The 144179-nt window shown below is 47.1% G+C and overlaps 1 protein-coding gene across 6 annotated transcripts; it reads left to right on the forward strand.

Moving 5' to 3' along the window:
- The first annotated feature begins 10456 nt into the window (after positions 1-10456).
- On the forward strand, positions 10457-96653 carry LBHD2 (LBH domain containing 2). Of its 6 annotated transcripts, none has more exons than XM_063948489.1 (4): positions 10457-10763; positions 61289-61376; positions 64195-64369; positions 95219-96653. In XM_063948489.1, exons 2-4 carry the CDS (start codon positions 61290-61292, stop codon positions 95287-95289), a joined length of 333 nt encoding a protein of 110 aa, XP_063804559.1. In that variant the 5' UTR covers positions 10457-10763; position 61289; the 3' UTR covers positions 95290-96653. The 6 variants fall into 6 exon arrangements, with proteins under 6 accessions (XP_063804559.1, XP_063804558.1, XP_063804562.1 ...); XM_063948488.1 differs by lacking the exon at positions 10457-10763 and adding an exon at positions 10825-11400; XM_063948492.1 differs by lacking the exon at positions 10457-10763 and adding an exon at positions 11450-11515.
- The last annotated feature ends 47526 nt before the right edge of the window (positions 96654-144179 follow it).

The following is a 144179-nucleotide window of genomic DNA, read 5'->3' on the forward strand; positions in this document are numbered from 1 at the left end:
ATAGATAGTGCCTATGATTGTGTAGCCTTCCTAATTCCCTATAGATTGTAAGCTTGCGAGCAGGGCCCTCCAACCTCTATGTCTGTCTGTTATGAACCAGTTTGTCTTATCACTGTTGTTTCCGATTGTAGAGCGCAACAGAATATGCTGCGCTATATAAGAAACTGTAAATAAATAATAAATAATTTTATAATCACATATGTGCAGATGTACATCATCATCATCATCATCATCATCATCATCATCATCATCATCATCATTTCTTCTGAGTAATTTACTTTCACTTATGGGGGAAGGGAAGGGGGGTATATAACTTAGGCAAAGTTTGCATTCTGACTATCTGCTTCCAAAAAACAGTAGCCAGAACTAAACAGCCTCTGCATTAGCTGAAACCATACCGCCATATTGGAAGTGTTCAGACTTGCTCATCTCTATCAATAAACAATTAAATAACTGTGAAAAAAAAACCACACGTCTGGCTGCGGCTGGATTAAAATGATGTCATAATTGCACCGTATTTACTGGATGACATAGAAATAAATATCTATGGGGGAGTTTTATTCTCAGCCTCCCGGCTAATACTCGAATACTTGCTAACTGCTCCGTATTCATTAGTAGGTGTTGAAATAGAAAACTACAGTAAAGAATGGATCATTTCAGGAGGACGGTCCAGGCATGCCTCTTGTGTAATTACACAGACAATACCTGCCAATTTGACGTTATGGAATGGAAAAGAAGGATTGCTTTTTTGTTTTTGTTGCTCAGAGACGACGAATTCAGTGTTAAAATGGTAAAAATGGTTTATTCTATCATTTATTCTTTATTCAGTTTCTTGCTTGGCTAATATTCTGTTGCACTCCAGAATAAGGCCCCGGCCACCTTCGCCATATGACTCCTTGGGGGGAATTCAGTTTATGCTGGGAAGGGGGATGGGAGAGTTGGGTCGACGACATATATTTCAGTTTGCAGCCTCATGAGGTGCCATCTGAAACGTGTGAAGGTTCTGGCGCTGACCAGGACTTTAGACGGGTTTAGCCACACAGACGGGTTTAGCCACTCTCACCAGGACTTTAGACGGGTTTAGCCACTCTCACCAGGACTTTAGATGGGTTTAGCCACACTTTAGACAGGTTTAGCCACTCTCACCAGGACTTTAGACGGGTTTAGCCACTCTCACCAGGACTTTAGACGGTTTAGCCACTCTCACCAGGACTTTAGACGGGTAAAGCCACTCTCACCAGGACTTTAGACGGGTAAAGCCACTCTCACCAGGACTTTAGACGGGTTTAGCCTCTCTCACCAGGATTTTAGACAGGTTTAGCCACTCTTACCAGGACTTTAGATGGGTTTAGCCACACTCACCAGGACTTTAGACAGGTTTAGTCACTCTCACCGGGACTTTTGACGGGTTTAGCCTCTCTCACCCGGACTTTAGACGGGTTTAGCCTCTCTCACCCGGACTTTAGACGGGTTTAGCCACTCTTACCAGGACTTTAGACGGGTTTAGCCACTCTCACCAGGACTTTAGACGGGTTTAGCCACTCTCACCAGGACTTTAGACGGGTTTAGCCTCTCTCACCAGGACTTGACGGGTTTAGCCACTCTTACTAGGACTTTAGACGGGTTTAGCCACTCTCACCAGGACTTTAGACAGGTTTAGCCACTCTTACCAGGACTTTAGATGGGTTTAGCCACACTCACCAGGACTTTAGACAGGTTTAGTCACTCTCACCGGGACTTTTGACGGGTTTAGCCTCTCTCACCCGGACTTTAGACGGGTTTAGCCTCTCTCACCCGGACTTTAGACGGGTTTAGCCACTCTTACCAGGACTTTAGACGGGTTTAGCCACTCTCACCAGGACTTTAGACGGGTTTAGCCACTCTCACCAGGACTTTAGACGGGTTTAGCCTCTCTCACCAGGACTTGACGGGTTTAGCCACTCTTACTAGGACTTTAGACGGGTTTAGCCACTCTCACCAGGACTTTAGACAGGTTTAGCCACTCTTACCAGGACTTTAGACGGGTTTAGCCACACTCACCAGGACTTTAGACAGGTTTAGTCACTCTCACCGGGACTTTTGACGGGTTTAGCCTCTCTCACCCGGACTTTAGACGGGTTTAGCCACTCTCACCCGGACTTTAGACGGGTTTAGCCACTCTTACCAGGACTTTAGACGGGTTTAGCCACACTCACCAGGACTTTAGACAGGTTTAGTCACTCTCACCGGGACTTTTGACGGGTTTAGCCTCTCTCACCCGGACTTTAGACGGGTTTAGCCTCTCTCACCCGGACTTTAGACGGGTTTAGCCACTCTTACCAGGACTTTAGACGGGTTTAGCCACTCTCACCAGGACTTTAGACGGGTTTAGCCACTCTCACCAGGACTTTAGACGGGTTTAGCCACTCTCACCAGGACTTTAGACGGGTTTAGCCTCTCTCACCAGGACTTTAGACGGGTTTAGCCACTCTTACTAGGACTTTAGACGGGTTTAGCCACTCTCACCAGGACTTTAGACAGGTTTAGCCACTCTTACCAGGACTTTAGACGGGTTTAGCCACACTCACCAGGACTTTAGACAGGTTTAGTCACTCTCACCGGGACTTTTGACGGGTTTAGCCTCTCTCACCCGGACTTTAGACGGGTTTAGCCTCTCTCACCCGGACTTTAGACGGGTTTAGCCACTCTTACCAGGACTTTAAACGGGTTTAGCCTCTCTCACCAGGACTTTAGACGGGTTTAGCCACTCTCACCAGGACTTTAGACGGGTTGAGCCTCTCTCACCAGGACTTTAGATGGGTTTAGCCACTCTCACAAGGACTTTAGATGGGTTAAGCCGCTTTGCGCGCCTAATCCCGGTACTACTGGGTGCATGGCATGCTTGCCCATGGGGGGGAACAATGGAATAGCTCCGGTGGGTGCCCACAAAACAATTGAATTCCCCCATTGTGTTCTATAATGTATCGCGTAACAGACTGAGAGCATAACACACAGACAGCACTCACAATACTAAGATACCCTGAGAAGATAGTACTTGTTATCCCAAACAGACTTCTACCCTGGATAGGGTATGCGGTTAACAGACCGCCCGTTGGGATTCCGGCTGTCTCAATACCGGCGCCGGGATCTCGACGAGTGTACTATACCGCCGCCAGAATACCGGTGAGGTAGGTGATTCCCACTGTATGGGTGTCCACAACACCCACAGAGGGAGAATACAACCTGTGGCGAGCTAAGCTAATCTTGCCACCGAGCCTCCAGCATGGCGAGCGCAGCGAGACTGCAAGGGGCTTTGTTATGCGCGCTCCCCCCTGCCGGCATTCTAGTCCCTGGGATGCCGATGTCGGTATACAGACATTCGGCACCCCGTGCGGCGGATCACATACCGATACTCTGGACATATTTGCAGGTGTTGCTCATATTAAGGTGGCTGAGGATTAGATGACATCTTCTGGGATAGTTGGGGATAATTGATGCTTTCTCTATAGACACAGTATGCGGGTTACATCATACAAGCAACCTGGCAACAGAACAATTCTCCTGGAGCTGGAACAGTTTATACACCTAGTGCATTCATTATACAGTACATGCGTGACATCTAATTCCGGGATCACACCCGACTTTGTTTTTCCCAATAACCATCATGCCTAAAATATACTAAATTATATTTATTAGATTTAAAAATGACCTTCCATCAGACCGGTCCTGTCAACCCCTTTACTCAGGGGGATATGTACTAAGCAGTGATAAAAGTGGAGAAGTGAGCCAGTGGAGAAGTTGCCCATGGCAACCAATCAGCTGCTCTGTATACATTTATAGTAGGCAAATTATAAATGTTACGACAATGCTGATTGGTCACCATGGCAACTGCTCCACTGGTTCCCTTCTCCACTTTTATCACTGCTTAGTACATGTCCCTCTCAGTCTGTGAAAGATGTTCTGAATCTTGTATCAACCCACTCTTGCAAAATGTTGGGGGGTTAATGACCATGTGGGCGACACAGGGAACATGATAGTGCATTTGTGCATTCATAGCCCTACCCCCGCTATACAATGTCGCGATTACAGGCACTGTGTAGTGTGTGTGTGTGTGTGTGTGTGTGTGTGTGTGTGTGGGGGGGGGTCTACACTGATGCAATCCCGTTTCATTTGCACCATCAGACGGCCATGGGAGGCTGGCCAGTGGCTTCTGGGAGAATCGGCCACTCTTCGGGTACCCAAGATTCAGGAGCCTCTGAACATTCCTGGAGAGTAAGTATCAACATGAAACTTTAGATGAGTGCAGGTACTCCATGCTTCCCACAATTAGCCCCCCCCCCTTCCCCCGAAAAGTACTGGGGCCTAGTCCAGGTCTGTACGGCCCCGGGTGCAAATACATTTATTATGTTTGCATGCAGGGTGAATACTAGATGCTTTTGCGTGTAGCCTGTCAATCAGGCAGAGGCTGAAGGAGTACTGCAAGTGGTCACTCAGGATCCGTTCTGCACATGCGCAGAATGTGGCCTGCGCGATAATCGGGAATCTACGTAGGCAAATTTAATAGCATGCTGTGCCGAATCAAGCCCTAAGATAGCAAATCTACCTCTACCATATCTACCTACCATATGTACCTGTAGGTGCCCCTTCAGGGCTTGGAGCCCGGAGGCAGGTGTTTCCACTGCCTCCGGGAGTTACACCCCTGTACAGCGCTATTAAAGGTAAACGGTTAATACAAATATGATGGAAATATTACCAATGAAAATGTAACTATTCAAGAAATATAACGGTGCAGCTGATAAAAGTAATAATTCAATATTTATTAAATAAAAAAATAAAAAAACAGTGAAATTTCCCACTTAAAAGGTCAATGTTAAAAAAGCAAATTTGCACACATTCCAATATGCACAACAATATTCTAGTGCAAAACAGTGAGCTCAGGCTGGTTTGTACCCACATAATGAACTGCTAAAGTCCCAGCAATATAGGGGGTCATTCCGACCCGTTCGTACGCTGCGGTTCTTCGCTGCCGTGCGAACGGGTTGGAACTGCGCATGCACGTTGTGCGCATTGCGCACGCGCGTCGTTGCCCGGCGACGGATGTCGCTGGGCAACGGAGCGCCCAGCGAAAAAAAAGACGCAGCGCTGGACAGAAGAAGATTGACAGCGGAGAGGCTTTCCGGGGTGGATACTCACCGTTGGAGGCCGTTTTCGAGAAGTGGTTGTCCCAACGCAGGAGTGTCCAGGTAAACGGAGGGTGGATGTCTGACGTCAAAGCCGGGTGGAACGTCGCTGGATCCGTCGCACAGGGTAAGTAGATCCAGGCTTACTTTTCAGCTGCACAAAACTTTTTAAGCAAAGCAGGGCTGCACAAGCGTTCGCAGCCCTGCTAAGCTAAAATACAGTCCCCCATAGGCGGGGATTAGTTGATCGCACCAGCAGCAAAAAGTTGCTGGCTGCGATCAACTCGGAATGACCCCCCATAATGTGTCAGTCCAGGCTGTTTCCTGTTAGGGATATTTACCAGTCCTTGAATTTTGAGGTCCGAACAATCCTTAAGTATGGTGACTTGCAGATGTTCTGGCTGTGGATCCGTGGCTGGAGAGATGGAAGGTAGTGGATGCAGGACTCTGGAGAGGTGAGTATAATGGCATGTAGTTATGTGACTAATGGATAGGAGACCGACGGTCACATTAACTCCCCCTGCATTTCAAAGCCTCAAAATACAGACTAGAAGGGACAGCGTCCGGGACCCCGGCGTCAGGATTCTGGACTCCAGGGACCCCGGCCACCAGTAATGCAGCCCGGACCCAGTATAATATACAGGTGCAGGGTATGCAGTGCTGGCCTACGTGCACTGCATACCCTGCACCCGTTATATATACGTCTGAGGATGGAGTCCCTATTCATATGTCTCTTTTAGTAAGTCGTCCTCTTCATGTTCTTCTCTTTACTACACAAACAATGTAGTATATGTATCTGGATAAAAGCCAGTTCCTTGCAGCAACCTGGAGACTTATCACCTTATATTGCACAGAAATCTCATTTTCTAATAATAATAGGAATCAGAATTATATGCCGCATGATGGGATCCGGTCTGAAGATCGACACTGTCTAGATCGACAATGTTTAGGTCGACCACTATAGGTCGACAGGGTTTCTAGGTCGACATGTGCTAGGTCGACAGGTCAAAAGGTCGACATGAGTTTTTCAAAAATTTTTCTTTTTTTGAACTTTTTCATACTTAACGATCCACGTGGACTACGCATGGAATGGTAACCTGTGCCCATGCGAGGGGACACGGCGCACTAATTGGGGTTCCCGGTCACTTTACGAAGAAAACGACACCAAAAAAATACAAATAAAATTCATGTCGACCTTTTCACCTGTCGACCTAGCACATGTCGACCTAGAAACCCTGTCGACCTTCCAACCCTGTTGACCTAGTGACTGTCGACCTAAACACTGTCGACCTAGACACTGTCGATCTAATGATCCACCCCCCCGCATGATATAGGAACGGTTAGACAGCAAACACTTTATAGTAATTAACAAATAATTAACTACATACAGAAGCAGCTCTGTTATGGCAAAAAAGAGCTGTACTAATTAAAATAAGATTATTAATGGGTCATTTCGCTAGTAATTATACAGTACGAAAGATTAGCAGAACTGCTACTAAATAATTCCCTGCAGTTTCTGAGTAGCTCCAGACCTACTCCTAGATATCGATCAGCTCAGTCCGTTTAGTTCCTGGTTTGACGTCACAAACACGCCCTGCGTTTGGCCAGCCACTCCCCCGTTTCTCCAGACACTCCTGCGTTTTTCCCTGACACGCCTGCGTTTTTTAGCACACTCCCGGAAAACGCTCAGTTACCACCCAGAAACGCCCCTTTCCTGTCAATCATTCACCGATCAGCAGAGCGACTGAAAAGCGTAGCTCGAACACCAGCAAATCTACTAAGTTTTGTGTTAAATAACTTAGCGCGTGCGCTTTGCGTACCATGCGTATGCGCAGTTAGCAACAAATCGCAGCATAGCGAAAATCGGCAATGAGCGAACGACTCAGAATGACCCCCATGGTTTTGCCCATTAGCTAGCAAATTTGCTAATGGGCAAAGGTCGACAGAGTTACTTAATATTAATACTTAATATTAGCCTAAAATACATACAAATGGTGACAGAATATCTGATGTAAATGTGGGTGAGAACCTGGGATCCAGTGATCATCAAGCAGTATGGTTCAGAATAAAGACCGACTCATCCCATACAAAACATAGGTGTTAGATTTTAGGAATCTGATTTTGTAGGGATGGTAAAACGTGTAAGCGATTCTTTGGCAGAGCGGAGGAACTTGAAAGCAGCGCAGGAGAGGTGGGAATAATTACAAAAAGTGCAATCGTAAAAGCAACAAACCTCTGCATCAAAATGCTTAGGAAAACCACAAGGAAAAGGAAGCCAGCGTGGTTTGTGAAAGAAGTAGAAACTAGTGTGGCCCTCACTACTGGGGGGGGGGGGGGGGGGGAGAGGGGGACCATGACCCGGGAGCCGAATGTAAGGGGGCACTCAGACAGTCCAGCATCCTCCCACGATTGTTCTTTGTCCTAAGTGTGCAGAGCTGGATGCAGACTACAACTCCCAGTAAGCCCTGGGCCAGACGCGCACTGATGCTATCTGTCATTGGCCGATGCCGGCTCCTGCTGGAGGGATCAGTGTGTGGTGGTGTCTGGCTTCTCGTACATGGTCCATGATGAGGTGCAAACAAGTGAGCCCCCAGCACCTGGACTTGGTGGGGCAACAGCTGCAGCCCTCACATGCATGCGGTGAGTACATCTTCTACGTGGCCAGCTAGTCATCATCGGGCTTCCATGTTATTAGGCCTATTTTTATGTGGAGGCCTGGAGCTGTAGCTTCATCCGCCCCATTCTGAATCTGCCCCTGTCCTCTGGCATGTATGCAATGATCAGCTGCTTTAAGAAGATTTCAACGTCCTATGTTTAGATGGAATGCTGTCATGTGATCGATAGTTAGGAGACCGATGGTGACATAACCTCCCCCTGCATCCTGAACACTGACAATACAGACGGTCGGCATGCCGACTGAAGGGGGCTATTCCCACTCGTGGGTGTCCGCTACACCCATAGAGTGGGAATAGAACCTGTGGCAAGCCCCGCGCTCCCCCCCCCCCCCCCCCGCCCGTCGGGATGCCGACTGCCGCCGGTAACACAGCCCCGACCCGTTTAGATAATCTCCTCCAACACAGATTGTAAAATTCACCGGGGCAGGGACTGATGTGAGTGGCCAAATATTCTCTGCGGAATATGTCTGCGCTATATGAATAACCGGTAGTAAATTATAAATTGTCACACCTCAAGACTTTCAACGTGTGACCAGTTGGAGCTTTTACTAATCTCTTGTAGCATGCGCTCTTATTCCTCATGTCACTCTTTTCTGTGATGAAGTAAACGTGTCTCATTCTAGTGAAGCCATCGATGAATGTTATGAAGTATCTGCATCCTCTGACTAATTCTGCTACCATCGTACCACAGCCACCGGTATGCACCAATTCCAGGGGTGCATCTGCAGTAATTGCTGGTTTTGGGAAGGGACTAGGGCTTTGCTTGTCTGCTGTGCATACAGCTCTTGCACACTGGCCTTTCAGTGTTGTTCACGGATATACCTGTCACCAGGCTTGGACTGGCCCACAGGGGTACAGGGAAAACCACCGGTAGGCCCCACTGCCTCAGTGCCCACTCCTTCCTCTAGGGATCAGGCTCCAGACTGTACACTTGTATTATACATGGTAGATATGTTGCATTACACTGCACTAGACTATTGTGTATTTCAAGCCTCTGTGGGGGTTGGCCACACCCCCTTTGTAGGCTGACCACACCCCTACGTATGGACCCCTATCACTGCATCCCCCCGGCGGGCCATTCATGCCCCAGGGGCAGATGTATTAACCTGGAGAAGGCATAAGGAAGTGATAAACCAGTGATATGTGCAAGGTGATAAAGGCACCAGCCAATCAGATCCTAACTGTTAATTTACATATTGGAGCTGATTGGCTGGTGCCTTTATCACCTTGCAATTATCACTGGTTTATCACTTCCTTATGCTTTCTCCAGGTTAATACATCTGCCCCCACGTCCGACACTGCCTGTCGCTGTTCTGTCAAGACGTTTCTGGACATTGTCATACCCAAGATGACCTAGCCAGAGTTCCACAGTCTGTGAGTCAGAAGTCATCACCACACAACACTCCTCTGTGTCAAGGAGATACTGTATAGTCATCGGCACTGGGCACCTGTCGCTATTACTGTCCCTCTTTCGTTGCGCACGACACATTTTCTTTTTCTGAACTGGAAATCCTTTCTGTTCAATGACACTTATGACTACGAGGATTGTCCTCATGTCTGGTACATTTAATACATCTTGAATTTCTGTGACTTTGCGTTCACCTCCTAGTCTCATGTGGACCATGAGTGTCCCAACTTTTATATATGTAAGTACAGTGCTATGGGGTTGAAGAATCAAGCAGTGGAGAAGTTGCCCATAGCATACTGGGACTTTTAGGGGAACATTTACTAAGCAGTGATAAGAGTGGAGAAGTGAACCAGTGGAGAAGTTGCCCATGGCAACCAATCAGCACTGAAGTAACATCTATAATTTGCATACTATAAAATGATACAGAGCTGCTGATTGGTTGATGGAGCAACTTCTCCACTGGCTCACTTCTCCGCTCTTATCACTGCTTAGTAAATGTCACCCTTAGCTCCACAACAGGAGTTATCTAACTATGCATTCTGCTTTCAATTTGCGTTCAATTTTTGACACCATCAATGCTTTTTTTGCGACGTTAGTGTTTTCATCATCCGATGGTAGCTTGATGATGACAGCAGCCATTGAGTGGCGTGAAAGCGATGGCCATTCGATGTTAATGTATAGCCAAAATCAGCTGTTTAACATGCAGAAAGTCTGTGGGTTGTTATTGTACATGTGCACTGTTTTTTCTCGTGCATACGTGAACTAACGTGAACTAAGGCATCCAAAGTTTTGATGGCGGGAGCCCAGCTGCCGTTCCATGTTACTCCTTAACACAATGACAGTGTGATCGGGAGAGAGTTTAGCATCCATAGCGTAATGCTTCTCAAGAGGTTCTGCAGCAACCTCAAATTTAGAATATTATTATTAAAATGATTATCATTATTTTTATTATTATTACAGCACAAGCATAACACACAGGGATATACAAGGTAGAGAAAATAGATGCAAAACCAAAACAAAATGGATTACATTGTAATAGTAACAACAATCTATAAATAAATAAATAAATAAATACATAAAACAAACAAAACACACAAGATTTCTGTTTCTTTCAACATGACCTGTAGTAGTGATGTCCCACTGCAGGCAGCCCCCCTCCTGTGCACCAGGATGAGCCCCCAGTGCTGCAGCACCTCCTCTGCTGGGGGCAAGTCGTGTGCATGCATCGGAATGAGAGAGTGCACACACCGGCTCCCTCTGCCTGTGCTGCACCGTGCACTCACTCCACACTCTGTCTCTCTCTCTCTCTCTCTCTCTCTCTCTCTCCCTCTCTCTCTCTCTGTCACTCTCCATCCTCGCACACAGTCGTGTTTGTTCTCCCACTCCTGACCCAGCAGAGCAGCATTACAAGCTCTGGAACCACAGTGCCCGCAGGAGAAGAGGACAGAGACCGGCTCCTGACACACTGACCCAGAGAGAGGAAGCAGCAGCAATTCCAGGATCTCCCCCTCCCCACTCCAGGTGAGCACAGGGGCTGCCCCCCCCCCCTCCCAGCTCTGTGCATGCAGTGGGACCAGCTTAGGACCAGCTTTGTGCCTGCAGTGAGATAAGCTCTGTGCATGCAGTGAGATAAGCTCTGTGCATGCAGTGAGACCAGCTTTGTGCCTGCAGTGGGACCAGCTCTGTGCATTCAGCTCTGTGCCTGCAGTGAGACCAGCTCTGTGCATGCAGTGAGACCAGCTTTGTGCCTGCAGTGGGACCAGCTCTGTGCATTCAGCTCTGTGCCTGCAGTGAGACCAGCTCTGTGCATGCAGTGGGACCAGCTCTGTGCCTGCAGTGAGTCCAGCTCTGTGCCTGCAGTGAGACCAGCTCTGTGCCTGCAGTGAGACCAGCTCTGTGCATGCAGTGGGACCAGCTCTGTGCCTGCAGTGAGTCCAGCTCTGTGCCTGCAGTGAGACCAGCTCTGTGCCTGCAGTGAGACCAGCTCTGTGCCTGCAGTGAGACCAGCTCTGTGCCTGCAGTGAGACCAGCTCTGTGCCTGCAGTGAGACCAGCTTTGTGCCTGCAGTGAGTCCAGCTCTGTGCCTGCAGTGGGACCAGCTTTGTGCCTGCAGTGAGACCAGCTTTGTGCCTGCAGTGAGTCCAGCTCTGTGCATGCAGTGAGTCCAGCTCTGTGCCTGCAGTGAGACCAGCTTTGTGCCTGCAGTGAGTCCAGCTCTGTGCCTGCAGTGAGACCAGCTTTGTGCCTGCAGTGAGTCCAGCTCTGTGCCTGCAGTGAGTCCAGCTCTGTGCCTGCCTGCATGAGCCCCAGTTCTCAGCTAACCTCTCTGAGCTTTTTATCTTGCACGAATTGAGTTTCAAGAGGAAGGAAGGAAATGGGAGTTAAAAATACAAATTAAAAAAAAAAAAACTTTGCAGTTTTCTGTAGGCAACTTGCAGGCTTGTTCATTAGTGGATTTTACCCTCTCAGTCTGCCTGGTGCTGTGTATGAGCCCCTGAGCCCATCGGCTGCATTGGGGTTTCAAAGTGCATCAGTGGCTGAGTAAATTGCGCACAGGAGGTCCGTACTTGCGCCAGAGTAGCACTCTGTCTCTGCACACTGCCTGTAGTTCTCCTTGCCCTGGGAGTGAAAGGGTTACCTGACAGCAAACTGTATGTAAGTACTAAGTGTATGTAGCATGACCCAGAAGGGAATATCTTGTTGGTGTTACTTATGTGTGTTATTGAGTTGTTACATTTTGCTGCGGGAGAGTTATTCTAGGTATGTGCTGTGCATTTCATGTCACTTGGGTTAATGGGTTAATGACAATTGGAGCTGAGTTGCTGTACCCAGTGATGCCCCTAGAGGGCGATCTGCTGTCAGCTGTTGCTTGCCTGATGTGGGTAACTGTAGAGCAGTGGAAGGGTGTATTTAGGGGCTGACAGCAGAAGAGGCGCTGCATCTTGGATGAATGGTAAGGGGGCACGCTTACTGCAAAAATATTTCATTTCTAAAATATATATTTTTTTTGAAAGATATCAGGCAAAGAACTGACTCATTGATTCACATGTCCTGGATGTTCTTATATAGTCCTTGTAATCCAGGATTTCCTTCACTTTTCTATCCAGCCAGTGTCAGTGGACACATGCATCTGTCTACTAATTAGTACAGAGACTGGCAACATGTGGCTGTGCAGCAGATATAGAACTACAAATCCCAGCATGCCTCCACAGCAGCTGCCTCTCTGTAGTAGAGGCTTCCACACTTTTCTTCTTGGGGAACTTAAAACGATCCGGTGTTCTGTTGCATTTCATGCTTTTAATATCACTGATGGACGCAATTGCAACTGCAGCTGTGATCCAATACACAGCGGATGTGCGCAAATATACAAATGTCGCAAGTTGCCGGGATTTGTACAGAAGTGCCCACTGGGAGCGTTTGAGATTTGCTTATGTACAAAGACGCAACCATCAGACGCACATCGGTTGATAACCGACCTTCTTAGTTGCTGTAAGGTCGCGCAGCTTGTCCGTCGTATGTAAGGCGACAGTTCTATTTTAACTGCATAGGGTATTGCAGTTGCATACTGTAACATGCCCCCGGAATGGTCGCGACGTGCCGGCTTTTGATTGGCCACCCTCTGTTACCTAACACAGATGCTCCCTGCCTGTTACTCACTTTGCAAATAAATCCTCACTGCGTCCAAAGCCGTAAGGCCTTCGCGGGTCCTGCGCGGTGACGCAAGCCCAGTAACATTGCGTCCCTCTCTAAATCAAGGCCACAGATAGGTCAATGCAAGCACAGTGACGCTCTTTACAAATTAAGCTTGCCATAAATGCTTGATTGACAGTATCCTGACACTAAACTGCTAGTTTAGTGTCTTGTTCCTTTTCCTGCTCAGCTCTGGCTGCAGATGGATATTACACTGACAGCTCAGATGAGTTTGCTACTGTATGTGTCAGAGAAGGTTGTACGCACAAGTGTGTCTTCAGGGGAACGCGGTGTTCTGTGCAATTTCTGTAGAAATTCTGTAGAAATGATCAAATATTTGCTGCCTCATTCTTGTACTGATAAAAACTGCCATATTGTAACGTTTATCCCAGCGATGTCCTCCTACTCAATCTGTGCAGGGTTCTAGATCACACTCCTCTCTTTATTAAACTGTTTAGCAGTGCTCCTTAGAGTGAAGAAGGGACTTGGGGGGGTCATTGCAACCTGATTGAACGCTAGCTATTTTTTGCAGCACTGCGATCAGGTCAAAACTTGGCAAAACTGTGCGTCGTACGGGTACAAAGCGGATCGGTTCTGGGTGATGGATTTAACGAAGAATCCATTCGCACAGCCGATCGCAAGGATATTGACAGGAAGAAGGCGTTTGTGGGTGTCAACTATCCGTTTTCAGGGAGTGGTTGGAAAAATGCAGGCGTGTCCAAGCGTTTGCAGAGCGGGTGTCTGACGTAATTTCTGGGACCGGACAGGCTGAAGTGATCGCAGCAGCTGAGTAAATTCTGCGCTACTCTGAAACTGCACAAACTGTTTGTGTACCGCTCGGCTGCACATGCGTTCGCACACTTGCAAAGCTAAAATACACTCCCCTATAGGCGGCGACTATCTGATCGCAGCGCTGCAGAAAATAGCTAGCGAGCGATCAATTCGGAATGACCCCCTTGGTGATGATGGGGATTATTCAGAGTTGTTAGCAAACCAAAAAAGTTAGCAAGTGGGCAAAACCTTGGGGGCAATTCAGATCTGATTGCTAGGCAGCGATTTTTGCACTGTTGCGATCAGATAGTCGCCGCCCAGGGGAGTGTATTTTCGCTGTGCAAGTGTGCGAACGCATGTGTAGCAGAGCTGTACACACTGATTGTGTGCAATCGCTGCGCAGCCCAGGACTTACTCAGCCGTTGCGATCACATCAGCCTGTCCGGGACCAGAATTGAAGTCAGGAACCCTTCCTGCAAACGCATGGACACGCCTGCGTTTTTCCAACCACTCCCTGAAAACGATCAGTTGACACCCGCAAACGCCTTCCTCCTGTCAATCTCCTTGCGAATGCCTGTGCGAATGGACCCTTCACACAAACCCATCGTTGACCGGCGAACCCCTTTGCCGTCCGTCGCGCCTGCACATTGCGGTGCATACGCATGCGCAGTTCGGATCTGATCACCCGCTGTGTGAAAAAGCACAGCAGCGATGAGATCTGAATTACCCCCTATGTGCACTGCAAGTGGGGCAGATGTAACATGTGCAGAGAGAGTTAGATTTGGGTGGGTTATTTTGTTTCTGTGCAGGGTAAATACTGGCTGCTTTATTTTTACACTGCAATTTAGATTTCAGTTTGAACACACCCCACCCAAATCTAACTCTCCCTGCACATGTTATATCTGTCCCACCTGCAGTGCAGCATGATTTTGCCCAATCGCTAACAACTCTGAATAACCCCCAATATCTTTATGGTGTGTGAGGTTATCAGCAGACAGCAATACTGTTTTCTTCTGGTTCCATAAGTTTCTTGATAATAGGATTTCAGAAAAATAAATTCCAGTTACTGCATACAGTAAACGCGGCTCCTGGCTTGAGGGATGCCACGTCTGATTGAGTAAGGATACAGTTTGTATAGCGACAATCCTTCATAAATGCTGGGACAGATAAAGCTTGCTCACACTTGCTGGCCTTGAAGTGAGTGGGTCCAGGTGGGAACTTTGGGGATGCATGGTGGGATTGGTGTCATCAAGCTCCGGACCACCCGGCTCACTGGGCAAGTGACCAAGATTCAGGAGGCTGGTCTACCCTCGGAATTTGATGAACTCCCCAAATGAAATGAGTTGGGTAAGTGGGGTTGTGTCACCGTTGCTGGTGGCAATCCATCCGTCCTGAGGGCAGTTCTGGCGGTGGTAATGTTCAGGGTCTGGAGATACAACATTGGGTTGTCCCTAATTGGCAGGATGAGGATAATAGTAGCGATGTAAGAAAAGATTCAGGTTTGGGGAATCCTTGGCAGTTTTCCAAGCACATGGGCAGCCAGGATGACTGTTCAAGAGGGGTTCCAAGTCTCTTGCTAACAGAATATTCATATTCTATTTATAAGCATGACTGTAGAAATAATGCACTCAGTGTATATATCACGGGAGGCATCAACGCTGTATAGAAGTCTTATATTTCTCCAGCCGGCTGGACTTGCGCCCGCTTTGTAAGAGATTTTACTCCTGTGCCATTAAATGGGAAGTGATAGAAGCAGCCAAGAAAAGGGTCTGTCCTCACAAGTGCCCAACAGTTAGTGGGATATTAGAATTAAATGGATAATGTGTTTACTATAATTGCTGTAAGTATAATGCAAATGGAATATCTCCTTACGGCATACTGTACCTCATCTACCAGGGAAGGACCTTCCACATTCATGGACCCAAAGAGATGTATGGCCGTGTGATAACGTAGTCCGACCTGAATGATGTTTGGTTGAATTGGGACATGGTTTAGGCTGAGCTTGGTGGTGTTTGGCCAGATCATGGAATATCAGGATTTGTCTGCTTTTTGTAACGTAGGTAGGTCTGACCGGTATCCGTTCACATGGTCGACCATGTTATGGTCGACAGTCATTAGGTCGACCACTGTTGGTCAACATTGACAATGTCGACATGGACACATGGTCGACACCTGGAAATGGTCGACACATGCAAGGTCGACACATGAAAAGGTCGACATGAGTTTTTTCTTTTTCTTTTGGGGAACGTTTCCATACTTTACGATCCACGTGGACTACGATTTGAACGGTAATCTGTACCAAGCGAAGCGGTAGCGTAGCGAAGGCACCATGCCCGAAGCATGGCGAGCAAAGCGAGCCATGCGAGGGGACGCGGTGCACTAATTGGGGTTCCCAGTCACTTTACGCAAAAAACAACACCAAAAAAAGTAAAAAAACTCATGTCGACCTTTTCATGTGTCGACCTTTCATGTGTCGACCATTTTCATGCGTCGACCATGTGTCCATGTCGACCATGTCAATGTCGACCAATAGTGGTCGACCTAATGACTGTCGACCATAACATGGTCGACCATTCATACCGGAACCGGTCTGACCTAGCGACATCCACTGAACAGTAAATACATGCGATGTGGGTATGCTAACCCTCAGACACCATCAGGTTATCTTCTATACATCTTATACTGTAAATGAAAGTCTGTCTGTTTGTTTGTTTGTATGTATATTTGTTAGTTTGAAGGAGATAAACTTTGAAACCACTGAACCGATTGCACAGCCGTTCTCACCATTGTGTGTAGGTCATGTTCCCAGGCAGGTTTATGTATTAATTATCATCATGATCGGTTGTCAGGGGCAGTCAGTGCAGCGTTCTCTAGCTTCCCTGAGATATGGCACCAGAAGACCCACAAGAGTTTCCCTATGACACTATGACACCGGACACAGTGCCTCACCTGGATTCGTGATGTTGTTAATTGGAGGACTGATGGTAGGGTTTGGGTGTGGCGCAGACCCCATGAGGCCATGAACCCCAGTTGTCAACAAGGCACTTTGCAGACTGGTGGTGGTTCCATAATAGTGTGGTGTGTGTTAAAGAGGCATGGGTTGGGTCCACTGGTCTACTTGAATACATCATTGACTGGTAGCCACTATGTTTCATCACTTGATGGACATTTGCAGCCCTTCATGGAGTTCATCTATACCTACAATAATGGACTATTCCAGCAGGATAATGCACTCTGTTATCAATTCCTAGTTTTCCAGAATTTGTTAGAGGACCATTCTGGATAGTTCCAAGGAATGGCGTGGCCACCACATTTGCACAACATGAATCCAAATGAGCCTTTATGGGACGTGGTGTGAAGGCCCATTTGCACCGAAGATCCCGTAGCTATAAACATCAGGGAGCTGTGGGAAGCTATCCAGATGGTATGGGTCAACATCTCTCCAGAGGTCTTCAATCCAACTGTGAAATCGATGCCATCTCTATCTATTTATCTATACAGTACTGTGCAAAAGTTTTAGGCAGGTATGGAAAAAATGCACAGTAAGAATACTTTCAAAAATATAAGTGTTAATAGTTTATTTTTAGCAATTAACAAAGTGCAAAGTGAATGAACCTCCACCATGCTTCACTGTGGCCTGCAGACACTCATTATTGTACCGCTCTCCAGGCCTTCAGCAAACAAACTGCCTCCTGTTACAGCCAAATATAAAAAAATTTGACTCATCAGTCCAGAACACCTGCTGCCACGTTTTCTGCACCCCAGTTCCTGTGTTTTCGTGCATAGTTGAGTTGCTTGGCCTTATTTCGACGTCGAAGGTATGGCTTTGTTGGCTCAACTTCATCTCAACATATATATGTGTGTGTGTGTGTGTGTGTGTGTGTGTGTGTGTGTGTGTGTGTGTGTGTACATACATACATAGTGTTCACTCTAGAATCCGGGCAGGGCGCCGGACCTAGAGGGGCATGCGGCGAAAAGGGGGCGCGGCCATGCAAGATAGGGGGCGGGGTCATTGCGTTAATAAAAGTGGGCGGTTCAGCCCGCTGACGTAAAAAAAAGGGCATGGGCGGCCGGCGGCGTCACTGTTGGGGGCGTGCCCAGCACCTACGGAGGTGCTGGGCTTCCCCCAAGCGCTCTCTCAGCGTGAATGGATGCCGTGCGCATGCGCGCGGCATCTTTACACGCTGTGAGGGCAGGAAACGGGCGGCAGTTTTAGCAGGGCGCCGCAGAAAGGGCAGGGTGGGTTTTGCCCTTAAAAAATCGGGCAGGGCGCGGCGCCCTGCTAAAACTGCCTAGCGTGAACACTAACTAACATACATACATACAACGTCTTATATTTAGAAGCTTCTTGAGACCCTCTGGTTTGAGAGTTTGCAAACAGAAAAAATCTAGAAGCTTATATTTGGCATGTTATTCCTATGTGTGAGTGGTAATGCAGACATTTATGATTACCAGTGCACAAGAAACAGCTGCATAACGGGGTGCTGTAACCATAAGCAACCACTGTGTTATTTTCTTTCATTGTTTATACTGTGCTACAATATTGGTAACTTGCTTGATATGGGTTCCAGAACTTTTTCCGGTTACCTGTACACCAGGTTTCTGAAATGTCCTGTATTATGTTCCTAATGGTGAAGCCACCTGGCATTCAGTTATATCCACTAATTACAGGTGCCTCGTTCCATTTATTGTATATGACTGCCTGGTATCTGGTTTTATCTTTGTTGAGAAAGAAGCTTCTACTCATTAGTAAGATTATTTAAACTTGCACATATAAGGTTTGTTCTGCAGGAAGTGAGGTTTGCTGTGTATGTATTGTAATACACAAGTTGAATCTATATAATATGTGTTGTTTCACACATATCAGTTGCTGCTTCTTATTGTATAGTTTGTTCTATTGACATTTGTCACATGAATACTCAGACTGGCTAAAGTTTGGTTGAGATCCCTGACTGTTCTTATGTTCATTATTGCTTAAAGCTTGGATGAGACCCATGGGTGTCCTAATGCTCTGATTGGCTTGTGTGGCCAGTCCCTTGGCTATTCTAATGTTCTGATTGGCTACACGTTGGTTGAGAGCTGTGGTTCTAATTACATGATAACAGAATGATCTAGCTCTGTGATTGTTCTTTGAGTAAATAAGTTGGTTTAAAGCTGGTTACACGTGGCCTAGCTTGTATTTAAAAAACAACAACAATATTCTAATTTAAGCCTGACCCTGTGAATCTGCTAAAGCTCTAACTAGCAACTGGTTACATCCCTTGTGGAGGGACAATCCCAGTTTGTGGACCTCAAAAGAGGGGGATTGTAGCATTGTTTCTGTAAGTTCTCTATTTTAAAACGGGATAAGTTGGGTTTTTGAACATTGAGATGCCGCTGTTGTCATCCTGACCGTCAGGATTTGAACTGCTGGGATATATTACCCAACCGCTGGTCAAGGTAGGGAGCATAAAGCAGTATGTATGTCTGGTTAAGTAGAAAGAGGCTGAGAACGAATTTAGTTGTACAATGGCTCAGGCTGAGGAGAAAATTGCAATTAGTAAGTAGAGGGAATGTAACCTTTTTAACTTAAACCATATTAAAGAAACGCTTACATAGTGAAACGTACGTCAGCGGTCACTGTGTGTCCCTGAGACTGTGACCACATGGGATGCCACAAAACTACTAACGGGAACAGATCAGCAACAGCAAGGCAGCACAACGCATGGAGATATCAGCTGCAAGTGTTTACAGTTGCCACGGCAATGGCTGTGCGGTGTAGACTCCTACATTTTCTTAACGGTACATTGGGGTTCAAACTCACGTTCTTTCCAATGAATAGTGTTTAGTACGTTATTGAAACTGAGATGACTGCAGTACGATTTAACAACATCTGATGTCCTACTTAAAGTCTTACAGATAAGCACATTATTTCACATAGCTCTGGTACATGTGACAGATACTAAATCTAACTTCAAATCGCCTTTCAGATAAAATCAGCTATTAGTATATTTTCTCTGGATTGTAGTACTTAGAACTTTTCTGTAGTTGATTGGTAATTCTGTGTTCGCTTTAAATGATAGCTAACAAAGTAGTTGTAATTGTAAAAAAAATGCTCACAGATATAAGTATAAAATCCATAGTTAGTTGGTTATAGCTATGTTTGTATTGTAAACATTAATCTGTTTTTGGTACAATATTGAGAGAATATGAATAGTAACTTACATCTTTTCCAAATTTCAACTTTATCACAATACTTTTTCTTTTAATTTTAGAGCGAATTATTGTCACGATGTGTTATTGTTGTTTCACTTTTGATGAAATGAAAATATGTTTGTTTTTATCTTGTTATATTATGTCATCTTCAACAAACATCAGATTAATTTCAAAGGGTGTAGTATGATATCCTGGCTTGCAGGATGCCTTTGATCACATGACCGACCCTGGCATCCTGAAACCAACATGTTTAGGGGGTAAGTGCGTAAACCCTCTCCCACCCCCCACCTTAACCCTCTGGTGGCGGCAAGGGCTAAATCTAAGGAGGTGGCGGCTAGTGCTTAATTTCAGAGGGTGGGGGTTACGGCCCCGATACCTAACCCTAACACCCCAATACATAACCCAAACCCAAACACCCCTTCCTCTTGGGCCCTAACTCTTAATACCCACACCGTTACTTACGCTTGGGCTGTGGTGTCCCGGTGCTGGTCTCCTGAGCAGTGTCGGGATTCCGGTGTCGGTTACATGACCGACAGCATCCCGATCGCTGGGATGGCAAATGCATCCCATTTCATAGTGTAGAGCTTGTGAGTGCTGAATTGAGAGCTCTTGATCTTGTTACTTTATCAACTTCTCTTCTCTCAGTGGTAACCTTACCTACTGTATAATGGGTGTTTGTTCCTAAAATCTTATACAATAACATTTCATGCTTAAATACAGTAGCTAAACAAAAATGCAGAGAATTTGTTTTATTCTATCATATCTAATTATTCCTGTACAGACCACATTTTTTGGCTTACGGTGATATTAATTTGTCTCCAAGCCTTAAGTATGAGTCAGAGGTGTTACAGGTACCAAACCCAAGTAAAGAAAAGGATAAACAAGATTTACATTCAGTCACGGAAAGGAGAGGCCAGTGTGAGGCAAGACTGTGTTATTGTCCCCTAGACTCAAAGCTGTCACAGGCAGGGCCCTCCACCCTCATTGTTCACATCCTGCAATAGGCATGTCACCACTATGTACCTACTGACTCAGCTGCTCTGATATTTTCTGTTTGCCGCCCCAGGGCACTGGGTTATTGAAGGGACGGGGCTTCACTATGAGGGGATCCAGCAGCTCACAAGCACCATTTTCCCTACTGCAGCTGACACAGACGCTGACTGACAGAGACGCGCAGCTCCTCCGGGGAGACTCCAGTTTACCTCAGCGGTACCAGAGGGTCATGGCAGGGGGTAGGAGGGGAGCGATTATTAGTGTACTAAGTCCCTAATCTTGGTACTTAGTCTGCGACCCGGCTAAGCTTTGCATTAGCGATAAGGGCGCCGTGTGCTGGTTCCATACTCTCTCTGTGTCTCCCTGGAAGGGCTCTTTGTGAGTTAATTGTGCATTTAACCTTTTCCTGTGTGTGTGTGTGTGTGTGTGTGTGTGTGTGCGCTGTCACTGTTACAGTATGTCAGACAAAGAGTGTGTTTCATGTAAGGCACAGTGTTCCTCTTCTCCAGGGGGTTCACTAGTGTGTACTCAGTGTAGTATCCCTTCCCAAGCTAGTGGGGTAGAACCAGCATGGCTGGACTCCATTAGGGGAATGATTTCCACAATTTCTACTAAATTATCTCGGAATAAGAATGAGACGCAATACTTAAGACAGTCTATGACTGAGGTTATGAGCAGAGACTCAGTAACCAAACCAGCGTCTCAGTCACCTGCCATTTGTCCGCAAAAACTTACTTTGGCCCATATCCTGCAGTCCGACTCTGATGAAGAGGGGTCAGAAATGGAGGAGGGTGAGGTGGACTCAGAGACGGAGTAGGGTACTCTGTCGCAGGAAATAGAGGCTCTCATAGAAGCTATCAGAAAAGTTCTGAATATCCTTGATAAGATGACAGAGGAGAGTGAGGAATCTTATTTTAATATAAAGAAGAAATCCTCAGCCACTTTTCCTGTGTCAAAGGAACTAAATACCCTGTTTGAAGAACCGTGGGTTAATCCAGATAAGAAATTTCAAATCCCTAAACGGTTGTTATCATCTTTTCCTTTTCCTCCTGAGGATAGGAAAAAATGGGAGAACACTTTTCATGGAATAGTATAATATCAATCACAGTGCTGGTGAGTGAGGTGCGAACGGATTTGCAGCTGTCCACTGACTGAGGAATTTTTTGCAGCACGTAGTACACATGCGATCGCAAACTTGCGCGGCGAATACACACTCCCCTTGGGCGGCGACTATCTGATTGCAGGAGAACAATTTTAGCAGCCCAGCGATCGGGTCTGAATCATCCCCACGGTCACAGATTCGGAAATAATAGACGTGTGAGCAGATGTCTTTGTTCTGATAATAATTGCTAGAATCGTCTTGAATAAGGAGTGAGCTCCAAGTAGATGTTACTCAGTTATAAAGTCTTGATAGAGCAGGGAGCAAGTATCCACAAGCTGTAAATACACGCTCCCTCACTGCAGGCAGAAATAATCAGCCGTAGGCCCGAGTACTCCTTACAGGAGATGACCCATGAAGGGTGACGGTGACATAAATAAACAGCCGGGGAATGAATGTAAACAGAATGGGATCCGGTCTGAAGATCGACAGTATCTAGGTCGACAATGTTTAGGTCGACCACTATAGGTCGACAGTCACTAGGTCGACATGGATGGAAGGTCGACAGGGTTTCTAGGTCGACATGTGCTAGGTCGACAGGTCTAAAGGTCGATGTGACAGGACGGTACCGTACGAAAGCACTTGCCGCTTTCGCGTCCCGTTGACTGCGCACAGATTGGAAGGTCAAGCCGCACGAGGCCTGACCACATAGGGGATTCCCGCTTACCGTCAGTAACCGCCTGTTACTGACTCCACCCACTGCGTTGTGGGCGGGTTTTTGCTGCCACCACCAAACTCCTAACCTGCCGTGGCGTTTGGAACCACGGTTCTGCTCTGTATGTGCCGATGCACTGCCTTACCACACCTGTGTGGTGTTGACGAATCCCCACTAGCCACTTGCTAGGCCTCTACCGGTAGCTGGCGGAGGGCGGAACTTGGAGACGTTAGGTGCTTCCCTGGACAGCCGGAGAACGGAGCTAGGTTTGGCCTAACCCTGTTGGTCACAAGATGAAGCAGTCTTCTTGAGGCAATGATGTTTATTGCTCAATAACCTTTAAAAAGGCTCCTCCCTATTGCTAGGGGCAACAGCATACAATCAGATGTTTTCAGGAGAATAAGATGGTATAATAACTACAACTCTGGAGGCACGCAGGTCTCCTTTTTATGTCAGTTTTCCACACAGTACCACAGGGGGGTAAGCCCTCCCTGTCTTCTCCAACCAATCAGGTTATTTTACAAAATACCAATAAATTACATTTTACAAGGATATAAGTGCAATAAAACAATATCCTCCTTCCTGTGACACAGACAACGTTTGGTATCAGATTAGCATTCACTATTGATAAATTTATCACATAGCTTCAAAATACAAATGTGTCTTGTCATTCACATCTCCAGGCAATCCCAGTGTTTGGGGTTACAACAGGAATGGCTACAATACAAACAAATAGTCTTCCTTCCTGTATCTGCCATTCAGGGATCGTATATCAATTACATCCCCTACATAAAACAGATTCCAAGCCCATAGACCCAGTGATTAGCATCTCTCTCTAAGGAACTTACACATCAAAAGGTATTGTCCTTCACACCTCGCTGCTAGGACAGGACCATTAGCATGCCACTTCCTATTTCCAGAGGATAAGAGATGCTTATTCAGACATCTATAGTAACTGCATTTTTCCTTTAAATACATTTCATTTAAACACGTGTTTCCCTTTAAATATACACAGAGCCTGTCTTGAATATAAAATAGATACAGTTAAACATGCATTCCTGCAATGGTGCACAGAGCACTACATATGACATGTTAAAAGTAAAACACATCATTAAACAAACTTTTAAACAGTCCGTAACATGGCGCCGGGCACGAGGGTTAACCCCTTCAGTGCCGCAGACGCCATTACACGTGTGGCTGGCTAGTCTCTCCGGCCACAGTCGACATGAGTTTTTCAATTTTTTTTTTCTTTTTTTGAATTTTTTCATACTTAGCGATCCACGTGGACTACGATTGGAACGGTAATCTGTGCCGAGCGAAGCATGGCGAGCGAAGCGAGCCATGCGAGGGGACGCGGTGCACTAATTTGGGATCCCGGTCACTCTACGAAGAAAACGACACCCAAAAAAATAAAAATCCTCATGTCGACCTTTAGACCTGTCGACCTTTAGACCTGTCGACCTGGAAACCCTGTCGACCTTCCATCCATGTCGACCTAGTGACTGTCGACCTATAGTGGTCGACCTAAACATTGTCGACCTAGATACTGTCGATTTGATGAACCACACCCAAACAGAATGGGCAGTGTCCTCACCTCACTCTGTGGTTAGGAACATGGCCGTCTGTAGTCTGTCTCAGGAGACCGCACGTGTGAGTGATGCTGTTGTGTCCGTGGCTGGCTGTGTGTTGGCGGCTTGTCCAAAATAGCAATGTAACACCGGCGGACAAGATAGTACAGCACTTGTCCAAATACCGGTATTAGTTCATTAGGCGCAACACATAGCAGGGCGAGAAGCGCAGTGCCCTTAATGCATTTCTCTGCATGCGGCACTTTCTACTTCAGAAAAAGAGCAGATTACAGTAGTTGTCTATGTTCAGTCAGAGGCTTCTCAGGATGGGCCGGTTTAAGGGCTGCGCGTAGTGCCGATATTCACGTAGCTGAGGAATTGTATTACTGCTGCGCTTGCAGAAAAATGCCTTATAAGTCTTACGGCGCAGGCGTTACGCAGGCGGGGGAGGCGCTGCTGCTGTCAGGACGCGCGGCTACTACACTTGCGTTGCACCGCATCGGATTCAGGCCCCATCAGCGCCTTCCTGTTTTGTTGTTTTCTATGTACAGTAGATCCATTTCTGGCCGGGATCCTACAGGAGGAGCTGCTCTATATCCTATAGAGTATGACATTATGGGGGTCATTCCGAGTTGATCGCTCGCTAGCAGTTTTTAGCAGCCGTGCAAACGCATTGTCGCCGCCCACCGGGGAGTGTATTTTCGCTCTGCAGAAGTGCGAACGCCTGTGCAGCAGAGCGCCTGCAAAAACATTTTGTGCAAAACAAGACCAGCCCTGTAGTTACTCTTCGTGTGCGTTGAATCTAACGACACCCGCCAAGCGAACGCCCAGCCATGCCTGCGTTTCTCCCGACAGGCCTGCGTTTTTCTACGCACTCCCTGAAAACGGTCAGTTGACACCCAGAAATGCCCTCTTTTTGTCAATCACCTTGCGGCCGTCTGTGCGATTGGAATTGTCGCTAAAACCAGTGCAAAACCACAATGGACTTCGTTCCCGTACGACGCGCGTGCGCATTGCGGACCATACGCATGCGCAGATTAGCCGTTTTTTTCCACTGATCGCTACGCAGCGAACAACAGCAGCTAGCGATCAACTCGGAATGACCTCCTATGTATTGTTAATAGCACATTGAGGGGTTGTTATCTATATAGGTAGCGTGTCATTGCTACATCGGTCATTTCATAGCTCACTACGGACTAGTAACGTGATTTTCTAGCAGATATCATATATTGTACTCCCGCCCCCACCCTCGCCCGTATTGTCCCTTGCACTGTGATACAAGCCGCAGGAGTGCAGTTGGGAACGGCTGTAAGTTCTGTCCCTGAGCTCTATTCTCCAACACTCAGAGATCTTTTCATTCCGATCGCTGGACAGTTCTTTATTGTGAACGAGGGGGCAGAGAAGTTTATTGTAAGCGTCATTCCGTCACTCTCCCATTACAACAACCTCACCCAAAATGTACAGCTGCACAACGGAACAGATTGCAGGAGTCATTTCAACACTATGACGTAAATTTACTAAGGTGGGAGTCTTTTCTAGAACTGGTGATAGCAACCAATCAGATTCTATCTATTCTCTTCTAGAAGCAGCTGGATAAATGTTAAATAGAATATGATTGGCTGCTATGAGCAACATCACCAGTTCTAAAAAACTCCCATCTTAGTAAATTCACCCCTGAGGGCGGGATGCTTCAACCCTGAAAATGAGGCCAAACCTCAGAAAATGCTGTTTTCTGCTTCCCACATATACACCAAGCTCCGGAATTCAATACATTCCGGATCTTGGATGCGGTGGAAGATGGCGTTACCCTATAGAAGTGTATGGGTTTCTGACGCATTGCCTCCGGAGAGGGATTCAATCGAGTTCCTCCCAACACCCCCCTGCAGAGTGTGCGTCGCTCAACGCATGCGCAGACAAAGTCTCGGGTCCTGAACCCACGCTAATATGCATGAGATGAGTGAGGGGAAGCATCACATTCCCAATGCCATGACTCATGCACCCCGCCCCGGCCTGAATCTCCATTTTATTCCGCAGCATTTAAAGCACGGCAGAGAAGGACAGAAGGATAACCCTTACAAGGCACGAGATACATGACAGTATATAGAGGTAAATCACACCCAGTGGCACATGCAGGGCTGGTTTCTGAGTACCTAGAAGCCCCCCTTCCCCCGCCCCAGACCGAACCATCTCCATGGACAAACTTTTATTTGTGTGTGATATAGAGCTTTGTCTCCGCCTACACACCAGGCTGCCCTCGGAGCTACGAATGGGATGAAATGGAGCTGCCGCTCATGTGTGGCAGCTCCTCGTACCATAGACGTGATTCAGAGCTGGACGAAAGTTCAAAGCAGCATTGAATTTCCATCCGAACTCTAGGAGGGGCATGCAAGAGACGTCTCAGTAGAAGAGACCCTCCTGCATGTAGCTGCCATCCCAGCGCTGCCACCAACGTCACAAGCTGGAATCCAACGTCACGACCATCCAATTACACCTCCCAGAAAGCGGGGGTGATGCCCCCATTTTCAGGAACGCAACCCATTCTCCACCCCCTCAACACCAACTGCTTTTCAATCAGGCAGCGGCAGAGGGAAACTACGGGCGTCATCGCAAGAACCGTTCTGCACGTCCGTAGAAGGGGCCTTTGAGTAGCTGCAGATTCCCGATATTTGGGAATCTGCGTGCAGCCTCACTCCTGTGAGAGAGACCCGGAATCAGGCCCTTTGTACACTGCAGAGAAATGGCTGAGGCTCCCGTGGGGCTGGTATCGGAGATATATATATATATATATATATATATATATATATATATATATATATATATATATATACGTGCATGCATGTGTGCTAATTAACCCTTTTATATGTATATTGTACTTTCAGAAAAGGGTATGCATTGTCCACCACTATATAGAAAAGTATGGAGCTATCTGCTGCTCCTGCACACTGAAGAGCTGACGCAGAGTGAGTGCTACACAGTGCTTCCTAGCGGTGCTTACACCGTTTCTCACTAAGGGGTACATTTACTAAGCAGTGATAAAAGTGGAGAAGTGAGCCAGTGGTGAAGTTGCCCATGGCAACCAATCAACATTAACGTAACATTTATAATTTGCATACTATAAAACTATACAAAGCAGCTGATTGGTTGCCATGGGCAACTTCTCCACTGGTTCCCCTCTCCACTTTTATCACTGCTTAGTACATGTCCCCCTAATCTCACTATGCCCCATTGCAGTACCACAGTATCAGACCGTACGACAGGGGGAACAGAACAGGGACGGGGTGGAGCGTTCTCTCATAGGCAGAGTTCAGTCAGGGCGGCTCATGACCAAACACCTTGAGTCTCAGCAAAGGGATCCCGGGGCACTCTGGGAGGACAGGGTGGGAGAGTGGCATTTGGCTGTGCCATCATATACAAGCACCAGCTTCCAGCCCATGACAGATACGGAGGAGCATCTGCCACCTTCAGGGTTTAGAAGCTTATTGATGTCAGCAGATGAGGCTCCAGAACATTTATACCACTGGCTTTTATGTCTTCCACTGTTATAGCCCCTGAACGTAGCCTAAAAAGTACCAACCCGCTCCTGTCATTTCTTAAACACAGCCTATAACACAGCTGATTGGCTGGTACTCTATCTCCGCCCACTTTATCTCTCTCCAAGGCATAGTACATAGAACCCTAAGGGTGGGATGTACTGTTAGGGACCGCGGGCCATCGCAACGATGCTAATCGCAAATGTACTAACATATGCGATTAGTAGCGCAATGCGATGTCAGGGGTGCCCTGCGATCCCTGATGGTTCCGAGGAGAGGGTTTGCGGGAGGTGACGTGTGCTGGGGGTTTCTGGGCTCCTCCTCCCTGCGGCCGGAAGGAGACAAGGCTGTGATGTGGGGGAGGAGGAGGCGGGGGATCCTGGAGCCGAAGAAGCGGGCTGCCAGGAACCAGGTGCGGGGGGGATGGGGGGTTGGCTTCTATAGGGTAAAAAGATGGCGATACCCTCTGCGGCGATATGTGGGGGTTTTACTGCATTTTTTCCTTAGTACATACAGCCCTAAGTACGCTAATTATAGCATCGGCATTGCAGGGTTGCGTGGCGTAGGGGTTCCACCGTTACAACCTTGAACATGAATATGGGTATTCACGGAGAGCAGCGGGTTGGTTTTGTGTCCCTGCTCTCTGTCAGACACATTGTAGGCTTAGGCCTGCATGTAGCAAGCTCCTCATTAATATACACATCAGATAACTGGAGCCCATTGTGCGTCTAATTACACTGAATGTGACATATTGTTCTGTCAGAACCGGAAGGCAGGGAGTGCGATGTCTTTGATGTGCTTTGCCTGATAATAAGTACATTGCAGATACAAATAATGATATGGATGTACAGAGGCATGACTGACGGATGCAGGAGTTTATGGCGCGGCTTACAATATATGTTTATCCTGGCTCCGCATCTGTCTCACTTTCACAAGCTGGGTTTTTATATAGCAATTTTGTGCTATGTATACATTCATACAAAGAGTGTGATATTCCACAGCTTATTGTGTTCTGTACCTCACATGCCGTATATTGTAAATAATATGGCCGCCGTGCTTGTAGCGCCATCACCGTCATTGGAATATTTTAACCAGGTTAGCAGGGAGATTACAGTTTCTTGTACAGAAGGGGAACGCTTGCCACATCCTGTAAATACGATGATGTTTGTTCTATGGGTGTGAGAGTGTTTTTCACCAGTCTGCACTTTGCCAAAATTAAATCCCACAAAAATTCAGATTTCATCGGCTACAGAAGAGTCTTGTACACTATTTCCCTCAGCGTTGCAGCTAGCTGTAGGGGGGAGGGGTGGTGCTGTTAGGGTTTATTTTTTCGCGAGCTTTAAGCAAAGAAGCCGTCACCTCAGCTCAGGAACAGAACCGAATTCAGCAAATATATCTACAGCTGGTCGTAGACACTTCGTCTGTTCACGTCTGCTGCGGAACCTCAGTTCATGAGAACGATCATCCTTGTAGTAGTACAGTATGTCTGATGAATATGAGTATAACACAGGCATGTCTTGGAATTACAAAAGCTATAGAAAAGTCTACAGTGATTTCCTTTACACTGGGCCTTATTACTCAGCTTCTGAAATGTGCTCCTGCAGAGTATTTCATTTTACACAATGCAAGGCCTATTCTCTGGTTGTAGAAACACTTTTGAGAGTTGGCTTTTTGGAAGCTGACGGTTTTATGTGGCTTTCACCTGTAAATTTAAAATGAAATAATACTAAATGCAAAACCAGTCGTGTATTATTGTTATTCTTAAATGCAACTAAATGTCTTGTTTTGTAAAACCGTATCTGGGTTTAAAACCAAACCCGGTACGTAGCCCCAATCCCGGTACATAGCCCCAAACCTGGTACATAGCCCCAAACCTGGCACATAGCCCCAATCCCGGTACAAAGCCTCAAACCCGGTACATAGCCCCAAACCTGGTACATAGCCCCAATCCCGGTACATAGCCCCAATCCCGGTACATAGCCCCAAACCTGGTACAAAGCTTTAAACCCGGTACATAGCCCCAAACCCAGCACATAGCCCCGGGTACAAAGCCCCAAACCCGGTACATAGCCCCAATCCCGGTACATAGCCCCAAACCCGGTACATAGCCCCAAACCCGGTACATAGCCCCAATCCCGGTACAAAGCCCCAAACCCGGTACATAGCCCCAAACCCGGTACATAGCCCCAATCCCGGTACAAAGCCCCAAACCCGGTACATAGCCCCAATCCCGGTACATAGCCCCAAACCCGGTACATAGCCCCAAACCCGGTACATAGTCCCAAACCCTGTACTAAGCCTCAAACCCGGTACAGAGCCTCAAACCCGGTAGAAAGCCCCAAACCTGAGACATAGCCCCAATCCTGGTACATAGCCCCAAACCCGGTACATAGCCCCAAACCCGGTACATAGCCCCAATCCCGGTACATAGCCCCAATCCCGGTACATAGCCCCAAACCCGGTACATAGCCCCAAACCCGGTACATAGCCCCAAACCCGGCACATAGCCCCAAACCCTGTACAAAGCCTCAAACCCGGTACAAAGCCCCAAACCTGGTACAAAGCCTCAAACCCGGTACATAGCCCCAAACCTGGTACATAGCCCCAATCCCGGTACATAGCCCCAAACCCGGTACATAGCCGCAAACCCTGTACAAAGCCCCAAACCCGGTACAAAGCCCCAAACCCTGTACAAAGCCCCAAACCCGGTACAAAGCCCCAAACCCGGTACATAGCCCCAATCCCGGTACATAGCCCCAAACCCGGTACATAGCCCCAAACCTGGTACATAACCCCAAACCCGGTACATAGCCCCAAACCTGGTACAAAGCCTCAAACCCGGTACATAGCCCCAAACCCGGTACAAAGCCCCAAACCCGGTTCATAACCCCAAACCCGGTACATAGCCCCAAACCTGGTACAAAGCCTCAAACTCGGTACAAAGCCCCAAACCCGGTACAAAGCCCCAAACCCGGTACATAGCCCCAATCCCGGTACATAGCCCCAAACCCGGTACATAGCCCCAAACCTGGTACATAACCCCAAACCCGGTACATAGCCCCAAACCCGGTACATAGCCCCAAACCCGGTACAAAGCCCCAAACCCGGTACAAAGCCCCAAACCCGGTACATAGCCCCAATCCCGGTACATAGCCCCAAACCCGGTACATAGCCCCAAACCTGGTACATAACCCCAAACCCGGTACAAAGCCCCAAACCCGGTACAAAGCCCCAAACCTGGTACAAAGCCTCAAACCCGGTACATAGCCCCAAACCCGGTACAAAGCCCCAAACCCGGTACATAACCCCAAACCCGGTACATAGCCCCAAACCTGGTACAAAGCCTCAAACTCGGTACAAAGCCCCAAACCCGGTACAAAGCCCCAAACCCGGTACATAGCCCCAAACCCGGTACATAGCCCCAAACCCGGTACATAGCCCCAAACCTGGTACATAACCCCAAACCCGGTACATAGCCCCAAACCCGGTACATAGCCCCAAACCCGGTACAAAGCCTCAAACCCGGTACAAAGCCCCAAACCCGGTACATAACCCCAAACCCGGTACATAGCCCCAAACCCGGTACAAAGCCACAAACCCGGTACATAGCCCACCACATTCAGCTTGGAATGCGGCAGTCTACCTAGTGCCCCCCCATTAAAAGATGTAAAATGTTGCACTATTTTCCCGGATTCGCTACATTCCCAATCGATGCACTGTATTCCCGATCGACGCACTGCATATCCAAATTATGCACTTATGCACTGCAATCCTGATTTATAGGCTAACTTCCCAATCTGCGCACTACATTCCCGATCTTTGCACTGCATTCCTGATCTACGCACTGCATTCCTAATCTATGCACTGTATTCCCGATGTACACACTGCATTCCCGTGTTACGCTCTGCATTCCTGTTCTAATCTCAGCATTCCCATTATAGGGGGTCATTCCGAGTTCATCGCACGCTGCAACTTTTTGCTGCCCGTGCGATCAGCTAGACGCCGCCTGTGGGGGAGTGTATATCTGCATAGCAGGCTGCGATCGCTTGTGCAGCCCTGCTATGCAAAAAATGTTTTGTGTAGAACAAGACCAGGGTAAGAGTTACTTATCCTGTGCGATCAATACAGCGTTGCAGGTCCCGGAACTGACGTCAGACATCCGCCCTCCAAACGCCTGGACACGCCTGCGTTCGCCGCACCACTCCCAGAAAACGGTCAGTTGACACCCACAAACGCCTTCTTCCTGTCAATCTCCTTGCGATCGGCTGTGCGAATGGATTCTTCGTTAAATCCATCACTCAGCAACGATCCGCTTTGTAGCCGTACGATGCGCCTGTGCATTGCGGTGCATACGTATGCGCAGTAGTAACCTGTTCGCTGCGCTGTGAAAAACGTCAGCGAGCGATCAACTCGGAATGACCCCCATAGCCACAGCATTCCTGATCTATATATTTATTTTCTTTAGTTTTCATTTGTTTGCATTGGGCATACTGCGTGACTGACTCCTTTGGTCATTTTGCAGGGCTCAGTTGATTTTTCTCTACATTTTCTAATTCTTACATTTCGCCAATTTCCAGGATCTGAGCAATGAATAATTCAATCTGTTCTGACTTCCTCTTCCTCTGCTCTTTGCAATTAACAACAGTTTTGCCCAGAATAACTATCATCTGTTTGGATGTGAGCACAAGAAGACTATTGGTTTTATTCCTGAGCCCAGACACCCACATGTGTTCCTCCATTAGATCGGCTCTACAATCTTGAGTTCATTAATTTCCTGCAATACACAAGTGATTTTAAAATATGTATAATGCAAATATGTAATATAACTCACATTATAGACGTGCATAAATTGTCAGATCATATGTCATTGCCTGTAATGGGGAGGCCATAGCGAATTAAGCCATTCTGGTAACTGACTGAATTACCATTAAAATGTACCCAGTTGGTTCCCCTAAACCTTGAGCCATCACTTTGTGCCTTATCCCTCAGTGATAATACTATGGCCCAGTGAACTGATAAGTGAAATAAAAGTTAAGTCCACAAAATGGCCGCTACCAATGCATGTAAATAATGACAACATTTTCTCTTTTCCTTGTAGTGATACAGGAGTCTATTCATGAAGTAGTGAAAAGTGTGGAGAAGTGAGCCTGTGGAGAAGTTGCCCATGGCGACCAATCAGCTGCTCCGTACAATTGTATATTATGCATATTATAAATGTTACTTCAATGCTGATTGGTTGCCATGTTTTACTTCTCCACTGGCTCACTTTTCCACATTTTTCACTGCTTCATGAATAGACCCCACAAATCTCAGGGACATGGACATTTTAGGTGGTGTAACACTTTTCTCACAAAGGGGTTTATTTACTAAGACTTAGGGCGGGATGTACTAGCCTGTTGTGGTACATCCCCCTCACACATCGCGCCGACACATCGCATATGTTACAAAAGCTGGCATTACCCTGCGTGGTGGAGACCCGGCGGATGGAGGTAAGTACATACGAAACTGTAGTAAAGTAAAAATGCTGTTAAAACCCTGTTTTCTGTGTTTTTACCGCATTTTCACTTTAGTACATCCCACCCATAAGATCAAAGTCCTGGGTCACACCGCACCTGGGTCTTCCATGATCCGGGTCTGTTCGTTTTTACAGTGGACGCTTGGAAATGTTGCCATCTCCAAGCGTTACTGCAGGCAGCCAATCCGGTGGTATGCAACACTGCACTGTGACCCAGGCCGGTCCCGTGCCTAACCCTGGTCGCTAGCTGGCTGGGGGTGCTGGATCACTGAACCCGGGTTATTTTTCCTGGCCCCTTTCAGACTAAGTCGCAACCTGGTAATAACCTGGGTTATTGAGGCAGTCTGAGAGGAGTATTCTATAATTGCTGTATTAAACTGGAAAAATTGTATTCGACCCAGGTTATTAAATTTGGAAAGTCAGGTACATTCATGGCCGGATTAAGGGAGGGGCAGCAGGGGCAGCCGTCTCGGGGCCCCCACAGATAAGGGGCCCCCACACACTGCGTTGTCAATCAGAGGCAGGGCAGACTGGACAGTTAGGCAATGTATGCAGGTGCACGCCGCTGAGCCCGACAACCGCTCGCCACGGACTTATGCGTGAAAGGCAGCAGAGGCGAGTGCCGGCTGGGTCTGTGTTAACCAGACCTTGCAGCGGAGCAGCACAGCCCGGCCCCTTTCCTTTCCCAGTGACAGCTCCGTTGGCCGAGCAATAGCTGCTCCTCCCTCCCAGCTGGCCTGAATGACGGCAGCGACGGCCAATCAGCCACCACCAAGTCTAGCGGCCCCAACAATTCGGTGACTGATGGCGACGCCAATCAGCAGCTGGCACCGCTGAGCCAAAAGATGGAAGAGGTCCATCCTCCCTGAATAAACATCCAGTGCTCTTCCATCTCATCATCTTGCTGGAAGCCTTACGCTGTGCTTCAGGTACAGTAGCTATATGCAGTGTACTATGTTTAATGGTTAATGTGCAAATAAACAGTGTGCCCCGGCATGTGGAACCCTTCCCTGCCTGGTGTACAGCGGGCGGCTAGTTACACCCCTTGGACACAGCTGCATGTTGCAGAATATACAGTAGTGTACTGTACATGAACTACATATATATATATATATATATATATATAGTAGTGGGGGCCCCCACACCTTGGTTGCCCTGGGCCCCCACCAGCCCGGGGTACATTCCATGCATTACAAACTTGCCTACTCTCCCAATACGTCTTCTCCTTTGCTTACTGGTTTTTCTAGTGCTGCACCCATTTCAGGGAATTCATTGACTTGAAAAACATTGTTTTTCACTTCTCCAAAACGTAAATCAGGGACAGAGAAGGTTGCGTGAGTTCTGCACATTAGCACGTGATTAAACTAATGCCAGATTTTCCGCAGAGGGTGAAAAGCCCTATTTTTTTTTTTATTATAACCAGTTATATTTAAGCATTCTCACTTACTGCTCCAGTGCAGTAACCATGGGCTGTATTTATCATCAGTGGATCAGTAAGCTGCATTCTGTATCACCATGTCTGTAGCCAGCGGCGGATTTCCCACTAGGCCCAGGAGGCACGTGCCTAGGGGTGGCACTTGCTGGGGGATCGGCACAGCAGGCTGATAAGGCCAGGTGATTCTTTATATATATATATATATATATATATATGCAAGTTGTAACACTGTAGGGGTGCAAGGTGCCTTTTCCTGGGGAATATGGCAGCCCGCAGCAGCTGAGGAACAACACAAGTCCAGTTTCTGGTACAACTGACCCCGGCCAGTTTTATTGAAACAGAAAATAAAACAAACCCCAAAATAAAAATACCTTGCCTGTCCGGCACTAACTAAACATAAGATGTTCCTAACTGTCACTAAACAAAACACAGAGTTCTTCAGTACATACTGTATAGCTTACTTGCATCAGAAAGCGTGTCTCTCACACACAGATCCTGCAGCCTTCCCAGGCAGTCTGCCCATACTAATCAGGTTAGAAGCACTATATCACTCTTACACAGCTGAAACACTGATTAGCCCTCTGTGAGGCCAAAGACCCGAACTGGGCCCAATGTCTAGAACTCGCCTTATCTCTCTCTCAGAGCCTTTACCCAGCTTTTACAGCAAACTGAAAAGGTTCAGACAAAACAAAAAGCATTTTTCCTAGAAGTTAACATTTTCTAAAACATGTAAGACAAGAACCTGGGACAAATATACCTGCCCTCAAACACTATCCCAGTGTTCTTGTCACATATCCCCCTCCCCTGTTTCGACCTAGGGGCCGGAACACTTGTAGCCCCCAAACAGAAGATGCGAGACAATGCATCTGCGTTGGCCAATTGTGTTCCCGGTCTATGTTCGACAGTAAACTTAAAGTCCTGCAACGCTAGAAACCATCTAGTTACACGAGCATTCTTGCCTCTATTTACATACATCCATTTTAAAGGGGCATGGTCTGTCACTAGTCTGAATTGTCTACCCAAGAGGTAATATCTCAAGGTATCTAGTGCCCACTTAATGGCCAAAGCCTCCTTTTCCACAATGGCATACCTTTTTTCATGCTCATTGAGTTTCCTACTCAAATAAATGATAGGGTGTTCGTCCCCATCTCTGGTTTGGGACAGCACAGCACCTATCCCTACCTCTGAGGCATCTGTCTGTACCACAAATTCTTTTGAAAAATCTGGTGTTATCAACACCGGTTGTGAACACAAAGCCACTTTTAACGCTTGGAACGCCTTTTCTGCATCAGGGTTCCATTTCACCACATTTGACTGCTTCCCTTTGGTAAGGTCTGACAACGGCACCGCTGTGGTCGCAAAATTAGGAATAAACCGTCTATAGTACCCAGTAATTCCCAAAAAAGCCCTTACCTGTTTTTTATTCACTGGACGAGGCCAGTTTTGAATAGCATCAACTTTATTCAATTGGGGCCTAATCAGACCTCTGCCTATGGTGAAGCCCAAGTATTTGACCTCCTCCATTGCGAGGCAGCACTTCTTTGGGTTAGCAGTTAACCCTGCCTCTCTGATTGAGTCCAGTACTGCTTGTACTTTAACCAAATGTGACCCCCAGTCTGTACTGTGAATTACCACATCATCCAAATAGGCAGCTGCATATTTTCTATGGGGCCTCAAAATTTTATCCATCGCCCGTTGAAAAGTTGCTGGAGCCCCATGCAACCCAAAGGGTAACATCTTATACTGGTACAGCCCCTCCGGAACCGAAAAGGCTGTTTTTTCTTTGGCGCTATCAGATAAAGGTATTTGCCAGTAACCTTTGGTCAGGTCCAATGTGGTGAGAAACCTGGCTGTTCCCAGCCTTTCTACAAGCTCATCCACACGGGGCATGGGGTATGCGTCAAACTTGGACACCTCATTTAACTTACGAAAGTCATTACAGAAGCGTATGCTACCGTCGGGCTTCGGGATGAGCACTATGGGACTGGACCACTCACTGTTAGACTCCTCTATGACTCCAAGTTCTAACATGGTTTTAACTTCCTTAGAAATAGCTTCTCGCTGAGCTTCAGGAATCCTATATGGCTTTAAATGAACCCTGACCCCTGGTTCTGTGACAATGTCATGTTTTATTATGGTCGTTCGGCCAGGCAGCTCTGAAAATACCTCCCTATTTTGGATGAGAAATTCTTTAACCTGATTGTTCTGATCAGCTGATAATGTCTCTGACACCTTCACTGCGGGAAGCAACCGGGGTGAAGACACCGAAGGGCAAGGCTCCGCTGACAGAGACAACCTATCTTTCCAGGGTTTGATTAAGTTAACATGGTAGATCTGTTCGGGTTTTCTCTTTCCCGGCTGGTATACTTTGTAATTAACCTCATTCACTTTTTCCCTAATCTCAAATGGACCCTGCCATTTAGCTAGGAATTTGCTTTCCACAGTGGGTACCAAAACAAGAACTCTATCTCCAGGAGCAAATTCCCGTATCTTGGCACTCCGGTTATAGACCCTCTGTTGAGCACTTTGGGCCTGTTCCATGTGCTCTCTGACAACAGGTACCACGGCTGCAATCCTATCCTGCATTTGTGTTACATGCTCAATAACGCTTCTATAAGGAGTGGGCTGTCCTTCCCACGTCTCTTTGGCAACATCCAACAGCCCTCTGGGGTGTCTACCATACAACAAATCAAATGGAGAAAACCCCGTAGAGGACTGAGGAACTTCTCTGATGGCCATTAACAAGTAGGGCAACAAACAATCCCAGTTTTTCCCATCTCTCTCAACAACCTTTTTTAACATACTTTTTAATGTTTTATTAAACCTTTCCACCAACCCGTCAGTTTGGGGATGGTAGATGGACGTCCTGAGGTGAGTGACCTTAAATAACTTGCACAATTCTTTCATGATCCTTGACATAAATGGAGTACCTTGGTCAGTCAAAATTTCTTTTGGTATTCCCACTCTACTAAATACCTGCACCAGCTCCCTAGCTATCGCCTTGGTTGTGATAGTGCGTAAAGGGACAGCCTCAGGATATCGAGTGGCATAGTCCATAATTACCAGGATATACTGATGGCCCCGAGCAGACTTTAACAAGGGCCCCACGAGATCCATAGCTATTCTGTCAAACGGGACCTCTATAATAGGCATGGGAACTAGTGGGCTCCTGAAATGGGGTCTAGGGGCATGATACTGGCATTCAGGACAGGAAGAACAATATTCAGACACTTCTTTATAAACCCCTGGCCAAAAGAACCTTTGTAAAACTCTTTCAGTGGTTTTTTCTGCCCCTAAATGTCCTGCGGTAACGTGACTATGAGCTAAATCTAGTACCGTTCTCCGATAAGGCTGGGGAACTACCAGCTGTTCCACCACATCCTCACCCCTTTTGACAATGTGGTACAAGAGCTCATTACAGATGGCCATGTGGGGATACGTAACCCTGTCACCTGGTACCACAGGTTCCCCATTAACAATCTTAACATTCTCTCTAGCCTTTATTAAGGTAGGATCCTTTAACTGTTCAGACGCAAACAGATCCTTCTTTACCTCCAGGTCAGGCACGCTTTCAGTTCTAACTACTATGTCTCTGTTCCCGGCAAGAGGGTCCTCACTGGACTCCCCATCTGTCACTTCCCTAGCCAAACTAGCAAAAGGCAAAGGGCCAGAAAGTTCCGAAGACCCACGTACATCCATAAAATCACCGGTATTATCAACTGGCTTTTTACTTCTCACATCTGTTGATAACCGTGATTCCCACAGTTTCCAAAAATGAGGAAAATCCCTCCCTATTATGGCCTCATGCACCAAGGTAGGGACCAGTCCCACTTTAACCATTGCTGACCCACAACAAGTTTCTATATTCACCTCAGCAGTGGCATAATATTGGGTATCCCCATGTATGCAAGTTACCCCAATAGGTATTTGCTGGACCTTTAAGGGGTTCACTAACCCAGCTTTCACGAGGGTAACTAAACTTCCTGAATCTAGCAAGGCCTCTACCCGGTTACCTTCTAAGAACACATCACACATTTGTTTTTCCAGCTCAGGTGAAGGTACCACAGTACAGGCTAACCTAGCAAAGAAAGACATTCTGCGACATTCAAAGGCAGCATCACATTGCATGGGTTCTTGCGTGACTGGGCAATTGGCAATAACATGACCTGGCATACCACACCCAAAACATTTAACCACACGATTATCAACCCATTTGGGCAGCATAGACCGTTCTAGCCCCATTGGCCTGTTTCCAGGGCCAGTGTTTACAGTCTCTCCAGCCTTGCGTTCTCTTAACCGCCCAGCAACGTTTTCCCACGGAACAGTCTTACCAGTCTTTACTGAAGGGCGCTGTCGAGGATCTATGGGTTGCTGGGTGGTCATCAGTAGTTCCTCTGCTGCCAAATACCTCTCTACCATGTCCACTAATTGGTCAGCAGTACCCGGGTTTCCATGGCTCACCCACTTGCGCAGGACCATGGGCAAAGATCTCAAGTAGCGGTCCATGACGACTCTTTCCACCATCTGGGGACCAGTTAATGTCTCTGGCTGCAGCCATTTTTTTGTTAGCTGAATAAGGTCGTGCATCTGGGAGCGCGGAGGCTTCTCCATGGCGTACAGCCAACGGTGCACCCGTTGTGCTCGTACTGACAGCGTGACTCCCAGGCGGGTCAGGATCTCAGTCTTTAGTTTATCATAGTCCCGAGCCTCAGCAGGGCTTAAATCAAAGTAAGCTTTTTGGGGCTCACCTGACAGGAAAGGTGCCAGCAGACTGGCCCACTGTGCTTTCGGCCAGTTCTCACGCTCGGCAGTCCTTTCAAACGTGGTCAGATAGGCCTCCACATCATCAGCCTCTGTCATTTTCTGCAGGAAGTGACTGGCTCGTATAGAACTAGAGCTGGTTGGAGCACTGACGGCCACATCTCCAACCCGAGCTGCAAGTCTCTGCACCACTTCTGCTAAGGCCTCTCTATCCTGACGCTGTTGCCTGTAAAGTTCATCAACAACTGCCTGCTGTTGTCTCTTATTTTCCTCCATTGCCACCTGCTGCTGTCTGTTGGCCTCCTGCTGTAGTCTCCAATTTTCCTCCATTGCCACCTGCTGTTGTCTCCTATTTTCTTCCATTGCCACCTGCTGCTGTCGGTTGGCCTCCTGCTGAGCCGCTGTAGCTTGCAGCAAGGCTTTAAGCAGATCCTCCATGTCAACAGATTTTTCAGGCGGCTTTGCAGCTGCTTTCACCCAGGACATATATCAAACCCTCAGGGGTGAGTCTCAGTAACTTCACACTGGGCTGTATCTGCATAAACCACCGTTTTCTGCAGGCCTCACAAAGCTGCTGCTTTCACTTATGCGCAGAACGGCCTGCTCGCATTCTCCACCAAGTTGTAACACTGTAGGGGTGCAAGGTGCCTTTTCCTGGGGAATATGGCAGCACGCAGCAGCTGAGGAACAACACAAGTCCAGTTTCTGGTACAACTGACCCCGGCCAGTTTTATTGAAACAGAAAATAAAACAAACCCCAAAATAAAAATACCTTGCCTGTCCGGCACTAACTAAACATAAGATGTTCCTAACTGTCACTAAACAAAACACAGAGTTCTTCAGTACATACTGTATAGCTTACTTTGATCAGAAAGCGTGTCTCTCACACACAGATCCTGCAGCCTTCCCAGGCAGTCTGCCCATACTAATCAGGTTAGAAGCACTATATCACTCTTACACAGCTGAAACCCTGATTAGCCCTCTGTGAGGCCAAAGACCCGAACTGGGCCCAATGTCTAGAACTCGCCTTATCTCTCTCTCAGAGCCTTTACCCAGCTTTTACAGCAAACTGAAAAGGTTCAGACAAAACAAAAAGCATTTTTCCTAGAAGTTAACATTTTCTAAAACATGTAAGACAAGAACCTGGGACAAATATACCTGCCCTCAAACACTATCCCAGTGTTCTTGTCACAATATATATATATATATATATATATATATATATATACATACATATATATATATATCTATATATCTATATATAAACAACTTATTTTTTTAATTTTATTTTGCAACTGATGGGGGTGAGACAATGGGCTGCAAATCGTGTTGGTGGGGTGAAGTTGGGGCTGTTTGGTGGCCTGCAGGCATTGGGACTGGCCTTGACATGAAGAGGGCAGTGATATGATGGAGGGGACCAATATTGGGGGTAATTCACTGATCACTAGGCTGCGTTTTCATACAGTGGGCAATCAGACACAAACTGTGCGTGCGTATACACTGCAATGCGCAGGCGCGTCACACGGGTATAAAGCGGATCGCCAGTCAGCGATGGGTTTGTGCGAAAGATCCATTCGCACGGGCGATTGCAAGGAGATTGACAGGAAGAGGGCGTTTGTGGGTGGCAACTGACCGTTTTCTGGGAGTGGTTGGAAAAACGCAGGCGTGTCCAAGCATTTGCAAGGTGGGTGTCTGACGTCAATTCTGGCCCCGGACCGGCTGAAGCGTTCGCAGCGGCTGAGTAAGTCCTGGGCTGCGCAGAGACTGCACAAAATCTCTTTGTACAGCTCTGCTACACATGCGATCGCACACTTGCACAGCGAAAATAACCTCCCCCTGTATGAATTAGACCCATTGTGCCTAAGGGCCGCCTAACCTCTAAATCCACCCCTAACTGTAGCAGGGCAATAAAGTGCCCTGCACCAGGGACCAGACAAGAGCGGGGTCGGCTCAGCAGTGGCTCTCCAATCCGCAGCGTTCGTTCCCGCCACTGTGCAAGCCCAATGCAGATGCTACAGGGTAGCTACAGCGCCGTCTCGTGGGCTTTGCGCCTGGGGTGACGCGCGTCTCACCCACCCCTGGTTAGGGCAGTCTGTATCACTGTATCACAGCGATACAGAACACAGTTTATTTGGTATTTATCAACCTGGGGTATAGGTTTTCTCAGTCTCACAATAATATGCACATGTGCGCCCAGTGGCTACGCATGCACATAGATATTTGACCCAGAGGCGATCCAGCAGCCTTTCTGACTTTGCTGGTCCCCTATTGCTGGGTATGGCTAATGCAATGGGGATGACAGTCAGCAGCGCAAAACAGGTGATCCCTGGAGAAATAGCCAATTTCCTGCATTATCCCCAGAGAAAGGGATTAGCTTCATAAACAGGCTAATGACTAAATGACTAGCAATCTGGCGCCAAACTATTTATATTGTAAATACGCCCTAAAAGGAAAACACTTTTTATTCTACTCTATAGAAGAAGAATGTGGAAATGATAAATAAAACTCTTTGGACTGACCCCTCAATTTCTTTCCCTTTTTTCTTTTTCCCCCTCCTGATATTCTGCTTGTCGGAAGCTCACGTATAAGTCATGACATCGGTTCTGTCGTTATTTCGTGTGCCGTGGTTGTATAGTTTAATATTTGAGAACATTGGAATTTATGCATTTAAAAATGTTCTTTCCAGTGGGTGGCATGTGGCACAGTGGCTAGCGCAGCTGCTTCACAACATTGGTCCACTGTATGGAGTTTGTTTCCTCTCAGTGCTTTCGTTTCTTCCCACAGGATGGGCGGGATGTACTAATGTACATCGCCGCCCATCGCCACGATGCTGATCGCATATGTACTAACATATGCGATCAGCATTGCGGAGGACAGCTCTTCCGATAAGAGCTGTCCTCCGCGATGCACAGCGGCAGCCTGACTTCTGGGATTCGGCCCCAGAAGTCAGTCTGCGCATGCGCGGGGTGACGGGGGCGGCCGCAGGGCATGCTGGGAGGGATCCGATCGGATCCCTCACACAGCGCCGGGGAGAGAAGCCCATAGGCTTCTATGGACTATCGCCAGCTAAAGCTGGCGAACCCCGCCGCGGCGCTGACCTGGCGGCCGGGGGATAGTACATCAGGAAAATGCGGTAAACGGGGTGTACCGCATTTTCCGCTTAGTACATCCCGCTCGATGAATGAATATACTTGCACATCAGTTGTATCTGGATGAACTTGACCTGTGTGTCTTGTGTGGTAGGGAACGTGGACTGCAAGCTGTACCGGAACGGAGACATTCTCTGTATGATACTGCACAATAAGTTGGCTCTATATAAATGCAGGTTAATAGTAGGCATCCATTGAGGTCACCTCCAAGAACATATATAAACTAGGGATAAAGGGTTCTATTTACTAAGCCTTGGTTGGAGAAAAAGTGGACAGAGATAAAGTCCCAGCCAATAACCTCCTAACTGTCATGTCACAGGCTTAGTTTGAAAAATGACAATTGGGAGCTGATTGGTTAGCACTTTATCTCGGTCCACTTTATTTCCATCCAAGGCTTAGTAAATAGACCCTAAAATGACTTGCCTCTCGGGAATTGCTGTAATGCGGTGATTCGTAGCATCAAATTGCAGGAGGTCGTGACACTATGATGCGAATTGCCATGAATTGCGTCATCAAGTCGGCGGACTGCCCACTGAGGAAGTGGGATGGATCCAGGAGGATAATCCGCAACTCCCTGGAATTTAAGATGTTTCTATTTGGCTTGAGAGTTGGATGACCGGATATGTTTCAGATTTCACCACGAATGTTGGTGACCGATATCATACAGATCCCATTGGGGTCTATAGATGTACACGCAGCGCTTATATTGCAGTTGGGTATATACAGTAAGCGTGCACAAACGTTTTATTAACAGACATGCTGATCATTTTGGACTTGTACATACTGTAGCTTTAGCTCGGTTTTGCAAAATGTATAGAGTGCGGCATCACAACAGTACAGAGTGGCACGTGGCATCTGGCTGGTACTCAGTAGGCAGAGCAGGGCGGCAGTGCTGTGTGGAATACATATAAACGGAGTGTGGCATGGGGCAACACAAAGTAGCATTACCAGGGCCGTCTTAACAGCAGTGTAGGCCCCTGGACAAAGCAATGCACTGGGGCCCCTACCCATCCTCCAGCGGTAAGAGTGGGAGGTTCTGGGGACACCTGTCAGGAGGTACTGGGGACACCTTTCAGGAGGTGCTGGGGACACCTGTCAGGAGGTGCTGGGGACACCTGTCAGGAGGTGCTGGGGACACCTGTCAGGCGGTGCTGGGTACACCTATCAGGAGGTTCTGGGGACACCTGTCCTGCGGTGCTGGGGACACCTGTCAGGAGGTGCTGGGGACACCTGTCAGGCGGTGCTGGGGACACCTATCAGGAGGTTCTGGGGACACCTGTCAGGCGGGGCTGGGGACACCTGTCAGGAGGTTCTGGGGACCCCTGTCAGGAGGTTCTGGGGACACCTGTCAGAAGGTGCTGGGGACACCTGTCAGGAGGTTCTGGGGACACCTGTCAGGAGGTTCTGGGGACACCTGTCAGGAAGTGCTGGGGACACAATTTCAGGAGGTACTGGGGACCTGGGGATCAGAGTTCAGGAGCCAGAGCAATTCACCAACAATATAACGATATAACTGCATACCAGGCGTGTGGAGCTGGAGCAGGGACCGGCTGCTGGGAGGCTGATATCTCTGGTTCTGGGCATATTAGAGACAAGCTGCCAGTGTCCACCAAAAGGGGAGAGTCCCAGATTTTGGAGTGTACCCTCAGAAAAACTCTTATGGGCCCTACACACATACCAAACCGCCGCCGAGCTGCCTGACGGCGGATATGGCCAACGGGCGACCCGGCGGCAGGGGGGGAGGTGACGGGGGGACCCGTCACCTGGCTCCAAAGCAGTGCAGGCAAATATGGACGAGATCATCCATATTGGTCTGCATGCACAAGCGACAGGGCACCAGCGATGAACGAGCGCGGGGCCGCGCATCGTTCATTGCTGGTGCCTCCACACGGGGTCATTCCGAGTTGTTCGCTTGCTAGCAGATTTTAGCAGCATTGCATACGCTAGGCCGCCGCCCTCTGGGAGTGTATCTTAGCTTAGCAGAATTGCGAACGAAAGATTAGCAGAATTGCGAATAGATAATTCTTAGCAGTTTCTGTCGAGACTTACTCCTACACTGCGATCAGCTCAACCCGTTTCGTTCCTGGTTTGACGTCACAAACACGCCCTGCGTTCGGCCAGCCACTCCCCCGTTTCTCCAGACACTTTTGCGTTTTATCCTGGCACGCCTGCGTTTTTCCGCACACTCCCAGAAAACGGTCAGTTTCCGCCCAGAAACACCCACATCCTGTCAATCACACTCCGATCACTTCAACGATGGAAATTCTTAGTTCGGACGTGAGTAAATCTACTAAGTTTTGTGCTAAAATACTTAGCGCATGCGCACTGCGTACCATGCGCATGCGTATTTTCGCCTTAATCGCTCCGTTGCGAAAATCGGCAACGCGCGAACAACTCGGAATGACCCCCACAGAACGATATGAACGGTATCTCGTTCATTAATGAACAAGATCATCCATATCTTTCAGTATTATCGCCCAGTGTGTAGGGCCCTTTAGTCAGACAGAACCCGAGATATCTGGCTGGGAAGAGCAATTAACAGGCTGGGATGGGGACCACTGCTTTGAAGTCGGATAACTCCGGTTCCCCAGGGACGATTTTCAAAAATCTGATACCCCTGCAAAAAGGGGACCCTCAGCTATAAGCCTAGGACCCTTACACTCCTGGGGTCCTTTGAGCCCATACGAAAAGACGTCCCCTAGCATTGCTTGGCACGAGGCAGGATATTTTGGCGAAAGCAGCATCAAGGGACATACAGGTCAGCAGCAAGTGGCACAAGTCAGCAAATGATGTAACAGGGCACTTCACAGTGGCGCAAGGGCACTTAATCTGAGTCGCCCGCATGCAACTTTATATTAATGTGGGCAGTTGTGCTAGGACTGAGATGCCCATGCACGCTAAAATAATGATTGGTGCTTCCTTATACGTCATCATTGGCGCACCATCAAAACTTCACCAGCCTTATGGCAGGGACATTTTCTCCGTCTGACCATGGCCAACGTGAGCGCAGTTACTACATGGACATTGACATTGCGTGCCGATTGCGTGCTGCTCTGAATCACGCCCAAGGGGTGGATGAAGCTCATGATTTATCTATAGAGAAAGCAGCCCCACTTATATAATTACGGGGGACGCCCAGCACAGGGCTGATCCGCCCCACATGTCAGGCCCGACCCCGTCGCACGAGTACAAAAGTATTGCACAGCGGTGATGCTTTTGTACCTGAGGAGTAGCTCCCAGCCTGCGCAGCTCCCACGCGCTAGCAGGAGCTACCCGTCGCTGTGAGGATCGCAGCGGCTGTGTGTGACGTCACGCGTGTGACGCCGGACCGCCCCCTCCCGCCAAGCGACTGCCTCTGCCTGACAATCAGGCAGAGGCGATCACAGAGTTGAGACAGCTGTCGGCTGTCTAGCATGCGTCGGCGCACTGCGGCGCATGCGCAGTTCAGGCCTGATCGGCTGCTGTGCGAAAACGCACAGCACCAATCAGGTCTGAATTAGGCCCCATGAATAATGCTAAATGCACACTTGGTTCTTCAATAAAGGATTAGGATTAAAAACCCCACCTGACCCCTGCGCTGCTAGTCTGTGAGTACGCCGGATAACACCGGGCTTGGCGGTACTTCCAGCAGCAGAGACTCGCCATCACTCTGCTGCAGAATCTCAGTTTGACTGATGGAACCATCTGATATGAGACCATAATTATTGTGACAAAGAATCAGAATGCACAGCCCACACTATTCACAGGATAAAGGAAGCTCTGCGTGATAGTGGAAACACTGCATTGTATTGTAGAGATGTCTGAGGAGCTTCTCTCCCATCTGATGCCGCACACAACTCTAATCATATATTCACACACGCCAGACAACTTGGCTCCCATATATCTATACGCATCTGTATTTAGACTGTTCTTTACGCATTTGCATTCGGATTGCTTTACACGTGAGACCCTACTCTGTTTTACCTTCATTTTATGCTTTATTTGTTTTTTTCTATATGTAAGTTTCAGTCTTTTTTTAATATGTTTTAAACGCCTATATTGTTTGGGAAATGGCGTTTGGGATGCCGTCGCTTATAAGACGGACACTGGCATCCCAACAGGGGTCTGACAAGTATGCTTATCTCCCTACCCCCTTAACCCTAACCCTCCCTTCATGCAGCCTAACACTCCCCCCCCCCCCCAGCCTAAACCTCCTCGATATTCCCTAAACCTAATCCCCCCCTCCCTGCAGACTAACCTTAACCCTTCCTTCCCCACAGCCTAACCGTAACCCTCCCTCCCAACCTGAACCTACACCTAGGAGACCCCAGCAAAATTACGTTTGAGATGTCAGCTGTCGGGATTCCGTCATCGGCATTTCAAGTAATGTCGGCGTCTAGCGTCTGCATTTTGGCAGCGTGTCGAGATTGCAGCGCTGGGATTTCGAGCTCCTCACTACCAGCAGATATGCTCTGAACGCTATGTCTATCAAATAGGAGTCTTTACTCCAGGGCATAGGACTGTGCCCTTATTTTCTTATTTTATATTGTGAAAAAAAAATCTTTCTAGAACTGATTAAAGACCAGTCACTAGTGAATATATTTTTTACTTGCGATCAGCTCACTTTATATGAGTAACGAGAATGTTTCATATTTTGCTTGGATTTATTACCCCCGATATACTGATTGTGTCAGAGACAACGCCAGGGTTTGTCTGTGTTACATACCTGTACCTCTCTGAATCACTCTGGAAAGCTCCTATATTTCCCCAAGGCTTTAATCTAAGACCAACCTATATCCTCCAGGAGGCATCAGCCAGAAACTTTTTTCTGTTACACATGATGTTGTTAGCAGAGAGGCTTTGGATTGCCCCTCTGAGCTCTGTCTGAGATGCGTACTGTAAGTCTTCCCCCTGCTTTTCTCCCCTCCGCCGTCACATGGCATGTTGAGAGCTTTGAGTCTATGGGGTAAATTTACTAAAATGGGAGTTCTATTTAAGATGGGATGTTGTCCATAGCAACCAATCAGATTACAGGTATTATGTTCTAGAAGGTGCTAGATAAATGAGAACTAGAATCTGATTGGTTGCTATGGGTAACATCCCATCTTAAATAGAACTCCCATCTTAGTAAAGTTACCCCTATGTGTTTGTGGCAGTGGCAGCCATACTTGCCTGAACTCCAGAAAGCTTTTGAACAGGAGATAACGATTTAAACACAGCTTAAAAGAATAAGAATAATGACAGAACTGCAGCCTGAGGTACATGCAGGGGAGGATCATGGGTAATCTTGCCGCTGTGTACTGGGGAGGCAGCTGCCACCGTGTAGCGCCAGCAGTGGCCTCTGCTCTCTCCCGCTGTGCTGCTATATAGTGGGCAGGGGGGGATCCAACAGGGCTGTCTGGCATGCAGAGAGGTGGGGTCGTGCTGCAAGTCCTGGCCCACCTGGCACATGGCACGCCCTATGAGACATAATTACGTGCCCTGTCACACCTGTGGCACACACGCATAGTACAGTCCAAGAGCCCCAGTCCGTCCCTATGAGCTTCCGAGAACACCTGTATGCTGTGTATTCCCAACACTTTCAATTAAAAATACTGTCATTTTTAGGAAATTGGATTGGCGTTAATAAACGACTGCTTACTTCCTAGACATCTTCATCTTCTTTGTATCCTGCGACCGTAAGCGCAAGTGCTTGTCTGTTCTCAGGCCGCCCTGAGTTAGACCCATTGTCCTCGCCATCTGTTTGCTACCAGAGTAGAACGATCCATAGTAATAGCTCAGTGGTAAATTAGCCGTCACAGGGGGTCATTCCGAGTTGTTTGCACGTTATTTTTTTTTTTCGCAACGGAGCGATTTTCCGCTAATTGCGCATGCGCAATGTTCGCAGTGCGGCTGCGTCAAGTAAATTTGCTAAGAAGTTTGGTATTTTACTCACGGCATTACGAGGTTTTTTCTTCGTTCTGGTGATCGGAGTGTGATTGACAGGAAGTGGGTGTTTCTGGGCGGAAACTGACCGTTTTATGGGAGTGTTTGAAAAAACGCTACCGTTTCTGGGAAAAACGCGGGAGTGGCTGAAGAAACGGAGGAGTGTCTGGGCGAACGCTGGGTGTGTTTGTGACGTCAAACCAGGAACGACAAGCACTGAACTGATCGCACTGGCAGAGTAAGTCTCGAGCTACTCAGAAACTTCACAGAGAAGTCTTTTCGCAATTTTGAGAATCTTTCGTTCGCAATTTTGATAAGCTAAGATTCACTCCCAGTAGGCGGCGGCTTAGCGTGTGCAAAGCTGCTAAAAGCAGCTTGCGAGCGAACAACTCGGAATGAGGGCCACTACTGTCCAGGAGGTTCTGCAACACAATGGAATATCTGTAATGGGTGTTGCACCAATACTTTATACACCTCTATCCAGAGTCTGGTGTCGAAGCTACAGAATTCACCGGAAAATGGCGCAGCCGTCATTGTTGGGAAGATTTGTGCGTGCGCAGTAGAGAAATCACCATGGATGCCATAGTGTCCGGCATAGTGCCTGCAAGAGAGGTCCACAGAGAGATTGCACACGGGCCCCCATGTCTCTATGGGCCTAATTCAGACCTGAACGCTGCGGTGCGTTTTCACACAGCGGGCGATTACCGAACTTCTGCGCATGCGTACGCACTGCAATGCGGAGGCGTGTCGCCAAACAGCGTCAGGACGGTGCGAAAATTTCGATCGCACGGCCGTTCGGAAGGTGATCGACAGGAAGAGGACGTTTGTGGGTGGTAACAGGCCGTTTTCTGGGAGTGTTAGGAAAAATGCAGGCGTGTCCAAGCGTTTTCAGGGTGGGTGTGTGACGTCAGCTCCGGCCCCAATCAGCCTGATTCCTCCGCACTGGAGGAGTAAGTATTGAGCTACGCACACACTGCACGCACTGCACAGAATGGTAAAAATATTAGATGGTGAGAGTGATGGGAACGGTTTTGCAGCTGTCCGCTGACTGAGGGCAATTTTCGCACAGCGCACACATGCAATCGCACACTTGCACAGGGAGAATTTTCACTCCCCTTGGTGGGCGACTATCTGACCACAGGACAGTGTAATTTGCAGCACAGCGATCAGCTCTGAATTAGGCACTATGGGGGTCATTCTGACCGGTTCGCACGGAGCGGTTCTTCGCTGCGGTGCGAACGGGTCGGAACTGCGGCTGCGCGGTGCCCGCATTGGGCATGCACATCGTTGCCCAGCGACGGCAGTCGCCGGGCAACGACGCCGGGACCGAAGGAAGCGACCGCAAGAAGATTGACAGCGGGAAGGAGGATCGGGGCATCTACTCACCGTTTCCCAAGGCGAATGCAGGCGTGTCCAGGCGTTTGGAGGGTGGATGTCTGACGTCACAGCCGGGACCTTCATCGCTGGATCCGTCGCACCAGGTAAGTATGTCCAGGGCTGGTCTTGTTTTACACAAAACTTTTTTAGCATAGCAGGGCTGCACAAGCGATCGCAGCCTTGCTATGCAGAAATACACTCCCCCATAGGTGGCGTCTAGTTGATCGCACGGGCAGCAAAAAGTTGCAGCGTGCGATCAACTCAGAATGACCCCCTATATCCACTCCTGTTTTAGCAGTGCGGCCCCAGAAAGAAATGCTTGCAAGTACCAGTGAAGAAAGCTGGGGTATATGAGGGTATATGAGGGTAGGTTCCAATTTCCTGACACCGCCATCATTTCGGCGATAGAGCCACTTAAATTTAAAGTTCTAATTTGTTTTGCGCCAAAACCAGGTTGGTTCCACGAAATTGGAACCGTCATCCATGTACACCACTTCTCCGTCATCCCTGTGCACCACTTCTCCGTCATCCCTGTGCACCACTTCTCCGTCATCCCTGTGCACCACTTCTCCGTCATCCCTGTGCACCACTTCTCCGTCATCCCTGTACACCACATCCCTGTGCACCACTTCTCCGTCATCCCTGTGCACCACTTCTCCGTCATCCCTGTTCACCACTCCTCCGTCATCCCTGTGCACCACTTCTCCGTCATCCCTGTGCACCACTTCTCCGTCATCCCTGTGCACCACTTCTCCGTCATCCCTGTGCACCACTTCTCCGTCATCCCTGTGCACCACTTCTCCGTCATCCCTGTGCACCACTTCTCCGTCATCCCTGTGCACCACTTCTCCGTCATCCCTGTGCACCACTTCTCCGTCATCCCTGTGCACCACTTCTCCGTCATCCCTGTACACCACTTCCCAGTCATCCCTGTACACCACTTCCCAGTCATCCCTGTACACCACTTCTCCGTCATCCCTGTACACCACTTCCCAGTCATCCCTGTACACCACTTCTCCGTCATCCCTGTACACCACTTCCCAGTCATCCCTGTGCACCACTTCTCTGTCATCCCTGTACACCACTTCCCAGTCATCCCTGTACACCACTTCTCCGTCATCCCTGTACACCACTTCCCAGTCATCCCTGTACACCACTTCCCAGTCATCCCTGTGCACCACTTCTCCGTCATCCGTCATCCTGTACACCACTTCTCCGTCATCCCTGAGCGCAGGACGCGCCATAGCATTCCCAATGAAAGATAAGATTCCCAAGTGTCTTTTGTAAATCTCTGTAAGGACATGTGTTCTGTGTGGGCTGCCGGATCCCTGACAGACTGTTCTGGAGAACAGGGAGTACTCACAGAGATGGACATCACTTGAAGCAATGAGTTACTCTAATAACAGTCTTTAAGAGGTTTTCATGCTGTAAAATATAAGAAGTCTCCCATGTACGACGGATCATTTCTGACTTTTTCAGCTATTTTTAAAGAAACTGTACTTTCATGTTCCTTCACTTAACTGTACCTGTACAAAACTGGAAATAATTGGGACCTACACTTCTTTATTTGCGCAAGTGTGGCTATTGGGGGTCATTCCGAGTTGATCGCTAGCTGCGTTTGTTCGCAGCGCAGCGATCAGGCTAAAAAATGGCAGTTCTGCGCATGCAGTGCAATGCGCGCGCGCGACGTACGGGCACAACGAACGATGCAGTTTTGCACAGGGTCTAGCGATACATTTCAGTCGCACTAGTTGCCGCAGAGTGATTGACAGGAAGTGGGCGTTTCTGGGGAGCAACTGACCTTTTCAGGGAGTGTTCGGAAAAACGCAGGCGTGCCAGGGAAAATGCAGGCATGCCAGGGAAAACACAGGCGTGGCTGGGCGAACGCTGGGCGGGTGTATGACGTCAAATCCGGAACTGAATAGTCTGAAGTGATCGCAAGCGCTGAGTAGGTTTTGAGCTACTCTGAAACTGCACAAAAAAACTTTGTAGCCGCTCTGCGATAGAACCGTTCGCACTTCTGCTAAGCTAAAATACACTCCCAGTGGGCGGCGGCATAGCGTTTGCACGGCTGCTAAAACTAGCTAGCGAGCGATCAACTTGGAATGACCCCCATTATTTCCCACCAAGCGCATTTCGCAGTACACGTCCACTCACCGGAGGTAGGAACTGGGGTCACTTTGCATCTGGGTTTGGAGAGTCAGTAGGAAAATTCACAGTGAAACTTAACTTTAATAATAAATCTAGAATATTGTCAGGGTGTAGTGGGTAGATTCAGGGGACCACTGGCCATTAAAGCAAACTGGCTTTTATTCCAGCAAAAAAACGCAGCCAGAGCAATGTCTTCTTACACAGGAATATGAACAGTAAACTCAGGAGCGTAGAAACACAGCATCACAGGAGAACAGCAGTGTGGGAAGTCAGAGTATGCAACATCCAGTATACACAGGGGTGCCACGGGAGCACTGCTCACCCTCCTATCTCGCCCTCTGACTCACCCACACAAGCAGGCTTAAGTACTTTTTAATGCAGAAATAGCGAAGTTCTTTCCTGGGGATGTGACAATCATTTGACCAATGGCGAAATGCCAAAATCACTCAGGAGACCGGCGCTGGAACACCGCCAGCCGACATCCCAAAGGTAAGTATCATGGGGAGGGGGGGGGGGGGGGGGTTTAACCCAGCTGCCACCCCCCAAGGGTTAGCCCTAGCCGCCACCCCTGGAGGATTAGGGTTAAGATAGGTGACGGGGGAGGGTAAAAATACTGGTATCCGGACTCCAGGTCGACAGCACAAAGGTCGACACACCTTAGGTCGACGCCAATTGGTCGACACACCTTAGGTCGACATGGACAAAAGGTCGACAGGAACAAGGTCGACATGGAAAAAGGTCGACATGAGTTTTTCACGATTTTTTTCTTTTTTTGAACCTTTTCATACTTAACGATCCACGTGGACTACGATTGGAACGGTAAAGTGTGCCGAGCGAAGCGAAGGCACTATGCCCGAAGCATGGCGAGCGAAGCGAGCCATGCGAGGGGACGCGGTGCACTAATTGGGGTTCCCGGTCACTCTACGAAGAAAACGACACCAAAAAAACATAAAAAACTCATGTCGACCTTTTTCCATGTCGACCTTGTTCCTGTCGACCTTTTGTCCATGTCGACCTTTTGTCCATGTCGACCTAAGGTGTGTCGACCAATTGGCGTCGACCTAAGGTGTGTCGACCTTTGTGCTGTCGACCCTCAGTCCCAGACCCAAAAATACTTACCCCTTCCGATGTCTGGATTTTCAATGTTGGGATACCACTGTCGGTGATGTGACCGCCTACATCGCGACCGCCGGGATTCCATACCGAACCCCTTTCCTGAACCACAGAAGGTTAACCCTTTCTTCAACACTCTGTAGAGTAACTCCATTTATGCATTAAATTCATCATGAGAGGGAGGGGACTGCACTGTACATGTGATTTTCTGGGAAACTGCAGCCACAAGGTGCAAAGTTATCATGTAGTCTGAGACCTGATTCCCACAGGAAAGAGCACCCCTGGTCTTATTCTTGGCTCACACTCATGAATATTGGGGTTGCCTTCGATAACATCTTCCACCCCCCAAACATCCAGGCATTAGAAACTTTATTGTGGAAATATAGGCCCTCATTCCGAGTTGATCGGTCGCAAGGCGAATTTAGCAGAGTTACACACACTAAGCCGCCGCCTACTGGGAGTGTATCTTAGCATCTTAAAATTGCGACCGATGTATTCGCAATAATGCGATCACAAACTACTTAGCAGTTTTAGAGTAGCTCCACACTTACTCTGCCTGTGCGATCAGTTCAGTGCTTGTCGTTCCTGGTTTGACGTCACAAACACACCCAGCGTTCGCCCAACCACTCCCCCGTTTCTCCGGCCACTCCTGCGTTTTTTCCGGAAACGGTAGCGTTTTCAGCCACACGCCCATAAAACGCCGTGTTTCCGCCCAGTAACACCCATTTCCTGTCAATCACATTACGATCGCCGGAGCGATGAAAAAGCCGTGAGTAAAAATACTATCTTCATAGCAAAGATACTTGGCGCAGTCGCAGTGCGAATATTGCGCATGCGCACTATGCGGTATTTCACTGCGATGCGATGAAAAATACCGAGCGAACGACTCGGAATGAGGGCCATAGAGCCTAATTCAGACCTAATCTTTCCTCTGTGAATTTACAGAGGTCTGCGATCAGATAGTCGCCGCCCAGACAGAGTAAATAACCGCCCTGTGTAAATTTGTGTACGCCTCGTGAAAAGCTCTGCAAAGGCCGTTCAGCTGTAAATCTATTCGCAAATCACTCACCATCGAATGATTTTTCCATACTGTGCAGTGTGTGCGCAGCCCAGGACTTACTCCTACAGTGTGATGAGAACAGGCTGATCGGGGCCGGAGCTGACGTCTCACACCTGTGACCCGCCCTGAAAACGCTTGGGCACGCCTGCGTTTTTCCTGACACTCCCAGAAAACGGCCAGTTACCACCCACAAACGTCCTCTTCCTGTCAATCAATCATTACAATTCGTACACATGCGCAGTCATTCCATAATCGTCCGCCTTACGAAATCGCACAACAGCGGTCAGATCTGACCTAGGCCCATAGTACTGAATGGCTAAAGTGCAGTCCCAGACACCGGTAGACTTATTGCCAGCGCGCATACAGGCTATACCGTGTGTGCTCCATATTGCTGTTTCCATTGTTGGTCTGTTACCTGTAGTTTTACAATAGCTGGAGGAGCGACTCTGCAGTAGACACCTAGAGACAGGAGCTAAGCACCACGCTGACCAAAGCTGCAGGTAAAAACTTCAGCGGAGCTTTGTGATAGGGTGTGTTGCTTTCACGTCCATGAACAGTTCCAATTAATCTTGCCAGTTTGAAGAGGCCCCTTAATACAGTGTATAATTTCTTTCTATATGTACGACACTGTATGTAAGAGTGAACGATCAGTGACGCTTGTCTTGTACTGTATAATGGGGGTGATTCCGAGTTGATCGTAGCCCTGCAAAATTTTGCAGGGCTACGATCATGACCATAGACATGCGGGGGGACGCCCAGTTCAGGGCTATCCCGCCCCGCATGTCAGTAGCGCCCCCCCCCCCCCCCCCGCAGGAGTGCAAAAGCATCGCACAGTGGCGATGCTTTTGCAATTTAGGAGTGGCTCCCGGCCGGCACAGCTTTAGCGTGCTAGCCGGGAGCTACTCGTCGCTCACCGGCCTGCAGCGGCTGCGTGTGACGTCAAGCAGCCATTGTGGCCCGCCCCCCCGCATGGTCCGGCCACGCCTGTGTTGGTCGGACCGTGCCCACGAAACGTCGGCCAAACGCCGCCGTTCCGCCCCACCCAGCGACTGCCTCTGCCTGTCAATCAGGCAGAGGCAATCGTAGCGCAGCGACGGCATGCGGCGCATGCGCAATTCTGACCCGATCGCACCGCTGTGATAAACTGCAGCGTGCGATCGGGTCAGAATGACCCCCATAAGGTTTTAGGAGTTTATTGATCAATGGACAAAATGCCATATTGACCAGCAATAGCGCAGCCCCCTGTCTGTAAACAGAGGTGATCGGTGATCTTATAGTATGTAATGTTTGGGGATGGCATTGTCAGGACAAAAGTGTTTTTTTTAATGTTTATTTTTAATAATGGAGTATTGTTTAAAATAATGTTTCATTATCTGCTGAATTCATAAAATAATTAGTAATGTATTTAAAAACACCGTTATGTAAGCCCTAGTTACGGCCCTGTGTGCTTTTGTTTTTCTTTTCACAGTACTTTATATTTTTTATTTTGGGCGTGTACTTTACTATTACCCTCTGTAGGCTATTACCATTGTGGCAGCTAAATTATCCTCGGTTGCCCTGCAATATTGTTTTTTTAACAGGTTATTTTTTGACAGTAATGCAAAGATAACACTATTCTAGGGAGAAATAGTCACAAATATTCCCTTGATTGAGATTGACAGTGACATGCCTGAAATACACAGCGACACCAAGACTGGAGACGTTTCTCTAGGGTCTGAGATATAGGGGGTCATCCCGAGTTGATCGCTCACTAGCTACTATTTGCAGTGCTGCAAACAGATAGTCGCCACCTATAGGGGAGTGTATTTTCACTTTGCAAGTGTGCAATTGCATGTGCAAAAAAGTTTTGTGCAGTTTCTGAGTAGCTCAGAACTTACTCAGCCGCTGCGATCACTTCAGCCTGTTCTTGCCCAGAAATGACGTCAGTCACCAGCCCTGCGAACGCTTGGACACGCCTGCGTTTTTCCTACCACTCCCAGGAAACGTTCAGTTGACACCTATAAACGCCTTCTTCCTGTCAATCTCCTTGCGATCGGCTGTGCGAATGGATTCTTCGTAAAATCCATCGCTCAGCAACGATCCGCTTTGTACCCGTACGACGCGACTGTGAATTGCGGTACATACGCATGCGCAGTTCTGACCAGTTCTGTCTGCCACCAGCTTCACTGGGTCCGTATAGCCTTTAGAATCCAGTTACGGTTCCTCACTCTCACAGATAAAGCGAGAAGCCACTCCAACTTCTCCATCATCTCTGTCTACACTCCCATCCTCTGTTCCTCCTCCGACCACGGTCTCGCTTCCACCCAGGTCACTTTCCCTCACTTCCAAGACTTCAGCCATTATGACCCCTCCTCGGGAACTCACTCCTTTGCTTAGCCAGACTTAATACCAGTCTCCCTAGATATAAATATTCCATTGAAACCCACCTTTTTATTAAAGCTTTCCAGATCTCACCTTACTCACCACTCGTCTCCTCTATACCTAAACCATGTATCCTTCCAAGTTCACCTTTCAGTCGTTCATCTCTTCCCCTTAACATGTAATCTCCTACAGGCAGGGCCCTCCTCCCTTTTGTTCTCCCAATAGCACGATCTATGTTACAGTTGCTCTGCGTCCTTGTCTCCTTCTCCCCTTTAGTGACTCTGACTGCCCGCCCATAATTTGTGTACACGGTTATTGAATACTGAATTGATATTGACCCACATGACTCTGCTTCATGCACATTACACTGTAGCAACAGCGAGTTGCCCTACCCTTGCCCTAGCCAGTATAATAAAAATAAAAACAACACAATATTTGTCCAGAAACCAATACAACAAAGCAAAACTTTTGGAAGCTTCTCCTACAGATGGGTCCATGTTTATCTTGACCTTTAATAGGATTAACTGAGACTGGGCAGTTGGACTTAATCCCCTGCTGTATTGCTCTCTGTATTGTATTGCAGCTGAGAACAATAGATGAAGGGTTTATGTTAATAAACCATGTTGTGCCTAGGCGCAGCAAACTACCCAAGATAACCGTGAACCCATCTGTATTAACGGCAATGTGTCTTCCCTGTTTTTAGAAAAGATTCAGCCGGTTCCTGGATTTGACTGACTGGCTTCTGAATTATACATAATTTCATCCACACAGTTTCTCTCTCTGCCTAAATGCTACCGGCTCAATATTTCTGCAGCTAAAAATGACATTTGGATGTAGACTCATCTGCAGGGGAGCTGTTTTCAGCTATATACATCTGGCGTACCCAACAAACAGATGATCAGCTGTTCTCTCCCGAGCGTGGAGCAAATATACCAAACGAGATCTAATTGGCTGAGACGGAATCTAAATTAGTCATAAGATGAGTGGGAAATAATATAGTGTCACAAGCACCAGGCACTGTGCGAGTTGTAGAACTTCCGCACTGACCTATATACATTCTAAAATAATCAAGAGGAATGTACACTTAATGCAGCAGCTCTGTGTTACAGGAGAGCGGTCATAAATCCACAGCGCTCCTTTTGGCTCTATTGCACTAAAAATAACAGAACATTCCTTACCAACATCAATGTTGCAGTCATTTATTTTGTTCCATGTGCACAATCCCTGGGTATTAGTTCTGGTTTTTACAAAATATATAACCAACAGCTATATCCTACCTTTGGTTGTATTGGCTGGACTCCATATATTAGGATGTTTATTTTATGTTTAACCCACGGTAATAGTACATCGCTTATGACGTCTTAGAACTGTGAATCAGAACAGGTGGCGTGCTCAAATCGGGATGTAGTTATGTGACCGGCGGACAGGAGATGGCGGTGACATTACCGACCCCTACATCCCACCCGCTCCAATTCCCATAGAGTGGGAACAGAACTTGCGGCGACGTTGAGCTCGAAAGTAAATAGACCCCTGGAAGTTTTGGGCAATTTCTTCACTGTATCTCTCAGGAAGTCTTTATACATGTCCCCCAGTAAGACACAAGTTAAAAAGACAGACAGGTATCTGAAAGTAGCCGAAATGGGCAATAACGCATAATAATCAATTTGTCTATGAATCATTAATAACAATGCAAAATGTATCAATAACAGTTGTTAAAATCAAATACAACAAATGGACCTATATTTGTTTCAGACGACCAACCAGAGCTTAGAGTTAGTGCACTGATTAGAACACGGTAAAAGCAAAACATATATACAGGAAGTTAAATGTGCACTGTACAGGGCCTATAATTAGGGACGACCTTAATTACTGTCTCTTTTATAATCATGAGGCTTATATAATAAGAAGTAGAAAGCGTGTTATCATTCAAAAGGAATCACAGAAAACGCTTACAGTCATTTGTGTTCTCCATCAACTGCAGAAATCCCCCTTAAATAAAGCAATTTGTAATATGTGCAGGTATCCACGTAATACAGAATCAGTACTCAGTTCCAGAAATCAGAATATGGGGGGTCATTCCGAGTTGTTCGCTCGTTGCCGATTTTCGCTATGCTGCGATTTGCTGTTAAATGCACATGCGCGTAGTTATTTTACTAAAAACTTAGTAATTTTGCTGTTGCTCAAGCGACGCTTTTCAGTCACTCTGCTGATCGGTGAATGATTGACAGGAAATGGGTGTTTCTGGGCGGCAACTCAGCGTTTTCCCGGCGTTTGCTAAAAAACGCAGGCGTGTCAGGGAAAAACGCAGGAGTGGCTGGAGAAACGGGGGAGTGGCTGGCCGAACGCAGGGCGTGTTTGTGACGTCAAACCAGGAACTAAACGGACTGAGCTGATCGCAATCTGTGAGTAGGTCTGGAGCTACTCAGAAACTGCAAAGAATTATTTAGTAGCAGTTCTGCTAATCTTTCGTTCGCAATTCTGCTAAGCTAAGATACACACCCAGAGGGTGGCGGCCTAGCGTGTGCAATGCTGCTAAAAGCAGCTAGCGAGCGAACAACTCGGAATGAGGGCCATGGTCAGGGAGCCCAATCTTTTGACATGACGTTTGTAATCTAACACATTTCGTTGTATATAATAACTTCTTTAGAGGAATCCTATTTTCACTTATATACTGTATATGATGTTTGTGCTATGCCATAACTACTGTGATGTCTCTAAGCTCCTATTGTTGTAAAACAAGTACAGTGGTCCATTTTAATTTGACAATTTTTATTGCATTTTTATTGCTATTAATGATCTACATGCTAGTCTTTTTTTCCCATTTTTAGCAACTTTTTCTGTCCGTTTACATTGGTTTTACTCCATAGTAAACTCAGCCGCGCCCCAGTTCTCTGTAAGCCACGCCCAAATTTATCCAAAGTCATGTCTCAAATCTGTAAGTCTTTCAAGGACAGGATAAATCTGGACTATACCATGAATTCATAACTATTGTGTTAGGGGGTAGAATTTCAGTGCAGGACAGAATAGTTTTAGACTATTTCGTAAGGGGAATTAATGGAGAAGAATAATTTAAAAGTGTAAATCCCTTTAAACTAAATATGTTTTCTAGATTTAATTTTGCTATGTAAAACAATGTTACTCCGAGAGATACGTTGAGGTTTATTTACTAAGAACGCAGCATTTTTAAGCTTGAAATTTAAAAAGACAACGCTTTTAATGCAAAGCATCCCGTGTCTTGCTATTAACTTGTTAAGACCCATTGTTCTATTTTGTAATAGTAATTCGACTTATATTTATTTTATTTCATACAGACCCAATGTCCTATACATGGGACACTTAATAGTTTTGTAATTGGGGCCTGATTTTTAAAAATATCGGCATATTCATGTAAGATTAGCAATAAATATTTTGAAAATATAATTTTTTGAAATTTTGGATTTTAACAGGTTGAAACCATTGCCCTTTTAAATTTGGAGTTTAAACACACCGGGAAGTGATGCGGCTTAATAATACCTTTTTCAGACAGAAATGTCTGAAAGTCCCAGCTTTTCCGGGTCATTGTGCCGCTCCTTGTCCATTGTCGGATTGGGGAATGAATGGCCCACCGGGGGAATGCTGTTATAGAGGCCCATGCTTAAGGGTGTGGCCAGGTTCCAGTGGGGGCGTGGCCAGCCGCCACAGAGGTCTGGCTAACCATTACAGAGTACATGTTCTGTTCCCTTTGGTAAATATATAATAATCCATATTCTTGTGAAGTATAATGTAACATTTGTATAATGCATAATTCAAGTACACTAGGATAGAGTCTGGAACCTGATCCCTAGAGGGGGAGGAGGGCCCACCGGGGCTTTCCCCTGTGAGCCAGTCCGGCCCTGTCCTTGCCTGACCCCGCTTTCACACAGACTGGCAAATTACGGGGTCAAGAATTTCTACCCAGTAATTTGCGGATCAACGCGGTTATTTTGTCTGTGTGAAATGGTCAATCCAGGTTGAAATTCGACCCTGGTAAATTCCTGGGTCAAATTTCAACCCAGACAGAAAAAGGACCTGTGTTTATCGGCAAATTACCGGGTAGAAATTCTTCCCCCTAGTAATTTGACTTTCTGTGTGAAAGGGATAAAAATAAAGTTTTGTGCAATATCTTTTGTGCAATATTCTTGAAACACACAAACAACTGTTCTACGATTTGATGTGATCGTTTAGATGAGATTTAGCTGTGCTTTGAACGTTGGACAGTACAGAATAACCCCACGATATTTGATCAGTGCAAATATGCTTAGAATTACATGTACGTGTTACATAATTGTCACTTTATTCCTTTTAATATCTGGGACAATTTGCTCTAGCAGAGACTGTCTCAGTGTTCTCCTTTGTCAACAGCAAACAACTCATTAAAGCTTCCAGTACTTTAATATTAGTTTTACTTTGCATGAGGAGGAAGGAGTGAAGTCAACACTAGCCAGCTGAGCATCATTTTTACTTAGAAATTAATTCCGGAAATTTGCCACAAAAAGTAATGACCTTCAGTGGGCCAAGTGCCACGTCCTCAGGTGGTACCAGCCGTTTGCAGATTTGGCACAATTCCTCCTTGTTTTCATGGTTCCTTTGCACTCACTCCTTGACTTCTGTGTGTGATAACAAGCTTGTATTGTTTTGCAGAATGACAGAAGTGATGAACACTTGTGAACCAGCGATGGAAGAATTCACGCTAAGTGCCACGTCGGGGGCAGAGGGACATGCTGTTCAGGTAAGTTGCTTGCTTGTACTGAACTTGCTTTTAATGTACCCGCTTCCTATGCACCATCATTATTACACCCAGTGCCACGCAGAACTCACCTCTCCTAGTGACCGTAAGCCGGTGCCACACTTAACCGTTTGGACGCTGGTTTGATTGTGAAATGATCAGAAACCTAAACTATGATCACTCCTTTCATGGCTGAATTGGTCAATGTACCTATCGCTTTAAGTCCGTCAGTAGAAAGCAGCCAAATAATTAAGTGCATGATGTGTAGTTCATACTTGCACCGTCTTATCTTTCCTTGTACAGTATGCCAGAGAATGCTCAGGAAAATATTCAGAGAGAAAGAGAGAAAAAAATGAACCCACAAATACACGTATGGTTTGATGTGTAGTAGTACAAATGTGCCCTCATACATTATTGCTGCCGTCGCGGCAAACAGACCATCTTGGCGCTCTAGGCCCCGTGAGACTCTGCTAGTGCCGGGCGTCTTTTTTGCCGAAATTCGGTCTTAATCACAACGTAGGACCCATCAGTAGACTCTGCTGTATAATTTGATAGGCGACGTTTGTATATCTGTGTGCGAGTGTGTCTCTGAATCTGTATACGATGTGCTACAATGTAGCAGCCGCAGCTTTTTTCCAATACAAGTTCCGTTGTGCTCCATATTCAGACTCAGGGACTGATTCAGCATGGATTGCAATGACGAGGGAACGCCCACATCTGCATATATTACAAGTCTATCGCGAATATAGCCTACTCCCATTGCACGCATAGCTACAAACGCAGCATTGCGTACATTCACTCAAAATTAGGAGAATAAACGCGTCTCTTATACGTCGATGTCAGCATACACCCATTGTACCATGTGCTACTCACTAACTTCACACACAGCAATTTCTAATAGATTACTAATCAAATCATTAATTACACAGAGAAATGTTTAGGCAAAGAATTTGTAAAGCCAGCCACGAAGCGTAGGGAAAATCACATAACTGCATCCGCAATCTCTCGTTGTTCCCACATTCCTGTTGCTTACAATAGTAGTAACTTATGCACAACACTGCGCTAAAATGCGCATACACACGACAACAAACATAGCTAAAGAAAAGTGTTATTTTGTCAATTGTAAAGGGTTAATTTGTGTAATTAAGCATGCAGCGCACTAAGCAGCGTTCCCTGCATCACTGAGAACACCATCCGCCGCATGGGATTTTGCAGTTATTAGCTTGACCGTGGGAACTTTAGCTTCTGCCGTCAGGACTTCCACAGTCTGCGGTGCTCTCTAGCTACCCAGTCTGTGCTGTTCATGCGCTTGCAATTTCTGCAATCTATTTCCCATATATTGCGACTGCAACGCCCGGGATACCCCCACAACACACCCAGTATCGCGGGAATTGCGTACCCATCCCACCGACACACCTTCACCACTCCTTTTATCGTTGCTAAATGGGATCGCTACTGTATTCGCAGATACCGAGGTACGATGACGGGAACCAGACTTGGCACATGCGCACTGTGTTGTGTATGGAGGTGTATGCGTGCGCAGTGTGCCGATAATCGCTCACTGCGCGATAATTCGCATTTGCAACTGATGCTGAATGAGGCCTTACTTAGGGGGATATCCTATTAGGCCCGGTAAAACATCGGGTGCGAAAAACGTATGATTTTTCCCGATGTTTCCCCGATTATTTTTTTTACTGGCTATCCAGATTGATCGCCAGTAAAAAAATGCCCTTTCTCCCGAAAACACACAGGTTCAGTGAAACCTGTGTGTTTTCGGTAGAAACAGCCCCGTTTTCGCACGGAAACGGGGGTGGGCATTTGGTAATAAAAATCCCCGATGAGCGGGACAACCTGCAGCAGGCTGGAACTGCAGGCATCCGGAAGCTGTCCCTGGCGCAGTGACCCCCCGGCAGAGAAGCCGGGGCAGCGCCGTAACCTCATCACCCCTCTCTTCCGCCCCCAGCAGTGGTCACATGACGGAGGAGCGGCCATGTGACCGGGGGAGCCGGAGGAGCAGCACTGCACCGGGCGTTGACAGCAGCCAGCACCCGGTGCAGCTTCAGGTAACCCCCGATAAGCCACCGCTCGTGCTGGCTTATCGGGGGTAACAGGATTGTCCCTGGCGGGACAATTAGGATAATTGAATATCACCCTTAGAGTCGGACGCGTCTTGGTCGTATTGGTCTTTCCGTGAAATTGGCCATTTCGAGGTGACAACTGGGCAGCAGCAATGCAAGCGCACAGAACCCACCTGACTTGCACGGATTCCCGCTTTAGCCTTACGGATTGTCACTTCAGCATAGGGTAGCAGGTCAGGCTTCTGTGGCTGTCCGCAAATACGGCCCTATTGCATGTACCTTTGAATCAGGCCCGCAATGAGGAAGAACACAAGTCAGCACATTTTGGTGATGACGGAATAAAGATCATTCATTCTTATTAAAATACGAGTATTCTTGAGGCAAAAGTCAAAATGACTTTTTTACTTGTTGCAAATTGTAACGGTGCAGAAAAAAGTAAATATCTACCCAACTCATACACAAATGCTAGTGGCATGAGAAGTGTGCCAATTCAGTTGCTGGTAAGATACTTTTTTTTATTTATTTAGAAAATCATTCAAACGTTGCTCAATGCCCGCTGTCATATTTCTCATCCCCAAAATTCCAGGTCTCTGACTTTTATCAATGAATGAACTGACCTATCAAGATTCATGCACATTAAAGTTAACGCTTGAATGACTGATTTACATATAAACAGTCACCAGTAATACATTGGCTGTCTTCTTCAGCAAGGACACCCCGGTAACAGTTGCATCTAACCCTAGATCTTCCCAGACTCCCATGACAAGCACCCTAAGCTGACCAAGCGGTTACCGTCAATAGTGGTGGAGCCCACTGAATCTGGAGACGTGGAGAGCGGAGAGCTGCGTTGGCCTCCAGAGGACATCTCGCCTACAGATGACAAAGCAAAGTCCTGCAAAGGGTTTTCAGACGTAGAAGGTATGTAGAGGAGCTTCTCATTCTGGGGCAGATGTACTAAGCCTTGCAGAGTGATAGCCAATCAGCTCCTAACTGTCAGTTTTCAGACAGACAGGTCTATTTACTAAGCCTTGGATAGAGATAAAGTGGACGGAGATAAGGTACCAGACAATCAGCTCCTAACTGTCATTTTTCAAACCCAGCCTGTAACATGGCAGTTAGGAGCTGATTGGCTGGTACTTTATCTCCGTCCACTTCACCATCCAAGGCTTAGTAAATAGACCCCAGAGCCTGTAACATGGCAGTTAGGAGCTGATTGGCTGGTATCTCTCTCCAAAGCTTAGTACATCTGCCCCTATAACTGACAGTAAAATGTGCATTTGCTGAGTTTTTGTTATATGTTTGGCTACAGTTGCCTGAAATCTTTGGAAGCCCCTCGCTTTGGATGTCGCTGTAACTGTTGCCAAGCCACAATGGAGGCAGCTGTTATTTTCTTTCACGGGACGTGAGGCGCTCAGTTCCCAGTGAACTAAATGGCTTTATTTTCTTTTATATTTTTGAGTTGAAAGTCGACCCCCTTTGATTATTATTAAATTAGCTGAATTTTTTTTAATTAATATAAAACTAAACATTTTATCTAATGAATCAAAGAACCATTTAAAAAAAATAATTGACAAATACAAGCATCTATACTTATCGCTATGTGACATGTACACTTCTCACCTCCTCACATCATGTCACTGCCCCTGTCACATGCAGTCCTGTCCTCACTGACACATCTCTCATCTCCTGATATACTCTGTGCTGCTGGGGACCCTGCTCCTCCCACTATATAACTCTCAGTCTGTGACTTCCTGCTGCCTCCATTCCCCTCCTCACATCATGTCACTGCCCCTGTCACATGCAGCCCTGTCCCCACTGACACATCACTCATCTCCTGATATACTCTGTGCTGCTGGGGACACTGCTCCTCCCACTATATAACTCTCAGTCTGTGGCTTCCTGCTGCCTCCATTCCTCTCCTCACATCATGTCACTGCCCCTGTCACATGCAGCCCTGCCCTCACTATCACATCACTCATCTCCTGATATACTCTGTGCTGCTGGGGACCCTGCTCCTCCCACTATATAACTCTCAGTCTGTGGCTTACTGCTGCCTCCATTCCCCTCCTCACATCATGTCACTGCCCCTGTCACATGCAACCCTGCCCTCACTATCACATCACTCATCTCCTGATATACTCTGTGCTGCTGGGGACTCTGCTCCTCCCACTATATAACTCTCAGTCTGTGACTTCCTGCTGCCTCCATTCCCCTCCTCACATCATGTCACTGCCCCTGTCACATGCAGCCCTGTCCCCACTGACACATCACTCATCTCCTGATATACTCTGTGCTGCTGGGGACACTGCTCCTCCCACTATATAACTCTCAGTCTGTGGCTTCCTGCTGCCTCCATTCCTCTCCTCACATCATGTCACTGCCCCTGTCACATGCAGCCCTGCCCTCACTATCACATCACTCATCTCCTGATATACTCTGTGCTGCTGGGGACCCTGCTCCTCCCACTATATAACTCTCAGTCTGTGGCTTACTGCTGCCTCCATTCCCCTCCTCACATCATGTCACTGCCCCTGTCACATGCAACCCTGCCCTCACTATCACATCACTCATCTCCTGATATACTCTGTGCTGCTGGGGACTCTGCTCCTCCCACTATATAACTCTCAGTCTGTGACTTCCTGCTGCCTCCATTCCCCTCCTCACATCATGTCACTGCCCCTGTCACATGCAGCCCTGTCCTCACTGACACATCACTCATCTCCTGATATACTCTGTGCTGCTGGGGATACCTGTTCCTTCCACTATATAACTCTCAGTCTGTGGCTTCCTGCTGCCTCCATTCCCCTCCTCACATCATGTCACTGCCCCTGTCACATGCAGCCCTGTCCTCACTGACACATCACTCATCTCCTGATATACTCTGTGCTGCTGGGGACCCTGCTCCTCCCACTATATAACTCTCAGTCTGTGGCTTCCTGCTGCCTCCATTCCCCTCCTCACATCATGACACTGCCCCTGTCACATGCAGCCCTGTCCTCACTGACACATCACTCATCTCCTGATATACTCTGTGCTGCTGGGGACCCTGCTCCTCCCACTATATAACTGTCAGTCTGTGGCTTTCTGCTGCCTCCATTCCCCTCCTCATATCATGTCACTGCCCCTGTCACATGCAGCCCTGTCCTCACTGACACATCACTCATCTCCTGATTTACTCTGTGCTGCTGGGGACCCTGCTCCTCCCACTATATAACTCTCAGTCTGTGGCTTCCTGTTGCCTCCATTCCCCTACTCACATCATGTTACTGCCCCTGTCACATGCAGCCCTGTCCTCACTGACACATCACTCATCTCCTGATATACTCTGTGCTGCTGGGGACCCTGCTCCTCCCACTATATAACTCTCAGTCTGTGGCTTCCTGCTGCCTCCACCCCCCCCCCCTCACATCATGTCACTGCCCCTGTCACATGCAGCCCTGTCGTCACTGTCACATCACTCATCTCCTGATATACTCTGTGCTGCTGGGGACCCTGCTCCTCCCACTATATAACTCTCAGTCTGTGGCTTCCTGCTGCCCCCATTCCCCTCCTCACATCATGTCACTGCCCCTGTCACATGCAGCCATGTCCTCACTGTCACATCACTCATCTCCTGATATACTCTGTGCTGCTGGGGACCCTGCTCCTCCCACTATATAACTCTCAGTCTGTGACTTCCTGCTGCCTCCATTCCCCTCCTCACATCATGTCACTGCCCCTGTCACATGCAGCCCTGTCCTCACTGACACATCACTCATCTCCTGATATACTCTGTGCTGCTGGGGATACCTGTTCCTTCCACTATATAACTCTCAGTCTGTGGCTTCCTGCTGCCTCCATTCCCCTCCTCACATCATGTCACTGCCCCTGTCACATGCAGCCCTGTCCTCACTGACACATCACTCATCTCCTGATATACTCTGTGCTGCTGGGGACCCTGCTCCTCCCACTATATAACTCTCAGTCTGTGGCTTCCTGCTGCCTCCATTCCCCTCCTCACATCATGTCACTGCCCCTGTCACATGCAGCCCTGTCCTCACTGACACATCACTCATCTCCTGATATACTCTGTGCTGCTGGGGACCCTGCTCCTCCCACTATATAACTCTCAGTCTGTGGCTTCCTGCTGCCTCCATTCCCCTCCTCACATCATGTCACTGCCCCTGTCACATGCAGCCCTGTCCTCACTGACACATCACTCATCTCCTGATATACTCTGTGCTGCTGGGGATACCTGTTCCTTCCACTATATAACTCTCAGTCTGTGGCTTCCTGCTGCCTCCATTCCCCTCCTCACATCATGTCACTGCCCCTGTCACATGCAGCCCTGTCCTCACTGACACATCACTCATCTCCTGATATACTCTGTGCTGCTGGGGACCCTGCTCCTCCCACTATATAACTCTCAGTCTGTGGCTTCCTGCTGCCTCCATTCCCCTCCTCACATCATGACACTGCCCCTGTCACATGCAGCCCTGTCCTCACTGACACATCACTCATCTCCTGATATACTCTGTGCTGCTGGGGACCCTGCTCCTCCCACTATATAACTGTCAGTCTGTGGCTTTCTGCTGCCTCCATTCCCCTCCTCATATCATGTCACTGCCCCTGTCACATGCAGCCCTGTCCTCACTGACACATCACTCATCTCCTGATTTACTCTGTGCTGCTGGGGACCCTGCTCCTCCCACTATATAACTCTCAGTCTGTGGCTTCCTGCTGCCTCCATTCCCCTACTCACATCATGTTACTGCCCCTGTCACATGCAGCCCTGTCCTCACTGACACATCACTCATCTCCTGATATACTCTGTGCTGCTGGGGACCCTGCTCCTCCCACTATATAACTCTCAGTCTGTGGCTTCCTGCTGCCTCCATCCCCCCCCCCCCCCCCCCCTCACATCATGTCACTGCCCCTGTCACATGCAGCCCTGTCCTCACTGACACATCACTCCTCTCCTGATAAACTCTGTGCTGCTGGGGATACCTGTTCCTTCCACTAAATTTGCACCCATTAAGGCTGCTGGGGACCCTGCTCTTTCCACTATATAACTCTCAGTCTGTGTCTTCCTGCTGCCTCCATTCCCCTCCTCACATCATGTCACTGCCCCTGTCACATGCAGCCCTGTCCTCACTGACACATCACTCATCTCCTAATATACTCTGTGCTGTTGGGGACCCTGCTCCTCCCACTATATAACTCTCAGTCTGTGGCTTCCTGCTGCCTCCATTCCCCTCCTCACATCATGTCACTGTCCCTGTCACATGCAGCCCTGTCCTCACTGACACATCCCTCATCTCCTGATATACTCTGTGCTGCTGTGGACCCTGCTCCTCCCACTATATAACTCTCAGTCTGTGACTTCCTGCTGCCTCCATTCCCCTCCTCACATCATGTCACTGCCCCTGTCACATGCAGCCCTGTCCTCACTGACACATCACTCATCTCCTGATACACTCTGTGCTGCTGTGGACCTCACTCTATATAAGTCATGTCACTGCCTCTGTCACACACTGCAGCCATGCATTAGCTAGGAGTAGACAGGTCACTTCCTACCACGCGATCACCACCTTCCGTCACCGTGTATTATCAGTCTCTGATGTAATGCATATGCACCCCTGTTCAATAATAACTTTTCTAGCCCCTCCCCACTGTCATTTCTCTCCCCCCTGTCACTGGCACTAGTATATAATTGTGAGGATTGATCTACAGTATACTCCTTTGTGTATTGCAGCAAGCAGACATATTTTTCTTTCCCGATGCTTTGCATAGAGATAAGAACAAGAGGAATCCAAGAAATTATCCATCTCCCGCATGTAAATATAGACAAGCTGCCGCAACAGGGGTCTTTAAACATGTTAATTTGTTGGCGTACATTGTTTTACCCAGACAGTAGCAGAAATGATGCAAATGTACACATCAGTTGGTGGCATGGGGGCTAAATAATTGTGATTTAAAATAATTGATTTTCATTGTAATAATTAAATCTGCTTGGATGCACATGTAAATGCTGATAGATCGCAATGTGCTGTTTATTCCCAGCTCTGGCTGAGCCCCCATGTAACAGTGCAAGATCGCTGTCCTAGATCAGAGGTGTCTTAAAATCCTCTCTTGACCTCTTTATTTTGCCAAGAAGACAGATGTGGCTTTTCCGGCAATTCCGCATTTGTGACATTGCTAAATCCTGCAATCAGTCGTCTCTCTGTAAGTCGTACTCTTGTTTGTGATTACTGCGTGCTGGAGATTTCAATCTTCTCATGGTCTGTACAGGAACGCGGGTAACCCTGTTACATGGTAACTTTCCGCCTTACAGCTGTGTGAACTGGAAATGACGGTATAAAGGCATGATCGTTCCAGCTACTTGTCCTGTGAAATAACCGTGGGGCGTATTCATCACGAAAAAATTGTGAACTGAGAATTTTTCAGTTTTTCAATTCTCAGTCACAGGTTTTTCAGAATTCATCATTGCCAAACAAATTTATCACTTCCAAAAAACTGCTCCTTTTGCCTAACAAATTTATCACTTCCGAAATACTGCTCCTTTTGCGGGTACTAATATTACTTTTTGTGTAGCAATATCCCATATTCAGTAGGGCTTATTGCATATTTGTCATACACAACACTTTCTGCCCCATTAATAGTTAAGGACTAAAATCTTAATGGGTGCAAATTTAGTGGAAGGAACAGGTATCCCCAGCAGCACAGAGTATATCAGGAGATGAGTGATGTGTCAGTGAGGACAGGGCTGCATGTGACAGAGGCAGTGACATGATGTGAGGAGGGGAATGGAGGTAGCAGGAAGCCACAGACTGAGAGTTATATAGTGGGATGAGCAGGGTCCCCAGCAGCACAGAGTATATCAGGAGATAAGTGATGTGTCAGTGAGGACAGGGCTGCATGTGACAGAGGCAGTGACATGATGTGAGGAGGGGAATGGAGGCAGCAGGAAGCCACAGACTGAGAGTTATATAGTGGGATGAGCAGGGTCCCCAGCAGCACAAAGTATATCAGGAGAGGAGTGGTGTGTCAGTGAGGACAGGGCTGCATGTGACAGGGGCAGTAACATGATGTGAGGAGGGGAATGGAGGCAGCAGGAAGCAACAGACTGAGAGTTATATAGTGCAAGGAGCAGGGTCCCCAGCAGCACAGAGTATATCAGGAGAGGAGTGGTGTGTCAGTGAGGACAGGGCTGCATGTGACAGGGGCAGTGACATGATGTGATGAGGGGAATGGAGGCAGCAGGAAGCCACAGACTGAGAGTTATATAGTGGGAGGAGCAGGGTCACCAGCAGCACAGAGTATATCAGGAGATGAGTGATGTGTCAGTGAGGACAGAGCTGCATGTGACAGGGGCAGTGACATGATGTGAGGAGGGGAATGGAGGCAGCAGGAAGCCACAGACTGAGAGTTATATAGTGGGAGGAGCAGGGTCCCCAACAGCACAGAGTATATCAGGAGATGAGTGATGTGTCAGTGAGGACAGGGCTGCATGTGACAGGGCCAGTGACATGATGTGAGGAGTGGAATGGAGGCAGCAGGAAGCCACAGACTGAGAGTTATATAGTGGGATGAGCAGGGTCCCCAGCAGCACAGAGTATATCAGGAGATGAGTGATGTATCAGTGAGGACAGGGCTGCATGTGACAGCGGCAGTGACATGATGTGAGGAGTGGAATGGAGGCAGCAGGAAGCCACAGACTGAGAGTTATATAGTGGGATGAGCAGGGTCCCCAGCAGCACAGAGTATATCAGGAGATGAGTGATGTGTCAGTGAGGACAGGGCTGCATGTGACAGGGGAAGTGACATGATGTGAGGAGGGGAATGGAGGCAGCAGGAAGCCACAGACTGAGAGTTATATAGTGGAAGGAGCAGGATCCCCCAGCAGCACAGAGTATATCAGGAGATGAGTGATGTGTCAGTGAGTACAGGGCTGCATGTGACAGGTGCAGTGACATGATGTGAGGAGGGGAATGGAGGCAGTAGGAAGCCACAGACTGAGAGTTACATAGTTGGAGGAGCAGGGTCCGCAGCAGCACAGAGTAGTGAGGTGTCCTAAATATGGAAAGACTGGTGTCAGACTCACCCCTGTATGAAGCATACTTCATACATCTAAATTATTTTATTGAAGGATGAGAAGGGCACCATTTTAGTTGTCCCTAAGAAACCCAAAACACACGGAAATACCCTCTTACTCGGGCTCATTTATTCAGCACACTGAAGGTCACCTTCTGACTGCTCCCAGGAGATACCTCCAGAGACTCAGATTATGTCTACTGTAGGTGTACGGAGAGGCAAATCTCATATCCCATTAAGGTACCACAATATTTCATTTCATAAGTTTTTAATTTTTCTCATAAAGTGCTGCTGGGATTGTCCACATTTCTAACTTAAATTATTAATGAGAGTGAGAGGATATAGGAGCTATGTGCAATATAAGTCATGATCCATTCATTGCCCCAGAAATGGGCTTCTTCACCAAGGTCAACGTTGTTACCCAGCAGGTGTTGTCTTAGTATTCTAGAATAAGACCCGAAGTCTGCCAACAAGCTCTGAGCTGGCGTCAGATTCACATAATTTTGGGGGTGATTTAGACCTGGTCACACGCAGGCGGATTTTTGCACTGCTGCGACAAGGTAATCGCCGCCTACAGGGGAGGGGGTAATCGATGTGCAGGGGTACGATCGGCTGTGCAGCGAGCCCAGGACTTACTCAGCCGCTGCGACAATCTGGGCCGATGCTGACGTCAGGAATCCTCCTCCCGAACGGCTGGGCACTCCTGCGTTTTTCCGGACGCTCCCTGAAAACGGTGATTTGTTGCCTATGAACGCCTTCTTCCTGTCAATCTTCTTGTGATCGCCGGTGCGATCGCTTTCTTCATAAGTTCTGTCGCTGCCCGGTTATCCCCGTCGCCGGCGGCCAACGCCCCTGCGCATTGTGGTGCATGCACATGCGCTGTTCAGACCCGATCACACGGCTGCGAAAAAAGGCAGCGTGTGAATGGGTCTGAATGACCCCCATAGTGGAGTGCACCCCTCAGCACAGCACCCCTAAAAATGCTTCTTCTCCGCACCTTTATTTCTCTATCGTCCTAGTGGATGCTGGGGTTCCTGAAAGGACCATGGGGAATAGCGGCTCCGCAGGAGACAGGGCACAAAAAGTAAAGCTTTCCGATCAGGTGGTGTGCACTGGCTCCTCCCCCTATGACCCTCCTCCAAGCCTCAGTTAGATTTTTGTGCCCGGCCGAGAAGGGTGCAATCTAGGTGGCTCTCCTAAAGAGCTGCTTAGAAAAGTTTAGCTTAGGTTTTTTATTTTACAGTGAGTCCTGCTGGCAACAGGATCACTGCAACGAGGGACTTAGGGGAGAAGAAGTGAACTCACCTGCGTGCAGGATGGATTGGCTTCTTGGCTACTGGACATCAGCTCCAGAGGGACGATCACAGGTACAGCCTGGATGGTCACCGGAGCCTCGCCGCCGGCCCCCTTGCAGATGCTGAAACAAGAAGAGGTCCAGAATCGGCGGCAGAAGACTCCTCAGTCTTCTAAAGGTAGCGCACAGCACTGCAGCTGTGCGCCATTTTCCTCTCAGCACACTTCACACGGCAGTCACTGAGGGTGCAGGGCGCTGGGAGGGGAGCGCCCTGGGAGGCAAATGAAAACCTATTTGGCTAAAAAATACCTCACATATAGCCTCCGGGGGCTATATGGAGATATTTAACCCCTGCCAGAATCCACTAAAGAGCGGGAGACGAGCCCGCCGGAAAAGGGGCGGGGCCTATCTCCTCAGCACACAGCGCCATTTTCCTTACACAGCTCCGCTGGTCAGGACGGCTCCCAGGTCTCTCCCCTGCACTGCACTACAGAAACAGGGTAAAACAAGAGAGGGGGGGCAAAATAGTGGCAAAAATTATATTATAAAAGCAGCTATACAGGGAGCACTTATTATAAGGCTATCCCTGTCAGATATAGCGCTTTGGTGTGTGCTGGCAAACTCTCCCTCTGTCTCCCCAAAGGGCTAGTGGGGTCCTGTCTTCGTTAAGAGCATTCCCTGTGTGTCTGCTGTGTGTCGGTACGTGTGTGTCGACATGTATGAGGACGATATTGGTGTGGAGGCGGAGCAATTGCCAAATATGGGGATGTCACCTCCTAGGGGGTCGACACCAGAATGGATGCCTTTATTTATGGAATTACGGGATAGTGTCAACACGCTAAAGCAGTCGTTTGACGACATGAGACGGCCGGACAATCAATTAGTGCCTGTCCAGGCGCCTCAAACACCGTCAGGGGCTGTAAAACGCCCTTTGCCTCAGTCGGTCGACACAGACCCAGACACAGGCACTGATTCCAGTGGCGACGGTGACGAATCAACCGTATTTTCCAGTAGGGCCACACGTTATATGATTTTGGCAATGAAGGAGGCGTTACATTTAGCTGATACTACAGGTACCACTAAACAGGGTATTATGTGGGGTGTGAAAAAACTACCTATAGTTTTTCCTGAGTCAGAAGAACTAAATGAGGTGTGTGATGAAGCGTGGGTTGCCCCCGATAAAAAGATGCTAATTTCAAAGAAGTTATTGGCTTTATACCCTTTCCCGCCAGAGGTTAGGGCGCGCTGGGAAACACCTCCTAGGGTGGACAAGGCGCTCACACGCTTATCTAAACAAGTGGCGTTACCCTCTCCTGAGACGGCCGCACTTAAAGATCCAGCAGATAGGAGGATGGAAAATATCCAAAAAAGTATATACACACATACAGGTGTTATACTACGACCAGCTATAGCGACAGCCTGGATGTGCAGTGCTGGAGTAGCTTGGTCAGAGTCCCTGATTGAAAATATTGATACCCTGGATAGGGACAATGTTTTACTGTCTTTAGAGCAAATAAAGGATGCATTTCTTTATATGCGTGATGCACAGAGGGATATCTGCACACTGGCATCACGGGTAAGTGCTATGTCCATTTCGGCCAGAAGAAGTTTATGGACGCGACAGTGGTCAGGCGATGCGGACTCAAAACGGCATATGGAAGTTTTGCCGTATAAAGGGGAGGAGTTATTTGGAGTCGGTCTATCAGATTTGGTGGCCACGGCTACAGCCGGGAAATCCACCTTTTTACCTCAAGTTACTCCCCAACAGAAAAAGACACCGACTTTTCAACCGCAGCCCTTTCGTTCCTTTAAAAACAAGAGAGCAAAGGGATATTCATATCTGCCACGAGGCAGAGGAAGGGGGAAGAGACAGCAACAGGCAGCTCCTTCCCAGGAACAGAAGCCCTCCCCCGCTTCTACAAAAGCCTCAGCATGACGCTGGGGCTTCTCAAGCGGACTCGGGGGCGGTGGGCGGTCGTCTCAAGAATTTCAGCGCGCAGTGGGCTCACTCGCAGGTAGATCCCTGGATCCTGCAGATAATATCTCAGGGATACAGGTTGGAACTAGAGACAGATCCACCTCGCCGTTTCCTGAAGTCTGCTTTACCAACGTCCCCCTCCGAAAGGGAGACGGTCTTGGAAGCCATTCACAAGCTGTACTCTCAGCAGGTGATAGTCAAGGTACCTCTTCTACAACAAGGAAAGGGGTATTATTCCACTCTATTTGTGGTACCGAAGCCGGATGGCTCGGTAAGACCTATTCTAAATCTGAAGTCCTTGAACCTGTACATAAAGAAGTTCAAGTTCAAGATGGAGTCACTCAGAGCAGTGATAGCGAACCTGGAAGAAGGGGACTTTATGGTATCCTTGGACATCAAGGATGCGTACCTCCACGTTCCAATTTACCCCTCACACCAGGGGTACCTCAGGTTCGTCGTACAAAACTGTCACTATCAGTTTCAGACGCTGCCGTTCGGATTGTCCACGGCACCTCGGGTCTTTACAAAGGTAATGGCCGAGATGATGATTCTTCTTCGAAGAAAAGGCGTATTAATTATCCCATACTTGGACGATCTCCTGATAAGGGCAAGGTCCAGAGAACAGCTAGAGATGGGATTAGCACTGTCTCAAGAAGTGCTAAAACAGCACGGGTGGATTCTGAATATTCCAAAATCCCAGTTAATGCCGACAACTCGTCTGCTGTTCCTAGGGATGATTCTGGACACGGTTCAGAAAAAGGTTTTTCTCCCGGAGGAAAAAGCCAAGGAGTTATCCGAGCTTGTCAGGAACCTCCTAAAACCAGGAAAGGTGTCTGTACATCAATGCACAAGAGTCCTGGGGAAAATGGTGGCTTCTTACGAAGCAATTCCATTCGGCAGATTCCACGCAAGAATTTTCCAGAGGGATCTGTTGGACAAATGGTCAGGGTCGCATCTTCAGATGCACCAGCGGATAACCCTGTCTCCAAGGACAAGGGTATCTCTTCTGTGGTGGTTGCAGAGTGCTCATCTATTGGAGGGCCGCAGATTCGGCATACAGGATTGGATCCTGGTGACCACGGACGCCAGCCTGAGAGGCTGGGGAGCAGTCACACAAGGAAGAAACTTCCAGGGAGTGTGGACGAGCCTGGAAACCTCTCTTCACATAAACATTCTGGAACTAAGAGCAATCTACAATGCTCTAAGCCAGGCAGAACCTCTGCTTCAGGGAAAACCGGTGTTGATCCAGTCGGACAACATCACGGCAGTCGCCCATGTGAACAGACAGGGCGGCACAAGAAGCAGGAGTGCAATGGCAGAAGCTGCAAGGATTCTTCGCTGGGCAGAGAATCATGTAATAGCACTGTCAGCAGTGTTCATCCCGGGAGTGGACAACTGGGAAGCAGACTTCCTCAGCAGACACGACCTTCACCCGGGAGAGTGGGGACTTCATCCAGAAGTCTTCCACATGCTGGTAACCCGTTGGGAAAGACCAATGGTGGACATGATGGCGTCTCGCCTCAACAAAAAACTGGACAGGTATTGCGCCAGGTCAAGAGATCCGCAGGCAATAGCTGTGGACGCGCTGGTAACGCCTTGGGTGTACCAGTCGGTGTATGTGTTTCCTCCTCTGCCTCTCATACCAAAAGTATTGAGAATTATACGGCAAAGAGGCGTAAGAACGATACTAGTGGTTCCGGATTGGCCAAGAAGGACTTGGTACCCGGAACTTCAAGAGATGATCACGGAAGATCCGTGGCCTCTACCTCTAAGGAGGGACTTGCTTCAGCAGGGTCCCTGTCTGTTTCAAGACTTACCGCGGCTGCGTTTGACGGCATGGCGGTTGAACGCCGGATCCTAAAGGAAAAAGGCATGCCAGAAGAAGTCATTCCTACTTTGATTAAAGCAAGGAAGGAAGTAACCGTGCAACATTATCACCGCATCTGGCGAAAATATGTTGCGTGGTGCGAGGATTGGAGTGCTCCGACGGAGGAATTTCAACTGGGTCGATTCCTACATTTCCTGCAATCAGGATTGTCTATGGGTCTCAAATTGGGATCTATTAAGGTTCAAATTTCGGCCCTGTCGATTTTCTTCCAGAAAGAATTGGCTTCAGTCCCTGAAGTCCAGACTTTTGTTAAGGGAGTGCTGCATATACAGCCTCCTGTGGTGCCTCCAGTGGCACCGTGGGATCTCAATGTGGTTTTGGACTTTCTAAAATCTCATTGGTTTGAACCACTAAAAAATGTGGATTTGAAATATCTCACATGGAAAGTGACCATGCTTCTAGCCCTGGCTTCGGCCAGGAGAGTGTCAGAACTGGCAGCTTTATCTTACAAAAGCCCATATCTGATTTTCCATTCGGACAGGGCGGAACTGCGGACTCGTCCGCATTTTCTCCCTAAGGTGGTGTCAGCATTTCATCTGAACCAGCCTATTGTAGTGCCTGCGGCTACAAGTGACTTGGAGGACTCCAAGTTACTGGACGTTGTCAGAGCATTGAATATATATTGCAAGGACAGCTGGAGTCAGAAAATCTGACTCGTTGTTTATATTGTATGCACCCAACAAGATGGGTGCTCCTGCGTCTAAGCAGACGATTGCTCGTTGGATCTGTAGCACAATCCAACTTGCACATTCTGTGGCAGGCCTGCCACAGCCTAAATCTGTAAGGGCCCACTCCACAAGGAAGGTGGGCTCATCTTGGGCGGCTGCCCGAGGGGTCTCGGCATTACAACTTTGCCGAGCAGCTACGTGGTCAGGGGAGAACACGTTTGTAAAATTTTACAAATTTGATACTCTGGCTAAGGAGGACCTGGAGTTCTCTCATTCGGTGCTGCAGAGTCATCCGCACTCTCCCGCCCGTTTGGGAGCTTTGGTATAATCCCCATGGTCCTTTCAGGAACCCCAGCATCCACTAGGACGATAGAGAAAATAAGAATTTACTTACCGATAATTCTATTTCTCGGAGTCCGTAGTGGATGCTGGGCGCCCATCCCAAGTGCGGATTATCTGCAATAATTGTACATAGTTATTGTTAACTAATTCGGGTTATTGTTGTAGGGAGCCATCTTTCAGAGGCTCCTCTGTTATCATACTGTTAACTGGGTTTAGATCACAAGTTGTACGGTGTGATTGGTGTGGCTGGTATGAGTCTTACCCGGGATTCAAAATTCCTCCCTTATTGTGTACGCTCGTCCGGGCACAGTACCTAACTGAGGCTTGGAGGAGGGTCATAGGGGGAGGAGCCAGTGCACACCACCTGATCGGAAAGCTTTACTTTTTGTGCCCTGTCTCCTGCGGAGCCGCTATTCCCCATGGTCCTTTCAGGAACCCCAGCATCCACTACGGACTCCGAGAAATAGAATTATCGGTAAGTAAATTCTTATTTTCAGTAATCGAAGTCCACCAAAGCAGCTCTCGTTTCTGCATGTTGTGCAGTAGTAGGAGTTAGCCTTCTACGTACATCGGCCCTCATTCCGAGTTGATCACTCGCTAGCTGCTTTTAGCAGCAATGCAAACGCTAGGCCGCCGCCCTCTGGGAGAGTATATTAGCTTAGCCGAAGTGCGATCAAAAGGTTAGCAGTTCTGCAACTAAAAAATTTCATGCAATTTCAGAGTGGCTGAAGACTTACTCCTAGCTTGCGATGACTGCAGTCTGTTTAGTTCCTGGTTTGACGTCATAAACACGCCATGCGTTCGGCCAGCCACTCCCCCGCTTCTCCAGCCACTCCTGCATTTTTACCTGGTACGCCTGCGTTTATTAGCACACTCCCTAAAAACGCTGAGTTGCCGCCCAGAAACACCCACTTCCTGTCAATCAAACAACGAACACTCGAGCAACTGAAAAGCATCGCGCTGCGTACCATGCGCGTGCGCAGAAATGCCGTTTTCCCACCTGATCGCTGCGCTGAGAAAGTCGGCAGCGAGTGATCAACTCGGAATGAGGGCCCTTGCAAGGAACCGAGAGACAGATGTATTAAGCCTGGAGAAGGGATAAAGAAGTGATAAGTGGAAAGTGATAACGCACCAGCCATTCATTATGGGTTTGAAAAATGACAGTTAGGAGCTGATTGGCTGGTGCGTTATCACCTTGCACTTATCACTGCTTTATCACTTCTCCAGGCTTAATACATCTGCCCCAATGTCTCTTTTGCAAAACCATGGCTTCTTGGGGAAAATATAGGCGCTCTTGTGCAAATCGAGGAGAATTGGGGGGTGAAAAACGTTACATTGCACCCTGCTGAAGTTATTGTTTTACATTTCGTTGCTGACCTCCCTCTTTCTTTGTGGAACATTACTCTCCTTCCTTCGGCCTTTGGCAGATACAGCAAGATAACAAGCAACAGCTTCACGCTGTGTACATTAGCTACAATACTTCCTGCACTTGTGCAGTTATTAATTTGTCCATGCAAATCAATGTGTCCTTCTAATTAGCTCAGGATGTTCAGAGATGTAAATACACTATTGTCATTTTATTATGTATGTATATCTCAGGGTGAGCTGCTTTCCTGGTGCCTTCAGCACAGCCTGAACACGCAGTGGCGTTCACTCAACAAGAGGTGTGGAAAGTGCAGAACAAATATTCTGGATTATACTACAGTATCACCATTGTGGCCCTCATTAAAGTTACTGCAGGGTTGATACTGAATTGAAATAGGGGGGGGGGATGTAGGTCAGACAAGAGGAGGTTGTAATAGTCAAGATGGGAAATAGCGTACCTCCCAACATGACCTTCTCCAGTAGGGACACAATGCTCTGCTCCCGGACTTCCCTCTTAATCTATGATTGTCGACACCTGTTTTGAGGTTAATGGATAGGAAAGGTGTTTCAGCACAAGTGATGGCAATCATAAATTAAGAGGGAAGTCCAGGAGCAGAGCATTCTGTCCTCCTGGAGAAGGTCATGTTGGGAGGTATGAAATAATGAGATACCTGCTGAGAGTTTTGGTAGCAAGAAGGGTATCTGAAGGTCTTATCCTTACCAGTGGCGGATCCAGGGTGTGGCAATCTGGGCAAACGCCCCCGTAACACACGCACCTTGTCCTTCTACCTTGTCTCCTCCCCAAGGCTGAGTTTTCAGCTGGCTCCACCTCTCTTCTTCGGGCACCCGCAACTTTCCTCTTCTCCGCCTTGTCCTTCTATCTTCTCTAATCCCCAGGGCTGAACTCGCAGCCGACTCTGCCTCTCTTCTTCGAGGAGCCGCAACTTCTTTCTTCCCGGGACTGGGTTCTCAGCCCCAGCAAAGAAACTGAAGTTGCAGCTATGCGAAGGGCAAGAGGTGTGTGTGCCGAGCAGTAAATGTCCTCACACATTTTGGTTTAGCCTATACCAGCACACTGTTCATTTGTGTCGTTATTTCTATTTTTATACATAAATTGCTGGTTATTTATTTCAGTACTGTACCTGTGTCATTCACTAGTATCCCGGTTTAAAGGGATAGTAACCAATCAGACTCTGTCTATAATTTTCTCGGATGCAACAGAGTAGCGGTTCTCAAACTTTGGAGTCTATTTACTGAGCATTTGAGAGAGATAAAGTGAAGCGAGATAAATTTCCAGCCAATCTATCTGCCACGTTACAGGATGTGTTTGAAAAATGAAAGTTAGGAGCTGGTTGGTTGGTACTCTCTCTTTCTCCACTTTATCTCTCTTATGCGCCCTACACACTGAGCGATGTTGCAGGACGATATGAACGTTCTCGTTCATTCATGAACAAGAAATCGTTCATATTGCTCGGTGTGTATGCACCAACGATGAACGATGTGCGGTTGTTCATGGTCGTTCATCGTTGGTTTTCCGACGTTCTGCAAAGTCAATTTGGACGATATCGAGATCGATCATCGTCCAAATTGCTGCCGTCGCTCAGTGTGTGGGGCGCATTAGTAAATAGACCTTTGACCCTCAGGACCTCAGTATCCATGTCACCTAGCAGGTGCACAGGTGTATTCATTACTCACTGAAACATTTTAAAAGATCCACAGGTGGAGCAAATTATCTCGCTAGTGGGCCTGTGAGGAGACCTGGAAAACATGAACTGTTTGGGGTCTTAAGGACCAAGTTTGAGAACCCATGCAATTTAAAATGCTTTTTAAAAAAAAAAAAATTCTTAAAAAAAAAACTACTTTCTGGTTATTGTACAGGAGATATCAGCTATCAGTGTTTATTTTTCTTAACATAGATTTGTGGTATGTGCCTCATGCAAAAAAAGAGAAAAGAAAAGAAAAAACAATCATTTGCATGATCATTATTTGCAAAGACTAAACCTTGAACGTCTGTGTGGGAGAGTTTGTACGTTGTGTTTGAGTAGAGCTGAATCATCACTGCTCCAAATATATGTCTTGAAACACATGTTCCTGCAGGCTGGCTTTTGCTCCTAAAGCATTAAGAACAGAGAGGTCTCTGAAGGGACTGTACGCCCACTCTCCTGTACCCGTTACTTCTCCTGATGCCCCATACAGCATTGAATGCCCCCTAACCTTCAACGTCAAAACCATGAATGTAGTTCCAAGCATGGAATAATGAGCATGGGTACACCACATTGAAGCATTTACAAAACCTAGGCTCCCCCAACACCCCATTTGATCCGTTGAATGGCTATAAGGCAGGATACTGAGCTGGTGTGTGTGTGTGTGTGGGGGGGGGGGGATATTGAGCGCAAAAGGCCTGCCATGTAGGTTCAGCCTTGCCACCAAGATCACAAGAACTTTCCCCGATGCCGAATGTAGAGAAGAGCCCAGTTTTCACAACCTACCCACATGCCAACTTACTATCCAACAGCTTGCAACTGCTGGAACTGCAGGCCAGTCCCCTATAATCGGTACAGTTCCATCTACATCAGAACAATTGTTAGCTCCTCAGAGCAGGGCCCTCTGTCCTCTTGTTGTCAAAGTCCTCACATTTCACTCGCAGCTCTCTCCTACTCAGCAAACATCTATACCCGCATATTCTCCTGCTGGTAAAGGGTCCTCTCTATCTATGGCCGCCAGCCCCAAGTAGTACGATGATTACTCCCTCACTACTTACATCTAAGCTGCATTATGTATGAGAATTGTGGTGCTCTTTGTTACCTGTACTCTATTTTTTATATTTTTACTGTAATATTAATTTCTGTCTCCCTGTACTGTTCTATTGTACGTCCTTTGTGCAGCGCTGCGAAACACTTGTGGCGCCTTATAAATAAAATGTAATAATAACAACAATTGGGAGGTATTATTATTATTATTATTATTATCCTTTATTTATATGGCGCCACAAGGATTCCGCAGCGCCCAATTACAGAGTACATATGCACATAATCAAAACAGGAAAACGGTGACTTACAGTTGAAGACAATATAGGACAAGTACAGGGTAACTAAGCATAACTACACCAGTAAATGACATAGAGATAAGTTCCAGGTGGCCAAAATACTGTGCGATTTGGGCAGTTGAGGATTATTAAAGCAAGAAAAGGATAAGCACATGAGGGAAGAGGGCCCTGCTCGTGAGAGCTTACATTCTAAGGGGAGGGGTAGATAGACAGGGGTGACACAGATGGGGTACATAGAGAGCGTGGAACAGAGGGTTAGGATGAGAGTTGCTGGGTTTGGTAAAGAAATGGGTCTTAAGAGCCCGTTTGAAGTTTTGTAGAGAGGTGGAGAGTCTGAGGGGGAGAGGTAAAGAATTCCAGAGGAAGGGAGCAGCACGTGAAAAATCTTGGAGATAGGAGTGGGAGGAAGTAATCAGAAGACAGGAGAGTCGGCGTGCATTAGCAGAGCGAAGAGGACGGGTGGGAGAGTAAAGGGAGATAAGGTCAGAGGAGATAGTCGTGCCATCAATGGATGATGAGATTGTGGGAGGTGAAGTTGTGCGGGAGGGTGAGAAGATGATCAGCTCAGTGTTAGACATGTTGAGTTTAAGAAAGCGCTAGGACATCCAGGAAGAGATAGCAGAGAGACAGTTAGAGGTACGAGTGAGGAGAGCCGGGGAGAGATCAGGGGAGGAGAGGTAGATTTGAGTGTCATCAGCATAGAGGTGATACTGGAAGTTAAAAGAACTAATGAGGTCACCTAAACAGGACGTATAGAGAGAGAAAAGGAGAGGACCAAGAACAGAACCTTGGGGGACACCAACAGTTAGTGGAAGTGGGGGCGAGGTAGCATCATGAGAGGAGACAGAGAAGTAACGATCAGAGAGGTAGGAGGACAGCCAGGAGAGGGCAGTGTCACGCAGACCAAAAGAGCAAAGGATTTGCAGAAGGAGAGGGTGGTCCACAGTGTCAAAAGCAGCAGAGAGGTCAAGAAGAATAAGCAGAGAATAGTGGCCCTTAGATTTGGCTGCATGGTGGTCATTGCAGACTTTTGTGAGAGCAATTTCAGTGGAGAGAGCGGAAACCAGACTGGAATGGGTCAAGCAGTGAGTGAGAGGAAAGAAAGGCAGTGAGGCGATTATAGACAATACGCTCAAGGAGTTTGGAGGCAAAGGGGAGGAGAGAGATGGGTCGATAGTTGGAGAGAGTGTTAGGATCAAGGGTAGGTTTTTTAAGAATAGGGGAGACAAGAGCATGCTTGTAGGCAGAGGGGACAGTGCCTGATGAGAGGGACAGATTGAGAAGGTGGGCAAGATGGGAACAGGCAGAAGGAGAGAGGTAGCGGAGGAGGTGGGAGGGGATAGGGTCGAGTGGGGAGGTTGTGGGGGGGGGGGGAGGGAGGAATGTATGAGGGCCATGACTTCCTCTCCAGATACATGGGAGAAAGATGTCAGAGTTGGTAAGAGGGGAGGGGTGGCAAAGGATGGGTGGTGGCTGGTTGCTGGTCTGGTGGGATGTGATGTCCTGACGTATGTTGTCAATCTTGGATGTGAAATAAGTGGCAAAGTCAAGAGCAGACAATGAGGAAGGGAGAGGAGGTGTGTTTCTAATGGGTGTGGTATAGCACATAGACAGTTAAAAGATAGACAGTCATAAGGTAGACACCATATGGTGACAGTCAAAAGTCAGACAGGGTCATAAGTCAGACACACACACAAACAAACAAAAAATTGTGTTTTTAAACATTTTTAACCCAAATTTGGTGAAATTCGGCCCCGTGAGTGCTCTGTGTCTCGCTCCGCGCTGCTCGGTACAGCTTTACTAAAAGGTATTAGTTTGTGACATGGATAGTAAATGAGACAAAAGTTGAAAAAAAAAACACACAAAAAATAAATAAAACATTTTTTTGTATCTTATGACCCTGTCTGACTTTTGACCCTGTCTGACTTTTGACCATATGGTGTCTACCTAATGACTGTGTATCATTTAACTGTCTGTCTATAGACTGGAACCTGTTTCAAATACAGTACTGGACTTACAGCATTTGGTCTTCTGCAATATTTTCATAATACTTTGTTTTATCTTCCGGTCTTGCTTCTGTATTTATCGGCGAGGCTTCATTTCTGTTAAGACAGACCCAGTCCTTAGAGAACAATCAGATGATGCTGCGTCTAAGGCAGTGGTTCCCATACTGTGTGCTGTGCCTCCCTGGCGTGCCTCAGGACACTAGCAGGGGGTGCCTCAGGATACTAGCAGGGGTGCCTCAGGATACTAGCAGGGGTGCCTCAGGATACTAGCAGGGGTGCCTCAGGATACTAGCAGGGGTGCCTCAGGACACTTGCAGGGGCGCCTCAGGACACTTGCAGGGGCGCCTCAGGACACTTGCAGGGGCGCTTCAGGACACTTGCATTGATGCCGTGGGTTGGTGGTCCAAGACCAATTCAAACTATTTTTGGTCAAAGTAATAGACAAAACCAGAAAGGGAGGAACCACTGGGAAGGGTTAGGGATCGGCACCCACAAGGACTACCGAAACCCATGACTCCTAACAATAAGCAAAACTGGGCCAAAATTAGATCTTCCCCGATTCACCTTTGCATCTGTTCAGACATGCCCACCCACCTACAAAGCCACACTCATTTATTGCTAAGCCACACCCTTTATAATGTCTCGGAATGGGTACTATAAGGAGGCATGAGAACCTGAGTACAATACCTATAGAACTCCCAACATTACCAAGGAAAGATGGAAAAAAAAGAACAAACCTTGCCCTTATCCAAACCTTGCCCTTATCCAAACCTTGCCCTTATCCAGACAGATCATTCTCCGATCCAACTACTAACACCACCAATAGACCATGTTAGTTACTGTAGGTCCACAAATCATTGGAACTGATGGGGAAGACTTGTTTCAGGGACTCCTTCTTTCTCCACTTTAACAGTACAAAGGTTCAGGTCATATAACTGTTAGGCATGGCTGTACTTAGGGAGGGGCGACAAGGGTGGTCATCCCGTGGCCCCCACACCCAGGTGCGGAGCTGTCTCCACCATCCTTGTGGCTCAGGTGTTTATTAACAGCGGCCGCCGAGGAGGGTGTCCCATGTACACCAGTCCCATGTCTCGCGGGATATGTATTGAAATCCCGCGAGACACTGACTGTGGCTTCTGCTGCACGCTGGACCTGTGTGACACCCGGTGACACCCGTGGCGGTCAGGATCTCCGGGGACCGCACCTCCTCCAGAACGGGATCCTTTGCACCGTTGCACTACTCTCCTCTCCCAGCATCCACCATAGCCAGTGGTTAGTGTGTGTCTGTGGGGGGATGGGGTAAGGGGTCTTTGTCAGCTATCGTAGTAGTGGGGGCCCCACCAACTTCATTGCCCCTGGGCCCCCACCAGCATTAATCCGGCCCTGCTGTTAGCGATCTATTTACTAAGCCTTGGATAGAGATAAAGTGGACGGAGATAAAGTACCAGCCAATCAGATGCTACAGTAAATACCATGTCACAGGCTGGGTTTGAAAAATGACGGGAGCTGGTTGGCTGGTGCTTTATGTCCGTGCACTTTATCTCCAAGGCTTAGTAAATAGACCCCTATGTGTTGTACTGCACGGTAGCTGATCGCGACTGCTATAGAACCTATGATGCGGAATATTCCTATAAATAGGGTGTTCCCCGGACTTGACCCCAGTAGTTTAGTGTTGCTTAAAGCACAAGTGCAAACAGTAGCAGGAAACGGAGCAAGAAACAAACACACAGACCAACTAGACAGAACAAAACAATGAGAAGAACCAGGGACAGGCTAAGGTCCAAAGGAAATTAGTGCAGAGAATGGCCAAATGACAAGCACAACTCTGGGGAGGCAGAAGACTGGAGCAAGGTTCAAAAAGGCAGGCAGAGGTCAAAGGGTAGTGTAGATCGTTCCTTCTTCAGGATCCCCTATGCCACAACAGAGGGGTGCAGTATGTGTTGCCGGCGGAATCCCAACCGCCGGCATACAGACAGCTGGGCGAGTGCAAATGAGCCCCTTGCGGGCTTGCTGCGCTCGCCACTCTACGGGCACGGTAGCGCGCCACGCTATCTATTCCCTGAAGGAAGTCAAGGTGAAATATGGTTGCCTAGCAACCTCAGTACACTTTCCCGTTTCCTTCCCATTTCCTTCTCTTTCTCCCATCTGTCGCTATGGGGCATATTCAGTTGGCCATCTGCATTTTTCCCTCATGGTAGATCCATAGATTCTGCGTTACATGCTGGAGTCTATGGTTTTCCCAGCACGGTAAACCCCATAGGGAGCATTTACCATGGAATTTTCCTTCTAACACCCTTCTTTCTCCCTTCTTTCTCTCTCTCTCCCCCTCTTCCTCCCTTCTTTCTCTCTCTCTCTCCCCCTCTTCCTCCCTTCTTTCTCTCTCTCCCCCTCTTCCTCCCTTCTTTCTCTCTCTCCCCCTCTTCCTCCCATGTCTCTCTCCCCTCTACCTCCCCCCTCTCTCTCTCTCCCCCTCTTCCTCTCATGTCTCTCTCCCCCTCTTCCTCCCATGTCTCTCTCCCCTCTACCTCCCCCCTCTCTCTCTCTCCCCCTCTTCCTCCCATGTCTCTCTCCCCTCTACCTCCCACCTCTCTCTCTCCCCTCTTTCTCCCATCTCTCTGTTTTCTACATGTGCGATGGGTAACGCCTCTTCTATCTTGGCAGTGAGAGGCTGGCATGTAGTGAAGTCTTTGCCTCCCGGCTCTGTGGCTCACCCCTGCAGCATATTTCCCCTGGGTGCGTCTGGCAGTTGCAGGGAGCTGTCAGTTAGATGGACACCATACTCCTCTCTTATGTAATAGATATTAGATAAGTCATAGGATGATTATTAAAATAATATTGGTCTTCTTGAACCTTCAGACTGGGATTTAGAGCTATTGATTTATGGACTAGATAAACTATACTTTAGAAGATCGTAAACACAAATTTAACAGTACTGGGAACAGATCAGTTTGCGGTTGCTGGACAAAGTTGTGTTGTACATTTTATAGGTACGACTGCTGGGATAAAGTATTGTAAATGAAGTGTGTGTGTATGTACATGTATGTTTAGAAGTATGCATGTATGTATATCTGTAAGTATGAAGTATTTATTTTCTATCTCAAAAGTGGATTACCATCACAAATCCAGATTACCTTTATACTCAATTTTACATAAATGCAGACAACACGTTTCAGAAATGTTGACATGGTCATATTGTATATATTACAGGTGTGTGTATATATATATATATATATATATATATATATCTTTCTCTCTCTCTATATATATATATGTATAGAGAGAGAGAGAGAGAGAGAGAGAGAGAGAGAGAGAGAGAATGAAAATAGAGGAAATTGGCACCTTGGGATTGTATTGACCCCAGAAATTAAAAACCTTTTCAAGGTTTCACAACTATGGGGGTCATTCCAACTTGTTCGCTCGTTGCCGATTTTCGCAACGGAGCGATTAATGCGAAAATGCGCATGCGCATGGTACGCAGTGCGCATGCGCTAAGTATTTTAGCTCAAAATTTAGTAGATTTACTCACGGCAGAACGAAGAAATTTCATCGTTGAAGTGATCGTAGTCTGATTGACAGGAAGTGGGTGTTTCTGGGCGGATACTCAGCGTTTTCACGGCGTTTGCGGAAAAACGCAGGAGTGCCAGAGAAAAACGCGGGAGTGTCTGGAGAAACGGGGGAGTGGCTGGCCGAACGCAGGGCGTGTTTGTGACGTCAAACCAGGAACGAAACTGACTGAACTGATCGCTAATCGTGAGTAGGTCCGGAGCTACTCAGAAACTGCTAAGAATTATTTATTCGCAATTCTGCTAATCTTTCATTCGCAATTCTGCTAAGCTAAGATTCACTCCCAGAGGGCGGCGGCCTAGCGTGTGCAATGCTGCTAAAATCTGCTAGCGAGCGAACAACTCGGAATCACCCTCTATGTGTCAACAAGTTTAAAACATACTGATCAACTGTTCCTTTATAAAAATTTATTTAAAACAATCGTTAGCATAATTAATGTCCATAACATGTCATCAACAGTAAAATACGGTTCTCCCACATTAACTGACTTATCGAAGACAGAGAAAAGTATAGGTGGATCTCTACTCTTCTTCTTCCTTATCAAAAACTCGGGAGTAACATCAGATACAACAGAATGATAACCCAATGCGTTTCGTCTTGTACCAAGACTTCATCAGGGGTGTATCTCTGATTGTAGCAAATTATGATCAACAGACTAGAATGGGCCCAGATAATCAATCGGGAATGTTTGAAAGGAGAATTCCAACATCACTAAGGATTACTGTGGTAATATCAATCCAGCCTAATGGGTCCACTCCACATGTATCAAAAACGCTCCAATGTTAGAGATATACAAATGGACAGAGGACTTCGCAAGCTCATAAATAACGAACCCTATAGACCAACTAAAGGTGTATAATTCTGTAAAGGGAGAAATTATCCTCGCTAATTCATATAGATGTGGAACCCTCCAGAGGAAAGTCAGTAGTGGCCCAGCATCCATGCAATCCCCATGCAATGGGGCAGGGCCTGACATGCGGGGCGGACTAGCCCTGTGCTGGGTGTCCAACCCCCCCCTCCCCCTTCCCGCCCGCATGTCAGGGTGGCTGATCGTAGATGCGCTAAATTTTGCACATCTACGATCAGGTCTGAATCACCCCCTATATTGCCTGACAAAGGTATAGCAAAGCCTTGTAGCAGAATAATGTCCTTGCTTTCACCTTTCAATGGCGCCACATCTGTGCTGTGAGTGTTCTTCCTCTTCATTCATTATCAATTCATAGCTTGTTTCTTTTTTCTATGTATTCCTATACTTTGCTGTCCATTTACATTAAGTTTATAGTTGTGTTGTTGTTTTCTCTGTTTCAGAGCTTAACTAGAAGCAATATTTTCCAGCCTTGCTTATAATCCAGTGCTAACCTGGGGGGCTGGCTCCCTAGGGTGAGCTTGAAATATATATATAGGGCAGTCAGGATGACAGAGAGGGAGTTCTGTGGGAGATATAACTGAAAATATAAACTAAGGGGACATTGATAAACACATGTATGTCATACCTGTGTGTGCCCTATACACATCAGCCAAACATTGCCTATATTATCTTATATAGGGCCCGTCACAGGGTGTGCAGACGTCGTGGATGGGTTAGCAAGTCTGTTTAATCAAAATAGTCTATTGTTGTTGTATAGAACTACAAGAGAAAAGCTAGTAGAAGTCCATTTTAAAGAACTGTAATTCCCTCACGTAACCTGACAACAGGGCGGATTGTCAAGGAGGCGGCTAAAAAATAGGTTCTCTGTAGTTCTACCTGCCCAGGTAACCAGGTCAAATGCAAAAGATTTAATGCCTCCTTTAGTGGCGTGCCCATTGCTTCCTTAATAGAGGGTTATTATTACCAGTTAGTTATATAGCGCACACATATTCCGCAGCACTGTACAGAGAATATTTGGCCATTCACATCAGTCCCTGCCCCAGTGGAGCTTACACTCTATATTCCCTACCACATGTACACACAGACACATTCACGCTAGGGTTAATTTTGTTGGGATCCAATTAACCTACCAGTATATTTTTGGATTGTGGGAGGAAGCCGGAGTACCCGGAGGAAACCCACACAAGCACAGGGAGAACATACAAACTCCACACAGTTAGGGCTATGGTGGGAATCGAACCCATGACCTCAGTGCTGTGAGGCAGTAATGCTAACCATTACACCATCCGTACTGCCCAGGTTAGGTTGCACCAATGCTATTGTTCCAGTAAAAAAATATCCTTCCATTAAATTGCAGTAGATAACACAGTAAAAAAAATTCCCTTCAATTCAATTGCTGGAGGTAACATGAGTGTATAATCTGCTCACCAAGGTGATGTTCCATCTCACTATAGTGAGCAGGGACCAGCCTTCCAAACTCCCGTGAGTTTGTACAATCATACAAGCTACTACCAACCCCCCCCCAGACCCCCCACAGCCGCCAGTGCCGCACACATCTCCTGCCAGTCTGCCAGTATACTATGCCACCAAAATAAAAGCTCTTGATAAGATTATCATGCATTAATTAGATAGACATATGAGTTTAGGAGGAGGTAATGGAAAAGAGGAAGCAAGCAATGGAACTGTACTAATTGGTGCAATCTGCAAACGCATCTACTAGCAGGATTGAAAAAAATGAGTAAAAAAAAAGTTTAGGCATAATGTATATTAAAATATTATTTGAAAGAATAGTATTTGAGTAACAACTTCTTACAGGCAATAGCTGTCTGTAACTTTGCAGAGCCCTGGAGGTGTCACCACAAGCAGAACATAAATTCCTGTCTTTGTAGACTGAGTTGTTTGTATAGAATTGGCCTAATCCTATTCCTGCAGGTAATAAATCGAGGCCCAGGGTCTCTTACATGCTTAGTGAGCTGGCTGTTTTAGTGTCATACCTGAAGACCTGGATCATTTCAGTTGAATCACAAATGTTATGACCCAGCCGTGTACTGATGTGGCTGATCGGCAGTGCTAATATTAAGCCGCGTACGAAACATGCGTGCACAGTTTCAGACCTTTATAAGCCTCAAACAAGTTTAGCTTTGCTTTCCTTGCTAAATATTTCTCTTTAGCGGTTATATTAATGTTACGTACCAAAAGATCCAGTCTCTTCTAATAAATCCTGTTATTTCCAAAATAATAAAAAAATGATGCTTCTTATAATGTGCAAAACAGGCTTTACTGGGGATCTCCGAGAGGTCTTTGTAATGTATCACAGGAATCTATCGCTGACATCTTTTTTGCGAGGTTTGGCAGGTCAAACAGAGCCTTCGATTTGTATCTACAACTAAATTAAAACATGTAATAAAAGTCTGTGTTCTGGTTAGTTTCACTTGTCAGAAAAGTCATGTCCTTCTTCATTCCGAAGTGAGAAAGATGTGCAAAATATAAAACGCATTCATTAAAGTGTAGCTCCACTCAAACATGATTTGAACGTCTTCATTTACCCTTATGCTGGGTATTACAGCGTTCTACTGCTGCTGCTCCACTTTGTCAGTCCTTGCATTGTTTGCCGATATTTAAACAAATTAAATATAAAATACTTCTGCATACATACAAGGCTCTGATCCAAACTACACAGACATACATCTCTCCGCCTATCGATAAATATTTCCCAGGTTGATCCCCCTGCTCCGTGCAATGGGCCTGATTCTGATTTGCAATCAAAGAAAAAAAATTCAAGTAACTGGGCAAAACCATGTTCCACTGCCGGTGGGGCAGATGTAACATGTGCAGAGAGAGTTAGATTTGGGTGGGGGGTGTCCAAACTGAAATATAAATTGCTGTGTAAATATAAAGCTAACATTTGTGGGCTACATGCCAAAGCAGACAGTATTTACCCTGCACAGAAAACATATAAATGTATTTACTCCCCTTTTATTGCAACATGGTTTGTGCCAGACACAAAGCTACTTGATTTTTTTTTTGCTTTACTTACAAATCTGAATCAGGCCCAATATCTGCACTTTTCATTCACACACACATTATCTGCTCCCATTCGTGGTTGCAGGACTTTTTCCGGCTTTGCCCACTCTGTGCCCTCCCACGCACAATAAGACTTTCCTCTAGTCTCCAAAGCTTAAGCGTTCCCTGTACACTCAGCTCTGCAGGCAGGTTATCATATTCCAGAACCACCCACATATACCTCCATAACATATTCTACCCAATTACATCCTCTATATCATACATGCCGACATCCTGGCTGCTCTCTCCGGGAGAGAGCAGCCAGGTCGGCTCAGCAGGGGGGCGGGGTTATGACACGGATAGGGGGCGGGCGGAGGCAAAACAGGGACGGGCGGAGGCGGAACAGGGGAGGGGTTATCGTGGCACTTCATTTAAGCCACGCCCCCTGCTATGTAATGCCGCGATTACCGGCATTATACAGCAGGGGGTGTTGCTATGATGACGCGATTCAGCAAGAATCGCGTCATCGACTGCCCGGACCGCCCACTTTACTCACTAAGTGGGCGGCCGGGCAGGGGGGCCCCTAAAAAATCGGGAGACTTGCCTGCTCTTCCGGGGGGGCGGGAGGGTCACCTGATTTTCGGGAGCCTCCCGCCCATTCCGGGAGAGTAGGCAAGTATGCTCTATATACAGTCCACATATTACATACATTTTTTTTCTACACTCACACATCCGACTGACCACCTGGTCAACACCACTAAGTTACTGGATCATAAGGCCCACCAAGAATCTTTTACCTTTGCAATCTGACTACACCATAGGTTCTCAAACTCGGCCCTCAGGATCCCAAACAGTTCATGTTTTCCAGGTATCCTCACATAAGCCCAAATTTATTGAGTCTTAAAAAGTGATAAGTTGGAGACGGATTTTTTTGGGGGGGGGACTATATAGTCAAAATCATAAGAAAAATTAGTGCAGATCGCAAGGTGAAAGTCACCTTGCGATGCCGATTCGATGCCGATGTGCGGTCCCACGCGGTCGGCATCGCAAGAATAGATAGACTGTGCAGGCAAGTCAATTTTGACTATCTCTATAGAAGAGATAGTCAAAACTGACACTTAGCTAAAATCGCACATAGTCAGTATCGCAAGCACATAATGAGTGTGCTTGCAATACTGACTATGTGCCGACCTAGCCCCTGTCGCATAGTGAGAATCGGGCATAGCCCGAATGTCACCGTGTGTATGGGCCATTATTCTAGCACGGCTGTTTTTAAATTCTAGCTGTTTGAATGCACTACGTATTGGGTTAGACCAGTCACAGACAACGCTATACACTACTGTGGCTGCTCTAAACTTCAGGAAGGACGCACATTACCACTGAATCTCACGAATAAGTTTGAAAAATACCTTTAATTAAAAAAAAGGCGTTTTAAACGACTGTTACAAGCCACAACTAACACACCTGACAATATAGCAGGATGGAGATGCATTTTGCCCATTACTGATGAAGGGGTTATTCAGAGTTGTTAGCAAATGAAAAAAGTTAGCAATTGGGCAAAACCATGTAGCACTGCAGGTGGAGCCGATGTAACATGTGCAGAGAGAGTTTGATTTGGTTGGGGTGTGGTCAAACTGAAATCTGAATTGCACCCATTCAAATCTAACTCTCTCTGCACATGTTACATCTGATCCACTTGCAGTCAACATGGGCCCTCATTCCGAGTTGTTCGCTCGGTATTTTTCATCGCATCGCAGTGAAAATCTGCTTAGTACGCATGCGCAAAGTTCGCACTGCGACTGCGCCAAGTAACTTTACTATGAAGAAAGTATTTTTACTCACGGCTTTTTCTTCGCTCCGGCGATCGTAATGTGATTGACAGGAAATGGGTGTTACTGGGCGGAAACACGGCGTTTCAGGGGCGTGTGGCTGAAAACGCTACCGTTTCCGGAAAAAACGCAGGAGTGGCCGGAGAAACGGTGGGAGTGCCTGGGCGAACGCTGGGTGTGTTTGTGACGTCAACCAGGAACGACAAGCACTGAAATGATCGCACAGGCAGAGTAAGTCTGGAGCTACTCTGAAACTGCTAAGTAGTTAGTAATCGCAATATTGCAAATACATCGGTCGCAATTTTAAGAAGCTAAGATTCACTCCCAGTAGGCGGCGGCTTAGCGTGTGTAACTCTGCTAAATTCGCCTTGCGACCGATCAACTCGGAATGAGGGCCATGGTTTTGCCCAATTGCTAACTTTTTTGCTTTGCTCTGAATTACCCCTGCTAGACTATCACACTTCAATGTAGTGCACACCTGGGCATGCAGTAATTAGCTGAGCTGTTATTGTGTTAATGCTACAGGATATTCTAACCCGGAAAACTTCATCTCCTGCTCGTCTGTCTGTCCCTGTTTTAAATAATGAACGCAACACGTTTAATGAACCCTAGATGTCACACAGCAGTACTGAGATTGATAAATAGCTTGTGTTTGCCTTTTCCTATTTTTCTGTTCATTTGACATTTATCCATCTGAAACCCAGCAGGAAATTTACTAAGAATCGTTTTTGGGTGAAATTACAAATCGCCCCTAATCGCCGGAACAAAAGCTACACATTTACTAACCTGCGTTTCCACTTGCGTCTTTGTCTTCCGATGGTTTAGTCTTAATTAGAATAGTTTGCACCTGTTGCTTTTTAGAGGTGGTGCATTGAGGTGCGTTTTGTGTGCGGTTTTAGTGGTTTACATTTTTTTGGTGCATTGAGGTGCGATTTTGTAGTGATTTTGGTATGAACTGGGGCGATTTTGCAAAGACAATTCTTAGTAAATGTGCATTTTCATCCTTAGTAAATTTGCGATTAGCAAAATTGTTGCTTTTTCACTAAAAACCGGCGAATCGACCAGAGTTGACCTTTAGTAACTTTCCCCCTCGGTGTTTGCTCCCGTTTGCAGATATCAGGGGTACAATATTGTGGAAACTGTTGTGCGATTAGGAGACAATCAGTCCACGATGAGTATTTGGTCGGCTGTAAGTCAGACCTTGCATGTAGCATAAATCGTCATGACTGGTCTGCACTGCATAGCCTACGCGTTTCGGGATCATATACCTCGTGCCGGAATGCCTCTTCTGTACATATGAGGGTGCCGGTGTAAACGGTGGGTCATCCAAACCACTGGTTTTGTCATTTATTAAAATACAGACTAAACATTTTGCAAAAAATATATATATTTTTTGTGTTACGCTTAAAACTTAAAAAGGAAAAAAATAAAAATGAAATATAAATTAGAAATGTTTCGAACTTGAATTTATGTTTACAAAACAACATCAACAGCCACAGTAGTTACCATGGGGTGTAGTATGGTATGCCGGCAGCCGGGCTCCCAGCGGCCAGCCTACCGGCGCCGGGATCACGACCGCCGGCATACCGACAGCTGGGTGAGCGCAAATGAGCCCCTTGCGGGCACGGTGTGCCGCGCTATTTATTCTCCCTCCAGGGGGGGTCATGATCTCCTAAGAGGGAGAAAAGTTGTCTGTATGCCGGGTGTCAGAATTCCAGTGCCAGTATACTGTATCCCGACAGTCGGCAAACTAAATACCACCCGTTAGAATGATATCACAGACTTAAAAATAAGATCTGTTTATAAATAACTGCAGCAATAAACTTCTCCCTTTGTATCGCAGGTGCCGCGCGTTCTACCCATGAAGAGGAACATCACGCCGGATGCAGGGCGGGCGGAAATTCTGCTAATTAAAAGCTTTAAATATTGTCTGTTTTTTTTTTTTTAACGTTCTCTTCCACATGAGAAAATGCTTTTTCCGGGCATGAATAGAACAGAGAGTCAGCCATTAAGTATCAGTGGAGTAGTTAGCGCTTGTAAGCAACCGTTGGGACTACACTGAACTGTTCCGGCAGCCTTCCTGGAATCGGGCACAGTGCATTCTGCGTACAGTAGTTCCTCCTAATTTAGGATTGAAGTTTTTAGCTAGCCAGCGTGTGAACAGGAGATTTTAGCTCTTACTGTCTCAGCCAAGCACTGCAATAACTAATAACGCGGAATCGTGCAAGGCTTCACGCAGTGTATAAATCCCTCTCGGAATTGCACATGCCATGATTTCCCTGCTGCCTACATTTAAAAAATCATTTGAAATCCTATACATGTTGTCATAATATCATCTTCTAGGGATCGGGAAACAAAATTCTATCCTATTTGTAAATAGCTTTTCATTTTAAGAATCTATAGAAAAAAATGTATCCTTCTCACTTAAGATGTGATTTCATCATATATTAAAGGTGGTAGCAAAAAAACATTTAAAAGCGCTTACATGATTTATTAAACCCATCCCACAAATCTGCTGTGCAAACGCTCAGATTACAGAAAGATGGAACCAAGAGTTTAATGTATCATAGGTGTCTTTCCATAGTCATCGGAGTTCCTCTCAGAGCCAGATGATCTATCAGGCAACATAGGCTCCTGCCTAGGGGCTAGCAAACACTGAGAGGCATACAGTACATAACCCTAATCCGTTTTATGTTTCTAGATGCAGAGGGCAGGAAAAATGGATTCCAAACTGGTACCTGGCCTTGGCCCCCCTGGGTTCTTAACCACGGTCTAAGGTTCTAAACCTGTTCTGTACCTACTGTATTTAATCTATATTGCTGAATTCTGTGTCATTATGGAAGATTGTGCACACAGTGGTATGGATATTTGAAGAGTTATGAAAGAGGGACGGAGTGAATATTGGGAGATGGGGAGGGACGTGGTACCCCCATGCTACGTGAAATAAATATTTCACCTCTAGGTCCAGATTTATCAAGTCTTGGAGAGTGATAAATTGCAAAGTGATAAAGTACCAACCAATCAGCTCCTGTAATTTTTCAAACACAGCCTGTAGCGTGACAGTTAGGAGCTGATTGGCTGGAACTTTACCATTGTGCATTTTTCAAGTCTTGATAAATCTGGGTCCTAGTCTCTGGAATAAACTCATGCAAAGTCTAAAAACAATTAGAACACAAATAACGTCTCTCAAAAATCAGTTTGACAAAAGCCTTTTCCATTTCTGCTGTATTTTTTCCATCTAGTTATCAATAAAATTAGCACTGTGATGTATTACCAAATGATCTATAAATACACTTTTCTTTCTGTACAGAGACAAGCCAGCTATATAGAGACTTCTTGTATACTGTATGTAATGGGGAGAAACTTCATTGTACAACCAGCTATCAGAAAGAAATTGTAACTAATAATTATCTGTGCGTGTATATAGGGCTAAATTTGGTTCCTTTACAAAATATATATTCTTAACAAACAGTATCTAGTTCAGGGTCAGACGTTAAAAGGCTGACAGATTTATCACCAGCTGCACTGGGTTTTGCTCATGAATATTTGAAAGTGAAGGCATTTCCAGCGTGTGGGAGGAGATGAAATTGCTTAAATTAGGTTTCTTTGCATGAAAAAGCCTTTGCCCTGGTTGAAAGACTTGCTTATGAAATGCTACATCTTGTACAACAATTAATTTGTAATAAAGCAGAACAGCTTCGCCTTGCTATAAAGCAAGCTGGAAAAAAAACAAGGTATTGTGTTGTGTAGGAGTCTGTGGGCTTAGCACGCCATGAAATAACAGGCGGAGATGGACAATTGACCGAAAAATGAATCATTTCGATCATCTTGTTGGATACTCTGTGTGTTATAGTATCAGTGTTTTATGACGCACACATATGTCACATTTACTTAGGGTAATGAACGTAGACTGCGGTAGTTGCTTCATTTGAAATAAACGAGTAATTACATTGAGACATTTATGTGTAACGGGTTATGAAGTTTGCCGCAACCAAAGATTACATTGTAATTATTTGGTAACACGTTCGCCTACGTTCCTAGCTTCATTCCCCCCCTATGTGGAGTGTCCGCCTTCTCGTGGGATTATTACAGGAGGGCAGCGACATGACAATGCTGTTACATTTTGTAAGTCTCTTGGAAATCTTTACCTGTATATTTGTGGATGTTACAAATGTGTTGCTGGCCCCTAAAAGAGAAAACATTCTTCCATTGGCTTAAATAGTTGAATGTCAAAAACCTCAATCCCGAGAGAGTACTAGTTATAGAGATATGAGGGTGTAAGGGTACTTTGCAAGCTAATTTAATCCACTGGATGACATACATTTCCAGACGAGGCCATGAAAAGGTCTATAACAATGGTTCTCAAACGTGGTCGTCAGGACCCCAAACAATTCACCTTTTCAAGGTCACCCAGCAGGTGCACAGGTGTAGTCATTACTCAGTGACACATTTTATAAGATCCCCAGGTGGAGCACTTGTGATTTGGTGAGGAGACTGTCCTGAGGACTGAGTTTCAGAACCTATGGTCTATAATAGCAAACTGCAAGGGTGGGGAATGGTGGCAGGCATAGGGGAGTTACCTGCGGTAAAACATCTGGAGCGAAATACTGAGCGATTTTGGCGATTTTTCCCAATGTTTCACCAATATTTTTTGCAGGCTATCCAATACAATACAATTTTCTCACGAAAACACACAGGTTCGGTGAAATCTGTGTGTTTTCGTGGCTGCTTTCAGAGGTTTGGTTTCACCTGCCTGAGGCGGCTTATCGGGGCTAATTGGCGTCACTCACCTCTTTTACACCCGGTGCGGCCGCGGCTGCGAAGGGGGCGTGGCTTCGCAGAGGAGGCGTGACTAAGAAATTGACTCTCTGAAGGGGCGTGGTTTCGCAGGAGGCGGCATGATTTCGCGCCCCGACCCGCATTTTCGTCACTCCGGGGGTCCGGGAAGTGCAGGCTGCCCCTGGAGACTAGCGTGAAGCCGGGTTGCTGCACGTAATGTTACAGTGCAGCACCCGACTCCTGTCATTGAACAGGAGCTGGCACTTTGGTGTCACCCCTCAGCAGGTGACACCTGGGTGTGGGCCGCACCCACCTTGTGACGCCAGTGGCCCCCGGAGAAGAAATTGCAATTACAGGTTGAGTATCCCATATCCAAATATTCCAAAATACAGAATTTTAAGAGTGAGAGAGTGAAACCTTTGTTTTCTGATGGCTCAGTGTACACAAACTTTGTTTAATGCACAAAATTATTAAAAATATTGCATTAAATGACCTCCAGGCTGTGTGTATAAGGTGTATATGAAACATAAATGTATTCTGTGCTTAGACTTGGGTCCCATCGCCATGATATCTCATTATGGGATGCAATTATCCCAAAATACGGAAAAATCCCATATCCAAAATACCTCTGGTCCCAAGCATTTTGGATAAGGGAGACTCAACCTGTACCTGCAGTCAATGACCGAGAGTCATTGGATATCGCCCACAGAGAGCTAATCTGCATATTTGGTCTTGTAGTCCTTTAAAATACATTTTAGCTTATATCAGAGGTTCTCAAACGCGGTCTTCAAGGCACAGCAACGTTCCATCTTTAAGTATATCCGTGCTTCACCACAGGTGACTTAATTAGCACCTCAGTCAATTTGATTTAACTGTCTGTGCTGTGCCATGGATATACCTAAAACCTGGACCATTGGGGTGCCTTGAGGACCATGGGCCTAATTCAGACCTGATTGTAGCAGCAACAATTTTCTCTAATGGGCAAAACCATGTGCACTGCAGGTGGGGTAGATGTAACATGTGCAGAGAGAGTTAGATTTGGGTTGGGTGTGTTCAAACTGAAATCTAAATTGCAGTGTAAAAATAAAGCAGCCAGTATTTACCCTGCACAGAAACAATATAACCCACCCAAATCTAATCTAACATGTTATATCTGCCCCACCTGCAGTGCACATGGTTTTGCCCATTAGAGAAAGATTTTGCTGCTGCGATCACCTCTGAATGAGGCCCTATGTTTGAGAACCTCTGGCTTATATACAAGATATACAAAAGAACTGGTGGGGGGAAATAAAAAAAGCAAATTTGCAGGTTGGCACAACCATGTTGCACTGGGGAAGTTAATTTGCATCCAATATGTTTTGTCAAGTAGCAGATTTGCTCCTTCCCCTTTGCCTCTAACGCATAAGCCTCTATACGTGACTGTGTAAGTAGAAGTTTCAGGAGCTCATCAGAGTTGCAGATATTTTTATGACGAGTGTTTCCTACACACAGATCTCCTGTCAGTAATACCATTGAAGGACACTGCAGTGAGCCTCATTCTGCAGAAAATGGCTCATAACAGAACAATATGTGGCCCCTACGCCTACACAGCAAATTAAAATGCAATGTCAAATATATTTTAAGGGATTAGAAACTTTACATACTATATACACAGAATATTTATAGCATTGTAGCATAAAAAAACCCAACTGAAAATGAAAAAAACTAAACCTTACAATAATTTTAACCACCTTCTGTAATGGCTTAACATACCCGTGGCATTCTTTCTCCAATGCAAATCCTTGTTTGAGACGTGCCTCCTTTGTGTTTGACATTGGTGTCACAAGGGTTGTTTATTAAGGAAGCCGATGCTTCCCTGTATGTTGAAGGCCGAAATTTAAAAGGGTGATTCTTTTACTGGCACAATGTGGGCTGTTTTATTACTAAAAGCATTGACCTTTAAAGTGGCGGCTTCTTAATAAATAGACTCCACATACTGGGGAACCAACCTTTCATCTTCTCAATGGGTACAAAAACCCCACGTGATGAACCAAAGATCTCAACGTTTGATTCATTGGTCCATAAGACCTTCTTCCCTCACTGTCATGTAGCAAGCCTTGTCTATTGCCTTCCCCATAAGGAGCACACAGTCTCCGAACAGGATGAAGGTGGCACTCGGAGACAGTCGCCGCCTTTATGTTTATGTTTTTATATATCCAGCAGGGTAATGGTGTTGACGAGCCCAAAAAAGTCCACCAGAAGGGGGGGTATGACCTTGCAAAACAAATTGGAGGGTTAAACTCTAAGGGGGACATTTACTAAGCAGTGATAAGAGCAGAGAAGTGAGCCAGTGGAGAAGTTGCACCTGGCAACCAATCAGCATTGACGTAACATCTATAATATGCATACTATACAATTATACAGAGCTGCTGATTGGTTGATGGGGCAACTTCTCCACTGGCTCACTTCTCCGCTCTTATCACTGCTTAGTAAATGTCCCCCTTTATCTGTATCCATGGCATCACATCCATCTTGGCTGTGTGGACTGCCTCCAGTACCACCCCCACCCCCCTTGTACCCCTGTGCGCCAGTCTGGCCATGCCTATGATGTAAATGAACACTTTTGGTTGAAATATGTGTTATAGCTAAATGTCAACTTAATGTTATGATTCCAGCACTCCTGACCGGAGGAGATTTTATGACAAGGACCAGAGCGCTGGAATGAAATGCAGGTAACGGGAGCAGGAAAGACTAGTTGCCCCTGGCGCCCTAACTCTATTGTCTCACCCGTGCTATCGGAAATCCCCTGCGAGACTATGGTTTCTTGAGCCCCTGGCAGCCACGTTTGAAGGGCGGATTATGTCTGCCCAACTCCGGTGCCCCCCGGTCTTAGTGAGAGACAAAGGGAAATCCGAGGCAGGATGATAACAAGAGGACCTCTGACTGACAACAGGCCAGGGGCAACAAGCTAACTAACAAAACCTGAAGTATGTGCGGAAACCCGCCAGGGAAAAGGACAACCAAAATCCACTTGTCCAGTTCTCCTACCCAGCACCGCTGGATACCAGAGTGGACCTGTGGAAGCGGAACCCTCCGCGAAATGCTCCAAAACACAAATAATAAATAATAAAGCGGACAAGCCGCAACACACGGCAAAGCCGCGACTCACGAACACCACTGGATGTTATACGGTGATTAGTCAGGACTCCAGGAATAAGATGACAACTTCCGAGTTCAGGACTTACGAATACTGGAATGACCGGATACAGCAAGACTGGAACAGACTCTCAGCAAACAGAGACAGCATGCAGGAAGCTATTACCGGCGTCTGTGAGAAGCCCTGAGAGTGCATATGAACAATCAGGTGCTGACAGGGCTAATTACCTACATGCCGTGCAGCTGCCTTGCTGCACGGCCAGGAAACAGGTGTAGGTTCATTAAACCCTGGACCCAGCAACGGGGAACGCGGTCCGTCAGTGGCGTCCCCGTTGCTAGGGTCCGTGCGGCTCAGTGCGCCCGGCGTCCAGCGTTGCCAGGGAGCCGGCGGCTGTCCGCGTACGGCGTCCCTGGTTGCTAGGCGCCGGGCCGCACCGACGAGCGGACCCCGGCGCCTAACAGTACTCCCCCCTTGAAGAGGGGTCAAGGAACCCCTAAAGCCAGGCTTCCAAGGAAATTCCTGAAAAAATGCCCTCTTGAGCCTTGGGGCATGAAGATCCTTATCCAGGACCCAGGACCTTTCCTCTGGACCATAACCTCTCCAGTGAACCAGAAAATAAAGCCGGCCCCTGGACAACTTGGAATCGAGAACCTTCTCCACCAGGAACTCCTGTTGTCCCTGTACATCCACTGGAGATCTTCCCTGAGAGATCTTCCGAGGAAATTTATTGGAAGAAATGTATGGCTTCAACAGGGAGCAATGAAACGTATTACCAATCCGAAGAGATTTTGGTAAACGTAACCGGAAAGCAACTGGGTTAACTTTTTTAATGATATGAAATGGTCCAATAAATTTGAGTCCCAACCTAGCTGAAGATTGTCGAAGTCTAATGTTACGAGTCGACAACCATACCCTATCTCCCACCTTAAAATTGCAAGCCGGTCAGAAATTTTTTTCTCTCGAAAGGCCGCTTTTCTGAGAGCAAGGTGCACTTTTTTCCAAATGGCTCTGAGATGGGAGGTTAAGGTTAGCGAGGAAACTGAGGAATGTTGAAAAAAAGAATTAGCTCTGGGGTGAAAACCAAAAACTGAAAAGAATGGAGACACGTTGGTGGAGGAATGACAAGAATTATTGTAAGCAAACTCCGCCAATGGAAGAAACTCGGACCAATCATTCTGGAGTTTGGCTGAGTACAAACGCAAATACTGTTTCAATGATTGGTTAACTCGCTCGGTTTGCCCGTTGGACTGTGGGTGGTAACCAGATGTTAATGACAATCTCATCTTTAATGAAGCACAAAAACACTTCCAGAATTGTGCAATGAATTGTGGACCCCGATCAGAAACAATATCAGTGGGCAACCCATGAAGTCTGAAAACATGGCGGAGAAACAACACTGCCAATCCTTGGGCAGATGGCAGTCGGGGAAGGGCAATGAAATGTGCCATCTTGCTAAAACGGTCTACTACCACCCAAATGACTCTGCATCCAGCTGAAAGGGGAAGGTCCACCACAAAATCCATGGAAATATGAGACCATGGCCTAAGAGGGACATTCAAGGGCATAAGTTGCCCGATAGGCAAGGAACGGGGAACCTTATGCTGTGCACAAACCTGACATGAAGAAACAAACTCCTTAACGTCTTTAGAAAGACCAGGCCACCATACTGAGCGGGAGACTAACTCCAATGTCTTAGAGATCCCTGGATGCCCGGAAACTTTGTTATCATGGAACTCAGTCAAAACAGTAGCTCTCAAGAACTCAGGGACGTAAAGACGACCAGCAGGAGTATTTCCAGGAGTTTGGTGTTGAAGCTGTTTTAACTGGGTAAATAAATCTTGTGTGAGGCCTGCCCAAATGACTGAAGATGGAAGTATGGGAGTAACAGGACTGTTATCATGAACCGGAAGAAAACTGCGTGACAGAGCATCTGCCTTGGTATTCTTGGAACCTGGCCTGAAAGTTATAATAAATTTGAAACGAGTAAAGAACAAAGCCCAACGAGCCTGCCGGGCATTCAGCCGCTTAGCTGATTCGATGTATTGCAGATTCTTATGGTCAGTCAATACTGAAATGGTATGTGTTGCTCCCTCCAGCCAATGCCTCCACTCCTCGAAAGCCCATTTTATTGCCAGTAATTCCCGGTTACCAACGTCATAGTTGGATTCAGCGGAGGAGAATTTCCTGGACATAAAAGCACAAGGATGTAGTTCCAGAGACTCTGGATCCTTTTGAGATAGTATAGCCCCTACTCCAACCTCCGAGGCATCAACCTCCACAACGAAGGGCAATCCTGGATTGGGATGTCTGAGGACTGGAGCCGAGACAAAAGCTTGTTTCAAGGCCCGAAAGGACAACTCCGCTTCACGCGACCAGTTGGTAGGATCCGCTCCTTTCTTTGTCAGGGCCACAATGGGAGCAACCAGGTCGGAAAAAGAATGAATGAACCTCCTGTAATAATTCGCAAACACTAAAAAGCGCTGAATTGCTTTTAAATTGGTGGGTTGCGCCCAACTAAGGATGGCCTGGAGCTTCTTTGGTTCCATGAAAAATCCCCGAGGGGAAATAATGTACCCTAAAAAAGATACCTCCGTGACATAAAACTCGCATTTTTCCAGTTTGGCATATAGATGATTCTCACGTAACTTTTGAAGAACCTGACGCACCTGGGTAACATGTTGTTCAATAGAGTCAGAATAAATCAGGATGTCGTCTAAGTAAACGACCACGAATTTCCCTAGGAAGTCACGGAGCACATCGTTAATGAGGTCCTGGAAAACTGCTGGAGCGTTAGACAAGCCGAACGGCATCACTAGGTACTCGTAGTGACCCGACTGAGTACTGAAGGCTGTCTTCCACTCATCTCCGGACCTGATTCGGATGAGGTTATACGCTCCTCTAAGATCAATTTTGGAAAAAATCACAGCCGAACGCAGCTGATCAAAGAGGACAGAAATCAGCGGCAGAGGATAAGTATTTTTAACTGAGATTTTATTTAGGGCTCTATAGTCAATGCAAGGTCTGAGCGAGCCATCCTTTTTCTCCACAAAGAAGAAGCCTGCACTTAAAGGAGATTTAGATGGCCTAATAAATCCTTTCCCTAGGCTCTCTTTAACATAGTCATTCATGGCCGCAGTTTCTGGCCCGGATAAAGCATATAACCTTCCCTTTGGCAATGCGGCACCAGGAATTAGCTCAATGGCGCAATCATAAGGCCGATGGGGAGGCAGAATGTCTGCATTGCCCTTGGAGAACACATCAGCAAACTCCTGGTACTCCACGGGAATGAGTTCAGGAATGGCAGCAGCTATTCTGACTGGAAACTAAATACATTCCTTATCACAGAGGGCACCCCATTGAGAAATCTCCCCTGACCGCCAATCAATGGTGGGATTGTGAAAGGCCAGCCAAGGGTGACCCAGAACCACTGGAACTGCTGGGCAATGGGTAAGGAAGAACTCGATTTTTTCAGAATGAAGAGCTCCTACCGTAAGTAGTACAGGGGGTGTACAGAGGGAAATAACCCCATTGGACAGTGGACTCCCATCTAAGCCATGCATGGTGACACACCTACCCAAAGATAACTGAGGAATGCCTAAGGCCTTAGCCCAAGTTAAATCCATAAAGTTTCCTGCGGCTACACTGTCGACAAAAGCCGAGGAACTGAGGAACCGAGGAACCGAGGAACTGAGGCTGCCAAAGGAAACCTTAGCTGGGACTAAAAGGGAGTTATTCGAGGAGATAAGCTGCAGACCTAGGTGAACCCCCTCACAATTCACCTGGTCAAGGCGTTTCCCGACTTATTCGGACAATTACGAGCAAAATGTCCCTTACCCCCACAGTACAAACAAAGACCAGAGTTTTGCCTTCTGGCTCTCTCTTCAGGAGACAACCGGGAGAGACCCATCTGCATGGGCTCCTCTATGTCCTCAGGGATGGAATATACACATGGAGATGACCTGACCGATGCTCCTTTTTCAGCCTTCCGCTCTCTGAGACGACGATCAATCTTAATAGAAAGCTCCATGAGTTTATCGAGAGTCTCAGGAGCGGAATACTGGAGGAGACTGTCTTTAATAGATTCTGATAAGCCGAGGCGAAACTGACTGCGCAGGGCTGGGTCATTCCAGCCACAGTCGTTCGACCACCGGCGAAACTCCGTACAATAAACCTCTGCAGGATTCCTACCCTGTCTGAGAGCGCGCAATTGACCTTCAGCGGATGCCTCTCTATCAGGGTCATCATATAACAGTCCTAAAGACCCCAAAAAAGCGTCTACTGACAAAAACACCGGATCATCTGCTTTTAAACCAAATGCCCAAGTCTGGGGATCCCCCTGGAGCAAAGAAATAATAATCCCGACCCGCTGAGATTCAGTACCCGAGGAGATCGGTCTTAAACGAAAATAAAGTTTACAGGATTCTTTAAAATTAAAAAACTCTTTTCTATCACCAGAAAAACGGTCAGGCAAATGCATTTTTGGTTCAGGAACTACCCTCGGGGAAGTTCGTAAAAGATCTTCCTGCGACTTCACCCGAAGGGAAAGATCCTGAACCATCTGAGTAAGTTCTTGAATCTGACTGACTAAGAGCTGACCAGGATTTGGTCCTAACCCTGTTGGATTCATGAGGCCGACAATTTCTTACAAAAACTGAATAAGAAAAAATTAAACTCCGTTTAATTTTAAGTTTTGGTATGGCCGGTAATAATGTTATGATTCCAGCACTCCTGACCGGAGGAGATTTTATGACAAGGACCAGAGCGCTGGAATGAAATGCAGGTAACGGGAGCAGGAAAGACTAGTTGCCCCTGGCGCCCTAACTCTATTGTCTCACCCGTGCTATCGGAAATCCCCTGCGAGACTATGGTTTCTTGAGCCCCTGGCAGCCACGTTTGAAGGGCGGATTATGTCTGCCCAACTCCGGTGCCCCCCGGTCTTAGTGAGAGACTGTCACAACTGAGGGCCTGAGCTGACGGAAGGCAGCCTCAGTTGTAGGGGCTGAGATGTACCGGAACCTGGGAGGTTGTATCAGACCCCTGGACATGTAAGTAACATGAATAATAACTGCCCGAAGGCGTGACCACGACAACTTGGATAAAAAGTCAATGATGTTTATTATGACAACTCCGCAACACAGCAGCAGTAAAAGAAAACGTAAAAGTCAGCAAAGAATAAATACAGTTCCTGGGTACTACAGGATGGCAGGAGCCACAGGGCACTGGTAGTGTGAGATAGTTCTTATGATCTTCTAGATGGAAAGTCCTTACCAGGCCCGACTGTAGCAATGGAGATAACCCAGGATTGTGCCAGCTGGTGTTCCAGGAAAAGCTGGGTTGCTGAAGATAAAACAGCTGCTGTGGATACTGGCTGGAACCAGACTGTTGTTAGCACGGAGTGGATACTGGCTGAAACCAGTCAAATAATAAATGAACTTGGGAGCGATGAAATATGAACTGAAATGTAGAACTTGAGAGCGGAGAAATAATAATACCGGTGGAGAGTGGTAAAGTGTAGAAAGGACACCGGCCCTTTAAGGGAAGCTGTACTCTGCTGGAAGCTGAGCTGGAAGCAGGTAATGTTGTAGCTGGAAACAGATGAATCCACAATGGATTGGAGAGTCAGGCTACACCGCAGGTGGAATGCTGGTGCGGGTCTCTATGGTGGAAGTCTTGAGACAGGAGCTGGAACCTGGAAGACAATCACAGGAGAGAGACAAACAGGAACTAGGTTTGACAACCAAAGCACTGACGCCTTCCTTGCTCAGGCACAGTGTATTTATACCTGCAGCAAGGAAGGGATTGGCTAGGCAATTATGCAGATTATCAATACTGAGAACAGATTGGTGGAAATGATCAGCTGACAGAATCCAAGATGGCTGCGCCCATGCAGACACTTGGAGGGAAGTTTGGTTTGTAATCCATGTGGAAATGAAAACAGTAATGGCGGCGCCGGCCACCGGAGACAGGAGGCGCCAGGCTGACAGATGCACATCCAACCACGCGGACACAGCGGAGGCCGCGGCTGACGTAATCGCCACTCAGACACTCTGCATGCAGAAGTTCAGGGACGGCGGCGGAGGCCGCGGGAGACGCCATGCCAGGTGTAATATGGCGTTTACTGTGACAGCGTCCCAGAGTGACAGGAGAGGATACAGGAATGTACACATCAGGATAACAGATGGGATCCGGTCCTGGAGCGCTGAGCCAGCCTTAGGAGGCATCTGATGGGTAAGAAATGGCGTCCAGATACCCGGATCGTGACAGCACCCCCCCCTTTAGGAGTGGCCCCAGGACACTTCTTTGGCTTTTGAGGAAACTTGGAATGGAATCTCCGGACCAAGGCAGGAGCATGGACATCAGAAGCATTGGTCCATGAACGTTCCTCAGGACCATAACCCTTCCAGTCAATAAGATATTGTAGTTGACCGTAACGGTGACGTGAGTCCAGGATCTTGGCCACTTCATACTCAACGCCTCGTTGAGTTTGGACTTTCGGAGTTGGAGGAAGTGAGGAATGAAACCGATTCAAGATCAGCGGTTTCAACAGGGAAACATGGAATGTCCTGGGTATTTTTAAGAAGGGAGGCAACTGGAGTCTGTAAGCAACAGGATTGATGACTTGTTCAATCTTGAAAGGACCGATATAGCGAGGTGCAAACTTCATACTGGGAACTCGTAACCTCAAATTCTTCGTGGATAACCATACCCGATCACCCACCTTGAGAGCAGGAACTGCTCGACGCTTCTTATCCGCAAACTTCTTGTACCTGAACGATGCCTTGAGCAGAGCTGATCGTACGCTCTTCCAGATATTGGCAAACTGATGCAAGGTGATATCCACTGCGGGAACAGAAGTTGCTGGAAGCGGTTGGAACTCAGGGACTTTAGGGTGGAATCCAAAGTTAGTGAAGAATGGTGTTGAAGCAGATGAAGAATGATACTGGTTGTTATGACAGAACTCGGCCCAGGGAAGTAATTGAACCCAGTCATCTTGAGAGGAGGACACATAGATGCGGAGGAAGGCCTCCAAGTCCTGATTCACCCTCTCGGTTTGACCATTGGTCTGAGGATGGTAAGCCGTGGAAAACTTTAGCTTGACTTGGAGGACTTGACATAAACTTCGCCAGAATTTGGCTGTGAATTGAACTCCTCGATCTGAGATAATTTCTTCAGGAAGACCGTGGAGTCGGAAGATCTCTTGTATGAATACTTGAGCCAACTTGGAAGCTGACGGAAGACCGGTGAGAGGAATGAAGTGTGCCATCTTGGTGAACCGGTCAACTACCACCCAGATGGTATTGAACTTGTTGCACATGGGTAAGTCTGTAATGAAATCCATCGACAAGTGGGTCCATGGTCGACGGGGAACGGATAGTGGAACCAGTTGCCCCGCAGGCGACTGGCGGGATACTTTATGTTGGGCACACTTTGGGCAAGATGCAATAAACTCCAAGACGTCCTTTTTCAGAGTTGGCCACCAATAGGACCTAGAGATAAACTCCAGGGTTTTTTGGATACCTGTATGTCCGGCAAAACGGGAAGCATGGGCCCAATGCATGAGCTTCTTCCTTAGCATCGGCTTCACAAAACTTTTCCCTGATGGGGGCGTAGAGTCCATCCCTACCGTGGAGAATGCCAACGGATTTATAATAGGATGCTTGTCTGAAGACTCTGACTCATTTTCTTGCTCCCATGAGCGGGAAAGGGCATCGGCCTTGCGATTCTGAGAGCCCGGACAGAACTGGAGTTTAAAGTCGAACCTGGAAAAGAAAAGTGCCCATCTGGCCTGACGAGGGTTGAGACATTGTGCGCCCTTCAGGTATAAAAGGTTCTTGTGGTCTGTAAGTATGGTGATTGAATGAGAAGCTCCCTCCAACAGATACCTCCACTCTTCTAGAGCGAGCTTGATGGCTAGCAACTCCTGGTCGCCAATGGCATAGTTGCGCTCAGCTGGGGAGAACTTCTGGGAGAAGAAACTGCAAGGGTGTAAATGGCCATCTTTAGCCCTCTGAGATAACACCGCTCCTACTCCAACGGAGGAGGCATCCACCTCTAAGATGTAAGGAGAGTCGATGTCAGGCTGTTTCAGAACAGGCGCAGAGATGAACCTTTGTTTTAAAAGATGAAATGCTTGCATGGCTTCTTCAGACCACTTGGACGGGTTAGCACCCTTCTTAGTGAAAGCAGTAATAGGCGCCACAATGGTGGAAAAGTCTCGTATAAACTTTCGGTAATAGTTGGCGAACCCTAAGAACCTCTGGACCCCTTTGAGGGTTAAGGGTACCGGCCAATTTTGGATTGCTTGTAGTTTCTCAGGATCTATCTCTAGTCCGGAACCGGACACAATGTACCCTAGAAACGGAATGGACTTGACTTCAAAGACGCATTTTTCTAATTTGCAATAGAGATGATTGACACGGAGACGGGACAGAACCTCTTTAACCCAAAAACGATGTTCCTCTAAATCGTTGGCAAAAATGAGGATATCGTCTAGATAGACCACGACATGACGGTATAGAATGTCTCTGAAGATCTCATTGACAAAATGCTGGAAGACAGCTGGAGCATTGCTCAATCCGAAGGGCATGACGAGGTACTCATAATGTCCGTCACGGGTGTTAAAGGCGGTCTTCCACTCGTCACCCTCACGGATCCGGATGAGATTGTATGCACCTCGCAAGTCCAGCTTTGTAAAGATGGTAGCTCCGCTAACTCTGTCAAAGAGCTCAGTAATCAGGGGTAAAGGATAACGGTTCTTGATGGTAATGTCGTTCAAACCTCTGTAGTCGATGCACGGCCGCAGACCACCATCTTTCTTTTTTACAAAAAAGAAGCCTGCGCCGGCTGGAGAAGAAGAAGGTCGAATGAACCCCTTTGCTAGGTTCTCTTTAATATATTCCTCCATAGAATGCGTCTCAGGCAGAGACAACGGATAAGTTCGGCCTCGAGGTGGAACCTTCCCTGGAACGAGATCAATCGGACAGTCCCATTCTCTATGAGGAGGAAGGATATCAGCAGAAGCTTTACTGAACACATCCGTGAAATCTTGATATGGAGGAGGTGGAACATCAGACGACCTGGGGGAGGAAGAACAGACAGGCAATACTTTAAACAAACATGTCTCAGCACAGGAGGAACCCCATGCCAGGATTTGCGTAGTCGTCCAATCAATTGTAGGATTGTGAAGACGGAGCCATGGAAGGCCCAGGACCACAGGATGTGTGGCTCTTGGAATCACTAAAAGTGAAATAAGTTCGGAATGAAGAACTCCCACTCTCAGACGAACTGGTAGAGTCCTTAAAGAAATAACTGCATCAAAAATTTTGCTGCCATCCACGGCAGTTAAAGAAATGGACGAAGGAAGTCTCTCGGTGGGTAGGGACCACCGTTTAACATAGGCTTCGGTAATAAAGTTCCCAGCTGCTCCGGAATCAAGGAGGGCAATGACGTTCCGATAACGTTGAGCAACTTGAAGCGAGACTGGGAGATTACAATCTTGAGGAGATGGAGAGGAGATCATTACTCCTAGCCGGCCCTCTCCTTGGCGAGCTAGGATTTGGAGTTTCCCGGACGTTTGGGACAGGCATTAATGGTGTGAGACGGAGCTGCACAATAGAGACAGAGAAACTCGGAGAGACGTCTTCGGCGCTCAGCAGGAGTTAAACGGGAACGGCCAAGTTGCATGGGCTCATCTTTAGATGGTGACAGTTGACGAGGAGGAGGAGCAGAAGATTTTGGAGCAGATGATCTTCCACGCTCAGTTGCTCTCTCTCTGAAACGTAAATCAACTTTCGTGCAGAGTGAGATTAGCTCATCTAACTTAGAAGGTAAGTCTCTGGTAGCTAACTCATCTTTAATACGCTCAGATAAGCCATGCCAGAATGCAGCATACAGGGCCTCGTCGTTCCATGCCAGTTCGGATGCCAGGATCTGGAACTGTATCAGATATTGTCCTACAGTACGTGACCCCTGGCGTAAACGGAGAATCTCGGATGAAGCTGAGGTTACCCGGCCTGGCTCGTCGAAGATGCGCCTGAATGTTGACACGAAGGCAGTGTAGGAAGATAGCAGGGTGTCGGACCTCTCCCATAACGGTGATGCCCAATCAAGGGCTGAGCCACTGAGAAGAGAAATAATGTAGGCAATTTTTGTACGGTCACTGGGAAAATTGCCAGGTTGTAGCTCAAACTGAATCTCACACTGGTTGAGAAATCCCCTGCAAAATCTTGGAGATCCGTCAAATTTTGCTGGCGTTGGAAGATGAAGACGTGGAGCAGAAATGGGTAAGGTGGGTGGGGTTATAGCTGGAGTCACTGTGGTTGACGCACCAGACGCGCATGATCCACGGAGAGTTGTCTGAATCCCATCCAGCCGAGTAGAGAGATCCTGGAGACAGCGGATGATGTGGCCCTGTGCAGCCTCCTGATGTTCTAGTCGGGCTGCCAGTTCTTGCATCGGCCTGGCCGCTTGATCCTGGTCTCCGGCTGGATTCATTAGGTCAGTGCTTACTGTCACAACTGAGGGCCTGAGCTGACGGAAGGCAGCCTCAGTTGTAGGGGCTGAGATGTACCGGAACCTGGGAGGTTGTATCAGACCCCTGGACATGTAAGTAACATGAATAATAACTGCCCGAAGGCGTGACCACGACAACTTGGATAAAAAGTCAATGATGTTTATTATGACAACTCCGCAACACAGCAGCAGTAAAAGAAAACGTAAAAGTCAGCAAAGAATAAATACAGTTCCTGGGTACTACAGGATGGCAGGAGCCACAGGGCACTGGTAGTGTGAGATAGTTCTTATGATCTTCTAGATGGAAAGTCCTTACCAGGCCCGACTGTAGCAATGGAGATAACCCAGGATTGTGCCAGCTGGTGTTCCAGGAAAAGCTGGGTTGCTGAAGATAAAACAGCTGCTGTGGATACTGGCTGGAACCAGACTGTTGTTAGCACGGAGTGGATACTGGCTGAAACCAGTCAAATAATAAATGAACTTGGGAGCGATGAAATATGAACTGAAATGTAGAACTTGAGAGCGGAGAAATAATAATACCGGTGGAGAGTGGTAAAGTGTAGAAAGGACACCGGCCCTTTAAGGGAAGCTGTACTCTGCTGGAAGCTGAGCTGGAAGCAGGTAATGTTGTAGCTGGAAACAGATGAATCCACAATGGATTGGAGAGTCAGGCTACACCGCAGGTGGAATGCTGGTGCGGGTCTCTATGGTGGAAGTCTTGAGACAGGAGCTGGAACCTGGAAGACAATCACAGGAGAGAGACAAACAGGAACTAGGTTTGACAACCAAAGCACTGACGCCTTCCTTGCTCAGGCACAGTGTATTTATACCTGCAGCAAGGAAGGGATTGGCTAGGCAATTATGCAGATTATCAATACTGAGAACAGATTGGTGGAAATGATCAGCTGACAGAATCCAAGATGGCTGCGCCCATGCAGACACTTGGAGGGAAGTTTGGTTTGTAATCCATGTGGAAATGAAAACAGTAATGGCGGTGCCGGCCACCGGAGACAGGAGGCGCCAGGCTGACAGATGCACATCCAACCACGCGGACACAGCGGAGGCCGCGGCTGACGTAATCGCCACTCAGACACTCTGCATGCAGAAGTTCAGGGACGGCGGCGGAGGCCGCGGGAGACGCCATGCCAGGTGTAATATGGCGTTTACTGTGACAGCGTCCCAGAGTGACAGGAGAGGATACAGGAATGTACACATCAGGATAACAGATGGGATCCGGTCCTGGAGCGCTGAGCCAGCCTTAGGAGGCATCTGATGGGTAAGAAATGGCGTCCAGATACCCGGATCGTGACAGAGACAAAGGGAAATCCGAGGCAGGATGATAACAAGAGGACCTCTGACTGACAACAGGCCAGGGGCAACAAGCTAACTAACAAAACCTGAAGTATGTGCGGAAACCCGCCAGGGAAAAGGACAACCAAAATCCACTTGTCCAATACTCCTACCCAGCACCGCTGGATACCAGAGTGGACCTGTGGAAGCGGAACCCTCCGCGAAATGCTCCAAAACACAAATAATAAATAATAAAGCGGACAAGCCGCAACACACGGCAAAGCCGCGACTCACGAACACCACTGGATGTTATACGGTGATTAGTCAGGACTCCAGGAATAAGATGACAACTTCCGAGTTCAGGACTTCCGAATACTGGAATGACCGGATACAGCAAGACTGGAACAGACTCTCAGCAAACAGAGACAGCATGCAGGAAGCTATTACCGGCGTCTGTGAGAAGCCCTGAGAGTGCATATGAACAGGAGTCCTCCAATCAGGTGCTGACAGGGCTAATTACCTACATGCCGTGCAGCTGCCTTGCTGCACGGCCAGGAAACAGGTGTAGGTTCATTAAACCCTGGACCCAGCAACGGGGAACGCGGTCCGTCAGTGGCGTCCCCGTTGCTAGGGTCCGTGCGGCGGCGTCCAGCGTTGCCAGGGAGCCGGCGGCTGTCCGCGTACGGCGTCCCTGGTTGCTAGACGCCGGGCCGCACCGACGAGCGGACCCCGGCGCCTAACACTTAATCTATTTGGGTATATTGTGGAATTGTGATATTTTAGGTTATCAGGTGTGAAAACGGAGGAAATTCCACTACTTGAGCGCAATACAGGTTCCGTGGTAACTAATACACCGCTGATGGTGCAAAATGATGACTTATAAGAATATGAGAATAAACATTATGTGCACCCCAGTTTATAAGAGGTGCTACATTACCAAACATGTATCAAGCAGTGAAAAGTGGAGAAATGGACCAGTGATGAAATTGCCAACGGCAACAAGTAATCATATAAACAGCTAAACTAAACCATGCAGATAAACAGTCTGTTTGTAGCCAACAGATAGGAAAATAAATAGGAAAGGGAAAGGAAACTACTATTACAGGTTGAGTATCCCTTATCCAAAACGCTTGGGACCGGAAGAATTTTGGATATCGGATTTTTCCGTATTTTGGAATAATTGCATACCATAATGAGATATCATGGTGATGGGACCTAAGTCTAAGCACAGAATGCATTTATGTTTCATATACACCTTATACACACAGCCTGAAGGTCATTTAATACAATATTTTTAATAACTTTGTGTATTGAACAAAGTTTGTGGACATTGACCTTCAGAAAACAAAGGTTTCACTATCTCACTCTCACGAAAAAAATTCCGTAATTCGGAATAATCCGTATTTCTGAATATTTGGATATGGGATACTCAACCTGTATAATGATAATATATTATGATTGTGCTTCACAAGACTCCTTCTCTCACAATAATTATACCAGACTTATCAACATTTCTTACGCTTATTATTTATAATTTTTTTAAACAATTATTATAATTGTATCTAGTGGGTTTATTAATAGAGTGAAAGCTGATTTGAATTACAGCCATTGTCAGGCAATGACCAGTCTTTATCAAACTCTGGGGTCTATTTACTAAGCCTTGGATGGAGATAAAGGGGGTCATTCTGAGCTGATCGCTCGCTGTCGATTTTCGCAGCGCAGCGATCAGGTGAAAAAATGTCATTTCTGCGCATGCATATGCCCCGCAATGCGCACGCGCGTCGTACGGGTACAAAGCTCTTTGTGGTTGTGCTCAGGTTCTAGCAAAGTTTTCCTTCGCTCTGGCGGCTACAAGAAGATTGACAGGAAGGGGGCGTTACTGGGTGTCAACTGACCGTTTTCAGGGAGTGTTTGCAAAAACGCAGGCGTGTCTGGAAAAACAGGCGTGGCTGGGCGTTCGCTGGGCGGGTGTATGACATCAAATCCGGACAGGAATAGGCTGAAGTGATCGCAAGAGCTGAGTAGGTTCAGAGCTACTCAGAAACTGCACAAATTGTTTTTGCAGAGCTCGGCTGCACAAGCGTTCGCACTTCTGCTAAGCTAAAATACACTCCCCAGTGGGCGGCGGCATAGCGTTTGCACGGCTGCTAAAACTAGCTAGCGAGCGATCAACTCGGAATGACCCCCATAGTCGCTGTAGATAAAGTACCAGCCAATAAGCTCCTAATTGTCATTTTTCAAACACAGCCTGTAACATGGCAGTTAGGAGCTGATTGGCTGGTACTTTAGCTCCAGCGACTTATCTCCATCAAAGTCTTAGTAAATAGACCCCTATGTCACGTGACTCAAAAGCTTACCTTGCGCATATCCTATGCTAAATAATGCATTACGGGAACTGGGTGACCTACATATACTACTGAATATACTGGACGAACATAGGGTGGTTCTATTAATTGATTGGGTACACATATACTGTACTGTAGGTTAGTTTAATGAGCTGTTAGCATTTATGTCCTTTATATTAATGAGCTATTTGCTTTGTCCTTGATATTGATCATTTGTCTTTGTGGGTTTTGGCAATTGCACACTTCTGTTGGTCATATGTAAGTACATATACGCTGTATTGTTAATAGGTGGTACAGGTTGAGTATCCCATATCCAAATATTCCGAAATACGGAATATTCCGAAATACGGACTTTTCTGAGTGAGAGTGAGATAGTGAAACCTTTGTTTTTTGATGGCTCAATGTACACAAACTTAGTTATTAAATATATTGTATTAAATTACCTTCAGGCTGTGTATATAAGGTGTATATGTAACATAAATACATTCTGTGCTTAGACTTAGGTCCCATCACCATGATATCTCATTATGGTATGCAATTATTCCAAAATACGGAAAAATCCGATATCCAAAAGACCTCTGGTCCCAAGCATTTTGGATAAGGGAGACTCAACCTGTATTATAAATCTAACAGTTTTGCTAGTGTTGAACTTGGGGGTCAAATGACGCAATGAACAAAGGAGGCGATGTACTAAGCCTAAGTGATAAAGTGGTCCTCCCAGCAGGGGGGGGTGGTAGTCGCACAATCAGAGCGACAAGCCAGCAGTCTCTACTGTACTTGTCTCCCAGCCTGCAGCCAGACAGTAAATGCTGACTGGTGTATGGCTGGAGCTATCCACCAATCAGAGTGCTGACAGCCATTCACTGCATGGAAGCATGTAGAGAGAAGGTGTAGAACCGCAGGTGGGGCAAGTTATGATTTATTTTTTCATTGGTTCCAATGAATGGGTGTGAAGGGTCCCCAGTGCATTGCTTTGCCCAGGGCCCACTGTGCTGTTAAGACGGCCCTGGCTGTTGGGTTGGTAGTCTATCTCTCTCCACTTCATCATTGTCCAAGGCGTAGTACATCTGCCCCAATATGCTGTATATTGAGGATATAAGATATTTATATGGGGTCAAAGGCAAACTGTTTTGAGCGGGGATAGGTCAATAAGAGCCTCAAAGTGAGGATGTGAAAGACGGAAATGTCTAATCTGAAGATTCATAGAACTTTGGGTACAAGTAAGGGAATCAATCTCTGATGAATGGAGCAGAGTTTTTCCCTCTTTAAGTACTAGAATTCCCACCCAGTCCCAAAGTGTTAGGAGGGAAATAGTGGTTGTTCCAGGGGAGGATAATCGGGGAGTATGTAGATGAAAGACCGAGTTACATACAGTATCCCTATATTTCAGTTGAGAATTTAAGTGTTAGGAGAAGGATCAGCTTAGAAGATCTGTGGGTTTAGAGAGACCATGGATGGTGGAGGACAATTTTTTGTTGAGGGAAAACATCGACAACTAATATTTTACTTCACTGTAAATGTTACCCACATTGTAAAATATTGTTTGCCCTGTGATAAATAAATACATGGTGGTGAGGATGTCATTGGTGACCATGGTGGTGGCAGTACTGTCAGCATGGAGAGGGGCAGAAACCAGACTGATGATGGTGGAGAAGAGAGTGAACAGACAGGAATGTGGCGATAGACTCAAAAATCTGGGAACAAAAAGGATGGGAGAAACAACCTTGTAGCACTGGGCCTACTTCAAAGATGCAATTCAGGATGCAGCGGTGCAATAGTATGCAAATGCGGCAGGTGCTGGGATTTGTATGATGACGCCCACTGGAGGTGCCAGAGATTTGCCGCTTATGTACGAAGGCACAACCAGAGCCATGTTTACTGCATACAGGATCGCAGTTGCAAGCTGTGCCCCTGAAACAGTTGCAACGTGCCAGTGACTGAGTCACCACTCCCCCGTTACGTCCCACAAATGCTCCTCGACTTCCAATCACCTTGCAAATAAATCCTCACTGCGACAGCCGCCGCAAGGCGACCAAGACACATAGACAGTGCAACTTAGATGCATTCACAGTAGCAAGAAAACCGCTCTACTGCGTAACACATCAACATTGCATCCAACTCAGAAGCAGGCCAATGCGATAATAGAGGCATGGGGTGCTAACGCTCAATTGTCAGGCAACATAGCAAGATTTAGGAGAAGTTTGATGATGTTGGTCCTTCATAGTCTCCCAGAGGATGGGTTGTTTCTATGGGAGTGTTTGGTCTGATATGGGTGGGTTTGTTCAGATATTGCTGCATTTGGTCAGATACATAGGCAGCACAGATGGTGTAATGGTTAGCATTACTGCCTCACAGCACTGGGGTCATTGGTTCGATTCCCACCATAAAGCTAACTGTGTGGAGTTTGTATATTCTCCCTGAGCTTGCTTGGGTTTCCTCCGGCTACTCCAGTTTCCGTCCACTCTCCAAAAATATCCTGGTTAATTGGCTCCAAACAAAATGAACCCTAGTGTGTAAGTGTGCGCATGTACATGTGATAGGGAATTTATGGGGACATTTACTAAGCAGTGATAAAAGTGGAGAAGTTGCCCATGGCAACTAATCATCATTGACGTAACATTTATAATTTGCATACTATAAAAGTATACAGAGCAGCTGATTGGTTGCCATGGGCAGCTTCTCCACTGGCTCACTTCTCCACTTTTATCACTGCTTAGTAAATGTCCCCCATAGACTGTAAGCTCCACTGGGGCAGGGACTGATGTGAATGGCCAAATATTCTCTGTAAAGCGCTGCCGAATATGTGTGTGCTATATAAATAACTGGCAACAAATAATGCGTTTGGACAAATATATATATGTGTTTGGAGAGATATGGGTGTGCTTAGTCAGTTATGGATGTGTTGGACAGATATGATATGGGTGTGTTTGATCAGATATTGGTGTGTGTTTGGTCAGATATGGGTGTGTGGGACAGATATGGGTGTGTTATGCAGATATGGATGGGCTTGATCAGATATGCGCGTGTTTGGTCGGATATCGGTGTGTGTGTGTGTGTGTGTGTGTGTGTGTGTGTGTTGGGTCAGATATGGGTGTGTTGGACAGATATATATGTGTTTGGTCAGATGTGGTTGTGTTCAATCAGATATGGATTTGGTCAGCTATGGGTGTGTTTAGTTAGCTATTGATGTGTTTGGTCAAATATGGGTGTGTTTGGTCAGATATGAGTGTGTTTGGTCAGATATGGGTGTCTTTGGTCAGATATGGGTGTGTTTGGTAAGCTATTGGCGTGTTTGGACAGATATGGGTGTGTTTGGACAGATATGGGTGTGTTTGGTTAGCTATTGGTGTGTTTTGTCAGATATGGCTGTGTTTGGACAGATATGGGTGTGTTTGGTCAGATATGGCTGTGTTTGAACAGATATGGGTGTGTTTGGTCAGATATGGTTGTGTTTGGAAAGATATGGGTGTGTTTGGTCAGATATGGGTGTTATTTGTCAGATATGGGTGTGTTTGGTTAGCTATTGGTGTGTTTGGTCAGATATGGGTGTGTTTGGACAGATATGAGTGTGTTTGGATGCATCATATACAGTATATTAATGGTGTTCTACTTTAATGTCCCATGTATTACACAATACCCAATTATGGACTTGTAACAAACCTATTTTTTATATTTAAAACCCCTCTAGGGTCATGATCCACAGGTAAAACATACTGATAAATCCACAGACATCCCCCATGAAGTTTGTAGGCTAGGATAAGTGATTTTTCAAGTCATAGTGCTGTTATTAAACAAAAACAGGTTGTTATGGAAACTGATTGAGAGGTGTTATTAGAGATAAAAACCAGCAATGTCATATGTTAATTGAGGCACTCAGGTACTTGTATAAAACTGTTCTAGTGGAATGTAGAACTCCACAGTATGTACTGCAGTGATCGTTCACAAAAAAGCCTGTACTTCCATAGGCGAAATAACTCCATTTGTGCATCACCCTATAACACATGCTGTGCATTACTCTGTAAGTTCAAATAATATGCTGGTAAAAGTAATGTTTATACGTAACTAGCCTAAAGCTTCATACTGTAGGTTTAAATGACTATCTTGCAGTCTGTATGGTGAAATAAATGTGCTTGTAGATTTGTGGATGGTCACAGTGATGTTGCTGCCAGTTGGAATTAAATGAAACTGACATGCTGTGCTAGGCTATTTCACCTTTTACATCCATGCCATGACTGAACTGATTTGTTAAGGCTGCTGAGATTGGTCCTCCAGTCCAGAACAATCTAGTCTTTGCTGAATTTCAAATTCTGGGGGCACTGCTTGACAAAGGGAACCCTGGGGTCAACAGTATATATAAAGAACAAGAGAGTGTTGCTCTCTCCTGAAGCAAATGTGCATTTTATTAGCAAATAAACAGCTTATCAAGGGATGCAGGAATTATTTCACCTACCAATGGTACCTAAATCACTGTGAAATTGGTGCAGCAGCCATTTTCCCGGTGATTCACATATGCTCGTAGATATGTCCCTAGGAATAAGCCGTGGACACCATTTTCCCGCAGATCTGTGCATGTGCAGTAAACTCTGGCACAAAGCCTACAGCGCTGCAGCCGCTGACAAAGGGGAGAGAGCCCACCAAGAGCCGGAATACGGGCCTCCTCCTGTCTTAACCCCCCCTCCCCTGCTCCTTGTCTTTATTTCATTATGGTTGGATAAGTGGGCGGGCATGAATCAGACGTTAGGGCGTTTAACAGCTCTGTGGCAGTCAGATGAGCACATAAACAACAGTACGGAACAGCAAGAAATCCCCCTTCGGCTCAGATCACCTGAGTATACATATTAGTGTTGCAGCAGCAGATGGAAAGGCCACAAGTGGTCACGTGGCTCTGGAACAACTAAACACAGACGTGGCACTGGGAGCGAGGACTCAGGAATGTTATCAAAGTCTTGTTTCTTTTCTGCTGATTGTGAAAAATAAATGATTTTCATCCAATTTCTGTTCCACTGAATACACCTGGATAATAAGTGTATCATGGGCTTGCAATGCCGTTACAGATAATGCCAACACCTTCAGCAAATATGTAAACTTGGCTCATCTGAACTTTGCAATAGTTCACTGAATCCTGATCCGTATCATCTATCTCTCATCGACTTATCTGTTTACGCTCAAATCTTTAGCATACACTGCTAAAGTTCTATGTACAGAAATGTATATTGATTGATGGCATTTGCACTAAACTTGTTACGCTTTATGTTGTTTCATGGATTTTACAAATGTATTGGGTCGTGGTTCAGAATCATGTACTGTATGTAGGGCCTAAGTCAGAAGTGGCCACAGTTGCATGTGCAGCTGCGATAGTGCTCGCAGGGATGTTTGCTTGCGGAAAATATGCAAATGGCTCAGCCGCCGTCTTGTGCATAGAGATGTCAACTGCCGGTGTCTCACATCTGCTGCTGCTCACATACAGTGGGGCAAAAAAGTATTTAGACAGCCACCAATTGTGCAAGTTGACCCACTTAAAAAGGTGAGAGAGGTCTGTAATTTCCATCATAGGTACACTTCAACTGTGAGAGACAGAATCTGAAAGAAAAAAAAAAAAACAGGAAATCACATTGTATGATTTTTAAACAATTTACTTGTATATTCTTGTGGAAAATAAATATTTGGACACCTACCAAGCAGCAAGATTTCTGGCTCGTATATTGGTACCATTTAGATATCCCACCGCCATGATCCGGGGAGGACAGTCTGAGACGAAGGGAGGCCGGAAGGGGGACGGGAGCCACCCCATCCCTCCCACATGACTGCAGCCAATGTCGGATCTGCAAGTATTTGAAGAAGTCGTGCCTCGGGATACCCGAGTTACTTAATAACCTAGAGAAGGGCACCAACCCTCCCTCTGAGAATAGGTCCCCTAAGTGCACAACCCCAGCCTCGATCCAAGTGTCCAATCCCAGGTTGGGTATGAGACTGGCAATAGTCCTAGTTTGTAAATCAGCCGAGGGCAACACGATTTTCGGATCAGACGCAGCTACCGTATGCCAGAGCTTCAGGGTACATCTAACCGACTCCCCTGGGCCCAGCCGCTTAGGGACACAGTGGGCGGGCAGTAGAAACATATCTCTCAAGTCGATCGAACCTAAGAAGGACCGTTCTATAAGGACCCATAGCTTGGGGCTGTGCACGTCGAACCAATCTCGAGCCTGACTGAGAAGGCAGGCGGAGTGGTACGCCTCCAAATTAGGGTATGCCACCCCCCCGACCGCTTTAGGCAACATCAGGACCTGTCTAGCTATGCGGGGCCTAGACCCCTTCCATATATACTGAGAGATGATCATGTTAGCTTTCACCAGGAGAGGTCTGGGGAAGCTACGAGGTATAGCCCGGAACAAATACAGAAGTTTAGGGAGTAGTATCATCTTGGTCGCGGAGATTCGTCCTAGCCAAGATATTTCATGAAGGGACCATTCTTTTATTAATTTTTCAAAGGCGCTAAAGAGGGGTACATTGTTACAGTCATACAGGTCTCTGTCTAGGGAGAGGTGAATTCCTAAGTACTTAATGGATCTGACCTGCCAGGCATATCGGTATAGGTCTTTAAATCGGGTCACAGTACGCGGCTGTATGTGAAGCGGTAGGGCTTCGGTTTTGGTTGTGTTCAACTTGTAGTATGAAATTCTGGAATATCGGTCCAGGATGGCATGGAGCGCAGTTAATGAGGCATCTGGGCGAGTTAAGCAGAGCAAGATGTCATCAGCAAATAAACTGATCTTGTGGGTCAAACCACCTATTTCTGGGCCTGTAATTGTTGGTTCAGTCCTAATTGTCGCAGCCAGCGGCTCAATAGCTAGAGCGAATATAAGGGGTGACAGGGGGCAGCCCTGTCTGGTACCATTAGTGATATTAAAAACCCCTGACAAACAACCGTTAACAAACACCCTTGCAGAGGGGGCAGAGTACAGAGCAAAAACGGAATCCAAGAACCTCCCAACGAACCCAAATTTATCTAGAACAGCTCTCAGATATCCCCAGTGGAGTCTATCAAACGCCTTTTCGGCATCTAAAGAAAGTATAAGGAGGGGTGTTTTATGCGCATAACAGTGTTCAAGTATGTGAAACACCCTCCGGGTGTTGTCCGGGGCCTGCCTGCCCGGGACAAAGCCCACCTGGTCAGCAGCTATGAGGGAAGGAAGCAGAGGGGAAAGACGATTAGCAATTAACTTTGCAAAGAGCTTAACGTCTGTGTTCAACAAGGCTATAGGACGGTAATTTTGTACTGCTGTGGGGGCTTGCCAGGTTTTGGAATGGCAACTATCTGCGCCTCAAGCATTTCTTTGGGAAACTTTCTCACGCCCGATGCCTCGTTGAAAACAGACAGCAGTAGGGGGGCCAATTCATTCTTATATGATTTATAGAAATTGGAAGGGAAGCCATCAGGGCCAGGGGCCTTGTCTTTCGGGAGACCAGAGATAGCTGCATCTAGTTCTTCTAATGTCCAAGGGGAGCAAAGGGACAGGCCGGCCGAGGAGTCCAACGTCGGGAGGGAAATCTCTTTCAGGAACGACTGAATATCAACCTCTCTGGGTTGGGGGGTGGTCGGGTCAGACCTTAAATCATAGAGGTGGGAGTAGTACTCTGCAAAGGTGTTTGCTATATCATAGGGGTCAGATACCCTAGATCCCGTAGCGGAACAGACATAGTGTATCCTGGCCCTAGCTCGTTTGCTCTGCAGCTTCCGAGCCAAAAGACGTCCCGCTTTATTGCCTAGTACATAGAACCTCTGGTTTAGTCTATCAATATTGTGCTGCACATCCCTAAGTGAGAAAACGTTTACTCTTTCCCGGGCGGCTAATAAAAGCTTGTGGGTAGATTTATTGAGCGGGTTCGCTTTATGCAACGATTCCAGTCTGGCAGCCTCCTTATCAGCAGACAGGCGTTCCGCCTGTTGAGTGCGTTTAAGTCTGGCAGCAGTCTGGATGGCTGAGCCTCGAATCACCGCTTTAAAAGAGCACCAGTTATTGAAGATCGAGGTATCTTACGATTTGTTAGTATCAAGATATAATTGTATAGATTGTCGAATAGTGCTAAGGGCATCAGGGTGATTGAGCAAAAACCTCCCCAGTCTCCAGGGCCCTGGGGGGATCCCACCTGCCTCCAACTCCCATATTACAATTACCGGGGAATGATCAGACCAGGTCATAGGCAATATTTTAATTTCTCGGATGGCCGTCAGGGTCTCCTTGTTCGTCAGGGCAAGGTCTATCTTGGAGTATGTGCAGTGTACATGCGAGTAGAAAGAATAATCCCGCTCTGTGGGGTGTTTAGTTCTCCAAGCATCGTATAGATCGAATTCCCCCAGTAACTGGCGGAGGCTAGGCCTCCCGTCCCGAGCATTCCGACCTCCCAACAGAGTGCTTCTAGTAGTACTAGATCTATCTAACAGAGGGTCAACCACTAGATTAAAATCCCCCAAGATCATAACCGACCCCTTAGTGTGCTTTTGTATCAGGGAACAGAGTTTCCTACAGAAAGTGAGCTGACCAGAATTAGGGGCATAGCATGAGACTAGAGTGACCATAGTGTTTTCTAGTAACCCTATTAATATGAGATATCGACCCTCAGGATCTACTATCTGGGACTCTAATGTGAAAGTGCAGTTCAGGGAAAAGAGTATCGCTACTCCAGCCTTTTTTGTAGGGCCATTGGCCATATATTTATTTATTATTTATTTATTACCAGTTATTTATATAGCGCACACATATTCCGCAGCGCTTTCCAGAGAATATTTGGCCATTCACATCAGTCCCTGCCCCAGTGGAGCTTACAATCTATATTCCCTACCACATGTACACGCACACACATACATGCTAGGGTTAATTTTGTTGGGATCCAATTAACCTACCAGTATATTTTTGGATTGTGGGAGGAAACCGGAGTACCCGGAGGAAACCCACGCAAGTACGGGGAGAATATACAAACTCCACACAGTTGGGCCATGGTGGGAATCGAACCAATGACCTCAGTGCTGTGAGGCAGTAATGCTAACCATTACACCATCCGTACTGCCCAATATAGCAAGTAGGAAAACGGTTATCATGAAATTTAGGGGGATCCGATTTTTTGAAGTGGGTTTCTTGAACCGCAACAACATTCGCCTTCATTTTATAGAAGGAGGACAGCGCTAGTTTACGTTTCTGTGGGGAATTTAATCCCTTAACATTGAGTGAAACTAACCTGACCATAAATGATTAGTACAGGAACAAATCAATCGCTGAATCCAACATCTAGGAACATAACCCTGAGGAAGACAAGACACATAGGGGAAACAAACAGGGGTAGACAAAAGAGATTTATGAAAAAGAGAAAGGAAACGGACCCCATAAAGATATGGGGCCATAGTAAGGCGCCAAAACATCCAGCGCCTCACCCTATGAAATAGAGAGGTTGGTGGCCAACCTCCCCGCAACCTAACAGTCGAGGATTGTATATCTCGGCGTATGTACACCCACACGGCCTACAACTCACATAGTCTAAGGGTTCAGGGCCGCAGAGACACACAATGCTGGTCAAATATATGAGAGCTATTACGATTAGATTACCAAACAGAGAATTAGTAGGAAAAAGACTAAAAATTAACTCTGTACTTCTCATACATAAGTGCCTACTAGAATGCAATAGCTAACAAGCAGAGTACAACAATCCCTGTGGCAGTAGCCGACTTAAACCTCACATGTAACAGTCTCTGCAGTTAACCTCCAGGCCCGGAACGGCAATCCAGGTAAAGGCACTTATGGCAAGTGAATGTGATCAGTATACCATTACTTCTCAACCGTCGACCAGTCCTGCTGGAGTCGATGGTCAGGAGAACTGGGCCCGGGGTCTCCCCCCAAATTCCATTTACGTAGAAGCTTCAGACCCTCATCAGCTGACGAGATGGCTATGGTAGAACCGTCTCTGGAGATCAACAGACGAGTGGGGAAGCCCCATCTATAAAGGATGCCAGCCTTCCGAAGAACAATAGTAACCGGGTGGAAGGAACGTCTTTTATTGAGAGTGTACTGCGACAAGTCTCCATATAGTTGAAGATTTCCCAAGGCTTCTGCCGTATCAGAGGATGGTCTAGCCGCTTTAAGCAAAGATTCTTTAATATGAAAGAAGTGAACCCGCATCAGAACATCTCTAGACGATCCCTCTGGGGCACCTCGGGCCTTAGGGATTCGATGAATTCGATCCAATAAAAGATCTGAGGAGCTGGCGGTAGGCAACAGTTTTTTGAAGATCTCCATAGTATAATCGTGGACACTGCTATTAGAGATCGAGTCGGGGACCCCTCTGAGTTTCAGATTGTTCCTGCGCGAGCGATCTTCCAAATCCGCCACTTTATCGCGCAAGAAATTCACTTCACCCTCCAGGGTATCATGGGAGTCTATCAGCGAATTATGTGAGCCAACTACCTCGCTCATCTTAGTTTCCAACTGGTCTGTCCTCTCACCCAGGTCATCAATGGAGCTCTGGCAGGATTTCAACATGGCTCTGAACTCAGATGTCACGTCGTCCTTAAACTGATGTAGCAAAAGCTTTATACTGCCGACTGTTAAGGCTTCACCGTCCTCGAGGCGCGTTGAAGAGGATGCGTCACTGGAAGGGGGCTCAGAGGACAAAAGAGAGGACCGCTTGGTCTGAGGAGAGGGGCCCACCACAGGGGTTCCAGCTTCTGGGGGTTTGTTACGGAAAGGAGAGGGTTTAAAAAAGGCGACTTGATTGACCTGTTTGGAGGCTTTATGCTTCTTTGGAGGCATGGCTTCTGTTTTCACAGAGAATTGACGAATGCGGTATAGGGGGGGGGGGTACAGCTTTCTTCAATCCAGCAGTATAACGACCCGGTGTAGGTATGTATTAGCTAAAATGGTTACGGGGAGGTATTAGGAGGACATTATGAGCGAAAAAAATCACATCTCAGCGCCGCACGGGCAGGGCAATTGCACTAGATCAAGCAGCAATTTTCGCCCCTATCCGGGAGTTATCAGCCGTAAAGATCAGCTCCTTAGTCTCAGGTGTGCAGATATGTATTGTAATGCGGAGCTATCCCTAGGAGCACGGCTACGAATGGCCCAGTCAGCAGATTCACAGCAATGGGCTACAGAGAGCCGTGGTTTCAGGGCTTCAGGGCCCCCACGCTGCCTCCGGGTTGGCACAGGGAGACTCAGGCAAGCAATCTGGGTTAGTAAATATAGTGCAGCTCCAGACACCAGCCCCAGGGTAAGGCTGCTAATGTGGTAGTATTGTGTCCCCCCCGGCGTCTCACTTAGGGCCACCTGCTGCGGCCGTCCGCCGATGGTGAATGCGGGCTGCGGTGGAGGGGATCAGGCCAGGGAAGCCGCTCACCTAGTCAGACGTCGCCGGGCTTCACGTCCTGCGCGCTGCTCCGTGGGTCCCGAGACCTAAGATGGCCGCCGCCCCGGGAGCTCCAGGCGTTCAGTGTTCGCGCTCCGTCCGTTGTCCCTTTCCCCCGCAGCGCAGCAGATCTCTGCAGCCCGGAGAGGGGGTCCAGTACCAGGGGATCCAAGCAGGGGCTCCTGGGTACGCTTCGGGAATCGGTGCGCCGCACGGCCCGCAGGGTGATGTTTAAAATTGAGGCCCCGGCTTCAGAGTGGTGGCTAGGCCGCAATCCGCGGGAGCCAGTATACCGGCTCCCCGATTCCGCAGCTCTAGACCACCGCAATGGGGGGTTCCCACCGTCACAGGGGCTGACTTTAGAGAGCACTTAAGGGGCAGGGAAGCGAATACAGGGGTTTAATTTCCACAAGTACAGAGGAGCTCCCTGTCCGTGCTTCCTCCCGCACGATGTACTTTCACAACAGCCGATGCATTTTTACACAAGGTCTAGCGAAGCTTTTCAGTCGCACTGCTCGCCGCAGAGTGATTGACAGGAAAGAGGCATTTCTGGGAGGTAACTGCCCATTTTCAGGGAGTGAGTGTAAAAACGCAGGCGTGTCAGGTACATACGCAGGCGTGCCTGGGAAAACGCAGGCGTGGTTGGCCGAACGCAGGGTGTGTTCGTGACGTCAAAACAGGAACTGAATAGTTTGTCTGAAGTGATCGTAGGCTAAGAGTAGGTCTGGAGCTACTCTGAAGCTGCTCAAAAATATTTTGTAGCCGCTCTGTGATCCTTTCGTTCGCACTTCTGCTAAGCTAAGATACACTCCCAGAGGGCGGCGGTATAGCATTTGCACGGCTGCTAAAAGCAGCTAGCGAGCGAACAACTCGGAATGAGGACCTATCTTTCTATCTATCGTACACACACAGATACACACACACAGATACACACACACACACACACACACACACACACACACACACACACACACACACAAACAAACACATACATTCTTATATGTTAGTCGAACCTCTCTTTGGGGACAATTTAATAATATTTGTAGGATACAGTATTACAGGAGAACACCCATATTTGGGGGATAACTGCAAATATTAAGGATGCCCCAAAATGTGCTAAGAAGGCACTAAATTCTACTGCAGCCCTTCCATTAGCGACAGCAGCTGCTGCCCCCATAGGGGCTACAAAACTGTCAGATGGCGTTCTCCTATAGTAACCTGTGCAGAGGCACCAAGAGCAGGGTGGAGTGGGTACTGTTTACCTGGGCCGGGACTTGTCGGAGGTGCCCAGTGGGACCAGAGTATGCTCCAGTGGGTGGTGCCGTGAAGTACGGTGACCTTTGCAGCACGTCTGGCCCTTCCCCCAGGGACCTGATTGGCCAAGTACCAGGAGCCAGGTATTATGTGACAGACTGAGATGCAGATTGGCAGATCATCCAATGGGGACCCTGGATAGAGTGAATGCACTGGGGGCCACCCCAGATACCCAACTTATCCTGTCGTCGTCCCCCCCCCCCCCCCCCCCGTCCCATGGTGCCTACTGCCTCACATAGTATATTAATCTATTTTGTGGTGGTGGTGGGCATTTTCATGACTACAGGATTTTGGTCACACCGCCCAGTACCCGGCTCTTGATTGCCTTGAGCCCATGGGTTACTAATTTACAAAAAGTTCTGGCGTGGTCTGCTGATCGCTTATGTGCAGAACGGCCCCGGCTCACGATATATAAAGGAAATGATGTATTTTGCATTAATTTCTTATTGCCGCAAATAGCTGTGATAAAAATTCTAATTATCAGATATGAAACCTGATAATTAGTAAATACAGTGCAACCGGAAAGTATTCACAGCGCTTCACTTTTTCCACATTTTGTTATTTTACAGCCTTATTCCAAAATGTAATAAATTAATTTTTCCCCCTCAAAATTCTACACACAATACCCCATAATGACAATGTGAAAAAAGTTTTTTTTGTGATTTTTGAAAATTATTTATTTATTTAAAATAAAAAACTAATAAATCACATGTACAGAAGTATTCACAGCCTTTGCCATGAAGCTCAAAATTTAACTCAGGTGCATCCTGTTTCCACTGACCATCCTTGAGAAGTTCCTACAACTTAATTGGAGTCCACCTGTGGTAAATTCAGTTGATTGGACATGATTTGGAAAGGCACACACCTGTCTATATGAGGTCCCACACTTGACAGTGCATGTCTGAGCACAAACCATGCATAAAGTCAAAGGAATTGTCTGTAGACCTCCGAGACAGGATTGTCTCAAGGCACAAATCTAGGGAAGGGTACAGAAACATATCTGCTGCTTTGAAGGTCCCAATGAGCACAGTGGCCTCCATCATCCGTAAATGGAAGAAGTTCGTAACCCCCAGGTCTCTTCCTAGAGCTGGCCGACCGTCTAAACTGAGCGATCGGAGGAGAAGGGCCCTAGTCAGGGAGGTGACCAAGAACCCAATGGTCACTCTCTCAGAGCTACAGCATTCCTCTATGGCGAGAAGAGAACCTTCCAGAAGGACAACCATCTCTGCAGCAATCCACAAATCAGGCCTGTATGGTAGAGTGGCCAGACGGAGGCCACTCCTTAATAAAAAGCACATGGCAGCCCACCTGGAGTTTGCCAAAATGCACCTGAAGGACTCTCAGACCATGAGAACAAAATTCTCTGGTCTGATGAGACAAAGATTGAACTGTTTGGCGTGAATGTCAGGCAACATGTTTGGAGGAAACCAGGCACCACTCATCACCAGGCCAATACCATCCCTACAGTGAAGCATGGTGGTGGCAGCATCACGCTGTGGGGATGTTTTTCAGCGGCAGGAGCTGGGAGACTAGTCAAGATAGAGGGAAAGATAAATGCAGCAATGTACAGAGCATCCTGGATGAAAACCTGCTCCAGAGCGCTCTTGACCTCAGACTGGGGCGACAGTTCATCTTTCAGCTGGACAACGATCCTAAGCACACAGCCAAGATATCAAAGGAGTGGCTTCAGGACAACTCTGTGAATGTCCTTGAGTGACCCAGCCAGAGCCCAGACTTGAATCCAATTGAACATCTTTGGAGAGATCTGAGAATGGCTGTGCACCGACGCTTCCCATCCAACCTGATGGAGCTTGAGAGGTGCTGCAATGGGAATGGGGCGAAACTGCCCAAAGATAGGTGTGCCAAGCTTGTGGCATCATATTCAAAAAGACTTGAGGCTGTAACTGCTGCCAGAGGTGCATCAACAAAGTATTGAGCAAAGGCTGTGAATACTTCTGTACATGTGATTTCTTAGTTTTTTATTTTTAATAAATTTGCAAAAATCTCCCAAAAACTTTTTTCATGTTGTCATTATGGGGTATTGTGTGTAGAATTTTGAAGGGAAAAATGAATTTATTTAATTTTGGAATAAGGCTGTAACATAAAAAAATGTGGAAAAGTGAAGCGCTGTGAATACTTTCCAGATGCACTGTAAGCCCCTATATAAGGTAACTTGTATTTCAGCATTAGTAGAACTTTTGTATAAAAGCCATGGATCACCTAAAATTTTATGAAATGCGAATATCAACAAATTGCTACACTAATGTATGAAATATTGTGGTTCACAGTATAATGCCACTAAGTTATGACCACTTTGTAGCAATCCACCTGTTATAAATCAATTTAAGAAACTGAACTTAAATTTCCTCTAATATGAGTAATCAGTCATTATATCATCATTATGTAGAAATGGACAAAAAATCATGAAGCATAGCAAGCGCTATATAACTGCTCCGAGCTACGGGCACTGTGATCTGAAAACCTTTTGTCAAGTGGGAAAATGAAAGATTATTGTTCACATAATGTGTAATAAACAGCATTTAGCTATAAGTTGTTCCAAGATAAAGACCCCCAGCCTCGCTCAGTGTACATTCTTTCCAATCTCTGGGGGAGGCACAAAGAACAGGCACATTCTATAACTCAATTCTGTAGCACGTTCTCCAGCTTGGAGTGTTTCTGTAGCAATGGAATATTCAGCACTACAAGTTGAAGTGAGTGAGGGGGAGTGTGTATACTAGAGAACGCTGAAATGGATATACAGCACTGTAATTACTTTGGTGTGCAATGGCATGCAAAAAATACCTAACACTCTCCCATGCCTAGCACTCCTAGGTAGAGAAAAGATTCTTTAATATTCGGCCTAATTCAGACCTGTTCGCTCGCTAGGTTTTTTTTGCAGTTCTGCGTTCGCATAGTCGCCGCCCATAGGGGAGTGTATTTTTGCTTTGCAAGTGTGTGATCGCATGTGTAGCAGAGCTGTACAAACAGATCTTGTGCAGTCTCTGCACAGCCCAGGACTTACTCAGCCGCTGCGATCACATCAGCCTGTCCGGGACCGGAATTGACGTCAGGAACCCACCCTGCAAACGCATGGACACGCCTGCGTTTTTCAAAATACTCCCTGAAAACGGTCAGTTGCCACCCACAAACGCCCTCTTCCTGTCAATCTCCTTTCGATCGCCCGTGCGAATGGATGCTTCACACAAACCCATCGCTGAGCGACGATCCGCTTTGTACCCGTGCAACGCGCCTGCGCATTACGGTGCATACGCATGTGCAGTTTGGACCCGATCGCCCACTGTACGAAAACGCAGCCTAGCGATCAGGTCTGAATTACCCCCATTGTCTTTTGAATCGGTGGCAAAAGTTCTTGCTGAGCATCAATGAGTGAATACTCAAGGTCGAGCACAAGAATGAATTGATTACATCTTTGGTTGTTTCATTGGAGGTAGCACGGATTTCCAGGCACATGAAAATAAAAAGTGAATTCTTAGAGCAATAAAACTTTACAAGTTGGAAAAATATAGAATTTCACACCTGTGCATTTTTTACATTAAAATCTGGGCTCCATAGCTACATGTCGTAAGAGCCCCTATGTAGATAAAGGAAGACAATTCTTCTCCTCTTGCTTACTGAAGCTCCCTCCACTGATCCGTGGCTGCCGACCAATAACAATCTTCCTTTTGGTTACTATGATAACAGTCACGGGGGGTCATTCCGACCCGTTCGCTTGCTGCAGTTTGTCGCAGCGCAGCGGTCGGGTCGGAACTGCGCGTGCGCCGGCACATGGCAGCCGTCGTTGCCTAGCGATCGCCTCTGAGACAGAGGCGGTCGCTGGGCGGGAGGGGGTTGGACGGCGGCGTTAAGCCACCGCTTAGGGGGGCGCGATCCAGCCAACGCAGGCGTGGCCGGACCGTTGGGGGGGGGGGGGGGGCGGTCCGCGGCGGCTGCGTGATGTCTCACGCAGCTGCTGCGGCCAGTTGCAGCGACAATCAACTACCGGTCAGCCGCAGAAGCTGCGCTGGCCGGGAGTTATTCCACAAATACAAAAGCATCGCCGCTGTGCAATGCTTGTGTATTTGTGCAGGGGGGGCCGGACTGACATGCGTGGCGGACTAGCCCTGTGCTGGGCGTCCCCCCGTATGTCAGGGAAGATGATCGTAGCTGTGCTGCTACGATCAACTCGGAAAGACCCCCATGGTCTGAAAACTTGAGGGAGCTTCAGGAAGCCGGAGATGGGGAGAAATGTTCTGCAGCCCCACTGATATGGCATGAGTCTTTGGCAGGGTAGGTAACTCTGCAGTAGGTGTACTTCTGCTACTGTATATTAGATTTGCCCTGCAACTAAATCCTTTGGTATTCATTTGTAGGTTCAAAGTCAAACTGCTATGTATTAAGCCTGGAGAAGTGATAAAGCAGTGAAAAGAGCAAGGTGATAATTCACCAGCCAATCAGCTCCAATATGTAAATTGACAGTTAGGAGCTGATTGGCCGGTGCTTTATCACCTTCCACTTATCACTGCTTTATCACTTCTCAGGCTTAATAAATCTGCCCCATTGTCACAGGCAGGATGACACCCAGACTCGCTGTATGTGGGTTGCGGCCAGTGTCGGACTGGGGCATGTAGGGCCCACCGGGGGAATGCAGTGGTAGGAGCCCATGTTAGGGGTGTGGTCAGTCTGCAGAGGGGGTGTAGCCTGCCACCTCATTGGTTTGACTAACCATTAGAGAGAGCAATGTCTTGGCCCCTTCATAAATATATTACAGTCAGTTCAGCTGCTGCATGCATGATAATGTATCAGATTAATAACAGATTAATAACAGCAACGCACTGTAGAAAATACACCATAGTCCAGTATAAGGCAGGGGTGGGGAACCTCAGGCCCGCGGGCCGGAACAAGTCGCAGAGCCACTTGTGCCGGCCCGGCCAGGCTCATCTAACCGAGGGAGATGCCGGGCGCACACTGACATTTTGTTACTAACGGGCGCCCGGCTTCTTCCCCTCAGCAGCAGCCGGAGGCAGGATCTCACTCCTGAGCTCCGGCTCTGGCAGTGTGCGTGTGCGGCTGTGCGGTGCTATGGAAGAGATGTCATGACATCTCTCCCATAGTTCTGAGGAGCGGGAGGCCAGGCGGAGGGCAACGGTCCGGAAGCAGGAGTGGGGCTGGTGAGTATTGTGTTTTTATTTTCTTTTAATGTGTGCGTGTAAGTGACGCTACTAGGGGGCATATCTAATGGGGCATAACAACTGACTGGGGGAATATCTAATGGGGCATAACAAGTGACTGGGGGCATATGTAATGGGGCATAACAACTGGCTGGGGGTATATATACTGGGGGCATATCTACTGGGGGGCAGGCTAATTTTTAAATTGATAATTTTTGTATGGCCCCCGAAGGATTTTATAAATATCCAAATGGCCCTTGGTAGAAAAAAGTTCCCCACCCCTGGTATAAGGTAACATATGTATAATGTATAATTCAAGTGCACAGTCTGGAACCTGATCCTTAGAGCAGGAGGTGGGGGGCCCCAGGCAGTGGGGCCCACCGGTGGGTTCTCCTGTATCCAAGCCTGGTTGCGGCCCTGTGGGCGCTTTATCCGCCCCTCCAGGTCATAAAACTCCCCCGCTGTAACCCATTTATTGAGGTTTGGGGTTTGCTGCAGGGAGATCCACAGGTTGCTGTATCCTTAATTGTCCCTTGGTGTTACAAGCGGGCAAAGAGGTATTATAGTAGGCTAGAATAGGGCAAGTGAGCCAAGGTATTGTATGGTATACTGGTGTACAATGAAGCATTGGTGAAAGCCAAAAGAGAGGTCAGGACTAGCCTGGATCTGGAGTGAAGAGAAGTCAAGCGATGTACTGAATCAGGAGGCAGAAGAGACTTCCAGCCACCCCCAGGACTGGAATGCAGGGCAGCAAAAGTCAGCACTCAGCTCATAGTTCAGAAGGATGAGTGAATGAGAGGAGGGGAGTGGTGGGGGGGAGGGGGTGGGGATGTGTTGGTGGGGGTGGAGTGTGGTAGGGGGAGTGCTAGATTTATTGAAGTTTGATTGGTTGTTATGGCAAAACTATCAGTATTCATTTTTAGAAGTTTTAGTAAATCTACCCCAGAGGCTGAATAACTAGAGCAAAATAGTGGGCCCTTAGAAGATCAGAGTAAAAGGAGAATAAACTTAATATAATATTTTCAGAACAAGAGTCTGACTCACAGAGCGCTGATGAGATTTGAAATAAGGAAATAGGGAGTCAGCGCCTGATTCTGAACTGAGCGCAAAGCGGCCGCGGCAGACAGATTTATTACATTATGCTAATGGGGGTATCCATCTATAACAGCAGCACTCATTATGTTTCCATCTGCCACACTGGCGTATCTATAATGGCTGCAAGGTGTGTGGTCCCTGGGTCCAGGGGTGCCTGCAAACGGCACACCCTGCACCCATTTAATTATACTTACAGGCCCGTCAGCCTGGCGCTGTCTGTAGAGCTGCAGAAATCACTGGGAAAATGGCCACCGCGGCCATTTCCTGGTGATTTGTGCATGCTCAATAAAGATGTTCCCATGAGCGTTGCATGGGTGCCATGTTCCCGGAGACCTGTACCTGCGCAGTAGACTCTGGTGCAATTCCAGAGTCTTCTGCACCGCCAGAGAGGAGGGGGCCCAATTGGACCCTGCACACAGGTCCCCTCCTTCCTTAAAGCGCCTTTGATCTGCCATCTGGGTGCTAGAGATCCATCAGAAACTGCAGTCCCTTCTGCACGTCTCTCAAACTTGCGCGGAGGCCAGGTTACACACCCAGGTTAGACACTGAATTGTCTTCTAGGACAGATGTAAAGTTCCAGTCATGCAAGGAATGAACCGGGCGCTCTCATATCCTCCATCAAGGTGCAGAAAAATGGAGCAACATATGCTGATTATCACAAGAAGCTCCACAGCCCAATGATTCAGAAGGATAGAGAAAGAAAGAAAGAAAGAAAGAAAGAAAGAAAGAAAGAAAGAAAGAAAGAAAGAAAGAAAGAAAGAAAGAAAGAGAAAGAAAGCTAAGAGAAATATACACCCCCGCCCCCACCACCACCACAGCATTTGATAAAGCCAAATGACCACTGTGTCATACTCCCAATCCTTCAGATCCATAAATCGGGAAAGGGGTCTTGACCACCCACATCACCTTATATGCCAGAGCCACCTCATCATCTTCTTTGCCAGAGCCCCATCTCCATATATCCCAGAGCCCCTTATTGTGCTTATATGCCAGAGCTCCCCCAAGTGATGCCTCTATACCATGAATCATGATTGCCTGCCGTCACAGCCAACACCTGCTCCCTTGCCTTGGATTGCTTCACTAGTGACCATGCTGACGCTTTGCCTCCATCTCCTTCATCGCAGTCATGCTCATGGCTGTAAGAGTAAGAGCTATAGAAGGTTGGCCACAGGGCAAGCAGTAGGCAGAGCAGCAGAGAGGGATAGACATCAGTGGTATGTAGCCAGTTCCATGCAGTGGGATTCCCGGAGACCTCCATCCAGGATTATCAACCCTTCGGATATCTGGACCGTCCAGCAAAATCCTGGACCACTGGCAACCCTGCCAGGCTCCCTCTGTTCCCATCCTCTTCCCTACATATTGTGTTTTTGTGACCCCTCTTCCCACTGCCTGATGGCATTTATCATGGCTTTGCACCACAGGTGAATGGGGGATGTTCTTAATGACTCACTGTGTAGCTGCATCTCCCGCTTAGACCGCGATTCCAGGATCTCCTGGATTGGATAATTTAAAAGTAGAAGAGCATGGTTTACCCCACTGTGTGTAGATGGCAAGTACACCTGTAAATATAATATACTTGCCAACTTTCAACTTCTGCCCTCCTGGAGAGTTGCAGGAGGGCAGATCCAGTGGATCCCTATGAGGGGCAATGCCTGGAACGTCTCCTCAGTTAGCCCTGTGGGTTCATGGAGAGGTTGTGTGGCCAAGATGATGCAGGTTCTCCCATCCTGCTAATCTACTCTTCTGGGAGTTCATGGGACTCCCAAAAATTATGGAGTCCCCCTGACATTTCTGGAGAGTAGGCAAGCAAGTATGCTTTGAAAGCAAAATAATCAAGTAACGTGATCATGTCCTATCTATCTCTAATGGTTTCTGCCCAGTTGAACCTGCACTGGGAGTGTAACGTTTATTGGCAGAACCTATGGTGTTGATAGAGACCAGTGGTGTGTAATGGACACACGGCAGATAACCAGGCTTGCTGGTTTATTAACAGGCAGATAACAGGATGCAGGGTAACACAGAGTTAATGCATGCATGCACTGATCCAGCAATGAGCTTTAGGGTTAATGACGGTGGGGTGCGTCACGTCCATGGATAGAGTAGCATACATTAGGTGGGCATACATTAGTGACATCGACCCTTTAATAGTAATCAGTGGTGGTGCAGTGGGGTTGTAGTTCCTCCAGTATATAGCACAGTCACCGGAATGCAGCACAGTCTCCGGTATGTGGTGCAAGCGTGTATGGGCACGCCCCCTCTCACCATGAAGGACAGACTAAGAAGATGTGCATAGACACAGCGCATAAACAGTAGTGCACTTGGGATCCATGTCGGAGGTCGCGGCAGTTAAGCGTCAACGCAGGATTTCTGGAGGGGGGTTTCCAACTTTAATTTTAGAGCGATTGTCACCAGCATATGAGGGATGCATAATTAGCATGTAGCGAGTTATAGTCTGCCCCAAACACAGTGCAGTTTATGTAATACAGTATGTCCGACCAATGCAGGCCCAATGACCATGGTAAGCCACCCACCAGACTCTCACTCTCTGGTTCAATGAATGCGAACTCAGATCCCCAGACACATACAGCAGACTTGGTAAGAAAATCTGCTGTCGCTGGACATGTGCATCAGCTCCATTCCGCTCTGTATACTGCATGTAGTGGCCGCTGGCCAGGCTGTAGGGAAGTGGTGTTCTTGGCAACTGGAAACCCCCCCCCCCCCCCTCTCCTTCACTGCATTTGCCTATGGCGGTGATGCCTCTCCGGCAGTGCCTGGAATGTAATGAAGGTAGACAGCGTGGTGCATTCCCCTTCCAACAATATGTACGCTATCAAATTGAGCTTTCAGGATTGTGACAGATTTGGAAATGTGACAGGCGGCAGTAAAATAAGCCAGGAACGCTTCGCTCATAGCAGGAGGCCACCACTCATAGACCTAAGTGTTCCACCTGTGAAATTGTCTTTCCTTATATTTACATTTGTAAATCTGAGTTTTCTGTTTCACTTATTGTGGAAAAATTATGAAAGCTGTATTAGTGCTATACTCCATGCAAAAATATAATCGGAATTCTCTGTATGAATGAGCTGTGTTTCAATTAAAGGGCTTAAAGTTTTATTTTACTTGTGCCCTATACTGGACCGGGGTTGCCCCTGGTGATAACGCCTTTGGCTGTATGTGTTGCCGGCTTTTCCAGTGACGGCATCCCCTTACCTGTGCGCGAAGGATCCTATTTGCCAAGGATGATGGCTGGGAATAATTTATTACCGTAAGAAATAATTTATTTTCAGAATGTCAGAATATTTTTCCATAAATGAACTTTATTGAAAGAAATTTATTGTGAACAGAAAGGAAAGAGGGTTAAGGGAACAAAAAATAGGAGAGGAAACAACAACAGAGGAGAAGAGGGGACACCGCCATTCCTGGCAGACGCCAGAAAATGTATTTAATTTACCTACATAATTTTATATATATATATATATATATATATATATATATAGTGTAATCTAACTTGTATATTAAATCTGCATCATGTGCAAAATTCATGTTTTGCTCAGTAGACCTGTGCGGAAGCCTCTAGAGTGCAGTGACGTGCAGTCCGGAAAGGCATCGGAGGCAGAGCCTCACTTCTCATGCTCCAGTATACTCCAGAGTTTTGAATATACAAATGATAACACAAAGAAGATATTTCTAATTTATAAATATCTTTGTATTACTGTGATAATTATAATAGGTAAAACGCAGCAAATTTGCAGTGCTCGGCTGGAAATACAGTTACCGTCAAGGAGAGACCAGAGCCTCCTCTCAGCCTCCCCTCTGTGATAGGCAGACACTGCCTGGAGCTGGGGGCAGGGCCGCACTGCAAACCACAGCACAAGGGGAGGAGCTATCAGCTCTGCCTCAGTGAAGGGGCATGGCCTGGGGGGGGCACTGGGCTGGTTCACTCCCCTACACTGGACAACATACCCCCCCTGCCACGCGGAGGAAGCAGATAGTGCCAGCAAGTTTTAGGCTACTTCTACAGAGGTTATGCAACATGTTTTATGTGTTCTTTTAAAGGCTTAGCAGTATATTGGGCTTTTAAACTTTTTAATACTCTCTTCCAGATGTTTTGTGGCCAGTCTTATTTTATATCTACTACATTCTGCAACAAACTGTTTTTATGTTATTAGTTGATAAAAAAATATATTTTTTTAAATGTATTTTATATGTAACAAACAGAGGCATTTTAACAGAGGAGTAGGCCCGTGTGCAGACTACAGGTTGGCCCCTTCCTGTCCACGGCGCAGTAGGCTCTATCATTGTTCCAGAGACTACTGTGCACGCGCAGGACTCCGGATAAATGGCACCCACCATGTTCCGGAGACTAATCACTACTGCGCATGCACGGTGGCCATTTTGGCAGTGATTTTTTTTTGCCGTGGCTGCAATGCAGATACAGGATTCCGAAAAGGTGAGTAATAAAACATTGGGGCAGTGTGGGCCCCGTGGACCCAGGGGCCCTTGTGTGCAGCACACATTGCACCCATTATAGAAATGCCAGTGGTAACAAAGTTTACTGTATACTGCTGAACTTTTGTATAATGCCTCCCGAGACATTGACCTCACCGCATGTCACTGCTAGACCATGGTGATAAAATAGTGGTAAGTCTCAGCGCTAAAGTAATCTCACTCTCTGGTGGATTTCCTCCATTTCAAGTTTATTCTCTCCTCCTACATCTCTACTCTTTCCCTCGCCAAGCAATCCGTTTTCCAAGTACTCATTTCTTCTCAGTCCTCCAGTCCACGCCGTCTCTTTGAAACTTTCAACACTCTTCTTCGCCCCCTCTTCCCCTCTCACATCCTCCCACACTGCCACTGACTTTGCCTCCTTCATCTTCAAAATTGAGGATATCCAACACAACTTCTCCTCCCATCACCCCTCTGCTGCCCCCCTGCCCCCATCATCCTTCCCCTCCATCTATCCCACCCTGTCCTCCTTCCGTCCAACTACAGACAAGGAAGTCCACTCCCGCATCTTATCCTTCCCCCCCAACCTGCCCCCTGGACCCCCTCCCCTCCCATCTTCTCCGCTCCCTCTCCCCCACTGCCTGCTCCCACCTTGCTCACCTCTTTAACCTATCGCTCTCTACCGGCATCTTTCCCTCACCATTCAAACATGCTCTGGTCTCACCTATTCTAAAAAAAACAACCTCGACCCTTCATCACCCACTAGCTAGCGCCCCATCTCTCTTCTCCCATTCGCCTTCAAACTACTTGAACAACTGGTCTACAGCCGTCTCACAAGCTACCTCTCTGACCACTCCATCCTTGATCCACTACAATCTGGCTTTCGCCCACTCCACTCCACTGAGACTGCCCTGGTGAAAGTCACCAATGACCTGCTTTCGGCCAAATCCAGGGGCCGCTTCTCTCTGCTCATCCTTCTGGACCTCTCTGCTGCCTTTGACACCATGGGTCATCCTCTCCTCCTCCGCACACTCCAAAACATTGGCCTCTCTAGCACTGTCCTTGACTCTTTTACCTCTTACCTCACTAACCACTCCTTATCTGTGTCTGCCTCCGGCACCACCTCACACCTTTCCATCCATCCTGTTGGTGTCCCTCAGGGTTCTGTCCTAGGCCCCCTTCTGTTCTCCCTGTACACCTCTTCCCTGGGTGCGCTCATTAACTCCTTTGGCCTTCAATACCACCTCTATGCTGATGATACACAACTCTACCTCTCCTCTCCTGATCTGTTCCCCTCTGTCCTCTCTCAGGTTTCCAGCTGCCTCTCCGCCATCTCCTCCTGGATGTCTGAGCGCTCTCTGAAGCTCAACATGGACAAAACTGAAATGATCTTTCCCCCAGCCAGAGTAACAAACCCTACCAGTATCTCTATCACTGTTGACAACACCATCTTCTCCCCCATTCCCCAACTCCGCTGCTTGGGCGTCACTCTTGACTCCTCCCTCTCCTTTGCACCCCACATCCAAGCTCTGGCACAATCCTGTCGGTTCCAGCTATGCAACATTGCTCACATCAGGCCATTTCTCTCCCAGAGTGCAACTAAACTTATCATACTCTCACTGGTCATCTCTCGACTCGACTACTGCAATGTTCTCCTCACCGGCCTCACTTGCTCCCCTCCAATCTGTCCTCAACTCCGCAGCTAGGCTTATCTTCCTCTCCCGCTGCACCACATCTGCCACTCCCCTTCGACAAAATCTGCACTGGCTCCCATTCCCCTACAGAATACTCCTCAAACTCCTCACCCTCACATACAAGGCCATCTCTAATTCCACTGCTCCCTACATCTCCAACCTCCTCTCCCTTCATACTCCCTCCCGCCCCCTATGGTCGGCCAATGACCGTCGCCTCTCCTCTGCCCTGGTCACTGCTTTCCATGCTCGAGTTCAAGATTTTGCCCATGCTGCACCCCTTCAGTGGAACGCACTCCCCCGCTCCATTAGACTCTCCCCGACCTTGCAAAGCTTCAAACGGACACTAAAAACCCACCTATTCATCAAAGCGTACCCTTCCGATGCATAACCTAGTCCTGAGGCTGCTCCTCCATCCCCCTGCCTCATGCCTTGACCATCTCTGCTTTGCTTGCATACTGCCATCAGGCTACCTCCCTCTTGCTTGCACCTCATGTCATCTGTCTGTCGCCCCTTCTCACTAGATTGTTAGCTCCTCAGAGCAGGGCCCTCTGTCCTCTTTTCGTCAAAACCCTCTCCTACTCAGCGACCATCTTTACCCGCTTTCTCTCCTGCTGGTAAAGGCTCATCTCTATCTATGGCCGCCAGCTCCTAGTAGTACGATGGTCACTCACTTGCTACTTACATCTAAGCTGTATTATTTATGTATGAGATTTGTGGTGCTCTGTGTTACCTGTACTCTATTTTTGTTATTTATTTACTGTAATGCTAAGTTTTTTCTCCCTGTACTGTCCTTTGTACGGCGCTGCAAAACACTTCTGGCGCCTTATAAATAAAATGTAATAATAATAATAATAATAATAAAGTAGACTACACTTTTGGGCACAATAACCTGTATGATGATAAATAGAGCCGAGAGCAGTGACATACCACTGAACCAAATTATTATTTTAATGACTTTTACTGTTATTAATTATATTAAAATACAAAATAAATAAAAGCAGGTGCATTTCAGCTGTTTTCATATGTTTCCTCATTAAAGATGATGATGCGGAAACCTTTCACCCCCTCCGTGGTGCGAGGTGCGTGTATGATTCTTTTCATGGGTAAATAATTCACACCTGCCAAAACGGCTAATTAAATGATATCCTTAATGCAATTTGAATGATGACTGCTAGCATAGGCGTCTATTTACCAAGCCCTGAAAATCCTAAATGATTCTCTTTGCTGCAGTATTTATGAAAGGCTTTGCGTGGGGAAACTAGATATTATGGATTTAACAAGGACAGTGGAACAACAAGGAAAATACTGTCCACCGATCACTATCGCAATTTTAGGATAGCAATTCTGGAGAGTCCTGGGGGGGAAAAAATTGTCGTATTAGTAAAATAAGGCATTTTTCCATTTTAGAATAAATTAGAGCGAAGCACAGTTTTCAGAGCTTGCTGCAGTATATGGGTCACACCACAGTACCCTTTGGGGATAATGGGGTCTGTGGTCTGCAGCGTGAGTTAGCCTAACTCAGGAGATATCTCTGACTTCTCCTGCAACCGTGATTCTCAAACTCAGTCTTCAGGACCCCAAACAGCTCTCATTTTCCAGGTCCTCCAGCAGGTGCACAGGCGTCTTCATCACTCACCGACACATTATGAAAGATCCACAGGTGGAGCTAATTATTTTACTTGTAACTCTGTGAGACCTATGTCCTACAAAGACGTGTTATATGTTATTTCTTCTTTCTGTGTGGAACTACAAGTCTCAGCATGGTAGCACCTCACATTACGTTTGGAACTAGGATGTGCAGTCTAGACCTCCCCCCATATTCTATATTGTGTACATGCATACGCTTGAAGGCGAAGACTCCTTCGGCTTGACTAACACCCTCCCACCTGCCCTGGGTGTTTTTAATTAGGAATGTGTTCCTAGCATTTGCAGACTGCATATTGTGAAAGGCACTATTGTGGTAAGTCCTGAATAAATGTATACAATTTGTCAGTTTTAGAGATGAGTTTGGGGCGCAGGGCCCCCTGGGTCGGTGTGGTCTGGCTGCTTTGGGACATCACATTGCAATATTTAATTCAGCACCTTATTTTTTTATTAACTATGTAACACCTATTAACATTACCTCTCACCCATGCAACACTCCTAAATAGAGTATTCTTATTATTAACACTTACTAATAAGAAGCTTCTCACACTCCGCTACAAAGCCCTCACTCACTTTTCTCCCTCTTACATCTTTGACCTTATCTCCCCTTACACTCCCAAGCGTCCTCTTCGCTCTGCTAATGCACCGTCTCTCCTGCCAACTGATTACCTCCTCCCACTCCTACCTACAATATTTTGCACGCGTGGCTCCCTATCTCTGGAATTCTCTACTTCTCCCCATCTGACTCTCCACCTCTCTACAGAACTTCAAACAGGCTCTCAAGAGTCAATTCTTCACCAAACCCAGCCAACTGTCCTTCTAACCATCTTGTCTACGCTCACTGTCTACCCCGTCTGTGTCACAATGGTCTGTTAGCCCTTCACCTTTTAGATTGTAAGCTCACAAGAGCAGGGCCTTCTTTCCTCATGTGCCTTGCCTTTTCTTAGTTACACTATCTTATCTTATACTCCATACTCCCTTTGATGGCACCTAACCCCAGGTTTTCCATACCTGTCATATATTGTCTTGAACTGTAACTGCTGTTTTCCTGTTTGCTCATTTGATTATGTACTGTGTAATGGGCGCTGCGTATCCCTTGTGGCGCCATATAAATAAAGGATAATAATAATACTAACACTAATGTGATGTCTTGGGGAATTTGACCTGTGCTGGCTTGCGGGAGGGGGGTCCTGTGCCCTGGACTTGTACCTTAGTGCTAGGGACCCACCTGATGCTGAGGTCACCTTGACACGGTGGGTGGGCTTATATATATGTTTGGCCACAAATTATGCCAAGCCCTTCTTATGCTCTATGTTAAATTGCAGAGTTTACTATTATTATTTTTATAGCAGTGCTTGGTGCCTAGGGTGTGCACCTGCAATTTTTCTTCTTTCTGTGTGGTAGCATGTTAGCACCTCACATTACGTTTGGAATTAGGTTGTGCAGTCTAGCCCCAAATCCCCAAAACTCTGTTAGGAGACCTGGAAAACATAACCTGTGCTAGCTTGGGGTTGGGGGGGGGGGGGAATCCTGTGCCCTGGACTTGTACCTTAGTGCTAGGGACCCACCTGATGGTGAGGTCACCTTGACACGGTGGGTGAGCATATATATATGTTTGGCCAAAAATTATGCCAAGCACCTAATTTTTGCTCTATGCTAAACTGCAGAGTATACTATTATTATTGTTATTAGCAGTGCTTGGTGCCTAGGGTGTGCACGGGCAATTTTTCTTCTTTCCATGTGGTAACATGTTAGCACCTCACATTACATTTGGAATTAGGGTGTGCAGTCTAACCCCCAACCCCCAAAACTCTGTTAGGAGACCCGGAAAACATGACCTGTTTGGGGTACAGAGAGATGAGTTTGAGAACCTGTATTCTAAGACATTTGTTCTATTGCAGTGATTTTCCACTCGACTTTCAGGGATAAAAGACATTTGACAAATACACCCCTAAGATAGATCATCAAAATTGATATGAACACAAGT

This window comes from Pseudophryne corroboree, chromosome 12, assembly GCF_028390025.1.
Source record: "Pseudophryne corroboree isolate aPseCor3 chromosome 12, aPseCor3.hap2, whole genome shotgun sequence".
Lineage (NCBI taxonomy): Eukaryota > Metazoa > Chordata > Amphibia > Anura > Myobatrachidae > Pseudophryne > Pseudophryne corroboree.

Coding starts and splice junctions, on each gene's coding strand:
- LBHD2 (XM_063948488.1), top strand. Junction 61,377..64,194: donor CAGAGGGACATGCTGTTCAG/GTAAGTTGCTTG, acceptor ATCTAACCCTAG/ATCTTCCCAGACTCCCATGA. Junction 64,370..95,218: donor AGGGTTTTCAGACGTAGAAG/GTATGTAGAGGA, acceptor TTTGTATCGCAG/GTGCCGCGCGTTCTACCCAT.